At 41.1% G+C, this 144179-nt stretch overlaps 1 long non-coding RNA gene, 14 other non-coding genes and 1 pseudogene across 15 annotated transcripts; 8 read left to right on the forward strand and 8 right to left on the reverse strand.

Annotated features, from left to right (window-relative positions):
* Window positions 1–3075: 3075 nt before the first annotated feature.
* Window positions 3076–3148, reverse strand: TRNAK-UUU (transfer RNA lysine (anticodon UUU)). Its single transcript has one exon. It is a non-coding gene; the product is annotated as a tRNA-Lys (tRNA).
* A 4730-nt stretch (window positions 3149–7878) lies between these two features.
* On the forward strand, window positions 7879–7951 carry TRNAR-CCG (transfer RNA arginine (anticodon CCG)). The gene has a single exon. It is a non-coding gene; the product is annotated as a tRNA-Arg (tRNA).
* A 6635-nt stretch (window positions 7952–14586) lies between these two features.
* TRNAA-AGC (transfer RNA alanine (anticodon AGC)) lies at window positions 14587–14658 on the forward strand. The gene has a single exon. It is a non-coding gene; the product is annotated as a tRNA-Ala (tRNA).
* Window positions 14659–16914: 2256 nt separating this feature from the next.
* LOC144340624 (small ribosomal subunit protein uS2 pseudogene) lies at window positions 16915–17589 on the reverse strand (annotated as a pseudogene).
* Window positions 17590–20145: 2556 nt separating this feature from the next.
* Window positions 20146–20217, reverse strand: TRNAA-CGC (transfer RNA alanine (anticodon CGC)). Its single transcript has one exon. It is a non-coding gene; the product is annotated as a tRNA-Ala (tRNA).
* Window positions 20218–25394: 5177 nt separating this feature from the next.
* TRNAT-AGU (transfer RNA threonine (anticodon AGU)) lies at window positions 25395–25468 on the reverse strand. The gene has a single exon. It is a non-coding gene; the product is annotated as a tRNA-Thr (tRNA).
* A 6737-nt stretch (window positions 25469–32205) lies between these two features.
* TRNAA-AGC (transfer RNA alanine (anticodon AGC)) lies at window positions 32206–32277 on the reverse strand. The gene has a single exon. It is a non-coding gene; the product is annotated as a tRNA-Ala (tRNA).
* Window positions 32278–39948: 7671 nt separating this feature from the next.
* On the reverse strand, window positions 39949–40020 carry TRNAA-AGC (transfer RNA alanine (anticodon AGC)). The gene has a single exon. It is a non-coding gene; the product is annotated as a tRNA-Ala (tRNA).
* A 16813-nt stretch (window positions 40021–56833) lies between these two features.
* On the forward strand, window positions 56834–56905 carry TRNAA-CGC (transfer RNA alanine (anticodon CGC)). Its single transcript has one exon. It is a non-coding gene; the product is annotated as a tRNA-Ala (tRNA).
* Window positions 56906–69092: 12187 nt separating this feature from the next.
* Window positions 69093–69164, forward strand: TRNAA-CGC (transfer RNA alanine (anticodon CGC)). Its single transcript has one exon. It is a non-coding gene; the product is annotated as a tRNA-Ala (tRNA).
* Window positions 69165–84486: 15322 nt separating this feature from the next.
* TRNAA-AGC (transfer RNA alanine (anticodon AGC)) lies at window positions 84487–84558 on the forward strand. The gene has a single exon. It is a non-coding gene; the product is annotated as a tRNA-Ala (tRNA).
* Window positions 84559–88337: 3779 nt separating this feature from the next.
* LOC144340539 (uncharacterized) lies at window positions 88338–94478 on the forward strand. Its single transcript, XR_013416746.1, has 3 exons — window positions 88338–88381; window positions 93714–93885; window positions 94129–94478. It is a non-coding gene; the product is annotated as an uncharacterized LOC144340539 (long non-coding RNA).
* Window positions 94479–94496: 18 nt separating this feature from the next.
* TRNAT-CGU (transfer RNA threonine (anticodon CGU)) lies at window positions 94497–94570 on the forward strand. The gene has a single exon. It is a non-coding gene; the product is annotated as a tRNA-Thr (tRNA).
* A 9362-nt stretch (window positions 94571–103932) lies between these two features.
* On the reverse strand, window positions 103933–104004 carry TRNAA-UGC (transfer RNA alanine (anticodon UGC)). The gene has a single exon. It is a non-coding gene; the product is annotated as a tRNA-Ala (tRNA).
* Window positions 104005–114851: 10847 nt separating this feature from the next.
* TRNAA-UGC (transfer RNA alanine (anticodon UGC)) lies at window positions 114852–114923 on the forward strand. Its single transcript has one exon. It is a non-coding gene; the product is annotated as a tRNA-Ala (tRNA).
* A 21360-nt stretch (window positions 114924–136283) lies between these two features.
* On the reverse strand, window positions 136284–136355 carry TRNAA-AGC (transfer RNA alanine (anticodon AGC)). Its single transcript has one exon. It is a non-coding gene; the product is annotated as a tRNA-Ala (tRNA).
* Between the last annotated feature and the right edge of the window lie 7824 nt (window positions 136356–144179).

The following is a 144179-nucleotide window of genomic DNA, read 5'->3' on the forward strand; positions in this document are numbered from 1 at the left end:
TAATTCTTTTAAATCTGAGGTTTGTTTTACGGCCCAGGATATGTTCTATCTTGCTATGTGTTCTGCTTTTCTTGTGTGGACTCTTCTTTAAATGTTAACTGAATTCTGTTAGCTGAAGATGATTTTGAGTTCTTCAATATCCTTGCTGATTTTCTGTTTAGTTGTTCTATCGATTATTATGAGAGAAGTGTTGAAGTCTCTAATGTAATTGTGGATTTGTCTATTTTTTAAATTCTTTTTTTCTTTACATATTTTGCAACTCTCTTTGGTTTATACATACTTAGGATTGTTACGCCTTTTTGGTGGGTTTTTAAAATTTTTCTTTCTTCTAAAGTTTATATTAGGCCAGACGTGGTAGCTCACACCTGTAATCCCAGCACCATGGGATGCTGAGGTGGGTAGATCACCTAAGGTCAGGAGTTCGAGACCAGCCTGGCCAACATAGTGAAACTCCGTCTCTACTAAAAATACAAAAATTAGCCAGTGGTGGTGGCACATGCCTGTAATTCCAGCTACTTGGGAGGCTTAGGCAAGAGAATCACTGGAACCCTGGGCGCAGAGGTTGCAGTGAGCAGAGATCACGCCATTGCACTCCAGCCTGAGTGACAAGAGTGAAACTCCATCTCAAAAAAAAAAAAAGATAAATAAAGTTCATATTATATTAATAAACTCACTTTTGCTTTCTTTTAATTAACATTTGAATGTTATATATTTTTATACTCTTAATTTCAACCTGTCTGTAAAATTATATTTGAAATAAGTTTCTTGGAGACAACATGTAGTTGGATTATATTTTCTAATCTACGCTGTTAATCTCTGTCTTTTAATTGGTACCTTTAGACCATTTACATTTAATGTAATTATTGATATGTTAGGGTTTAAATCTAGCAGTTTGTTTTCTATTTGTACCCTGTTACTGCCATTTTCTTAGGATATGTATGTATGTATTTATTTATTAAAGTCTCCTTTATGGACTACTTATATACTTTTTAGAATTTCATTGTCATTTATCTGTAGTGTTTTTTTTGTGTGTGTGGTTTTGTTTTTTTGTTTTTTTTTCTCCTGCCTCAGCCTTCCAAGTAGCTGGGACTACAGGCATGTAACACCATGCCCAGCTAATTTTTGTAGTTTTAGTAGACATAGGGTTTTGCCATGTTGGCCAGGCTGGTCTCAAATTCCTGACCTCAGGTGATCCCCCTCAGCCTCCCAAAGTGCTGGCATTACAGGTGTGAGCCACTGTGCCCAGCCTATGTGTAGTGTTTTTAAATTATCTCTTTATATAACTCTTTTAGTGATTTGTCTGAGTATTACAAAATATTTATTTAATTTATCACTGTGTACTGGTATCATTATTTTATCAGTTAAAGTGGTGTGTCTCATCTTTACCTCCCTTTTTGTCACTTTACCTCTCCCACTTGTAATATAATTGTCTTAAATTATTTCTTCTATATACATTTAGAACTACATTGGACCATGTTATACTTTTTTTTTTTTTTTTTTTTTTTTTTGAGACAGTGTCTCACTCTGTCACCCAGGCCTGAGTGTAGTGGCGTGATCTTGGCTTGCTGCAACCTCCATTTCCCGGGTTCAAGTGATTCTCCCGCCTCAGCCTCCCAAGTAGCTGGGACTACAGGTGTGTGCCACCACGCCCAGTTAATTTTTTGTATTTTTAGTAGAGATGGGTTTCACCATGTTAGCCAGGCTGGTCTTGATCTCCTCACCTCATGATCTGCTGGCCTTGGTCTCCCAAAGTGGTAAGATTACAGGCGTGAGCCATGGTGCCTGGTCATGTTCTAATATGTTAGAAGGTGTAACATGACCTTCTAAATTATGCTTCAACTGTTAAACATAATTTAGAAAGCTCAAGAGGAAAAGGAAAATGTATTGTGTTTACCCATTTTTTTCTTGCTTACCATGTTCTTTCTTCTTTCCTGATATCAATTATTTCTTCTTTTATCATTTCTTTTCTGTCTGGAGAAATTTAGCTATTTTTTACAGGATAATTCTGCTAAGCTAATTATCTTAATTTTTTTTTTTACTCTGAAAATGTCTTGATTTCTTCTTCAGCTCTAAAGGATATTTTCTCTGGATATAGAATTCAGAATTAGCAATTCTTTTCTTTTGGTCCTTGAAAACTGTTGTGCCACTCTTTCTGACCTCTACGATTTCTGATAGGATACCCACTAATATGCAAATTTGTTTTCTCTGTAGGTAAGGTGTTTTGTCTCTTTTATTGTTTTCAATATCTATCTGTTTTTAGAGTTTAGAAATTTTGATTGATTTTGTTTTCAGTCAACTGTTGAAGGAGATTCTTCTCTAAAAAATACATAAAAATGCAAATCTCCAGGTCAACAGTCTCTAAAATAGTTTAGATTTCTGTATTCTGGTGTTTGGAAAACAACTTTACTAAGGCAATCCCTTAGGGCTAGTAATTTCATGATGTAAATCATTCCACATTTGTGATGTATAAAGTAGTAAAGTTTTAGTGACTGTACAAACAATATCTGAACCTTTTCCTGTGCTTAATTGGTATAAACTATCTAGGGCGGCAGTTCCCCACCTTTTTGGCACGAGTGACCGTTTCATCAAAGACAATTTTTTCCATGGATGAGGGAGCAGGGGTTGGGGGGATGATTTGGGGATGATTCAAGCACATTAGATTTATTGTGCACTTTATTTATATTGTTATTACATTGTAATATATAACGAAATAAGTATCCAACTCACCATAATGTAGAATCACTGGAAGCCTTGTGTTTGTTTTCCTGCAACTAGACGGTCCCATCTGGCAGTGATGGAAAACAGTAACGGATCATCAAGCATTAGATTCTCATAAGGAGCCCACATCTATATCCCTTTCATGCACAGTTCACATTGGGGTTTGGGCTTCTATGAGAATTTGACGCCTCCGCTTATCTGGGAGGAAGGGGGAGCTCAGGGGGTCATAGGAGCGATGGGGGAGTTGCTGTTTAAGTGCAGATGAAGCTTCGCTGGCTCTCCTGCCACGCTGCCTTGTACCCGGTTCCTGTACTGAAGGTTGGGGCTCCTGATCTAGAGTAAAACAGATGAAGTGCTCGCCTGAACAGGGACTTGAACCCTGGACCCTCAGATTAAAAGTCTGATGCTCTACCGACTGAGCTATCTAGGCCCTCGTATGATGTTGTCCACGGAGTATCTAATCTAGATTTCTCCATTTGTTCCGTTCGTTTTATGTTTCATGTTGCAATTTGCAAATCACGTTACTTGAATTCTCCTCATTTCGAAGATCCTGCTTAAGAGAGACATTATGACCGCTAGGAACATTTTCCTTTTCTTCTTTTAAACATCTCCTTTCTGCAGACTTTCGTAACCTGAGATGAGGTGTCTTCTACACAAAGCACTGCGGAGTTGCTAGATACAGAGGGTTTCATTCTCGCCAATTACCTGCAACCTAAACTTCTCGAGGCAACAGTGGAGCTACTTTTGTTCGTATCCCTCAGTATTGTCTTGTATGTCTTTCTTGCAGCCTTTGTCGGCAGAGGGTAAGAGAGACGAAGGAAGAAGAATTTGAAGATGCAAGAGAACATTCCATAACGGACCCCTTCCTGTTGGTGGATGAAATTGCCAGCCAGGTATCACTTTGTCAAGTGGACCTCAGACCGGCAGTCTGGCTGGCCAGAGAGGGAAAACCGCGTGTAACAGCGTCTTTTGGTTTAGCATTTAGTGCCGTTTTTGCTGGTCACAGTCTAAAGGTTTTAAAAATAGTGATGTTAAACACAGCAAGCCTTTTTCTGCCAGATATTCGTTCTCCAAACACCGATAGACAAAGGCAGTAATTAATAATGGATCTTTTCCTTCTTTTTTCCTTGTTTTATTTGTAAAGGTATTTTTTCCTTCATCTATGGATCTTTTTAAATTTTTAATTGTATGGGTGCATAGCATATATATGTATATATGATAAATGGGATATTTTGATGCAGGCATGCAATGTGTAATAATCATATTAGGTTAAACGAAGCATCCATCACCTCATCCATCGCCTCAACACCTTATTATTTCTTTGTGTTACAGACGTTCCAGTTATTATCTTTAAGTTATTTTTAAATGTACAATAAATTGTTGTGGACTATAATCACCCTGTTGTGCTATCAAATGGTAGATCTTATTCATGCTAACTATATTTTTGTATCCATTAACCATCTCACTGCCCCCTCCAATACCTTTCCCAGCCTCTGGTAACCATCATTCTACTCTCTGTCTCCATGAGTTCAATTGTTTTATTTTTGGCTTCCACAAATGAGAGAGAATATGTGAAGTTTTACTTTCTGTACATGGCTTAACATAATGTCCTCTAGTTTGTGGAGGAAAAGTTACATATTAAATTTGAACTCAATTGAACATGGACACAAACAATGGTCACCAAATCCTGGAACAGGCTGTGTGAGCCCCTTGAGGTGTTCATCCAGTGCTGTTTCGGAGAAATCTCTATTTCAATCTATTCCTACATGTAAGTTATTGAAAAACAACAGGCAATCTCAAAAACAAGTTGACCTTTTCTTGTTCCTTGAGCCCAGTCACGAAGGGCCCTTGTGACTGGGCCTCATGCCAAACAACTTGTTACAAAAAGAGCTAGGGTCCCAGACCGCACCATAGCTTCTTGAGGCCTCTCCTTCTCTGTTTACGGATGAGTGGCTGACTCTGGAGCCTGGGCTGTTGCTTCCTGGTCTGGTGATGAATCCTTCATCATATATATACACACACACACACGCACTATATACATGCATATATATATATACTATATACATATATTTACTATATACATATATATATCTTTTCTCTTCTCCCCTTCCCATTGCAATTTGCTTATTATATCATTTGTTTATTATATCTGCGTTGCCATTTATGTGGGATAAATGTTATTTACCCTTAAAGGTATTGTGTGTATGTCTTTTCTTCTCCCCTCTGGTGTTTCCTGCACAGAGCATAGTTCCATCCACTTTGCAAATGACAAGATCTCATTCTTTTCATGGCTGAATAGCACCCCGTTGTGTATATGTACAACATTACTTTATTCATTTATCTGTTGACAGGCACTTAGGATGCTTCCCAATCTTGGCTATTGTGAATAGTGCTGCAATAAAGATGAGAGTGCACATATCTCTTTGATATACTAATTTACTTTCTTTTGGGTATATACCTAGCAGGGGGATTGTTGGAATATATGGTAATATTTTTAGTTTTCTGAGGAGCCTCCATACTGTTCTCCACAGTGGTTGTACTAATTTATATTCCCACCAAGAGTGTACTAGGGTTCTCCTTTCTTCACATCCTTGCCTGTCTTTTGTATGAAAGTCATTTTAACTTGGGTGAGATAATATTTCATTTTAGTTTTGATTTGCATTTATTTGATGATCAAGACATTTGTATGTCTTCTTTTAAAAGACATATAGACAAAAGAATGGCAAATAGATATATGAGTAGAAAACCTTTATTGGCTGAGTTTTCTTTATCCTTTCCTTTCACAGTAGCCCCCACCCCAACACACACACACACACACACACACACACACACACACACACGTCAGGTCAATAACCAAACCATAAAGGCTGCAAATCTTAGTTCTTTCTGTGTGTGTGAGTGAACGTTTGTTGTACACTGGATCACACCTCACAGGAAATGCTGAGTTTTCCAAATTCTAAGTTAAGAAGATTACTAGGGTCATGCATTATGAGTTTTTGTAAAATGGCTAAAGTAGCTACATTGGGAGATTCTTTGTCTAAAGGTCTAATACATCCCCCAATTTGATTCGGGGCTTGGCAGATTGTCTGGTTTCATCTAAATAAATCAATAAATGCTATTTTTTTAAAAGCTCAATTATAAAAGCCTTTATCTACAGACACCCTCCCCCATCCATTTCTTCAGTGAAATTATCTAGACAGATTGATATAGAGAGATTAAGAATATCATGCTTTCAAATTTCTCTTGGATTCCTTACAAAATGCTTTTGTTAGAAATGTTTAAAAATTTTAAAGGAATCTTGCCTGGAACACATCAGATAAAAATCAAAAGGCACCAGAGAAAACTTTGAAAGGCTTTGGAGAGGAAGTGGTATCACTGGTATAAACAAACATTTTATACAATTTAATAGCTTCTTAGTATTATTCTTTCAAATTTCAGTGCCAATCCTTTTTAGCATCCTCCTGAAGAAAGAAATTTCAGGCTACTTTGGACACACTTTCTATAGGGTAGCCCTGCTCCGCAAAGAGCAGGAAAAAGTAAATAAATAAATAATTTTTGACGGTTTTGCTCAGTATGCCAATCTTACTAACTGTGCCAACTTTATTAATTGCTGTCTATGTCTGCCAGTTAACTTTTCCTCCTCCAGACTGAACAAAAAAATGCCCCATTTATTTAAATTTGTTAGATTTTGAGATTTTGGGTTGCTCTTCTTTGGGCACAACATCCACTAGTGAGAAGGTGAGGAACCAAAACTGAGAACAATCTCAAAACACGTGAATAAGTTTGAGTCTGTTGGAACATAAGTCCTGGTAGGGCATCTTGCCCAAAGTGGAGTTGGATTCTTCAGCATTGACTAGAGTAAGTAGCCTCCCCAAACTGGATCACACCAGAAACCATTATTCAATCTAATACCCCTCATAGGACGCTTTCCGAGAAAGAAAGGGACTTAACTAAATCGGTTTCATAGGAAACAGTAGAAGACATTTCCTTGGTCTACCCAGACTCATCTACTCCGGCCCCAGAACTAGCGTTCGGTGGTCTCATACATGGGTCATTACTTGATAAATTAGTGTACATAGGATATATCATCCAAAATATGGCCTAAAACAATTCTTGAGTTTTGACTGGAGAAATCTGGAGAAAATGGTGTACAAGGGATCCAGGACAAGTTAAGGGCTGAGAGATGCATCTCTCTCGGGAAAGGAGGTAAGACTGGGCACTGGAAAAATGAAAGTTTCTTCCCAGTAGCTCGTCATTTCTACGAAGCCAAGACCACGCGAAAACTGAGGGAATTTGCAATTGGTTTACTTTACAAACTTGCTTTTTTTTTTTTTTTTTTTTTTTACTCTTTCCTACCCTATCAATATACGGGACATAACTGGGGAAAGGGTCACAAAAAGTCGTCCTAGATTGTTTTGTGGATCAATCCAAAGGTGAGCTTAGAGCAAGCAACCTTTAGGCAAAATGCTTGGGGCTTTTCTGACAAGGGGGAGCTTTTTTTTTTTTTTTTTTTTTTTTTTTTTTTAAATTTCAACTTTTATTTAGATGCAGGGAGTACAGTGCAGGTTTGGGACAAGGGTGTATTGCGTGTTGCCGCTCTCTGGGTTACGATTGAACTCATCACCCAGGTGGTGAGCATAATACTCAACAGGCAGTTTTTCAATCCTTGTCCCCCTCCCTACCTCCCACCTCTTACGGTCTCCAGTGTCTTTTGTTCCAGGGGAGCTCTTCTTTGAGCTTACAGGCTTTTCTCCCTGGAGAAAGCACCATCGTATCTTTGAGACGGAAAAGGTTAAAATATATCAAACAATGATGCTCCCTCTTACGCTGTCATGTCCACTCCTTCATTGCAGACTTGAGTTCTTGGCTTGTATTTCTGTACCCGAATTTGCATCATCATTATTAGTAACTTACAGAAGAGAGTCTTCAAAGAAGGCAAAGATGTCACTTCTGATCATCTCCCAGTTTATAATTCTAAGGAATTGCTATTAGGAATTTTGGGTGGAGTTTTATTCCTCCTGCGCACATCCTCCCCCGCCTCTCCCCGCCCCGCTTCAGGTTGTTAAATCTCCAATTGCGAAGTTAAAGGTTTGAAAACAGAAACTCAACGTTTCCCCACTGCACTTCGGTCTTCATGTTTGAGGATCAACACCTGCGTGCGGCCGCGTGGCCTAATGGATAAGGCGTCTGATTCCGGATCAGAAGATTGAGGGTTCGAGTCCCTTCGTGGTCGTGTCCTTACTATTGTCAGGAAATAGCTTTAGTTTCTGCATGTTTCCTTGAGCTTTCTGCAAGACGGTTTTTTAAAAAAAGCCTTTGGAAACTTGAAATGAGGGAAGGATATTGACGAAAAGCAAGAACCCAGTAAGCAAGGTGTGTACTGATTATTAAAGTGCACTTTGTCTGTGGCGGTAGGTACTACCGGAGGCCACATTCGTAATTTGGAATTGGCTTGGTTTTTCCAATTTATGGTCTTGTCCTGCTTGTTTCATGAATTTAACAAACACAACACAAAAAGTACATTTTTTTTTTTGAGACGGAGTGTCGCTCTGTCACCCAGGCAGGAGTGCAGTGCTGATCTCGGCTCACTGAAAACTCTGCCTCTCGGGGTCAAGCGATTCTCCTGCCTCAGCCTCCGGAGTAGCTAGGATTCCTGCCACCACACCCGCCTAATTTTTGTATTTTTAGTAGAGAGGGGGTTTCGCCATATTGGCCAGGCTGGTCTCGAACTCCTGATCTCAAGTGATCCGCCCGTCTTGACTTCCCAAAGTGCTGGGATTACAGTCGTGAGCCACTGCGCCAGGCAGAAAACTACCATCTTAATAGTAAGTACTATCATAATAGTAAGAGTATTGGGTGCAGGGTATATGGGAACTCTAATATCTTCTAATTTTTTCTGTAAATCTAAGACTTTGACAATTATACTCTATAAAATAAAAATGACTTTTTAAAAATATACACAGTCATGTGTTCAAAAAAACTTACAGCAAAGATTTTGCCCTAGAAAGCAAATGCAACTCTAACGGGGTACTTGTACGGGTTAACATCCACATTAAAGATGATGGTGACTTACAGTGCCTATGCCATTCTCTCTGATTTCTACCATTTCCTTATTACTCTCAACACAAGCTTAAATAAAACGGTAAACAGAAAAATAAAGTCGTTCCAGACCTTGGTTAATAAAAGCAGAAACAAGGAGGAGAACGAGGAGAAGGTGAAGGAGAAAGAGAAGAAGAAAAAGAGGAAGAAGAAGAGGAAGAAGTCACAATCAAGGAGAGTATATCACCAAGAAAAGGAAGTTTCTATCAAAAACTTTCCTTGGGCTCTCAAAATTCGAGAGTCAAACATTGTTAATAAATTTCCACAAAAATCTGAAGGTCACAAATCCAAATCCTAGTAGGAAAACCTTTCATCAAAATGTAGTGATAAAGGCTCAATTACAATAACCTGGAACTCATGTGGTTGGGACACTCACTCAACCTCATAGTTTTGAAGGGTGGCCAGAATTTAAAAACAAAGTGCTCAAAGAATGCACTATTATCACAGTAAGAGTCTGGCAACCCTATCAGCAAAATGAACCAGGGCCCCCTAAGAAATCTCACAGAACCCTATATTGCTGAGGAAAAGAGGCATTTACTCACATCTGAAAAAACAAAACTGAATGTATGTCTTGCTTGAGCAGGGGTGAACTACAAGCGCAAATGCAGTCTCTTGGCAAACAAAACAAGAAACAAAAACAAAAAGACAGGACGTGCAAAGGAGTTTAATTAATTCTGAAGTGAAATTAAATTCACGTAAATCAGTCTTTTGGGTGGTTCAAAGTAGAGATGGGTGTGAATTAATTGTTCCTAGATTGGCATACAAACAAATCTTTATTTATTTATTTATTTATTTATTTTATTTTTTTTTTTTTTTTTTGAGACGGAGTCTCGCTCTATCGCCCAGGCTGGAGTGCAGTGGTGAGAACTGCGATCTTGGCTCACTGCAAGCTCCGCCTCCCGGATTCAAGCGATTCTCCTGCCTCACCCTCCTGAGTAGCTGGGACTACAGGCGCATGCCACCACGCCTGCCTAATTTTTTAAATGGAGATGGGGTTTCACTGTGTTAGCCAGAATGTTCTCTATCTCCTGACCTCGTGATCCGCCCGCCTCCGCTTCCGAAAGTGGTGGGATTACAGGCATGAGCCACCGCTCCCGGCCTTACAAATTTCTTTTACTTAGGAACTACTGAGTTAAGATAAATGTGGGTGCTAAATCCCAATTCGGCCCGGGCATGGTGGCTCACGTCTGTAATCCCAGCATTTTGGGAGGCCGAGACCGGCGGATCACCTGAGGTCAGGAGGTCAAGACCAGCCTGGACAACATGGCGAAACCCCATCTCTACTAGAAACACAAGAATTAGCTGGATGTGGTGGCCTGCGCCTGTAATCCCAGCTGCTCGGGAGGCTGAGACACGAGAATCACTTCAACCCGGGAGGTGGAGGTTGCAGTGAGCTGAGATCATGCCACTGCATCCCAGCCGGGATGACAGAGTGAGACACCATCTCAAAAAATAATAATAATAAAAATAAAATAAATAAATTTCGATTTGCTGCGTGAATTCATGGTTAATTATGCAAAAGTGGAATATTGTATTCTTAATTGACTCAAATTAAAATTTCATTTAAATGTCAAGTTTTAAGATACCAAGATTGAGTGCTGATATTATTGTTATTACTTGAGCACAAACTCCTGGACTCAGTTCTCATGTTTTGGTTTCCCAAAATGCTAGGATTACAGGCGTGAGACACTCTGGCTGTTCCTTCAGTAATTTTTTTTAAAGTAAAGTTTATTTTATTTATTTTTTGAGTTGACGTCTCGCCCTGTCACCCAGGCTGGAATGCATTGGCACTGCAAGCACGGCTCACTGCAGCCTCAAACCCCTAGGCCCAGGCAATCCTCCTGCTTCAGTCTCTGCTGTAGCTGGGACCACAGGTGTGCACCACACCTGGCTAATTTTTCTTTTTTTTGTTTTTGTAGAGACAGGCTCTCACTATGTTAGCCAGGCTGGTCTCTAACTCCTGAACTCAGTTGATCCTCCTGCTTTGGCCTCCCAAAGTGCTGGGATTTGAGGTGTGAGCCACTGCTCCTGACCAATAATTTTTGATGATATTAATAAATTTATGGCCAAGCGCTGTGGCTCATGCCTGTAATCAATCCCAGCACGTTGGGAGACCGAGGCGAGTGGATCACCTGGGGTCAGGAGTTCGAGACCAGCCCGACTAACATGGTGACATGTTGTCTCTACTAAAAATACAAAAATTAGCCAGGCGTAGTGGCGGGTGCCTGTAAGCCCAGCTACTCAGGAGGCTGAGGCAGGAGAATCGCTTGATTCCGGGAGGCAGAGTTTGCAGTAAGCTAAGGTCGCGCCACTGCACTCCAGTCTGGGCGACAGAGCAAGAGTCCGTCTCAAAAAATAAATAAATAAACAAATAAATACAATAATAATAATAATTTACATTATGAGCAGACTATGTCTATGTTTTGGCTTAACACTTTTTACACTCTCAACACTGTGCGATCCTCCTCATATCTTAAGTCAGTGTTTTGTTCATCCACTTGACAATAGGGCAGAAAAGAGCCTTGAATGAACAGCTCTCTGTAAATCCGACTTTTCCCGTTGTCAAATATTGCTCTTCAGAAACCCGCCGAGACAAAAGAGTATATAAGTAGCAAACCGCACCGCAAATACTCCCCCGATTGCTCCAGGAGAAAGCTGGGTTCAGTAGTCTGTTAAGTATGAATTAAAAAGAAGTATGGGAAAATGGGAAGTATCTACTTCAGAACAGCATCGTGCTTCCTAAATTTCCGGACGAATGGCCTGATGCATTTCGAGCTGAGCTAGCCAGAAGTGCGATGATTTTAGTGGGTATCCACTCTAACCCCAAACATTCAGTCACTACTTAACCTTTCTTCCTCATTGTTTCTCTTGTGTTTTAAACTCAAACATGCCAAAATAAACAAACAAAAAGAAGCACAAACAAAACAGTTGCTGCCTGTATCAAAGCTGCAGGCTGCTCCCACATGAGAACTGATACAACTTCACTTTCCTCAAACCTCCAATACCAGGGGCTACTGCTCCACGAATACTCAACCATAGGCCCTCGAAAATGCTCAGCCTGTTTCCTGCGATGGAGAGTGCAGCGAGGCACTCTCACAGTCACAAAATCTTGGACAACACGAGCCGTATCCTTTTGTGGGATACACACTTTGAAACCACTCCCCTAGAGCCTTCTCTCTTCCCCAGAGCGTAGAGAAAGCTTGGCAGAGACGCGGCGCATGGCTGCTTTCTTCCTCCGCGGTTGTACCAATACTATCCATCTTTAAAGACGCATCCCCGATTTTTCTTCTGCATTATTCTCCGCTGCATCGTCTCTCCTCCACTCAGTTTCATCCCTCCCGGCGCCAAGAGCCCTTCCTTCCTTCTCAAAGCCTTCCCTTGCACCCACTCCTCAGATCTTTTCAGTTCCCAGCCACTTGCCTTTCTAGTATAGTAAGAACATAACCTGTAGATTAGGGATAAACTTCTCCGTACTCTCCCTTACACCCCTGCCAGGTTTACAGTGTTCTCCAATATTTTTGTATCTGGATTCAACAGTCGCACCACATTTTGGCTAAAGGCAGAAAGAGTTTACTTTCTGCACTTCAGGGACTGATGAAATTTTCACTCGTGCGGGTGTAGGGAAGGTTTTACAAAGGCTGAATTGGTTTTCTCAGGTTGAGCCCAGCTTCCTTTGTGCTTTCCTCCTTGCTCAAAAAAATTTGCTCTGAAAGAGTCCTCTGTCTTCGTCTTCTTTTGTATTGTCTTTAAAACCAGAGCTAGCCAGGCTTGGCGGCAAAGACCTGTAATCCAAGCACTTTGGGAGGCCGAGGAGGGAGGATCGCTTAAGCCCCGGAGTTCAAGACCAGCCTGGGCAAGATAGGGAGAAGACAGACCCGCCCCCCCATCCCATCTCTATAAAAAATAAAAAACAAACAAACAAAAAAAACAGAGCTGTAGAGTCGCTGATGAAGCCGCTGTCACATTTCCAAATCCAGATGTTGGACGCAACCATGTGCAAAACTGCCACCTTTGTCACTCTTTGTTTTTGTCAAGCGTTGTGAATTAACCTCTTGTCTTTGCTTGCATGGTTGTTTTTCAGGAGTTAATAACAACTTTATTGAAGTACAGTTGATATATGCAAAACCCCTACACAAGTTGAAGGTAAGCAATTTGTGAGTGAGGACATATGCATACATTTATAATGCTATTTCCACAATCAGGGTAATAAACACATTTATCAACTCCAAAAGTTTCTTTGTGTTCTTTCATGTGCATGGGTGGTGAGAAGACTTAAACATGAGAGTTATCTTTTTAACAAATTTTTAAGTGTACATTATAGTATTGTTAACTGAAGGCACTATGTTGTGCAATAGATCTCTAGAATTTTTCATGTTTCATAACTAACATTTTAACTCACTGAGCAACAACTCTCCATTTCCCTCTGCCTCTGGTCCCTGACAATCACCATCCTGTTCTCTGCTTTTATGAGTTTGACTATTTTAGATACCTCATGTAAGTGGAATCATGAAATATTTGTCCTTCTGTGACTGGCTTATTTCACTTAGCATAATGTCCTCCAGGTTAATCATTCATGCTGGTGCAAATGGCAGAATTTCTTTTTTTATAAAAGGCTGAATAACATTCCATTGTATGTATATACCATATTTTCTTTGTCCACTCATCTGTCAATGGACATTTGGATTGTTTCCTTATCTTGGTTACTGTGAATAATGCTGCAGTGAACATGGGAGTGTATATGTTTCTTTGAGATTCAAATTTTGATTTTTTTGGGGACATATACCCAGAAGTGGGATTGCTGGATCATGTGGTAATTCTATTTTTATCTTTTGAAGAAACTCCATACTATTTTCCATAGTGGTGGCATCATTTTAGATACCAACAGTTGTAGAAGGGTTCCAATTTCTCAACATCTTTACTAACACTTATCTTTTGAGTTCTTTCTAATAACAGGCATCTTAATAGGTGTGAGGTGATATCTGTTGTGGTTTTGATTTGCATTTCCCTGCTGATTAGAAATGTTAAGAGCACCTCTTCACATACCTAGTGGCTATTTGTATGTCTTCTTTGGAGACATGTCTACTCAAGTCCTTTGCTCATTTTAAAATCAGGCTATTTGGGATCTTAAGTTTGTGTGTGTATGTGTGTGTGTGTGTGTGTGTGTTTGACTGTTGACTTGTAGCAGTTTAAAAAATGTATTTTGTATATTAATCCCTTATCAGATAAATGATTTGCAAATATTTTCTCCCATTCCATAGTTTGCCTTTTTCCTCTGTTGATTGTTTTCTTTACTGTGAAGAAGCTTTTTCTTCTGCTACGTCTTGTCTTATCTCCTCACCTGGATCTAGGTTTTCTCTGCAGCATTCACAGAACTAGTCTTTATATTCTCTGGCACAACCGTGTGTGTGTGTGTGTGTGTGTGTGTGTGTGTGTTGGCAGCTTCATAGGCAGAGAAGGTTTTTTTTAAAAAGGAGAGAATCTGAACACATACAAGCATACGAGAAGATTCAATCCTGGGACTTCGCTCCAGGTGGATGGAAACTGACACAGACAGTTGGCTAAAAGCAGTCCTTGAAATAGATGACGGGAGGATCCAAGGGTCTTTCCGTCCAGAATGCCTTTCTCCTCTTGACACAGCGTCAAGACAAGATTCCATTCAGAAATTTCAGAAACAGGAGTCATACATAGTGGACTTTAACGTATCACACCTAAGCCCTCACCTTTAGATAACACTATATAATAAACCGATAAGAAAAAACAATGTTAAGTGGGGGTGTAGCTCAGTGGTAGAGCGCATGCTTAGCATGCATGAGGCCCTGGGTTCAATCCCCAGCACCTCCACGAGCGTTTTCTTATACTTTGAGCATTTCGTTTCAGTGTTTGAATACTTGTGTTTGAATACTTCGTTTCAGTCTTTTCTTTTTCCTTTGTGCATACCCTAGCTTGTGTTTTTTCTACTCACAGAGAAGGTAAGCCATTTGGTAGTCATTCATTTGTACTATGGCTCCTAACACCCCTTCAGCCTCCCAACCTGACTGCTTCAGCACAGCTTTATAGTCATTTACTGAAATAGAGAAGCTGCTTATTCAAGATCCCCTGACAGTGAAGCAACAGGCATGCCGGCCATATAAGACTCGTTCTCCTTTGCTGCCGTTTCTCAATACTACTAAGAAATCGGGGGTGGGAAGACAGAAAAGAAAAACAAAATTGCCCTTGAAAAACATCCATTAGATTTCTCTCCTCCCCGCCACCTTTCCTCATACTCCCCTTACATTTCCACCACTCACAGAGTCTTGGTTGGGCGGCAAAAGGTGGGTCCAATCACTAGTCATGGGAGCGCTGTGATCCCAGCTTTCTCTAAAGAAGGAATGTTTAGAATTTTGTCCGAAAGAAAGACGCTTTTGGCGAAATTCCGAGACTTTCAAAATACACAGTTGAGAAAATTATTTTCAGAGATGGAAAAAGCCGCAGGTCGCTCTCAAAGAGGTATCAGTCTTGGACGTAAAGGGTTATGTTTTCCTGTGGAACAGAAACTTGTAGTTCACCTCCCTTAGGATGGAAAGACCTTCTGGTTTCCTACAGCCAAAGAGGAGCCGAGGGGCCGGGCGCGGTGGCTCACGCCTGTAATCCCAACACACTGGGAGGCCGAGGTGGGCGGATTATCTGAGTTCAGGAGCTCGAGACCATGGCGAAACCCTGTCTCTACTACAAATAGGAAAAATAGCTGGGCGTGGTCGCGCTCGCCTGTAATCCCAGCTACTTGGGAGGCTGAGGCAGTAGAATCGCTTGAACCCGGGAGGCGGAGGTTGCAGTGAGCCGAGATTGCGCCACTGCTCTGCAGCCTGGGCGACAGAGCGATACTCCGTCTCAAAACAAAACAAAACATTATAGAGGAGCCTAGGAGACATTGGCAATACGGGCACTTTCAGTGCCATCCAAATCTTGGGCCTCTGTAAAGATCTGGCTTCAAGCTCTCTCCTTCGTCCCTTCCTCTTCTGCAACCACCTGCCTCCTCCTATCTCCCCACTGGTTTTCTTCACCACCTCTTGTCAGCTTCACCTCCACTTTCTCCTATTCCCGTTGATTCGGTTCCATTGCTTCCTCCTGCCTAAATTTCCCCCAGCAGCTCAGCTCACTACAGTTTCTGCAGCTCCACTTTCTAGTTTGGCGTTCTCAAGCCTGAATGATAATCATCTGAGGGAGACCTTTCAATTGTAAAGATCCCCATCTTTCCCCCTATCCGGTGATTATCGGTTCACTACGGAGCTGTAAGTTACAAACGGGAATACCAGTGAAGTTCTCAGGGCAGTTCTCAGGCTCAGGAAACACTACATTCCAGTCTAAAACCTTTTGACTCTTTATTGGAGGTTGTTTCTGGTTGACTATGTTATAAATGTCGCCTTGCCTCTAAACCCCCATCTCAGTGACTTTCCAGCCACAACTGAGCCTCACTCAGTTAATTCTAGCGGGGGTGGGGACAGGAGACAAATTTGGGGTGGAACCAAGAAGTTGATACCTAATTTATTCACGTATTCAGGAAGATACAGATTTTGCACAAACAAGAAAAAGTTAAAAGTAAAGGCACAATGGTTTAGGATTACCTCCTAAAATTTATGTGGGCATATTTGGACACTCCAAAATTTAACAACAAGAGGAAAGTGTCTATTATTTGTGCCATCGTGATGGTTGAGGTTTCAGAATCTCTCCAGGAGCACGGGGTAAGAGTAAAGAGGTTGTAACAGAAGTTTAAGTCACTTAAACTTAAATGCTTCCTATGTGTTTCTTTGTAGGTCTCAGGAACGGAACTGCAGCTTCCCTGAGACAAAGGCGCTGCTGAGTTTCCTGATCATGATGATCCACTGAAGAGTTTGCTAGAGCAGTGATTGTGACAGCATACACTTAGGTTTTTCTTTTTTCTTTCTTTTCTTTTTTCTTTTCCTTTCCTTTCCCTCTCTTCCTTCCTTCTTTCCTTCCTTCCTTCCTTCCTTCCTTCCTTCCTTCCTTCCTTCCTTCCTTCCTTCCTTCTTTCTTTGAAACTGACGTTTATTTGCCGTCAACCTTATTTCCATGTTGTCTAAGAGCCTGTGCAAGAATAGCTTAAGACCATTCAGTGGTTGCTTCTACCCATTCACCCTGAAATTCCTCCTTGGTCACAGCCTTTTCAGCAGCAGCCTGATCTTCTTTTTCAAGCTCTTCAAAATCTCTGTAGAAGCAGGGATCAGGCATAACCTGCCACGGGTGTTCACGGGAAATGCTGCCACTTAGGCGCTGAACTTTCGGGACCAGCATCCACCACATCGAACCAACTGAGTAAGCTCCTTTGTTGTTGCGTGGAATGGCAATGTACACATAGCACAGAGGAGAATCTGTGTTACACAGAGCAGTCATAGGTAGGTTAACAAAAGACGCCTCCGTGAAGGACTGGTGGTCAACCCTGGGGTCAGTAACGGCAGGAAGCCGTGGCTCCCGGAAGGTTGCCTGGATCCGGTTAGTGAAGGTTCCAGGAGTGAAGCAGCCAGCAACTGGAGTGGCTCCAGTGGCAGCAGCAAACTTCAGCACGGCCCTCTGGCCAGTATTCCTGGAGGATGTAACACTGACAACAGCAGGGTTTTCAATGGCAGCAATGGCAAGAGCAATGCCATCACTTTTCCTTTTACAGATGTACTGTTCCATTTGGAAGTAAAGATTGGTGCCACCAAAGTGGGTTCTTGCTGCAAGGAACTTAAGGACATCTTCCTCCTCCATTTGCAGGACATCAACCGCTCCGGACATTGTGAAAGTTTCCCTTTAAGTTACAGCGGGAATCCAGAACAACGCTGTACAGACCCTTCTGTGGGTAAGGCAGAAAAGCACACATTGGTTTTCATTTGGGACTTGTTTTCTTCTTCCATCTGGATGTAGATTTACCCAGACAACTTTCTGAGTTCCGCTTTTTTGTACCTCCTCCTAGCATTTCTAATTGGGCGGAAAGTCAGAAGTAGTGAAAATTCAGGGGCCTTGGTGCAATGGTGTGGGAAATCTGTGATAGGGTGGAGACTACCTGGAGAAAGAGAAACACACTGGAGCTCCAACCTGAAGCCAGGTGAGTTAACTTTGGCCAGGCTTGTTTGTGTGTGAAGCTTTGAGGTCCTAGGGCTTAGCTATTCCCTTTTGCTGGAAAGGGGTGTCCAAAATATGGATTCCCTCATGGATTACAATGGCCAGAGTTCTACTGCTTCATGGGGATGTTTTGTCTTTCATGGCTTTTGATAGCTGCCTGAGAGGTGTGTTGAGGGCTCCACACTAAATACTGTAGGGTTACAAACAGCAAGAGGTAAAAGAGGCCCTGAGAATCCATGCTTGGCAAAATGGAAGGTGGTCCAAGCTGTTTTTCACTAATTTGGCGACCCTGTGGGCCAATCAGGAGGCAAGGATTGGGAGTCAAGAGAAAGAAGGTCTATTATTTTGTCTTTGCCCAGAAATAATTCAGACAGCAGCATGACCGTAACATACCTGGTGGGGATAGCCCTGCCAGGGGACTCTGTGACTTAGCTGGTTAAAACCTCTGAACTGGGTTTGGGTGTCAGAGAAAACTGAGCTTGTGATTCATCCTTGCTCCCTCTCCTGCTCCTTAAGGAACTGGGAGGAGCACGCTCTTGGTTTTTTTTAAACAAAGGAAATTTGATGCTACATTTGGAATTTCAACTTCACATTTAAAACTTCCTTTTCTAATACAAAAGGTAGCATGCAAAGGCTTTGACAAAGAAAACTGATATCGATTTTGATACATTCACCAACACATGATTTGTACGGAAAAGAAAGTGCAGAACAATGATATACCATAATTTTTACTGACTCTTTAACAAGTGTTTCTTTCTAGAAATTCAGGCAACTTTATCTAGACCTATTCCTCATCCACACCCCTTTGGCCACACCTGTCTTTGGAGCCTTTGGTGCAGTGATATGTGAAGTATTATTAATTCATTTAAAGACTCAAGAACAAAAAACCCTGAAGTTCATCGAGGAAATGTAGAAAGCAAATGATTTAAATACGCTATTTGGCAATGCTTCTGAGATTTTTACTTGAGCTAGATGTTTTGGTTTGGGGAATGGGGGAGGGGGGATTATTTGGTGTCTTCTATTACATAGTTATTTGGTGTTTTCTATTACATATTTTGTGTACATTTCCTGTGAAAGTCGATTTAATATGCAATAAAAATAACTGCTGCCAAAACCCAAGACCTAACCTTTTTTTCTTTCTTTTTGAGATGGAGTCTCTCTGTTTCCCAGGCTGGAGGGGCGCGATCTCGGCTCACCGCAACCTCCGCCTCCCGGGTTCAAGCGTTTCTTCTGCTTCACCCTCCCCAGTAGCTGGGATTACAGGAGCCGGCCACCACGCCCGGCTAATTTTTAAATTTTTAGTAGAGATGAGGTTTACACCATATTGGCCAGGCTGGTCTCGAACTCCTGCCCTGAGGTGATCCACCCACCTAGGCCTCCCAAAGTGCTGGGATTACAGGCGTGAGCCACCGCACACAGCCAAGACCTAACCTTTAAAACCTTTTGGTAGATTGCTTGCTGCAGGCTGTAAGCTGTTCCAGCGAACGAGAGCTGGCTGTCTTCAGTCATCCAAATTATGTTTTAAGTGTTCGCGAGGCAAAGCGCTGAGTGCCACCTTACACTTGGACAACCTTTACCTACTCACTCACTCCGAAAAACTTAGGACTGAATGCCCAGCTCCTCTGTTGCTCACAATTCAATTTTCAGCGGCAGAGGCGGCTGTTGGAGGAGCCCCGAGGAGAGACGCATAAGGCAACCAGTGGGAAGATTTTCTGCTCCTCAGCCTTGGACGATCTAACGCTCATAAAACAGAGATGCAAGGAAAATTTTCTCTGATTTTTTTCTTATTTCACAAAATTTTTTCTTGTTTACTTTCTTTTTCAGTCTCGCTCTTCAGCGATACCTCCTAATGCATGGGTCCGTAGTGTGACTGCAGGGTTCATGCTTCCTGCCAAGGAGACCTGATGGAAAATTTATCTGTTTATGATTTTTTTTTTTTTTATGCTGGGCTACAAGTCGATATCTACATATAGTCAGAAATGATAATACCATGACCCACAAGAACTCCTTGTGGAGTAATTTGTGCCCCGTTTCAACGTCTGCTTGTTTCACCCACGTTAGCAATATATTCTTCTCACGCTAAGTTTTATAAAAAGCCACAGATGACTGTCCGAATAAACAGCATAGTATTAAAAGCAACATATTTGACACTCTCCTTTTTATAGAAGTAGAGGAAGCGCGACGAACGCGTGCAAAGAATGAGAAAGGAGAATGAAGAAAATATGCAGCTGGAGGAGCCGGGGGTCGAACCCGGGGCCTCGTACATGCGAAGCACGCGCTCTACCACTGAGCTACACCCCCTGCCCGCGAAATAGTTATGTTGGCTTATGTATAAAATACCATTTTGTTTTCAGTTTGTTGGTTTCATTTTCTGTTGGTTGGAGAAGGATCGCCGGATTAAATTCCACCACTTTCGTGAAATCACTAAACTGGATACTGTTTGGCAGCTAACAGTATCCTAATACATTTATAACAGTATACTAAGACACTAAGATTATAGTCCAAATGACAGTTTCTTATCCTTGGACTTTCCCATTCCTGTTAGCCTGCTCCAAGCTCCATTCACAAGCAAACTGCATGAAAGCTACTTTCTTCCACCAGCAAAAAGCACAGACTTCCAACATTGAGGACTGTTCAGTCATAGAGAAGGATCCCTGATTTTAGTCTAGACCTTTAATCCAGAGCTCTTCCAACTGAGCTGTGTTTGCCACATTTCTACTTTCTCCCGCAATATTGACTCAAAGGAAGTGCTGCTCTGTCCAGAGGCAGCCTTCGGAGAGTTGAATTCACACTGTATTTGTTGGAAGCTGTGACAACATCCATTTTCCAGTTGACTCTCAATCCTCGTTAATGCATCATGAGCTCTGAGATTGTCCTCAATTTTGGTTCCACACCTCCATCTCTAATCCTCCCTTAAGAACTATGTTCACAAAGGATTTTTTTTTAAACCTGCAAAATTTGATTAACTTTAATCAATTGACGATTTTCCAGACTAGAGGAATAAACAGGGCAACAGCAAAAGCAGAACAGCGAAGCAAGGATGGGCGACTGAGCAAAGCTATCACAACAGGAAAGTCTGCTATGCATACAGATGTTTGAAAGAATAAAGCCGGAGAGTCCTGGGAATGTTCAGAGTGCCATCAATGAATGAAAAAATGCAAGGCAGTCCTGGATAGCACAGAGCTAATAGAATTGGATTGGCCGGCAGGGGAAGAGCATAGTTAATAGCTGTTCTGTCCCTGGGATGCTTTTATCACTTCCATAACGAGTCCGGGAAAAAAAAAAAAAAGAGTGGTGTGTATCACAGACAGGCACAGTTCTAGGGACCTGGGACACCTGTTAGTGGATGCAGAAGCTCTGGATTGGAAGACCGCACAGAAGGAAGAAGGAGGACAGGGAAAAAGTCCTCTCCATCACTTGAATTTATCTGAAAGTCAAATGTTCTCCATCACAGTGAATGAACATGATTTTGTCTTCAAAATTAAAGCACGTTGATGGTGGGACTTTCCTTACTTTTGTTTCTTTTTTCAAGCTCCTTCACGAGATACAAGAGCCCTTATTCAAATTCATGTGCTCTATTCCAGCTATGTGATAAAGTTTTATAAATAGTCTGTGTCCTAGGCATTCGATTTGTTATCCGAAGTGTTTTTCCTGGGATGGCTGGAAAACCATCCTAATTTTCCCCACTGCTGGTGTCTTTAGGATAACACTCAAATAATTTCCACTGCTAGTGTCTTCAGGATTAGCTATTATGGAAAAAAAAATTTTTTTTCCCATGACTTTCTTTTTTTTCTTCTTCTTGGTTTCTCTTCGTTCTCCTAAGTAACATTGTAGAAAGAAAGAATAGGTGAAAAGCTGGTTAGTGCTATTGCATTCGTGATGTTGAATAGGCATTTTTTTTCCTTTTGTTTCTTCTTTCTGCTATCACAGAAATCATGCTTAATTTCTGTGTGAGCCGGTGGAAAAAAAAAGGGAACTGAAGGCATAGAGTAGGAGAGAGGCTTCCGCATTACGTTACTGAAGGTATGTGTGGTATAAAAGTACTTGGGGAAATCGAATAAACAAAACCATGGAAGTGCAGGGCATTGAACCCTGGACCTCATACACGCAAAGCACGTACTCTACCACTTAGCTATATGCCTGAAAGGCAAAGAAGACCTTTTAAATTTTTGATGAGTTCAAATTATTGCATTTTATGCTTTTGTTGTCATATCTACAAAATCTTTGCCTAACCTAGGGTCACAAAGATGTTTTCTTCTAGAAGCTGTATAGTTTTATGTTTTACACTTAGGCCTATGATTCAATTTTAGTAGATGCTTTAGGCTTTATAGTATGCATTTTAAAAATCACACTGTAACTTCAAGTGGTATTATATTACTTCATGTATAGATAAGGTAGATAAGGACTTTACACCACTATATGTTCATTTCTTCTCTACCAGAGTTTGTGCTAATATTAACAACATAACCTCTCCATATGTTATAACTCCACAACATATTGTTATTATTTGTATTCTAAACAATTATTTTTAAACAGATTTAAATAATAGCAAAAAAATTCTTATATTTACTACATCCTTATAATTCCCAGTGCTCTTCATTTATTTGTGTAGATGCACATTTCTTTGTGTAGATTCATTTTTTATGTTGGGGCTGTCATTGAGACACATGGTACAGATATCAGTCTCATGTAGACGAATGTAATATGGGTGTGCAGTAGAGAAAGGTGAATCTAGAAGAACTCCTGAGTTTTCTAATTTACACCAGAAAATTTTTTGAAAGTCTTCAGTTGTACAAATGTGAAATATTTTTCAAGGAGGCATATTCCCTGAACTTTTTCTATCTCCAGAAAAAAACTTAATACATTAGGCTATATAGACTTTTATATTCAATGGAATTCCTTTACTAATGTGGCTCTAGGGACTATTAAAATTTTACATAAAAATAAGAAAAGAATTTTCTGAAGACAAAAGGGAACTAAACTTCTAAGACTTTAGTTAGTGTACTATTATTATAATCCTAATAAATTTTTCGCTTCTCACCATTCCTATTCAACTAATAATTTTTCCAGTAAAAAAAAATTTTTTTATGTTACACATCTAGTATCCTGATGTAATACAGTTGTATTTTGGCAGTTCTATTTGATATTGTCTTTCCTAAATTTAAGTCCTAAATTTTGAATAATAAAAATTTTATGATGTTTCTTACATTAAAACTAGCTCCGAGTTTCCCAGTCAGCCTCTGATCCACAATAAAGACTTGTTCTAGCTCTTAATAAAAAGAGGAATACTGAAAATAATTAGCAGTAATATGCTCCACACTTTAATTAGGTCAAAACAATTGTGACAATGTTCTGTGACAAATTCCACAATGTGAAAAACAAAAGAAAACAAAGTTCTATCAGTTCAAAAGAAAGAAACTTATTCACCCTAGGTTAATTATATACAAGTAAAACAATATTCATACAAACATGTTTCAGCAATTGTCTACCCTTTTCAGATTGGATTGGGAATGTCCTAGAAGCAGATGCATTGTCATTTAGTCTGCAGTTCAGTAACCTTTCTCGTGGTATAGCGATGAAAGGAGATCCAGTTTAGTGATTTCAGAAATAGTGTGATTTATCTTCGTGGATTTTCTCCCGTCAACCATTATGTTTTGAAAATTAGAAATACTGACACTGATATATCGAGATGTATGTGCAAGAGAGCTTGGCTATCACGAGAATGTTGCTCGGTGGTAGAATGCATACTTAACTTGTGTGCTATCTTGGTTTCATTTCCTGAAAATGTCGCTGTTCTTTAGCTACTCACCAACAACCATCCCTTCTTTTCTCATACACTTTACTCGCGTACATGATCCAAAGGACTCCCTTTAGTGCTACTCCATTTGTATGCCATAAACTTCTGCACTGCCCAGGGCAAATGACTATGGCAAAGACTAGATGGAAGAGGATAAAACAAAGGATTAATAGCTCATTCGAAATCATCACTAGGAGACAGAAACCTGACCCCACATTAACAGAAATTAACCTTGGGTTCCGATTCTCTGCATCTGTAAAGATTATCAAAGACAAAAAGAAAAGAAAAAGATCACCATCACATTTTATTTATTTATTTATTTATTTATTTATTTTTATTTTTAAATTTTCTTCACTGTGTCTGGCTCAACCAACAGGATGTGGAAGAGCAGAAAGTTTTTTTGTTTGTTTGTTTGTTTTTTAATCCCTGTCACTTATCTTCTGTGTCCCTCCTCCACCTATCCATTCCACACTGCCAGGGAATTGGGTTCAGCCATCATATGTAGGAATCAATAAGTTCCAAGTCTTTCTTAGTGGGTAAATACATTGTATAATAAAAGCACTTAAGAAACCTGAAAGCTAAAAAGCTGGAAACAATCGAAGTATTGAAAGAGAAATTGAATGAAGTTTTCAGTCTGCAGTAAGCTGAGATAGCTTGATTGGGAGGGCATTAGACTGAAGATCTAAAGGAGACTGGTTCAATTCAGGGTTTTGGCAACTTTGCCTTTTCAGATACTCTACCAGCGATCTACCTTTGCAGTCTTAAAATTTCGTATGAACTGCATCTCTTAATTTATGTTTAGTAATTGATATTCAGGGGAGCAAAAGAACATGGCACATAAGCAAAGGAATTACGTGTCTACCTTCTTTTGCTTCTCCATATGTAATAAAGCAATCGCGATGCCCCACGAATTTTGATGTGTGAAATAAAGATGAACTGTAAAATTCATTTTGATACTTACAATTTTATTTCATTTTTTCTTAATTAGAGTGACATTAGACAGAAAATGAAAAATACCATGACAGGCTGAAAAAAGAGTGACTGAAAGGGAAAAGCTTTGTATTTTAGCACTTTTTATGGCAGTTGCCCCCGCTTTGAATAAGGGATCCTGTATTTTCATTTTACACTGGACCTGTAAATCGACATTCATAGTACATATAATTGTAGTATCTATAATTGACATTCATAATTACAGATTATTAATTCATAGTTGACATTTTACAAATTTGGAGAATTGAAGACATTCTAACTCTTCACACGCCTATAGCTGAATTATAATCCCAAGAGCATGGCCAGTACTGTATTAAAATCCACACCTACAGTATACATTCCCTCTCTAAACTTCAATTCGTTGTTCTTAACTCTTTATATAAAATTGGAATACTTGAAATGACATTGCACAGAAAATCCCAATGGAAGATATGGCTTGTATTTAAGAAAAGAAAAAAAAAAGCAAACAAAAAAATGGGCAGCATACTATAATCACTGTACTGCTCTGTGCTATTTTTATGTAGTCTTATGTTGAGAAGATGCACAGTTTCAGTTTGTTTCCAAAGCCTTTGGACGCCACCTGTTATGTCCAAGATCAGGGGTGGAGGATCCCCGATGGTAGACAGGAACGACAGAAAAACCTCAAGTTTAAAGACAGTTGGCATGAAGACACTCTCACCTTGACCAACCGAGGCCCCACTGGGATTCGAACCCAGGATCTCCTGTTTACTAGACAGGCGCTTTAACCAACTAAGCCACGGAGCCCACGGAAACTGTCTTTGGTTTCCTTCTATCAGAGTATACCTTGGTATTTGCGGTAGAATTTAGATTTTCCTTTTAATTAAAAACAAAAAATTATTCATTTATTGGATTTTTATTTGGCCTTTGATCCCACCCACAGACGCTCAAGACAGTGAATAACAGCTTTGATGGAAGCACTGATTTGCCAGTCTTTTTCTCTTGCTCTTTATAACCTTACTGTATTTGGCTTGGAACCTCATTGCCTTATGGGAACTCAAGCCGAGGGATAAATTGAAGCAACATCAAAAGAGAAGGGACTATGAGAAATATTTTTATTTCAGGCTCATTTTAGGCTTCCTAAGGCATTTGACTTAATGTTTAGATTGTGCATCTGTGAAAGAAGGGAAGTGCCACAAGTTCTTTCACTTTAAAAGTCAACGCCTGGAAATGAGCTCAAGCAGTTCCTATGATTTACACAAGTTTGAAAAGGAAGGAAAATGAGTGAAGGAGCTAATAACCTCAGCGACTTTTTCTAGGGAACATTACAGCTCTTGACATAGAATCATAAAGAGATGGGAGACAAGGAAGACAGGAGGCAGGAAAACAGAACGTTCTGGAGCTTTAGCGATTATATTGTCCCTTTAAAATGGAACTTTTTCTGCAAAAAGGAGAATTCAAAGGAGATTCACAGATCAGGACTACAGCTACCAAATGAGTTAGTAGAATATATATGTGTGTCCCAGGTAGATCGATAGATTCATGTAGCTCAGATGATAAGCATTCAAACTATTAGTGTAAGGAATGAAGATTCGAATCTCTGTCACCAGTCTTTTTGTTGTTGTTTTTTGTTTTTTTGAGACGGAGTCTCACTCTGTCGCCCAGGCTGGAGAACAGTGGCACAATTCCGGCTCCCTGCAACCTCCATCTCCCGGGTTCAAGCAATTCTCCTGCCTCAGCCTCCCGGGTAGCTGGGATTACAGGCATGCACCACCACACCCAGCTAATTTTTGTGTATTTAGTAGAGACAGGAGTTTCACTATGTTGGCCAGGCTGGTCTCGAACTCCTGACCTCAGGTGATCCACCCGCCTCGGCCTCCCAAAGTAGTGGGGTTACAGGCCCGAGCCACCATGCACGGCCTAGAAGTACTGTATTTTCTAAGAGGTTGAAAAAACAATAATTCATTGCAACCTGAAGCTAAATCTGCTAAGATATGTTATAGCTAGTGATGGTAAAATTATGAGAAGGACAGAAAGAGGTTTGTTTGAACAAGTTTAAAAAACTTGTGATAAATGTAAGGCTATTGTTATTTATTGTATTATTCATCAACAGATAATTTGTGGAAAATATTTGATGGTATCAGGTGTTATTGAACAGTAATGTCAACAGTGGACTTAATTTGCTCTGGTAGACCAGCCATCAGAAATTAGAAACTGAAGGTCCTGACAAAAGGGATCACACAGCAGTTTAATGACTTAACGCTGCAAAGTTGTGTGTGTGTTTTTTTTGTTTGTTTGTTTGTTTTTGTTTTTAACTCAGGGCTGAGATGGAAATTTTTTTTTGAAGGGGAAGAACTGCCCTCAATTACTATGATCAGACCCTGAATGGCTTTGGAAGTTAGCTTTTGTTTCAGATTGGATAATGCTTTTTAATAAATTCAGCCCCAAATTACAAGGCAAAACAATGTTCATATACAAAACTTGTACCGCAGTAAAGTCATTTTGATGACAGCTAACACTGCTAGAATCATAGTAATATCAAGCTGCCCTGTGCACTGCCTGTGGTGTCAAAAGTTAAAAGAGGCAATTCTCCAATCCCACAGAAATTTTCAGCAGATATATTCTCTGAACTCGAGCTAAAGTACCAACAGTGTGTTAAAAACTTAATGCAAGTGCAAAAGCAATTTCCATATTTCAAAATCTACTTAACTATGCAATTGAGGAGTTTCAAGCTAAGCCTCACTTTGAAGTGACTAATTTGCAATGTAATGACATGCTAAAAGCAAACATAAAGAGATGAACCTACTAGAATCCATAAATGTCTTCCATGCAATGAATATGCCCCAAATCATATACTCACAGATTGATATTAGCCATTTGACATCTCCTATCTTTATGAAAAGATATTTTCAAAATGAAATAAATAAAATTACACTACAGGTCATTAACAGATGAGCATTAGCAAATGACTTTGATGATAGAAACACTAACTTTGAGCCCCCATCTGTAATAATAATTATTATTATAATGATGATTTAATTCTTCTCATTATCAATAATTATACTCAATTAGTATTGTATTTTGAATTTCATCAATAAATATGAGTGGACTTTTTTTCTCCCTTGTTATATAAGTACCTACATAATATCCTTGATTTGGCCATTTGACTTGCAAATCCTAAAATATTTACTACTTGGCCATTTACAGAAAAAAGTCTCTCTCAGGCTAATTTTATAAGAGCACTAATCCCATTCATGAAGATTCCACCTTCATCACCTAATCACCTTCCAAAGGCCCTACATCCTAATCTAATGACATTGGTGATTAGGTTTCAACATACGAATTTTCGTTGATGGGGACAGTCACAAACATTCAGATTACAGTAGGAGTATATTTAAAAGCCTGGAAAACACAATTAATTTTGCACAATTAATTTTGCTTACTTTGACAAAGAGTCCCTAGGTTGATCTCCAATAATTTCTATCTCCTAGTGTTCAAGTATTTGTGTAATACTCTCCCCTTGAGAGTGATTGGGACTTGTGACTTCTAACCAATAGAACATAGCAAGGGAAAGGGATGCCACTCCCATAATTATGTAAATATGTATATAAAACATACAATGTATAGTTTATATTATTTATACACATACATTATTATAATCTATAATAATAGGTATATATAAACCATTTTATATATAGATATATGAGCAATTTTAAATATATGTACACACACAAATATATATTCAAAATAGAGCACAAAAACCCTGCCTAGGTCACTGACGATAATGACAGCATTTGGGGTGGAGTAGATCCAGTGATCGAATCTGCAGTGAAGAAGGAAATGACAATGGGAGTTGATAGAAACAGAAGAGAGAGAGCCAGAGTCTGGTATATTTGACAGGCTTGAGTCTCAGGGGAATGACAACAGCACTCACTCCAAAAGGACCTGTAAGCAGCAACTGACGTCTCTACTAGAGAGGGGAGAAGTCTTTAATACAATTCATTTATGCTGTAGATTCCAGGAACATGCTCCTATAATATGTGCTTGGCTGAATCACCAGACATTACGGGTGGATGGTCTTTCTGGGAAAGTGGAGGGAGTGTTTTCTGTGGAAAATGTAACTTTGATGCTACATAAAGCTGGTGGCACGGAATGGCTTGGTGTGGCACTTTTTGCATGGAAAAGACAATTTCCGTTTACTTTGGATGGAGCATGTGTTCTAGAGCTCATGTAATTTAGTTCACAAAACAACTGGTGATTTTTTTGTGACTCAAAGTTGTCCAAATTTGTGGGGTAGGAGAGACACAGGTTTCTTTTCTTTGTTTTTTTAGACGGAGTTTTGCTCTTGTTGCCCAGACTGGAGTGCAATGGTGTGATCTCAGCTCACCGCAACCTCCGCCTCCTGGGTTCAAGCAATTCTTCTGCCTCAACCTCCTGAGTAGCTAGGATTACAGGCGTGTACCACCACACCCAGCCCACACCCAGCTAGTTTTGTATTTTTAGTAGAGATGGGGTTTCTCCATGTTGGTCAGGCTGGTCTTGAACTCCAGACCTCAGGTCACATGCCTGTTTCAGCCTCCCAAAGTGCTGGGATTACAGGCGTGAGCCACAGCTCCTGGCCTGACATGCAGGTTTCCTAAACTCCTTTATTGAAACATTTACAGTGGCCTCTGACTTTAGTGACCACTTGGTTTCTTTTAAAAAGTGGCAAATTATTTGAGCAAGCACTAAATTAACACACACCAGACCAATCATCTTTTCTGTGACCAATGTCCTTTTCTTATGTTTCGTGGAAATATCCTTAGACAAGTTTAAATTTTAACTGGGCTTATTTGAGCAAAGAACAACAAAATGAAATGTGGCAAAACAAAACAAAAAGACTGAAGAATCAGGCAACCTGCAAACCAGAGCAGGTTCAGAGAATGCCAACCAATAACATGGCCTAACAACATTTATGGGAAACAGAAGTACAGTGGAGACAACCTCATTGGTTACAGCTCAATTTATTAATTGGTTACAGAGCCTCCAGCAAGTAATTAAAGCTCAGCTACTGTATTTCAACTCCATATTAGTTTGGTCTGTTAGGCTTAGTGGAGGAGCCTAGTCCAAATCAATGGCCTCCTAGACATTTTATTCAACAGATACAACAGTCTTTATTTTTCCTTCAAACCTCTTGCCTTATGCACTCAGGTCTCCCTCTAAAATATTTTCTCCTAGTTTAAGTGAAACACAAAAACTATTTTCTGTCATAAACTGGATTGTGTAATCCAATTTATGTTGATTCATCAAAGTTATTATTAGGACTATAAATTTAGACTACTGGGAGGGAAAATGTAGAAATATCCCACAAACATAAGGGGATTGTCGTAACTCAGTGCAGAGGATGTGTCTGTGCCCCCTGTTCATGTGATGGTGTGTCTGTGCCCTTCTCTGATGTCTCCATAAATGCTTAGGACTTCCACTACATTATTTCCTCCTCCTCCTCCTCCTCCTCTTCTTCTTCTTCTTCTCCTTCTCCTTCTTCTTCTCCTTCTCCTTCTTCTCCTCCTTCTCCTCCTCCTCCTCCTCCTCCTCCTCTTCTTCTTCTTCTTCTTCTTCTTCTTCTTCTTCTTCTTCTTCTTCTTCTTCTTCTTCTTCTTCTTCTCCTTCTCCTTCTTCTTCTTCTTCTCCTTCTCCTTCTTCTCCTCCTTCTCCTCCTTCTCCTCCTCCTTCTCCTCCTTCTCCTCCTCCTTCTCCTCCTTCTCCTCCTTCTCCTCCTTCTCCTCCTTCTCCTCCTCCTTCTCCTTCTTCTTCTTGCAGGTCTTCTCTTCTTTGTCTCTTTCTCTCTCTCTTTCTCTCGACGGAGTCTTGCTCTGTCGCCCGGGCTGGAGTGCAGTGGTGCAATCTTGGCTCACTGCAAGCTCCGCCTCCCAGGTTCACGCCATTCTCCCGCCTCAGCCTCCCGAGTAGCTGGGACTACAGGTGCCCACCACTGCGCCTGGCTAATTTTTTGTATTTTTTTTTTTTTAGTAGAGACGGGTTTCACCGTGTTAGCCAGGATGGTCTCGATCTCCTGACCTCGTGATCCGCCCACCTCGGCCTCCCAAAGTGCTGGGATTACAGGCGTGACCCACCGCTCCCGGCCTGCAGCCTTTTCAAAAGGTGATACTCTCTCAACAATACCCAGAGTCTCAGCTCAGCATAGGTAGAAGACAAAGGATTTTTTCTGCACTTGCGCTTCTTTCACTTCACGATTCAATACGGGGAGGACTAGGTAGCAAGTCTTTGTGGTGAATAAGCATCTCCTGCCTCCTCAGTTCACAACTGGCATTGTTGAACATCTACTTTTCTCTTTTAGGAGAAGGTAAAGAAACAAGAAAATGGCTTCTTGTTGGGGATGATCTCTTCTATACTTGTCGTCAGGGCCAGCCTCATGGGTCTGTGACCAGTGCTGTTCATAGACTTTGGGCTCCACACATTGTGTAACAAAAGTCTTGCTTTTCATTGCTGGGTTCTTCATCCCACAGGCTGCTGCTTTTTCCAAAGTACTCGATCAGGCTGACTTCTAAAAAATACTTCAACCTTGTCGGGCCTGGCGGCTCGCGCCAGTAATCCCAGCACTTTGGCAGGCCAGGCGGGCGGACCACGAGGTCAGGAGATAGAGACCATCCCGGCTAACACAGTGAAACCCGACTCTACTAAAAATACAAAAATTTAGCGGAGCGTGGTGGCACGCTCCTGTGGTCCCAGGTACTCGGGAGCCTGAGGCAGGAGAATCGCTTGAATCCGGGAGGCTGAGGTTTCAGTGAGCTGAGATCGCGCCATTGCACTCCCGCCTGGGTAACAAGAGCGAAACTCCGTCAAATAAATAAATAAAAAGCTCCAGCCTTCTAATATTAATATTAAACTTTCCCCCAAATCCAAGAATAAACCCTCTTGAACTAATTCCTGATGCTAGTCTCAGGTGCATGAAAGATGAGGTGGAAGTGTGGTTAAGTGTCTAAGGAGATGATTTTCAAGTTAAGGTGATTTTCCTGCTCTCAGAACTTTAATTTTTCCCACTAAATTTTTGTGAAGTACAAGACTGTAGCCCACACAGCAGTGATTGCTCAGAATGGCTAGAGAGAAAGTGAATAACAAAAATGTCAACAAGTAACTTTGGTAGGGTAGGGGAAGCATTGGGAAGATGTTGGTAAAAGAATACAAAATTACAATTAGAAGAAGTTCAAGAAATCTATTGTACAACATGATGACTATAGGTAAAAACAATACAATGTATTGAAACGTGATGAGATTTTAAAGTGTTGTCACTACAAAAATAACTGTGAAGTAATGCATATGGTAATCAGCTCGATTTAGCCACTCCACAATGCATGTGTGTGTTGTAATTATAAAATCATAATTTCACTTGTCAATTTAAAATTTAAAATACAAATGAAAAATGTTATTTTTCTAGAATATCCTCTTGAAAATCAACACGGGTTTTAAACACCACAGGAAATTAAAACTGACGGTCTGGAAACCCACACGTCCTCATTTACGGTAACACACACTACACCACCAAGTGGAGGTGCCGGGGATTGAACCCGGGGCCTCGTGCATGCTAAGCACGCGCTCTACCACTGAGCTACACCCCCTCTCCGGGACCGGTCCTTTTTATGTCCTAAACATTATAATTTCATCTTTCTCTGTGCGTTTCGAGAATTTGAAATTTAGTACAAAGATCCCTTATATGTGACTCTATTTCTGAAACCTTTAGGTTTTTCATTCTATCTTACAGGTACATCAACAGAAGAGTAATTTGATGCTACACAAAAATATTACCATTCCAGTCTTATCAGCCCATCCCAAATTTGGCTCCCAAGAAGAGGCTTGAAGGGCTCTTCCATTCCTCCACCTGAGAGGGTCCCAAGATGTAACAATCTCTGGCAGCTTGAAAATTTCTCTTGAGTGATATTTCTCTGTATAGTTTTGTTTACTGGAATCATGTTAATGGTTTACACAGTCACATTTAAAAATAAAACTAACAACTATACAGAAAAAAGTACTTTAAATTTGAAAACAAACAGAAAAAAAAATTTCAAATTAATAATATCAGAATTTAAAAAGAGAACCAACCCAGGTAAATGTTTTACACGGTAGTTTGACCTTATAACTACATTCTAGATACAAAAGAACTGCAAATAGATGATCTCCCCTGCAGTAGAACAGAATACACAGCCTCAAGTCATGGAGTTACACTGGCTTTTCTTACTTCTGTTGAACCAAAATAACATATGCAAGGAGAATGAAACACAGACAAGTTTATCCAGGAGAAAGCTGGGTTTTACTAGGATTCTATTAGAACTGAGTGGGGGAAACAAAAAACACTATCAGGGTCTGAAAAGGAACTCAAACACTGGACCATCAAATTGAAAGTTTAATTTTCTAACAAATTATTCAGGGTTAAAGACATTTTCATTTTCAAAATCTCTTCAATTAAAAAATATGTGGGTAGTTCCCAGCACATATATATATATTTAATATATGTATATATAACATATATACACATATATGTTTTTAAAACAATTATTCTGTTTATTTATTTTTGAGACAGAGCCTCGCTCTGTCACCCAGGCTGGAGTGCAGTGGTGTGACCTCGGCTCACTGCAACCTCCCCCTCCAGGATTCAAGAAATTCTCCCTGCCTCAGCCTCCCGAGTAGCTGGGATTACAGGTGCCCACCATCACTCCTGGTTAATTTTTGTATTTTTAGTAGAGACGGGGTTTCACCATGTTGGCCAGGATGGTCTCAAACACCTGACCTCAGGTGATCCGTCTGCCTCTACTAAAAATACAAAATTAGCCGGGTGTGGTGGCCTATGTCTGTAATCCCAGGTACTTGGGAGGCTGACGCGGGAGAATCGCTTGAACCCAGTAGAGGGAGGTTGCGGTGAGCCAAGATCGCGCCATTGCACTCCAGCCTGGGCAACAAGAGTGAAACTCCGTTAAATGTAGCACGCTCTCTCTCTCCCCTTTCTGTCTTTCTTCGCTGGCTTTGTTATTTGAATTAGCGGGAAGCCTTGGGGGCAGCTCCTTCTTCTGCAGCACACATCAAGCACTGATCATCCACTTCTAAGGCTTCCAGAGTATGGCAGACAAAAGCTGAGGAAACAAAAACGTGTCTCATGTTTTTAGTATAGATGAGCTTTCATTTAATTGACATTACCTGAAAATCTTGTGTTCTTCATTATAGGGGCTGTATATTGCTTTCCTCCCTAAACTAGAGAAATTAGAAATGGGCATTTCCACTTTTTTGTTTTGTTTTATAGACTTTTATTGGTTTTAAAGTTTTGCCAAATCCAGGATTTAGTGCTCTTAAACTGAATCATACTGTCTTTTCCAGGTGAGTGATAGTTGAGGTACACTTACCACCAGGTGTAGAGAAGTTTGAGTTTTGAAGTCACAGAAATTAACTGGGTTTCTCAAGGGCAAATTGGAATCCTACTTATAGAATCCAAGGTCGAGTTCTGACTGTGGTCAATATGACCCTGAATGTTTGAGGTAGCTGGAGATTACACGTGGATAATGTAATAACAACGGGTTACATTAAATGAGTACATAATTCCTTTGATAAACCAACTTTTTCAGAGGTGAAATAATTGGCCACATAGCTCACAGCCAACATGTAGCAGGACAAGTTTCAAAGCCAGACAGATTTCCTCCGAAGCACCTGCTCCAGATATTTTCTTTAGAGACAAAAATCCTGAATTCAAAAGACAGTTTGAAAAAGAGTGACTTTTGGATTCATTTTGTCTTTGACAATGTCAGTATCACTCATAGGAAGACATGTTGTCTTCAATGTTGAACAGTTCTCAGTTCTCATCCAATCCTCTCATCAATAATTCTAGATGTCCACTAAGAAATTGGAAATCTCATCATCTGATCCATTCAATAAGTTTTTGTTTGTTTGTTTGTTTGTTTTGAAGCAGAGTCTTGCTCTGTTACCCAGGCTGGAGTGCAATGGCGTGGTCTTGGCTCACTGCAACTTCCGCCTCCTGGGTTCAAGCTGTTCTCCTGCCTCAGCCTTCTGAGTGGCTGGGATTACAGGCACCCACTACCATGCCCAGCCAATTTTTGCATTTTTTAGTAGGGACGTGGTTTCACCATGTTGGCCAGGCTGATCTCCAACTCCTGACCTCAAGTGATCCACCCGCCCTGGCCTCCCAAAGTTCTGGGATCGCAAGTGTGAGCCACCGTGCCCTAATGTTTGCTGAAGATATGGCAAGAGGTTGGTGAGGAAAGGGCAGACTTTGTCCTCCACAAACCCTGTTTTCAGGATTTGTAGTATGAATGTGTCTCAGGTTGATTTTATTTTATTAAAGCTCTTAAAAATCAGAGACAAAGAAACAAACTTCTGAACTCATATAAGTTAGTGGAGGTTTTGCACCAGTTTCTCATACTCCTTGCTTGTGAACTCATTAACCAAAGATATTTAAAACAGGATCTAAGAATGCAGCCATTGAGTAAAGAAATGGAATTTCCTTCTTGGGGCTAGAATGTGAAGAGAGGCAGCCAGGTGAAAAGAAAAAAGTAAAGTTGGCAGATAGAAATTGCTTTCCTCTGGCTAATTCAATATAAAAAAATGTGTATTTATATTAATACCTTTGAAAACTTTTAAAAATGTCAATCAGGCCGGGCGCGGTGGCTCAAGCCTGTAATCCCAGCACTTTGGGAGGCCGAGACGGGCGGATCACGAGGTCAGGAGATCGAGACCATCCTGGCTGACACAGTGAAACCCCGTCTCTACTAAAAAATACAAAAAAACTAGCCGGGCGAGGTGGTGGGCGCCTGTAGTCCCAGCTACTCGGGAGGCTGAGGCAGGAGAATGGCGTGAACCCGGGAGGTGGAGCTTGCAGTGAGCAGAGATCCGGCCACTGTACTCCAGCCTGGGCCACAGAGAGAGACTCCGTCTCAAAAAATAAATGAATAAATAATAATAATAATAATAATAATAATAATAATAATAATTTGCTTCTTCCACATGGGGTGTCTTCTGATGATAATGGATGTTTGCAGAATATATTTCATTTATCTATTCAAAAAGAAGAAAAAATGAGATGAGTGAAGAAATACAGAGAAGTAAATAGTGTGAAATATTTTGGCATGGTAGGCTATCTAATTCATTTAATGCAGACTTGTTTATTTTTTCACCTATTATTTGTGGCAGTATTGTACTTCATTGAAAGACATTATTCTGTTGTCCAATGTCCATCCACCCACTCACCTAGAAATTGTTGGTATTTATGGCCATCTGTTTGCATTGTTAGACCAAACTTTTGATGGCAGGTACTGTGAAGATTGAGGTGAAGGGAGGAGACCAGTAGGATGATCAATGAGAAAACGCTCTGCTCTTCTGCCTTCTCATATATTCATTGATGCTTTCCTGGTTTTGATCATCACACTGTGTTCACATAGATATTAAGATTAGAGGAAGACAGCAGACAGTTTGGGTATGCCAAAGAGAAGGCATAAAGTGCTGCCTTTAAGTGAAAAGGGGAAAGTTATCTACTTAATAAGGAAAGAGAAAAAATTCATATCTGAGGTAGCTAAGAGCTATGGTAAGAATAAATCTATCCTTGAAATTGTAAAGAAGGGGAAAGTTCTCTACTTAATAAGAAAAGAGAAAAATAATTTGTATCCAAGGTTGCTAAGAGCTATGGTAAGAATAAATACTTTGTCCGTAAAATCGTAAAGAAGGGAAAATAAACTCTTGCTAGTTTTGCAAAAGCTACTGCCACAGTGTGCGGTAAGTGCATGGAAAAGGCAGTGAATTTGTGGATGAAATACGTGAACAGAACATGTGTTCCACTTGATGGGGTTTCTATGGTGCTGGCAGCTTATGTGTTTTTCAGCTTCTCTCATTCTTACAAGGAAGTGAAGCATGAATAACTATGAAAATATCAGGCCGGGCGCGGTGGCTCAAGCCTGTAATCCCAGCACTTTGGGAGGCCGAGGCGGGCGGATCACAAGGTCAGGAGATCGAGACCACAGTGAAACCCCGTCTCTACTAAAAATACAAAAAAAAATTAGCCGGGCGCGGTGGCGGGCGCCTGTAGTCCCAGCTACTCAGGAGGCTGAGGCAGGAGAATGGCGGGAACCCGGGAGGCGGAGCTTGCAGTGAGCCGAGATCGCGCCACTGCACTCCAGCCTGGGAAACAGCGTGAGACTCCGTCTCAAAAAAAAAAAAAAAAAAAAAAAAAAAAAAAAAAAAAAAGAAAATATCACTGGGGGGAAAAAAAAACAAAAACAAAAAAGAAAGCCTGTGTAGAGGAAGTGCCCTGCATTCCTGACTATGGCCTTCTTTGTCCTGGCGCTGCTCCTTGAGAAACCTGGCACCTCTCCTTGAGGAACATGATTTTTGCTTAATCCTTTCATATTCTAATCGATAATTAATGCCCGATAAAAGACAACCATTATGTATACTAAAAATACAAAACGATTGGAAGAATCTAGGTGGGAAATATTAAAACTCTGTATTTGTTTTGTAACTTTTCTGTAAATCTAAAGTTAGTTGTAAATTTAAAAGTCTAAAATTTGCACTAAAAATAATGAGAAGTAAACCGGGCATGGTGGCTCATGCCTGTAATCCCAGCACTTTGGGAGGCCGAGGCGGGTGGATTATGAGGTCAGAACTTCAAGGCCAGCCTGGCCAACATGGTGAAACCCCGTCTGTACTAAAAATACAAAATTAGATTGTGTGGTGGCACACACCTGTGGTCGCAGCTACTTGGGAGGCTGAGGCAGGAGAATCACTTGTACCCAGGAGGTGGAGATTGCAGTGAGCCGAGAGCGCGCCACTGCACTCCAGCCTGGGTGATGCTTTGTCTCAAAAAAAAAAAAAAAAAAAAAAAAAGAAATAATGAGAAGTAAAGGAAAATTTTCATGAGCCTCTTCTGTTTTTCCTTTTCTCCAATAATAGGGAAAAATAGAAGACAAACTGAATGGCCTCATTATCGTGGTAGTACATCTTGATGTCAAAAGAACCTATGTAAATCAGTTCTATTATTACTTTCTATCCTCCTTCTTCTGTGATGATAGTTGTTTGGATGGTGCCTAGACTCACAGAATAAAAATGGGGCAGAGCCACCCCTAAGATGTTGAGTAACCCAGACAAATACATTTGTTTTTTGTGGGGTCCTGTTCATGTGAATTTTATACATACACACACACACACACACACACACACATATATATATATACTATACGTGTGTGTGTGTATATATATATATTGTTTTTTTTTTTTTTGGACAGCGTATCACTCTGTTGCTCAGGCTGGAGTGCAGTGGCTTGATCCTGGCTCACTGCAACCTCTGCCTCCTGGGTTCAAGTGATTCTCCCACCTTGGACTCCTGAGTAGCTGGGACTACAGGCAAAAGCCACCACACCTGGCTAACATGTAAATAATTTGATTAAAAAATGTTTTACAAAATTTAGGGGATCCTGTGAGGATCTTGTTGTGTATTAACAAAGATTTAGAATAATGGGTACTTACATAGTTGTTTACAGCCTAATCAATACTCGAAAACATTTTTCGTAGTGTTCTGGCACCAATTCATCCTTTTCAGTCCAGAAACTATCTCTTCATGTTATATATTGTCAAACACACTGTTTCTGGCTAATTCTATATTTTTCCTACCATGAGTAAAAGGTAGCAACATTGTTATTACTCACCATACCACAGCTCTTTGGAACTCCTTTGTGTTGAAACAATATGGATCTTCCTGCCTCTACAGTTCCCAAATGCCTTTTGTTGGATGCTGACCGCATCCTTATTCGTGAAGAAGCTGCATCAGCTTTCTTGCCACCTGTAAATGCTGGCTTCCAACTTCTCTTTAGAAGGTTATTACTTTGACTGTGTTATACTATGACTGTGTTAATAATGACCACAAATGTAAGTCACATCCAGAGTATGTAGGAAAATGTGTACAGGTTAACTTTTTTTTTCTTCTTTTTTTGAGACAGAGTCTCTGTCACCCAGGCTGGAGTGCAGTAGTGCAATCTCAGTTCACTGCAGCCTCTGCCTCCCGGGTTCAAGTGATTCTTCTGTCTCAGCCTCCCAGGTAGCTGGGACTACAGGTGTGCAGCACCATGCCTGGCTAATTTTTTTGTATTTTTAGTGAAGACAGGATTTCACCATGTTGGCCAGGCTGGTCTTGAACTCCTGACCTCAGGTGATCCGCCTGCCTTGGCCTCCCAAAGTGCTAGGATTACAGGCATGAGACACCGCGCCTGGCCAGGTTAACTTTTTCAGTCAAGTTAAACTTATTATTTGGAATTCAATAGCATAAATGTAGAATAACACATCTAGCAATATCTTCTTCTGAACTCTTTAGAGTGTAATACTGGATTCGTAAAATGTGATTTCTTCATTGACAGACGTAGCCTCTCCAATATTTTTTATATATTTCAGTCAAAATCTATTCCCGAATCTGTGTAACCATCCCCTACTTGCAATATATGGGTTGGTGTCAATCATTTCAGAGGCTCCCTTGCTGAAGTCTTCATATGGGCTCAGTGTTTTCTGGTGTAAATCGTTGCCGTCAAGTAGAACGGTGTTCTGTTCAAGTCTTTCACCCACACATTTACTCTCTTTTTAACGTTAACTAAGCACTTATCACACACTGTAGCAGTAAGTTTTGCAGAAGTAACAAAAATTTCTCTTCTTTACAATTTCATGGACAGAAGATTTATTCTTAACATAGCTCTTACATAGCTCTTAGCAAACTCTGATATGAATTTGTTTCTGTTTCCTTATTAAGTAGAGAACTTTCCCCTTTTCACTTAAAGGTAGCCCTTTAGGGCTTCTCTTTGGCATGCCCAAATTGCCCAGCATCCCTACTCTTGCACTTTGGGGCCTTTATCAGGTAAAATAAGGGTTATTTGAACACAAACAATGTGAGGACAATAGCTGGGATAACTCAGATGTCTGGCTACTGAGTGACTAACCAGAGGGTGGCTTACTACACAGTGTGGATATGCTGGACTTCCCAGGCAGGATAGAGCAGATGAGGTGAGATTTTATCATGCTGCTCACAACAGGGAAATTGAAATCTTACAAATTTTCTGTAATTTTTCATGTAATAATCTCAGATCTTGGTTGACTGTGGGTACTAAAGGATGAATAGTGGACTATTGCTATTCACTTTAATTCCAAGGGCCTTGGTTCTATTTTTGATTTGGCTTGCCACTCATAAGGCAAGGCAGATCGGTGTTGCCTTATGCCCAGGGGGCCCTGCTCTGGGCAGTTAGACAAACCAGCCAAATACATGGAGGTGCTGGGGATTGAACCCAGGGCCTCATGCATGCTAAGCACGCGCTCTACCACTGAGCTACACCCCCCGAAAGCTGTTGTTTCTACTATGTTTTATAACTGGCTGTCACTATTATCTGCTAGGGTTCCACGATTTAAACCGAAGTCAAGCTCTACTCTATTCAACTCTACTGTTTCTGAAACCCTTAAGTTGCATTCTGGAAAGATCCCTTTAGTGCTACTGGGGTCTTTCATTATGGCGGACCCTCCAAGGACTGTTACTAGGGAACTTCCCGAATGGCAGCTTTTGTCCAGCACCAAGGAGAATCCCAGGCAGAAATATTATCTTAAATAATTAACTTCCTACTTTTCTGTCTACAGTGCTCCCAGAAAAACATAAACGGTAGTGCCAGGGACTACTAAGATCAGCACTAGGAGAGCTACTCAGGGAACGTAGGTCCAGGCGAGGAGATAAGACTGGAGGGGAATTTATTCACCATATCGGGGTGAAATGAAGAGCAAAGCATGTGTCAGTCACAGCTCCCCCAGACCGCTGGGCCCAGCGTCTACGGAAGCGTGGAAGCGGCATTCTGTCCAAGACGCTGCTCACTGGCTGAGATCCCTAGAGAGCAAAGACCAGAAAAAAAACAGCTCCAGGCGACTTTCACCTCTTTCAGGCAAAATCCTTTCACAATGAGGCGAACACAAAGAAAGCAAGAGGAACGAATTTGCTCTTTTTAAGACCTCCCTGCGCCTGGACAGGTCCTTAGACCCTGTGTTCCTGGAGCACAAAAGGTAAGGGTTTCCTGTCTTTATTTAACATGCGTGTTACAGTCAACCCAGACAAGTGTTTTGGAGACCATGGGGGTTGGGGGCAGGAATGTGTGTAATTTAAGAACACCCCCAGATGGCTCTGAAAATCAGCACGGTTCGGTTACAAGTGGAATGTCTGAGAACAGAAGAGAACTGAAGGAGAGGACGATAAGAAGGAAGGAGATAGAGAGTGGAGGGTATTATGGGCGAGAGTGGGGAAAGGGGAAGAGATGAAGCAGCGAAGGACGGAGAAGAACAAGACGACGAGAAGACAAGAAGAGGATTCAGGCAGGAGACTTGAAACACCATCAGCATTTAAATAGGGAGGGAGACTGGACGTATCGAAGTTTCCCTATCTGTCGCGTTTTCACCAGGCCTACGGCAAGACAGAAGGTTCCACTCTTCTAAACAAAGTAGGCTGAAAACGTAGATCCTGCGCGAAGATTTGGTTTGTTTTGTTCTAGACTGTCGAGGATTGAGAGCAATTCGTTGCTCTTTTCCTCTCCGGATAAACAGGTTGAGCGCTTCGCCGGGCGTTCGTGTGGCTGAATTTTTGTGCAATGGGTGCTGGGAATGGCAGTTTTTATTTTTATTTTTATTTATTTATTTATTTTGAGACAGAGTCTCGCTCTATCGCCCAGGCTGGAGTGCAGTGGCTCGATCTCCGCCTCCCGGGGGTCATGCCATTCTCCTGCCTCAGCCTCCCGAGTAGCTGGGATTACAGGCACACACCACCACGCCCGGCTAATTTATTTATTTCTCTTTCTTTCTTTCTTTCTTTCTTTCTTTCTTTCTTTCTTTCTTTCTTTCTTTTCTTTCTTTCCTTCTTTCCTTCTTTCCTTCTTTCTTCCTTTCTTCCTTTCTTTCTTTCCTTTTCTTTCTTTGTAGAGAGGGGTTTCACTATGTTGGTCAGGCTGGTCTCGAACTCCTGACCTCACAATCCTCCCGCCTCGGCCTCCCAAAGTGCTGGGATTACAGGTGCGGGGAATGGCAGTTATAAAGAACATCTTGAAAGTCACGCCCGCACTCTTTCGGTTTTCTTTACTTGCATCCTGCACTTGTCTTAGCTGGAGTCTTAGCTGGAGTCAGAAGAGAAACAATTTGAATGGAGAAAATATGTTTGTCATAGCATTGTAGAACCACACTACTGTCTGCCTAATCTCATAGGGATTAATTAATGGGGTGATGATGAGGGACCATTCTGACAGGTGTGTAATGACATCTCATTATGGTTTTATTTTGCATTTTCCTAATGGTTAATGATGCTGAACATCTTTCCATGTGCTTGTTTGCTATCTGTATATTTTGTTTGGTAAAATATTTCTTTATATCATGTTCTAATTAAATTTTTTGTTTTTTACTGTTGAGATCAGGAGTTATATTCTAGTTCTTTGTATATCGATACTAGGCCCTTATCAAATGTGTGGATTTTTGTCTGCCACTTTCTTATTTGATTTCCATTTGTTCCCTCTGGTGTTTTTGTTGTAGCATTAGTTGTTCCATTATCCTTTTCTCTACCTTTTTTTTGGATGTCTTTGATGTTTTTTGGATTCCATTTTAACTTAATCATTGGCTTTTTCTCTATATCTTGTTACTTTAGTGATTGCTGTATGATTTAGTGATTACAATATGCATGCCATCTTCTTAGACTTCATAAAAGTCCAGCACTGATATAGGATCCTTTACCCCTTCACCAACTTTGTTATAGGTGTCAAATGTATTACACTGACACATGGACAATTCCACTAGATAACACGCATATATATTTAAAATAACCTAGGAGAAAAAAATTCTTTTATATTATCACAGATATTTATCATTTCAGTGGATCTTCCTTCACTCCTGAAGATCCAAGTTTCCCTCTGGTATCATTTCCTTTTAGCCTGAAGCATTTTCTCAATATTTCTTGCACAGAAGATCTGATGGTAATGCATTCTTGTAGCTTCCCTTCTTTGAGAGTTCCTTTATTTTATCCTCATTTCTGAAGGATTGTCTCACTAGATACAGAATTCTGGATTAATATTTCCTTTATCATTTTAAAGATGTTATTCCACTGTCTTCTGACTATCATAGTTTCTGAAAGAGAAATCCACATATTTAGATTGTGGTCTCCATTTAAAAATTGTGTTATTTTCTGTAGTTGTTGCCAAGATTATTTTTTGTTTGTATTTTAGTTAGGGTCTCAATTTGTAACTCAGGCTGGAGTGCACTAGTGCACTCACAGCTCATTCCAGCCTCAATACCCTGGGTTCAAACAATCCTCTCACCTTAGCATGTCTCTCTGCTCCCCGTAGCTGGGACTACAGACTACTGTGGCTGGCTAAGATAGCCTCCTCTCCTCCCCTCTCCTCTCCTCTCCTCTCCTCTCCTCTCCTCTCCTCTCCTCTCCTCTCCTCTCCTCTCCTCTCCTCTCCTCTCCTCTCCTCTCCCCTCCCCTCCCCTCCCCTCCCCTCCCCTTTCTTTCCCTCCCTCCCTCCCTCCCTCCCTTCCTTCCTTCCTTCCTTCGTCCTTTTTTTTTTTTTTTTTGAGAGATGGAGTCTCACTATGTTACTTAGGCTGGTCTCCATCTCCTGAGTCCAGTGATCCTCTTGCCTCAGCCTCCCAAAGTGCTGGGATTACAGGCATGAGCCTCCATGCCCAGCTCCAAAATTTTTAAAAAAGTTTTTTTTTTTTTTGAGACGGAGTCTGGCTCTGTCACCCAGGCTGGAGTGCAGTGGCGCGATCTCGGCTCACTGCAAGCTCCGCCTCCCGGGTTTACGCCATTCTCCTGCCTCAGCCTCCCGAGTAGCTGGGACTACAGGCGCCCGCCACCTCGCCCGGCTAGTTTTTTGTATTTTTTAGTAGAGACGGGGTTTCACCGTGTTAGCCAGGATGGTCTCGATCTCCTGACCTCGTGATCCGCCCGTCTCGGCCTCCCAAAGTGCTGGGATTACAGGCTTGAGCCACCGCGCCCGGCCAAAAAAGTTTTTATTTTCAGTAGCAGGATGATAATGTGTCTAATTCGTTTTTTTTTTTTTTAATTTTAATTGGAAGTTTCTTGAATCTGTAAATTTACATCTTATTTTTGTCATTATTTATGTAAATATTTCTCTACACCAATCATTTTATCTCCTGAGACTCCAATGACATCTATTTTAGACTATTTGATATTATTCTACAGGACCTTGAATTCATTGTTTTCAGTCTTTTTTCTCTCTTTCTTCCAATCAAATTGAATGGCTTCTATTGATCTATCTTTAAGTTAACTGATTTTTTTTTCTCTCTATCTCCTCTGAGTCTATCCATTTAACTTTTAATTTCAGATATATTTCAGGTCTAAAATTTCCAGTTGATTTCTTTTTCAATACTTTCTATTTCCTTTTGTTTTTTTGAGACAGAGTCTTACTCCATGGCCCAGGCTGAAGTACAGTGGTGCGGTCATAGCTCACTGCAACCTTGAACTCCTGAGCTCAAGCGGTCCTCCTATTTCAGTCTCCTGAGTAGCTGGGACTATAGGTGCATACCACCACACCTAGCTAATTTTTTTTTTTTTTAATCTTTGATAGCAGATATCTCTAGCTGTGTTGCCTAGGCTGATCTCAAATTCTTGATCACAAGCAATCCTCCCCCTGAGTCCCCACAAAGTGCTGGGATTACAGTTGTGAGCCACCATGCCTGGCCAGTTTCTATTTCTTCTAATAAACATTTTTAGATTTTGGTTCATTAAAGTATGGTTGGCATAGAGCACAGTTAAAATAGACACTGGAAAGTCTTCATCTGATAATTTCAAGATCTGAGTTACCTTGGGTTTGCCATCTATTGATTGTATTTGTCTTGACTATTGAATATATCCCCCTGGATCTTTTTATGTTGAGAAAATTTTTATTGTTTCCTTGACATTGTGAATGCTATATCGTGTAGACTCTAGGTCCTGTGATGATTTTGTGGAGAGTGCTTGATTTATTTATTTGTTTTTAGCAGGTAACTTCCTGATTAGTTCAGACTGAAAGTTTTATGTCTCAGCTGGGCAAGGTGGCTCACGCCTGTAATCCCAGCACTTTGGGAGGCCAAGGCGGGTGGATCACGAGGTCAGGAGATTGAGACCATCCTGGCTAACACGGTGAAACCCCGTCTCTACTAAAAATACAAAAATTAGCTGGGAGTGGTGGCAGGCACCTGTAGTCCCAGCTACTCCGGAGGCTGAGGCAGGAGAATGGCGTGAACCCGGGAGGTGGAGCTTACAGTGAGCTGAAATGGAGCCACTGCTCTCTAGCCTGGGTGACAGAGTGAGACTCCGTCTCAAAAAAAAAAAAATTTTTTTTGTGTCTCTTTTCATGGTTGATAGTCCCAATCTCTGTTCAATTTTCAAAGCTTTTGTTATGCTGCTTCAGGTCTTCCCTTGAGTGTGTCCCACTTGGGGTTAGGTTAGTCTGAGATGAAGCTCTTCGTATAAATATACTTTTAGTTTGGAAAGAATTTGCTATGCTGTTCTGGTTCTATCTATAGCATGCACAGCTCAGAGCTGAGCCCAATATGTATATGACTTTATATACAGATTTTAGGGAAATCCTTTCTTCAGTCTTTCAGGATTCTCCTTAACTCTCCAGAATTTCCTCAACTTTTCCTTGATAATTTGACTAGAAATATGAGTTTCTGTCACAGTTTCTGTTGCCTACACAAGTGATTCATGTTTGGGGCCCACTCTCAGTAAAAAGCTGTGAGAAAAATACTAAGAATAAAAAACTCACCTTTAATTCCTTGCGGGTCACCGTTCCAAGTTTTTATTGCCTCCATAATCTAATTGTTTTTGTTTGCTTGGTAAGTTTGGGGGGGGGTGTGTGTGTGCCCTCTCCCCATCATTTTTGCTATAATCAGCAAGATATATTGTGATGGGATTATGCAACCATAGAAAACCTGGAATCTTCTGCTTGTAAAGTTTCACTTTTAGTTCTTGAAATGTTGGGCTTTATTTTTAGAACTCCCAAGGGAAAAACGCTTTCACCAGAGGCCACCAAAGGAACGGTTCCATTAAACTAGAAGTTGAGAATGACACTTGACCAATTTGGCCTTTTTGTGCCAATAAACCAGCAGGCAAGGAAGGGGCTTACTCTATTGGTCATGGTGATTGATCCTAATACCAACTTAAATTGGGATGTTAGTACACAAATGGGGTTATGAAGGAATATGTCTGGAATTTAAGGGGGTTTTTAGCAGTGCCTTTCAGTAATATCATCTACTGTGATTAAACTCAATGAAAAGCTAGAACAATCATTTGTACAGAGCACTGCTAACGTCATAAACTCTCTAGGAGTGAAGGTTTGGTTGACTCCACCAGACAAAGAGCCTTAACCTGCTGAGGTACTTGCTGAAAGCAAAGAGAATATGGAGTGAAAGAGATCATTACGAATACCCATCAGCTGTAGATACAAGTACTGTAATAGTTATGAGCATTCTTTTTTTGTGTGTTTATCGTAACCAGTCTTTTTTCTTTCCTTTTCTGGCTCACCTACTGTATTAGTTTCCTAGGGCTGCTATAACAAATTATCACAAATTCAGTAGCTTAAAACAATGGAAATTTATTCTTTCATAGTTCTGGAGGCAAGCAGTCTGAAATCAAGGTATGAACAGGGTCATATTTTCTCTGAGACTCTGGGTAGAATCCTTCCTTGCCTTGTCTTAGCTTCTAATAGTGGCCATCAATATTTGGCATTCTCTGGCTTGTAGCAGCATCACTCCAATCTCTGCCTCTCTGGTCACATGGCATTCTCACAGTGTCTCTGTATACAAATTTCTCTCTTCTTGCAAAGGCATCAGTCATATTGGATTAGAGTCCACCTTAGTAATCTTGTCTTAATTTGATTACATCTGCACAGACTCTATTTTCAAATAAGGTCACATTCTGAGGTTCCAAGAAGTTTATGATTTGGGGGGAAGGACACTATTAACCCATACAACTACCATCTAACATAAGATATATTAATGCTAGTTACGTTTATATCCCTGAATTTAAGTAACTGTATATCAAAAGAGGAGTGGAATAAACATCACCAAAAGAGGGTTCCATGGACTTCGGTTTTGTTTGGAAGGTAAGTGTGGTTTAAAGATATGTTTGGGGGACTGAGCAAGTTGCAATACATAAGCCTTTGTCAGCACTGGCAATGATTGAAAACAGGAACAGAAAATACGGGAAATTAGAACCCAGGCTTATCCAGCCAAAAAAAAAAAAAAAAAAAAAAGGAAAAAAGAAAATACAGGAAAGTTTGGAGACACAGGAGGAAGAGGAGAAAAATAAACAGAAAACGGAATAAAAAATAAAAAAGAAAGAACAAGAAGAACTCCACAACATAAATTGGAAAATTATTTATCACTGAAGGAAAATAGATTTAGAAGAAGCCAGATAACTTTGAAGAAGCACTGGAGGCAGAGGAAAGAAGCTCCCATGGTAAGGAAATTATCCCAGCATTTTTGAGATTTGAAGCCATAATTCCTCAGTCCCTAAAGGAGAATTATAAATCTAGACCAAATAAATTAGTTGCAATTACGTTGTTGCTGCATTACTTGAAAGGAATCTTATGCAACTATTGTTTCCCTTCAAGAAGAATAAAAAACAGTAGCTATGCACATTATCTTCCATTCATTCAAAGATAAGTATCAGCAATGTATAATGGGGCAATTATCGGGTTAATCTCTTGATTCAACGATGTGAATGAAATAATGCCTGACCTCAAGGAGTTAGAACTGGAGAAGATCAGAAAGGAAATACATCAAAACCCACAAGACTATCTGATAACTTACTATTCTCTGGTCCTACCAGCTGCCATTTCATAAGATATGAAATTGAGAGAAACAAGAAATTGGAAACAGGAGACAATAATTTTTATTTTGCACAAGTTGATGTTGAGATGCTTCTTAATTTTTCAAGTTTTTTTTGGACTGTGTTTATTAATTGCTGCTGGAGAAGGAAGGGCACGCTATAGAAAGCAAAGATGAAAATTCTAGATAGATAATATTTGAACACATGGATATGGACAAAAAGGCCAAGAAAGACTGGATAGATTGGTCTATACTGTAAATATAGATAAATAAATACATAAACAAATAGAAGGAAATAAAGAAATAGAGAAAAAAGAAACAAAAAAGAAATTGTGGAGAGGAAGAGACTGAAGACCCAACAGAATATTCCACCCTGAGACTTTCCATGTGTCAACCTAAATAACAGAGAGAGGTTCTCTAAAAGAAAATATGTTTATTTGTGAACAGAGCATTGCAGTGGGAATAGGCATGCCATAGTAAACGATGTTTGTCTTCAGGGAGGTAAAGAAAGACAAAAGTTTTTAAATAAAAATTGAGGAGGGCTACACAATTGTTTTCAAAATAATTATCTTTGGCTGCAAATATTAATAACAAGGGTGACACTAGTCCAAGGTCGGACAGGCAGTTGCTAGGCAGATGTCCTTGTAGACATATTTTTTTTGTGTGTAAGATTGTAAGGTTGTGGTTTTCAGTCTTTTGTGATAGTTTTTGTTATCAGGCATACAAGCATGAGAATCCTCTCTTCATGGTTTTGCTCTGCTTTATTTGTCAGGGTTTTGTTAACATTAGTGACTCCTTTTTGATTCTGACAACTTTCACATGTGGAGGTGACTCAAAATTAAAAATAAAAAGAAGCTGCCCAGCACGGTGGCTCACGCCTGTAATCCCAGCACTTTGGGAGGCCGAGGCGGGAGGATCACGAGGTCAGGAAATCGAGACCATCCTGGTGAACACTGTGAAACCCCGTCTCTACTAAAATAGCTAGGCGTGGTGGCGGGCGTCTATAGGATGCTGAGGCAGGAGAATGGCATGAACCTGGGAGGCGGAGTTTGCAGTGAGCCGAGATCGCCCCACTGCACTCCAGCCTGGGCAACAGAGCGAGACTCCGTCTCAAAAAAAAAAAAAAAAAAAAAAAAGCTTTAGGCCAGTAACAGGATCTGGGAAAGGACTTACTTGGCAGGTAAGATTGAGCAGGGCCCAGGCGCTGTGGCTTATGCCTGATCCCAACACTTTGGGAGGCCAAGACGGGTGGATCACTTGAGGTCAGGAGTTCGAGACCAACCTAGTCAACATGGTGAAACTTCGTCTCTACAAAAAATACAAAAATTAGCTGGGCGTGGTGGCTCATGTCTGTAGTCCCAGCTACTCGGGAGGCTGAGGCAGGAGAATTACTTGAGCCGGGGAAGGGGAGGTTGCAGTGAGCCGAGATTGTGCCACCACGCTCCAGACTGGATGGCAGAGCAAGACCCTGTCTCCAAAAAAAAAAAAAAAAAGAAAGAAAGAAAAAAGAAAAAAAATCAAGCAAAAATTATGTCATATGCTTTAGAATTTATTATCCTTTCTTTAACATAGGTATGAGAAAGGATCTAGGAAAAGATTATAGAAATGGGCTTTAACAGAATAGACATTTACTTTGAAATGTTACACTTTCACAAAACCATGTAAAATATAAAACTAGAAAGCATGAAACAAGAAATTGCAACAGTGATGGGGCTGTGGCTTGATGGTAGAGCTTGTTTCTTGCAAGTGTGAGGTGTCAAATTTGATCCTGGGAGCACCAGTGCTGCTTTCTTTTTCCACAACTCTGACAACGTGGAATTGGCACCTTCCTTTATTCCCCCGTTTCCCCTCATTATTTTCTGCTCCCTGGCAAAGTAAAACAAAATGCAATGGGTTGCCACTACACAGGGTTATCGGGACAACACAAGAAAGACATGAGTGCAAATCACCAAGTAGCCAACAGTTTAATCAGCTTTAAAAAATTTACTTGGTCTAAGCTGAGTGCAATGGCTCATGCCTGTAATCCCAGCACTTTAGGAGGCCAAGATGGACGTATCACTTGAGATCAGGAGTTTGAGACCAGCCTGGCCAACATGGTGAAACCCTGTCTCTACTAAAAGTACAAAAATTAGTTGGGCGTGGTGGTGGACGCTTGTAATCCCAGCTACTCAGGAGGCTGAGGTGGGAGAATTGCTTGAACCCAGGAGGTGGAGGTTGCAGTGAGCTGAGATTGCGCCACTGCACTTCAGGTTGGGTGACCAAGCGAGACTCCATCAAAAGAAAGAAAAGAAAAGAAAAGAAAAGAAAAGAAAAATTTACCTGGTCTACCATTTTGCAATAGTACTGAAGAAAAATGAGGAGGAAAAAGAAGCTCGTAGGCAGAAAATATGCCACTGTCTCCTGATCCTCTCTCCTTTCTGTCTTTGCTATCATTCTCCATTTTTATCTACACAAACTTCATTGCAGACATTATCTCGTGGGTCAGACATTTTCACCCCAAATTCAGTCATCATTATCAGTGAATTATGTGTATATCGCATGGCAAAACCATGCCACTTCTTTTCATTTTAAAGTGGATTATGTCTAAGTAACAATACACAGAGATTTTAGAAGGCACCCTAATCTCTGAGTCAGAAACTCTGCAGACATGACATCTCTTATCCTGAGTTTTGCATTTTCACGAGGCTATAAAGGAGAGGTCCTCTGGAGAGTGGGTAGCATGAGGGCTCAGAATCTTATCAGAAGATAATAAGATTTTTGAGTATTGTTCCAATTTTCATTGTGAGCTGTCAATTTTCTGATTGGGAATTAAGTGTTTTTCCATTTAACCTCGTGGGTTCTTCATGCCCAATTTTCCTTAATGCCAATACAAAGCCTAATACCACTTAACAATGGGAGGGATTTTGTTTCTTACTTTTAATGCAAAAGGTAATCAACCTAACAACAACAAAAAACCTAGCAGAGATTCTGTTTATCTTTCTGTACTTACTAGCTAGATAGAAGACTAATCAAGCTACTTGGAAGTCTCCTTAAGTAAATCCCTCACTCACTAAATCCAGTATAACTCCAAATCCCCTGTCAATCTACAATCTTCCTTGTTCTCTTAAATCTGTCTTTCCACTTTCTTGCCTATAGTCACTCTTCTGGTAATCCATCTAATTCTCCTAAGTCTTCAAAGTTGGCTTCTGCCTACAGTGGTAGAATAGAGTAGAAAATTGCTGGGTTGCATCTGTTTAAACAATGGAATTCTTATTTTACTGCAACCTTGGTTTTGCTCCCTCAAACTCTCGACTTTTAGAATCCAGTTGAGCAAACAGGAGGATGTATGGAAGGATGTGCTCACTATAAACACTTAGTTTCCTAAGAGAAAGCCAGGTTTCAATTTACCTCTATCTAAAAGTTAGAAAAACATAGGTGAAATAGAAGATTAGCCTTATCAAGGGTTTAGATCCTGAAATCTCACATTAAAAGACTAAACCTCCACGAAATGGGATATGCCTCTTCATAGTTAAAGAGCTCCTTGAAATCTAGTCAAGTGAATATTTTTAAAATTTTACTCTAAACTGTTTGCCTCATATTTTCTCTTTCAAGTTTCCACATTTTATATATGTATATATATATTATATATATATATATTTTTCTTTTTTGGAGTCAGAGTTGCCCTTTTGTTGCCCAGGCTGGAGTGCAATGGCATGATCTCAGCTCACCGCCACCTGTGTCTCCCGGGTTCAAGTGATTCTCTTGCCTCAGCCCCCTGAGTAGCTGGGATTACAGGCATGTGCCACCACTCCTGGCTAATTTTGTATTTTTAGTAAAGACAGGGTTTCTCCATGTTGGTCAGGCTGGTCTCAAACTCCCAACCTCAGGTGATCTGCCCGCCTAGGCCTCCCAAAGTGCTGGGATTATAGGCATGAGCCACCGCACCTGGCCCTCCACACTGTATTTTGCTTACACACATACCTGAGATGCTCAAGCCAAAATCAGCCATAAATTCCACTTCTATAATTAACATTGATCTCAGTGTGATCACTCACAGGGATGCAGAAAACTTCGCACACTCTGGTGCTTATGGAAGTCACCAATAACAGTGGCTCCTGCACCATGCACCTTCAAATCAACTATATGCCTGCCCTCCAAAGTGCTTATAGTGTTTGTCCAGTGACAGAAAAAAGCAGCGAGGCATTCTCAAAGCCGTAACAATTTTAGACTAAACAAGTCAGATCTTCCTGTGGGACAAATGTCTTTAGTGTTTTATCTTCTTCTAGAACAAAGGAGACCATTTGTTGGAACCGAACTGTCGATTCCCTCCTGGGCAGGGGTCGCCGCGAAGGATCACCGACACGAGATTCACAGCAGAGAGTTATTTATTACTAGCGCGCTAGGGTCCCAAGCTCTAAGTTGGCCCTGGGACCCCGACTGCTTGTTACAGGCTGTTTATATAGGCAAACACAAGTTCAAACACAGCTTATGGCGCGAAATTCAAACAAAGCTTAAGGCGCAAAATGATTGGGTCTAGCTATGGCCTGAGCAAGGTGTCTTATGCTAATTGGTTAGAGCAGGACCTTATGAGGTTTTTTTCCTGGAGTTGTTGATTCCGGGAACTTCGAGGCAGGGTGGGACCCCCGGAATTGGCAGGGTGGGACCCCATGAAGTTGTTTCCCGGAATTGGCAGGGTGGGACCCTATCAGGGTGGGTCCCTATCGAGGCAGGGTGGGACCCTATCCAGAGCCACCTGGTGTTAATTTTTTCTATATGAGGCCTAGTTTCTAAGTTTTATGAGGCCTAGTTTCACATTTATAGATAATAACTTGTACTCTAGTGATAACAAGAAAGATACAGAACTTTGGATATATCCTCTCTACTATATGTTCACTTCACCTCCACTTCTATGACATTTTCCTAATAAATTAACTCAATACAGATTCTGGGCACTTGCCTTCCAAGGCTAGTGATTCTCAAACCTGACTGATTACCGGAATCATCTGGGAAGCTTTAAAATCATGTACATTACTGGCTGCTTCTGCTAGAAGGTGCCCTAGGGTTTTCTTCACAGCTCCTGTGGGGGTTGACGGTCACACAAAATATTGGCAAAACTCACAGGGACTACACTTCGTATCTTATGTGGCAAAGTTTGAGGACTTCTCTAGGCCTAAAGAGGCTTCACAAAGATCTAGATTTTTTTAATTTTTATTTTTGGTTTTTTGAGACTGAGTTCTTGGAGTGCAATGGTGAGATCTCAGCTCACTGCAACCTCTGCCTCCCGGGTTCAAGCAATTCTCCTGCCTCAGCCTCCCGAGTAGCTGGGATTACAGGCATGCACCACTACACCTGGCTAATTTTTGTATTTTTAGTAGAGACAGGGTTTCACCATGTTGGCCAGGCTGGTCTCAAACTCCTGACCTCAGGTGATCTGCCCGACTCGGCCTCCCAAAGTGCTGGGATTACAGGCCTGAGCCACCATGCCCGGCAGATCTATCTGTCTGTCTGTCTATCTATCTATCTATCTATCTATCTATCTATCTATCTATCTATCTATCTATATTTTTTTACAAAGACTTTATAAAGACTTAATGTTCCAGCTCACGTATTGTTTCTTTTCCACTGTCTGTATTCTGGAGAGAATTTTATCCAAATGAGGCTTTATAATGCATTGTAGCTTTTCCCTTCCTTTTCTCTTTCCCTTTCTTTCTTTCTTTCTTTTTTTTTTTTAATTATACTTTGAGTTCTAGGGTACATGTGCATAACGTGCAGGTTTGTTACATATGTATACTTGTGCCATGTTGGTGTGCTGCAACCATCAACTCATCAGCACCCTCTTTCCCTTTCTTTCTATGGGGTCTCCTTAACTAGAGCTGAAGCATCCATTAACTGGGTCCAGGCTAGGGGTTGCTAGGACAGTGACTGTAAACCATTCTTGTTGCTCTTCATTTATAGCTAGCTTTGAGATAAATTTATTCCTCCTCGGTCTTACCTGCCTAACATTAGCCTATATTTTGAGATTGGCACTCATGTTACTCATTTTGTCATACTTCATTTCTCAGCAAGTGTTATTAATTTATTGCACTTCTGTCTTTCCTCCTTGCCTGGATCTAAATCCCCTGAGGCAACACACTGCTAATATTCTTTATGTCCTTCTGCACTGTCTTCTTTTTTTTTGAGATAGAGTCTTGCTCTGTTGCCCAGGTTGGAGTGCAGTGGCATGTTCTTGGGTAACCTCCTGGGTTCAAGTGATTCTCCTGCCTCGGCCTCCCGAGTAGCTGGAACTACTGGTATGCGCCAACACACCTCGCTAATTTGTGTATTTTTAGTAGAAGCAGGGTTTTGCCATGTTGGCCAGGCTGGTCTCCAACTCCTGACCTCTAGTGATCTGCCCGCCTTGGCCTCCCAAAGTGCTGGGATTACAGGCTGAGTCACTGGGCAGGGCCTGCACTGTCTTTTGTCTTTCTTGATACTTAGTAGACAACATGGGAAGTTGAAAGAAAATAATATTGAAAAGAAGTAAATATCCCAACTTGGGAGTCTCCTTGATGAATTGGAACTGATGTTCTGTAGCATGTTGGTGAGCAGACCTTGGAGTGGCCTGACTGAAGTGAGAAGATTGGAGGAGGAAGATCTTAGTAAACAAAACTATTTTTTTACCTAGCATTCCATTAAGTCTCATGGCATAACTGCAAAAAGGGACTGGTCTACAATTTTCTTAAATAGTGAAGTTGAATACAGTAAACTTTGTCCTATCAACCATTAGATATCCAGAAATTGGAACAATCCTCAGTTTTAGAGAATTTACTGAAATGTAGGGTCAATCAGGGTATAAATAGCTTGGTGGTAGAGCACTGGCTAAACATGCAGGTAAGTCCAGGTTTATTCCTTCAATACTGCTTTTCTCTTACTTCTTCAAAGCTGTACTTAAATAATACACCCCAGTTGAATCAGCATAAGTAAGACAAGAAGAACTGAGAGAGAAACATCCCCCTCACTCAGGATCTCCCGAAAGGAGAGGAACAATCATGTCTCCACCTCATGAGTAAGCTCACATTATTTTCATTTCATTACACAGTTTCCTGAGGAACAACTATGAAAAGAAGGATCAAGGAAAAGAAAAAAAGGCCCTTAAGTAATCTTTGTTAACAAGTCTTTTTGTCATTGTTCCTGTGTGAAGCCTGAGGAGCCAAAACTCATGCATTTTCTCTCCCCTCACTTTTCTTCCATGCACACAGATGGCAGTACCAATCAGTTACCAAATGTGGCAAGTTATTGATCCCAACTTCTGAGTGAGGAATCAAGGGAAAGACATCTCTCAAAGAATGCAGTGCTTTCAAAACTTAATAGTTAAGATAATTACTAGTGTCAGTGAAGGTAGAGGTATAACTGACACAACTCAGTCGGAAGAGCCCCCGATTAAAGGTCTAAAACTCCCAGATCCCTTCTCGGAGTTTGAAATCAATGATTTGTTTCAGCAGCACGTTGCCTGACCACATACATCCTCCTGCACTCACTTTTCAAGGAAATCTTCTAGAAGGCTAAGGCGAGGAGAATCAAAAGTGGGTGCCTTCAATGTTCCTTGCCTTTGCCAGTGAACACTTTTTTCAGTATTCTGAGTCTTTAAAGGGAAATTTGCTTGATATAATGTGTATCAGTGTTACACAACAGCTCTCGGATAAAGAAGCAGCCAAGACTTTGACGTGAATATGTACATCCTTGGCCTTATATGCTGTGGGGAAAAGAAAGAGAGATCAGCCTGTTACTGTGTCTATATAGAAAGAAGTAGACATAAGAGATTCCATTTTGTTCTGTATTTGAGATGCTGTTAATCTGTGACCCTACCCCCAACCTTGTCCTTGCAAGAGACATGTGCTGTGGTGACTCAAGGTTTAATGGATTTTGGGCTGTGCAGGATGTGTCTTTGTTAAACAAGTGCCTGAAGGCAGCTTGCTGGTTAAAAATCCTGCCCGTCCCTGGGCAATGAAACATCTCGGTGTGAGACCCGATTGTATGCTCTGTTTACTGAGATAGGAGAAAACCACCTTAGGCATAAAGTGGGACTTGCTGGCAGGACTTGCTGGCGCAATGCTGCTAAGAGGTTTGTGGAGATGTTTGCATATGCATATCAAGGCACAGCATTTTCCTTTGAACTTATTCATGTCACAGAGATCTTTGTCCATATGTTTTACTGCTAATTTTCTCCCTTCGATGATCCTATTGTCCTGCCACTCCCTTATCTTTAAGATAGTAAAGATAATTATCAATAAATACTAAGGGAACTCAGAGACCGGTGGAGGCGTGGGTCCTCTGTAAGCTGAGCGTCGGTCCCCTGGGCCCACTTTTTCTTTCTCTATACTTTGTCTCTGTGTCTCATTTCTTTTCTCAAGTCTCTCGTTTCACCTAACGAGAAACGCCCACAGGTGTGGAGGGGCAGGCCACCCCTTCAATATGCTAAGCTGAAAGCTTCGTGTGAACAAAGCTCATTCCCAGACAATCCAATTCTATTTGTTTTGCCATATCCAGGACCTCCTCGCATTTTCCAATTCCCAGGTGGCACTGCTTGAAGGTTTCTGGGCCTCTTTGACTTTTTTCTTTCAAATATGTACATATATAGCAGAATTCCTCCTTGTGTCCGTGAGTTCTCAAAAGAAAGGCATTTGGAAATTCTCTCTGCTGCCCTGTGTCTGGACTTGCCCTGTTTATTCCCTAAGTCTGGGTGGGAGGGAATACGTCACTCCATTTAAAGTTGATGGAGTTTTGAAGTCGCTGTTTTAAAACCCCTTTATGTATACAATAATCGTCAAGCGAGAAATAGAGATGGGGTGTGGAATCAGAGCAGGACAATCTCAGAACCTGGGACGCACGAAAAAAGCTGAAAAATGGATGTTGGCAGAGCCTCCGACCCAGCATGGTGTGAAGTTCAGCGAAAGCTGGCGGCTACCTCCGGGCTGAAAAGCACTTTTTTCTGAGTCATTATCGCTGCTACACATGTCGGAGACTTGAGACTTTCTCAGGACTATCCTGGTGGGGGCAAGCAACTCTCACCGAGTCGCTGTTGGGTGGACCTTGGAGCAAGCTACCAGGAATGGGAAGGTCCTAGAATCGAAAACGGTGCTATTGAGACTACATTCTGTTCTTCGTCTAATGAAGCCACTACACAGTATCCAGTCTTGCAACTTCGGAGATAATGAAATTCAATCCAGTGGACTTTATCTAGCTAACTCTTAAATTTAAAAACTTTAATAAAACAAAGCAAAACCAACAAGAAAAATAGCAATAACATTTTATAAAAGAACCCAGGCACTTCAAGTGTCGGGGGGTGTAGCTCAGTGGTAGAGCGCGTGCTTCGCATGTACGAGGTCCCTGGTTCAATCCCTGGCACCTCCACTCTTCATTTGGCCAATCCGTCCTCTTTCATTACGGACCTCCATTTACTTGGAGGAAGGAGATCTCAGGTGTTTTTGGTGAGTGATTGGAAGAACTTGGATAACCCAAACTGCATCTCTTAAGGAACGCGGAGCTTGCCAATGTGAACTTTGAAAACACATTTGCAAGTTTGAGGACCAGATGCTATCGGCATGCAGGGAGAGTTTGATTTGGTAGGGGCTTAGGCTTAAAGTGTTAAAGGTTTTCTTCTTGACGCCGGATTTTGGCAGAGTGATGAGTCTGGTAGACAGTAAATAGATTCTCTTTGAAGATTTTGACAGCTGTGTGATAGAAAACACTTAATTGAAATAAAATTGCAAGAGTATTAGTGGGTGATGGGTTAAAATTTCTTCTTCACTACATTTCTTACACTTGCCTTCTGAAAACTCAAGTTTCTTGTGTTTACAGTTGTACAATCATAAAGTAGATTTTATGAGTTAACAACACACCAAAGATTCCTGCGGTAGATGCCGCCAAAGGGGCAGTGTGTGTGTGTGTGTGTGTGTGTGTGTGTGTGTGTGTTTCTGTGTGTGTGTGTGGTGGCGGGTGGGGAACAGTTTAAGCACAGACAGATGCCTAAGTTTCTTGAGTTTCCTAAAATAAACACTGGCCGTATAAACAAGGGGCCAGTAAAAATGATAAGACGGAAGAACTACTTTGTTTCTAAGCATAGTCCTGCACTGGAGGAATGTACCAAAATCAGTTCCATTTCTGTTTCCTTTTGGATGCTAGTTCACTTATCAAAGCGGGGGACAAAAAGTGAAAAAGTTGGAATTCTGCAGAGAGTTTACATCTGGAGCTCTGGATTTTCCCGTGTCTAGGGAAAAGGCCTTTGAAGTGAGGGTAGCAGGAAGACTGGAAATGCTTTGATATAGATTTCTGGAAAACATAATAAAACTTGGCCTTAGACTGATTTTGGACCCTGGGATTCATTGTTCTGCTTCACACATCTTCCTACCTGTCAGCTTGCTCCAAGGTCCGCTCCACAGCCGACTCCCTGGCGAGCACTTCCATTCACAAAGCCCCAGGAATGAAGCATTTTCTTGCCTCTTCAAGTTGCCCCTTTCTCTCAACTTTTTCTTCTGCCTAAGGACACCAAAGGTAACACCAAAAGAAAATCAGCCGGGCGCGGTGGCTCAAGCCTGTAATCCCAGCACATTGGGAGGCCAAGACGGGCGGATCACGAGGTCAGGAGATCGAGACCATCCTGGCTAACATGGTGAAACCCAGTCTCTACTAAAAAATACAAAAAAACTAGCCGTGCGAGGTGGCGGGCGCCTGTAGTCCCAGCTACTCGGGAGGCTGAGCCAGGAGAATGGAGTAAACCCGGGAGTCCGAGCTTGCAGTGAGCCGAGATCCAGACACTGCACTCCAGCCTGGGCGACAGAGCGAGACTCCGTGTCAAAAAAAAAAAAAAAGAAAGAAAGAAAGAAAGAAAGAAAGAAAGAAAGAAAGAAAGAAAGAAAATCAAAGAAGTCAAGTAAAATGCTGCTTGGGGAACTTTAGGTCCTTACGGAGGATGTAAAACAGAAGCGTAAAGAATTCACAAAACCTGGCCTGAAATGCAGAGCGACAGCGTGTGTCTGGCAAACTTGGGGTGGTTACACAGCCGGGACCGGCAGCTGCTTTTCCATCGCGGAAGCTCTGATCTGAAAGAGAGTGGGCGGGGTAGGGAGGAGGAGGGAGAATGCTGCCGTCGGATGCAGAGCCTCTTTCAGGTGGGATTCTCTCCGAAATCAGGAGAGGACGAGGGAGGTGTGTGGACTGGGGCACGATCTATACAAGGAACTAACACTTTGTACGCCTGGTGAGCGTCTCAAACGTGATCTGACACAGCTCAAAGGGTCGACGCTGTCATCCTCTTGCCACCGTTTTGTGTGACAGTCAACCCAGACATGAGTTTTGGATGACGACCGAAAACACGGTCTAGGCGAGGCCGGGCAGTAAGTTACATCATTTAGAAAGCTCCCTAGATTCGAAATCCGGCAGATTTGGGAAATCCTGGCCTGGAAAATCAAGAATTCAAGCTGGATGGAGTGGGCTGAGTTATTGGTAAGTCGTCGCCTAGGAGGAGGCAGTGAGGAGATCAGAAGGGGAAGGGTGAAGGGATGGGTGATTGGAGAGAGGGGTGAGGCGAGATTGGGGTTAGCAAAACGTGCCGATCAGGGCTTGAATATGGATCTTTAGGCATGTAAAGGATTTGGATGGATAAGTAAGTAGGACATGTCCAAGCTCTGCACGTTTTCTCTGAGTCCTCTAGGTACGAAAAAATATTAGTCTTGTGTGTTTGAAAGGAAGTGGGCCAAAACCTTTCGTGCCCTAGGAAGATACCATTCCTTTTTACCCAAACTGTCGGCTTTTGAGAGCGTCTTTGGGCTGTTTACAGAGCTGAACTCTTCGGAACGTTCCCGCGTGGCTAGGTTTTGTTTGAGGTGTAGTAGCGGCTGGTATTGGTGGCTTTCGAAAAAAGCCAGATTGTGGTGGTAGTAGGTTGGTGAGTGTAGAAATGGGATTTGCCGGCTGTTTTTGGTTTGAGTATGTGAGGTAATTCTGAAAGCGGTTGTTTCCCTTTGGAATGGAAGACAAAGTTGACGATAACTGAATGTATTTCCCTGTACTTATGCTATGAGGGGAATGTTCCTGTCGTGAGCCCGGTTAGCTCAGTCGGTAGAGCTATTAGAGTTTTAGCATGAGGATTCAGGGTTCAAGTCCTTGCACGGGGTTGAGGCCTTGGCCTTCTGCTCACCAGTGTTTTATATACCAAAAAAGGATTTAAATTCACCTTGCTCCATTCTGGACATTTGAATTTGAGCTGTTAGGCCAGAGAGATAGTGGCTGAAGCCATTAATCAGAGGTTTCTGGTGCTTGGGATTTTGTTTAAAGGCAAAAATTAAGGAGGGGCCGGGCACGGTGGCTCACGCCTCTAATTCCAGTACTTTGGGAGGCAGAGGTGGGCAGATGGCTTGAGCCCAGGAGTTCAAGACCAGTCTGGCTAATATGGCAAAACCCCGTCTTTACAAAAAATGAAAATAATAAAAAATTGCCGGGTGCAGTGGTGCATGCCGGTGGTCCTAGGTACTTGGAAGGCTTAGGTGAGAGGATCACCAGAGCCCTGGAAGGTTGAGCCTGCAGTGAGCCATGATTGCACCACTGAACTTCTGAGCAATACAGTGAGACCCTGTCTCAAATAAATAAATGGAGCAAGGCTTTGTTTGAAAAGCAGAAAAAGGGGTACATCCTCAAAATATAAACCCAGTCTTCGTCCTGCTGTAGGTAGTGGTACCTTTATACCACACTACAGGAAAGGAGTGCTCCCCTGCTTGTTGTTAGGTTTTCATTTTGCTTTGTGGGCATTGGATGGGGCCAGAAGGTGGGGAGGAGCTTGAGTTTAAACATGATTAATTTAAGATGCCTATAAATTTAAGATTCGGTCTTGTGAATGTATTTGACAAGCACAGTCTAACAACTCTGAGACTGTAACTCTGCAGGAATCCCCGACTGGGATTCTTATTAATTATGTAGCCACAGAGGAGAGGAACAATACGTAGAGTGAGAATTGAAAGGGTTAATTGTGGTTTGAAGATTGGGAGCTCATTCATGGTATTCACGGAAAACCTTATGTAAGCTACAGTGATCTTAGCTGTGTATTCGTTCAGGATAGCATAATGTTCTTGGAACCTACTTAGAAATCCCAGGAAATTATTAGAAATCCAGGTGAGAGGTTATTGCTATCTGCTTTTTGCCCTCTGCAGCCCTTATGAGACTATTTTCGTGTTCAGAGACATCGCATGAAGTAGTTTTGAACCTGAAAGGATCCCACTTGTCTGGCAAATGTCTCTTGGTTGGTCCAAAAGGCTCATCAGACTGCTAGAATATGAGAATAGAAAATAGAGAAAGGACAGGTCTCACCAAGGGAGACAACTAAGGTGGTGTCACACCTACAGGTGTGCAGGGGAGATGAAGCAGGTTTTAACTTGGCTTGCAGTGTAGAGCACAACTAGCATGATGTCTAGTGTCCCTGGCAAATGATTACTTTCCATTGTGACTAGAGCAAACTGTATTTAAAATGGACTCATATATTCCTAATATGAAAGATTTTTTTCCTGTCTGCCCCTAGCTGTATATCCAAAAGTATTGAATAATTTTTTTGTGGCAAGGTCCAGTCTTTCTTTGAATAGCATTATTGAAACATCTATTTAATGAGAAGTTGTGGGATTAACTCATAAATTACAGAATTTTCTGAAAAACCCAACATTTTACTCAGAAGACAGAATATACCTATGCTCAAAATACAGTATTCAGAAAACCCTAAAACATATGTAGCATATGTCTAACCATCTGTGTCCTACAAGAAAATAGAAGCCCATTGGGTGCTGTTTTGGAAGGAGTCCCATAGAAAGCATGTTAGAATATAATTTGAGTGTGTTGGAATATCATTGTACACACCAAGCATGATGTTCTTTGATATCATAAAGATCCTTTTACATGGTCCGGGTTTTTGTTTGTTTGATTTGCTTTGTTTTTGAGACCGAGTCTCACTCTGTCACCCAGGCTGGAGTGCAGTGGCGTGATCTCTGCTCACTGAAACCTCCTTCTCCTGGGTTCAAGTGATTCTCCTGACTCAGCCTCCCGAGTAGCTAGGACTACTCGGTGTGCACCACCATGCCCAGCTAATTTTTGTATTTTCAGTAAAGACAGGGTTTCAGCATGTTGGCCAGGCTAGTCTCAAATTCCTGACCTCAAGTGATCTGCCTGCCCAGGCCTCCAAAAGTGCAGGAATTACAGGCGTGGGTCACCATGCCAGGCCAACATGGTCCTGTTTTACAGGTATAGAAAGAATAATGAACTACGCTCCCAAATTTACCCTATGTCACCAACTTTTAAATGGCTTTACATTACATACCCAGATTATAAGACTGCAAATCATGGGCCCTTTTCTCGTAACATTATACTATACTCACACATACTCATATACAATTTAATGGTTCACTTTAATTTCAAGTGTTGTTAGATGTCAAAGACAGCATTCAATTAGACAGAAAATAAATATAATATTATAGGTCATTTTTTTTTACAAGTTTTACAGAAGCCTTTTAGTCCAGGCCCATTATGGGCATTGCAAAGGTTATTTGTTTAATGATGCTTCAACTTTTCATTTGGCATCTTTGACACAAAATTTCCACTATATATCATAGATTAATTGCCAGAAGTTAAGTCAAGTAGCTTGTATCATTTCTGTAATTTGGCATGAAAAAGGACCAGGAGAAACAGAGCAATCATGAAGGGACCAAATCTAAGGAACATGATGGCTTTTCAATTAAGACATATGGTCGTCTTGTGCCAGAGTTGCTCTCACTTCTTTTATACAGTGGAGAGTGTAAGAACAACTTTGTTACTTGCTTTAACAATCTATTTTTTTCAAGAATCTCTTATAATAAAGTAATATTTACCAATATTGAAGGAAAAAACAAAACACCTTCTAAAATATTTGAAAACTATTATCTATAAGTAATGAACTGGGAAAAAAGAGAAAGCAATATGATTCTTCAAGGTCACTCACTCTTCCAAAAATCAATGGTCATGGTGATGAGAGTTGGGGTGGAAAAACCTGAGGCAGGAACTATGGTTTATCATAAGAAATTATATTTGCTTATATTCTTCATGATAATTCACTCAATGTTTACTTTCTTATTAGGGCTTATTTAGGAAAATATTTCAGAACCTGTGTCCTACTTATTTACCAATCAGAGAAAATAAATGTGGTGATATTACCAAATGCTTCTATATACATACACACATCCATGTGGATAATATGTATTATAGTATGCATATAAATTATGTGCACATGCAAATACACACATAACCACCCATCATGAGGTATCATTCATCCATATACTTTCCATGGATTATCTAATTTAATTCTAACAATAGTTGTGAGTAAATATTGAGCTAGAGATTGAAATCAGATTTTGTCTTACTTTAGACACTAATATTTTATAATTATATAATTGATAACAAAAGTCACTTCTTAAAGTTGATAGTTATTTCTGTTGTTAAATATGTCAGCTAAGAAAAATAGCGAGATAATACAATTTCTTTAGCATGGCAAATTATGTACATTTAAAACCATAGTCATTATCTTACTGAAAATAATAATTTGGGACTAATAGAATATACAGTGAGCTCAAATAACTCAATGGGGAAAATATCAAATACTCCCATTAAAAAATGGGTAAAAGATCTCAGTAGACATTTCTCAAAAGAAGACATACAAATGGCCATGAGGTACATTAAAAATGTTCTTCAGATGTTGGAGTGCTCTTAAAAAATGAAAAAATGCTCAATATCATTAATCATCAGAGAAATGCAAATCAAAACTACAATGAGATATCGTCTTACCCCAGTTAAAATGGCTTTTACCCAAAAGACTGGCAATATCGTTTTTTGTTGTTGATGTTTTGCTTTTTTTTTTTTTGAGATGGAGTCTGAGACGGTGTCTTGCCCTGTGACCCAGGCTGAAGTACAGTGGCACTGATCTCGGCTCACTGCAACCTCTGCCTCCTGGATTCAGACAATTCTCCTGCCTCAGTCTCCTGAGTAGCTGGGATTACAGGTGCCCACCATCACACCCAGCTAACTTTTGTATTTTTAGTAGAGACGGGGTTTCACCATGTTGGGCAGATGGTCTTGATCTCCTGACCTTGTGATCCTCCCGCCTTGGCCTCCCAAAGTGCTGGGATTACAGGCATGAACCACCGCGCCTGGCCGGCAATATCGAATGCTGGTGAAGATGTGGGGAAGGGAAATCCTTGTACACTGTTGATGGGAATGTAAATTAGCGCAACCACTATGGAGAACACTATGAAGGTTCTTTGGAAAACTAAAAATAGAACTACCACATGATCTGGCAATCCCACTGCTAGGTATATATCCAAAAGAAGGAAAATCAGCATATCAAAAACATCTCTGCACTTTAATGTTTATTGCAGCACTATTTACAATAGCACTTCCGCGTTTATTGCAGCACTACTTACAACCTAAGTGTCCATCAATGGATGAATGGAAAAAGAAAATGTAGTATATATGTATAATGAAATATTATTCAGCTATAAAAAAGAATGAAATCCTGTCATTCACAACAACATAGATGCAACTGGAGTACATTATGTTAAGTGAAATAAGCCAGGCACAGAAAGACAAATTTTGAACATTCTCACTCATAGGTGGGAGCTAAAAATTAAAACAATTGAGCTCATGGAGATAGAGAGAAGGATGATGGTTAGCAGAAGCTGGGAAGGGTAGTAGGGAGGGGGCTGTAAGGTAGGGATGGTTAAATGGGTGCAAAAATATAGTTTGATAACACAGTAAGGTGACTGTAGTCAACAATAATTTATCGTATATTTTTAAATAATTAAAAGAGCAGAATTGGAATGTTCCTAACACAAATGATAATGTTTGAGGTGATAGATACTCAAATTACCCTGAAATAATTATTATACATTGTATGCCTGTATCAAAACAACATGTATACCACATGTATACACCTATTATGTACCCATTAAAAAAAGAAATTTAAAAAAAGAATAATTTGTCCACTCAAAGTCAGGACAAACAGCAATAATATAGGAAAAAAAGCAACATCAATATAGAAAAAATTACAACTTTTTTGTTAAAAAACTGCAAAATTACATTTATGTTCTGATAATATGATTTTCTATATCAAGAAATAAATAGATGCAACAAAACCTCATATTAAAAAGTTCATACAAAGGCTAAGTAGGAAATAAATGTATACCAATGTATTAGTTATCTGTTGCTACATAATAAATTACCCCGTCTTTTATGAGCCAGTCTCTGAAGTCGTACAACTCATCTGCCTCATTCTAATCACTCACTCATAAGAACAGTATTACACATTAAAACAACACTGATTATGAAGCAAGATTGGCCATCAACTGATAATAAAGCTGAGTAATTAATAGATGGGAATTCATTATAATATCCTTTTGGCTTTTTTTTTTTTTTTTTTTTGAGACAGAGTCTTGATCTCTCACAATCTCGGGTCACTGCAACCTCTGCCTCCTGAGTTCAAGCAATTGTCCTTCCTCAGCTCCCCTAGTAGCAGGAACCACAGGCGAGCACCACCACACCTGGCTAATTTTCATATTTTAGGTAGAAATGGTGTTTTGCCATGTTGGCCAGGCTGATCTCAAACTCCTGACCTCAAGGGTTCTGCCCGCCTTGGCCTCCCAATGTTCTAGGAATAGTCGTGAGCCACCGCACCCGGCCTTTTTGCTCCTTTATGTGTTAAAAGAGTCTCCAATAAAGAGGAAAAGAAAAAGAAAAACTACACTGATTGCCTCACAAGAAGAAATGAACAATCCAAATAGGCCTATATCAATTAGAGAAATTGAATCGATAATCAATAACCGTCTAAAGCAGAAAGCATTAGGATCAGGTAGGTTCATTGGTGAACCCTAACAAATATGTTAGGAAGAAACCATACCAATTATTTCATTATGTAGTGAAAATGGAAGCAGAGAGAATAATTCCCAACTCATTCTATGAAGCCAGCATTATCCTAATACCGAAACCAGACAAAGACGTTACAAAAGAAAGCTACAGTGCATATCTATCATGAACATAGAAGCAAAAATCCTCAACAAAATATTAGCAAACTGAATGCATAATGTATAAAAGGAGGTCGGCTGGGGAGGCAGGGGGCTTATGGAACTCTGTACTTCCTTTGTTTTGCTGTGAACCTTAAACTGTTCTTTTAAAAAAAGATTAGTTTAAAAAAGTAATCAACGAATACCAAGTTCATTTTCTGTGTTGTGTAACATTCCAATTTAATAAACTGAGGCAGCCCACCTGTTTTTATCATCTACTGAAGAGCCAGATTTTCTTCTCAAATTGTTCAGTGATAATAAGATCCTTGCCTCATGGGAGCACCCTGCAACATGAAGTTTCCGTGTCAGTGGTCATGTAGTTTTCATGCATAGTCTCTGCATCCTCACCATTTTTTTGTTTTGTTTCGTTTTTGAGGCCGGGTCTCACACAGTGGCCCAGGCGGGAATGTAGTGGCACGATCATGGCTCACTGCACCTCCACCTCCTGGGCTCAAATGATCCTCCCACTTCAGCCTCCTTGGTAGCTGGGACCACAGGCATGTATCACCACGCCCCGCTAATTATTATTATTATTTTGTAGAGACCAGGCAGAGTCTCACTTTGTTACCCAGGCTGGTCTTGAACTCCTGGGCTCAAGAGATTCTTCTGCTTCATCCTCCTAGTGCTAGAATTACAGGCATGAGGCACCACACCTGGCCTCACCGCTATTTTAAAAGACAATATTGAAGCAGGTTTCTATGTTTCAAGGAAGCCGCTGTGAAAGCAGAGGGAGCAAAAGACATTAAAAGATCTTAATTATCTCCCAAGTAGCCAGGGCTGAGATTTGGACCTGGTTTATGACCCTGTTTCGTGGCAGCATTTTTGACAGTCTAGAAGCAGGGTCCTTAGCAGTAGCCAAGCAGTACTGGATGTCTCACATTTTTTATGAGGAGATGCAGCTTTATGGACTGGCCAATCCTAATCGTTATTTATTTATTTATTTATTTTTTGAGACGGAATCTTGCTTTGTAGCCCAGGCTGGAGTGCAGTGGCCGGATCTCAGCTCACTGCAAACTCCGCCTCCCGGTTCACGCCATTCTGCTGCCTCAGCCTCCCCAGTAGCTGGGACTACAGGCGCCCGGCACTACGCCCGGCTAATTTTTTGTGTTTTTAGTAGAGACGGGGTTTCACCGTGTTAGCCAGGCTGGTCTCGATCTCCTGACCTCGTGATCCGCCTGCCTCGGTCTCCCAAAGTGCTGGGATTACAGGCGTGAGCCTCCGCGCCCAGCCCTTAATCGTTCTCACTAGCATACAATGGGTAACAGTTTCCTTTTGCCTTTTCCTCCTTGGTCAATAGGCGGCAGGCAGAGGCTGCGGATGTAATGGCACACCTTGCATGCTTCCATGTCACTGTCCTGAGTTCATGAAGGTTTCATTCATTTTTTCTTCTTTTTTGAGTCTTTATTTTTTTAGAGCAGTTTTAGGTTCACCGAAAAACTGAGTGGAAGGTACAGAAATTTCCTATATATCCCCGCCCTCACACAGGCAGAGCCTCTTCCACCAACAGTATTCTGCACCAAAGTGGTACATTTGTTATAACTGATAAGCCTGCATAGACACACCATTATCACCCATTGTCCATAGCTCACTGTAGGGTTCCCTCTTGGTGTTGTGTAATTGATGGGTTTTGACAAATGTGTGATGACATATATCCACCAGTACAGTATTATACAGAGCATTTTCACTGCCCTAAAAATCGTGTGCTCTACCTATTCACCCGTTACCCCTAACCCCTGGAAACCACTAAAGTTTTTACTTTTTCCATAGCTTTACCTTTTCCGGAATACCATATAGTTGGAATCATAGTACATTGGCTTTTCAGATTGGCTTATTTAACTTAGTAATATGCATTGAAGTTTCCTCCATGTTATGTTTCCTCCATGTCTTTTAATGGTGTGACAATTCATTGCTTTTTAGCGCTGAATAACATCCCATTGCCTGAATATACCACAGTTTATTTATGCATTCACCTACTGAAGATGTCTCCGTTGTTTCCAAGTTTTGGCAATTATGAATAAAGCTGCTATAAACATCCATGTGCAGGGTTTTTGCATAGATGTGCTCTCAACTCCTCTGGATAGGTACCAAACAGTGTGATTGCTGGGTTGTATAATGAGAGTATGATTAGTTTTGTCAGAAACTGCCAAATTGCCTTCCAAAGCAGTTGTATCATTTGGCATTCCCACCAGCAATGAACGAGAGTTCCTGTTGCTCCACATCTTCATCAGCGTTTGGTGTTGCCAGGGTTTTGAATTTTTGCCATTCTAAAAAGTGTGTAGTGGTATCATAGTTGTTTCAATTTGCATTTTCCTGATGATATATGATGTGGAAACTTTTCATATGTTTATTTGCCATCTGTGTATCTTCTTTGGTGAGTAGTCTGTTCAAATGTTTTGCCTACTTTTTAATCCAGTTGTTTGTACTTTTATTGTTATCCATTGAGTTCTTTGTATATTTTGGGTACCAGTCCTTTATCAGACATGTGTTTTGCAAATAGTTTCTCTGTCTGTGGCTTGTCTTCTCATTCTCTTTGAGAGTGTGTTTCGCAGATCCGATTTTTAAATTTTTACTAAAGTATAACTTATCAATTACTTCTTCCATGGATCATGTCTTTGGTGTTGTCATTTTCCATTTGAAGAGTCGCTGTTCTGTACTGTACAACATCTGAAGCAAGAGACAAAAACCTTCGTGCCCGCGGCTGCTGCAGTGGGGTCTCAGGGCAGAGAAGCGCTTTCAGAGGGTGGGGGCGTGGCGGCTGCCTCCGCGGAAGCGCCTGGCCAGGGCCTATCCCGCGTCCCCCGGGGAAGGCTGTTGCGTGCAGCTTCGTTCTTCCGCGCAGCAGCCTTGCGGAGACTCAGAACGAGGTACGGGGAAAGAGCTGACGGGTGAACCAAGAAAAGAGGGAAATAAGCAAACGCACCTTCTTAAATCTAGAATTCTTGGTAAAGCCAGAGTTCCCAGATAAAGCTTCGGTGTCAGGTGAGCTAGATGGTATGTGTGGCCCGAGTCATTGCATGTGGGGACAAAGGTCAGGCAGGATTTTCACGTTTTCATCTATTTGGACAGTTGCTTCTTCCAGCCGGGTCAAGTGCGTGGGGAGCCACAGCTCCCAAGGTACATTTAATCATTCAACGTACTCAGATGGAGGGAATTTGGGTTGCATTTTCCATGAGCCTTCGGCTAGCAGAAAATTTTTCAAAAGGTCTTGAACAATCCCTTAATTCTTTCCGCCTGGGATTCAATTGCGCCAAGAGGACTAATTGTGCTAAAGCTGTAGAAGTGTGCTCTGCTCTCTGTAACGATACAAGCTGGATGTTGCTGGTGCGTCCCGGAAGGAGGTTACTCGGCTGTAATCTGGGTTAGGCTTTAGGGGGAATTCATCCTCAGTGTTGGTCACTCCCTCGTCGAACACGAGATAACATAAAATGCTTCGCGTTTTTAACAGGACAGGAATTCTCCCTTACAGCTGACTTGTGCCAGGGGATGTAGCTCAGTGGTAGAGCGCATGCTTCGCATGTATGAGGCCCCGGGTTCGATCCCCGGCATCTCCAAGGCGATTATTTACATTAGCTTTTGTTTAATTCAGCCTCTGGCATAGAATATAAGGGGGAAAAAAAAAGAAAAGAAAAGAAACGATTTTAGTCCTTTCACATGTTTGCCATTATCATTTCCTTTAAATCCATCAATTCCCTGTCTTTCTGTTTTCTTCTCTTCTATCTGGTTGACTAGCCACAGGCCATATTCCTGTTTCCTGGAAACTTCCAAGATGTTTTATTATGTGGTGAGTAGTACAAAGTCAGAGGGACAATTCAGAAATGTACTATTCTTATAAATGCATCCAGAAAGAGGGAATACAGCTGAATATTCAAGACTATTTTAAGATCCACTAAATGAGACCCTAATCCATTCTCAGTCTCCAGTGAAAAACAATCAGTAAAATGTAATATGTCGACCTTAATCCATTCCCAGTCTCCAGTGAAAAACAATCAGTAAAATGTAATATGTCTCCGTATCATAGTTTTTTTGGGAGGTGGGGAAAGTGGAGTAGGATGGAGAAGAGGAAAGTAGCATGCTTTTTTTTAGTTTTAGTATTCAGGTGGGAGTTGCTTTCAACTTAAGGTCCACTCTATCACCTTAAGATAATGTAGATCTTGTCCTATAGTTACTAACCTGGTAACCATTTTCTCACTGCAGCTTTTCAAGGTTTTTGTGTGGGAGACCTGGTCATAAAACATTTGGGACATCTGAGAAAGTAGTAAAGATTAGAAATAGCCTGTGGAAATGGAAGGCAGAGTTGGTTAGAAACTCACAACAGGTGGAACGCCGTGGCTCATGCCTGTAATCCCAGCTACTCGGGAGACTGAGGAAGTAGAATCGCTTGAACCTGGTAGGGAAAGGTTGAAGTGAGCCAAAATCGCACCACTGCACTCCAGCCTGGGCAAAAAAGAAAATCATAACAGATTTCCTGACAACACTGAGAACCCCGCTGAGGTTGCATTCTGGGCAACTGTAAGTAAATGAGTTTTTAGGTTTATGTTATTTCTACATTGCACTTATGTTCATTCCTTGATTCATTTGAGTGCTTTGGAATATTGATAGTAAATTTGCGCTATTGCTTCAGTTCACATTTAAAGATACACCAAAAATGCCAACGTGTATTTCTCTGCCATTGTTAAGAGGAAATAATTAAACATGATAAACAAGAGAGGATCACAATAATAGTGAAATATTACAATGAAACATTATAAGAGGAAATAATGAAACATGATAAACAAGAGACAATCACAATAATAGTGAAATATTACAATGAAACATTATAAGAGGAAATAATGAAACATAAACGAGAGGACACAATAATAGTGAAAAATTACAATGAAACATTATAACAGGAATTAATAAAACATTATAAACGCAAGGATCACAATAATAAGGAAACATTACAAAAAAATTAGCCGGGCATGGTGGCGGGCACCTGTAGTCCCAGCTACTTGGGAGGCTGAGGCAGGAGAATCATTTGAATCTGGGAGGTGGAGGATTACAATCAGACTGGAATTTTACCAAGTTAATTCCATAAATAATGTGGAAAATGGATTGGGAATGGTGGTGAAATAAGATGAAAAAAAGACTAGTTCAGATATTACTGGAAGAGTCCAGATGAATTTTGGTGGGGACTTTCACTGAGAAATAAATTTCAGAACGTGAAGACCTGTCCTATGACCATTCTTTAGGAAACAGAATAAGAGTAGTCAGAGGCTGGAACTGTCCCAGGGGCCTGAACTGTAGTTACTGCTGACTTTTTCCAAGAGATTGATATCCAGCAAGATCTACATCAAGGATGAAGCTACCTGTCTCAATCTCTTAATTTCTCAATTAACCTCATTCCCACTCAGTTTTCTACTTCCAATGGGATCTTTTGGGCTGTGGGAAATATTTAATTTACTTGGAAAACATTTGATTCGCTAAACTTACTGTCTCATATTCCTGCTATCCCAGTTACCACTCTGGATATATGTCCCTCTAATTCTCCACCTATACCTTCATCTCCATAACCCTCTGTTCTTCTGTTTCAATGATGTAGACTTGCAATTTGTCTCTTTGCATATTTCAACTCCACTCTTTGTATCTCACATTTCCATGTTAACAACCACAATCCTTAACTACTCATCCAAATGTTCCTGCATTAACTTAAACCTAGATCTCCCTAATGCATTGCTATTTAAATTAGAAACTACACATTCTCCAATCTCAGAATCAGGAAATAGGTTAGTTCCTTCTGAGGCCACATTCCAGTTTCCAAATCATTGCATTTCGTTTTATTTTATTTTATTTTATTTATTTATTTATTTATTTATTGTTTTGAGACGGAGTCTCGCTCTGTAGCCCAGGCTGGAGTGCAGTGGCCGGATCTCAGCTCGCTGCAAGCTCCGCCTCCCGGGTTCACGCAATTCTCCTGCCTCAGCCTCCCGAGTAGCTGGGACTACAGGCGCCCGCCACCTCGCCCGGCTAGTTTTTTGTGTTTTTTTTTATTTTTTTATTTTTTTTGAGACGGAGTCTCGCTCTGTCGCCCAGGCTGGAGTGCAGTGGCCGGATCTCAGCTCACTGCAAGCTCCGCCTCCCGGGTTCACGCCATTCTCCGGCCTCAGCCTCCCGAGTAGCTGGGACTACAGGCGCCCGCCACCTCGCCCGGCTAGTTTTTTGTATTTTTAGTAGAGACGGGGTTTCGCCATGTTAGCCAGGATGGTCTCGATATCCTGACCTCGTAATCCGCCCGTCTCGGCCTCCCGAAGTGCTAGGATTACAGGCTTGAGCCACCGCGCCCGGCTTTTATTTATATTTTGAGACAGAGTCTCACTCTGTTGCCAGGCTAGAGTGCAACATCCAGCTCACTGCAACCTCCGCCTTCCAGGTTCAAGCGATTCTCCTGCTTCAGCCTCCCAAGTAGCTGGGACTACAGGTGCCCGCCACCATGCCTGGGTAATTTTTTTGTATTTTTAGTACAGATGGGGTTTCACCACATTGGCAAGGCTGTTCTCAAACTCCTGACCTTGTGATCCGTCTGCCTCGGCCGTCCAAAGTGCTGGGATTACAGGAGTGAGCCACCGCGCCCGGACTTCTATCTGCATTTTAAAAACCCTGTTCTGGGTTGGGCACAGTGGCTCATGCCTAGCACTTTGAAAGGCCAAGGCGGGCAGATCGTTTGAGCCCAGGAATTTCAGACTTGCCTGGGCAACAACATGGTGAAACCCTGTCTCTACAAAAAACATACAAAAATTAGCCAGATGTGGTGGCATGTGCCTATAATTCCAGCTACTTGGAAGGCCCAAGTGGGAAGACGGCCTGAGCCTGGGGAGGTGAAGGCTGCAATGAGCTGTGATTACACCACTGCATTCCAGCCTAGGCAACAGAGTGAGACCCTGTCTCAAAATAAAAACAGAAACAAAAAGTCCTATTCTGGCCACCTGCAGTGTGGTTCATGCCTATAATCCCAATGCTTTGGGAGGCCGAGGAGGAGGGTTGCTTGGAGCCAGGAGTTCAAGTCTAGTCTGGGCAGTATAGGTAGACTTCATTTCTAAAAAAAAAAAAATTAGAACAACCACTCTCCCTTAAGAAAAACCCTGTTTCTGGGAGGCTTTGCTTTATGAAACACAATCTCGGCCGGTGCGGTGGCTCACACTTGTAATCCCAGCACTTTGGGAGGACAAGGTGGGTGGATCATCTGAGGTCAGGAGTTCCAGACCAGCCTGACCAACATAGAGAACTCCTATCTCTACTAAAAATACAAAATTAGCTGGGCATGGTGGTGCATGCCTGTAATCCCAGCTACTCTAGAGGCTGAGGTGGGAGAATCACTTGAATCCGGGAGGTGGAGGCTGGGGTGAGCCGAGCTTGCACCATTGTACTCTAGCCTGGGCAACAAAAGCGAAACTTCATCCAAAAAAACCAAAAAAAACCCAAAAAAACACAATCTCACATTTCTCAGCAAGAAAACTCTTCCTAATTTAACGAAGACCTGGTGCCTGGTTTCTTCCACTCGCCCTTGGTGACTTCAGGGTCCATGTGGACAGATCATCCAGCACCCCAGCTTCTCATTCCTTTCTTCTTTCTTTTCCCAGTAATCTTTATTTCCACTCTATTTAGTCACTTGCACACATGGCCATGCTCTGGACATTGTCATGTATCAGTATTATGCCAAAAGAATAAATCCATCAATATTATGCCAAAATAATATAATCTAGTATAGAGTAGTTTATAAGAACACAGACTCTGGAATGAGAATACTCATGTTTAAATCTCAGCTTTTCTACTACTGTGAGATATAAGGCAGACCATTTAATTGATTTAAACTTCAGTTTTATCATCTGTAAAATGAGGAGAAAATGATGCCAACTCACAGGACTTTGTGAATTTTAAATAAAATAATATATTTAATAGTTTCTAATTATTAATAACTGACTATGGTAAGAACTCAATGAAAATTAAGTATATAAGAATCAATTGGCTGGGTATGGTGGCTCACGCCTGTAATCCCAGCACTTTGGAGGCTGAGGCTGGTGGATCACCTGAGGTCGGGAGTTTGAGATCAGGCTGACCAACATGGAGAAACCCTGTCTCTACTAAAAATACAAAATTAGCCAGGCATGGTGCTGCATTCCTGTAATCCCAGCTACTTGTGAGGCTGAGGCAGGAGAATCGCTTGAACCTGGGAGGCAGAGGTTGCAGTGAGCTGAGATCGCACCAGTGTACTCCAATCTGGGCAACAAGAGCAAAACTCCATCGCCAAAAAAAAAAAAAAAAAAATGGGGGCTGGGCGCAGTGGCTTACGCCTGTAATCCCACCACTTTGGGAGGCCGAGGCTGGTGGATCACCTGAGGTCAGAAGTTCTAGACCAGCCTGGCCAACATGGTGAAACCCTCTCTCTACTAAAAACACAAAAATTAGCTGGGCATGGTGGCAGGCACCTGTAATCCCAGCTACTCAGGGAGGCCGAGGCAGGAGAATCGCTTGAACCTTGGAGGCAGCGGTTGCAGTGAGCCTAGATTGCGCCATCGCACTCCAGCCTGGGGGACAAGAGTGAGACTTCATCTCAAAACAAACAAACAAACAAACAAAACACAAAAACATAAAAAAGAATAAATTAAGTTAAAACTTATAGAAGGACTTGTGACAACATCTTAGAACAATATATATGCTCAACAAATGTTAGCTGCTATTATTATTAATATTACTACTATCTGCATTATTTCCCTGTAACTGCCCCAAATATAATGACTTAAAACAATACAAATTGACTATCTTACATCTCTGGAGTTCAGAAGTCTGAAATGGGTTTCACTGGGCTAGTATAAGGGTGTCAACAGGGCTATATTTCCTGTAGAGTCTCTAGGGAAGAATTAGTTCCCTTGTCTTTTCTAGCTTTAGAGTCTGCCTGGATTGCTTGGATCATGGCTCCTTCCTCCATCTTCAAACTTCCAATCTCTGACTCTGACCCTCATGCCTCCCTCTTTCACTCATAAGGACCATTGTGATTACATTGTGCCTATCCAAATAATCCAGAATAAATGCTCCATCTCAAGGCCCTTAAATTAATCAACCTGCAACGTCCCCTTTGTCATGTAAGGTATCATGTTCACAAGTTTAGGAATTAGGACATGGACATCTTTGTGGAGGGTGGGAGGGCATTAGTCTGCCTACCATAGTATCCCTAATCTACTCTCTTTTCTGGCAACCTCATCCAGTTACTTTCTCAACTTCCGTTTATCTACTGAAATGCAACTTCAATTTCCTTAACATTTTTTTTCTCTCTGTGGATTCTTATGTTCCTACCTTTTCTTCCTTCCATATCCAGCTTAGATTCCTTGTTCTTTCCCTTCAACCACATTTCAGCAATGTCCTCATACTCCTTTGTTTCATAGTGAACATCCTCCCTCAGAGTTCCAACTGTAGATGATTCCATATGGCTCTTATTCACTCCACACAGACTGTTGGGTGGTCTTAGAGAATATCACACCACGGTGAAGATTAGTACCACCCTAAATAAGGAGTAGGCCTTCCAGTCCAGGACGCCTATGCCCACAACCTCCCCTGCCTTCCCACCCACCACAAGGCCTGGAATGCTCATGCTGCTGTTACTCCTACCCCACCTATTTGAAATAAAAGCAGAGGCCAGGTGACTGCTGCACACTCTTCTAGGGGTGGGTCCAAGGGGCAGTTCTGTACTCACCATCTCCTCCTGCATAGGAACTCAACTTGGTATCATCTTCAGAGAGGAAAGAAAGAGCAAGATTAGTGAAATAATTATGGCCTTTGTTACTTTGGGTCCAGATGGGACTTTTGGAAAGTTCATTCCAACCTTTCATTTTAGAGGCCAGGAAACCTAAGTACAGAGATGAGAGGTGACTTACTTGTTCCCTTCAATGCTACCCCACTCACTTGCATTTCCCTAATAGGATTCATAGTAGCTACTTCAAAAAGGCTTCACTTCCTCAAGATATTTAATCCTGCTTTCTATACCTTCAGCTGATGACTTTGCCTCCTACTTCAAACTTAAAAATGCCATCAAATGAAAACCATCTTAACTTCCTTCATTAACTTATAAATGTACCTATATTTGTATACATCCTTTTTTTTTTCATTTCTGTCTGCTAAAATAGAATAAATATCCCTTGTATCAGTGCTACCCAAGCTTTAATGTTTATACAGCATCACCTGTGAATTTTATTAAGATGAAAATTCCATATGTCTGGGGTAACCCCTGAGGTTCTATGTTTTATTTGTTTGTTTATTTATTTATTCATTCATTCATTCATTCATTTAGAGATGGAGCCTTGCTCTGTCACCCAGGCTGGAGTGCAGTGGCACAATCTCGGCTCACTGCAACCTCTGCTCCCCAGGTTCAAGCGATTCTCCTGCCTCAGCCTCTAGCTGGGATTACAGGCGCGTGCCACCATGCCCAGCTAATTTTTGTGTTTTTAGCAGAGACAGGGTTTCTGCATCTTGGCCAGGCTGGTCTTGAACTCCTGATCTCATGATCCACCCATCTCAGCCTCCCAAAGTGCTGGGATTACAGGTGTGAGCCACCGCACTCAGCTGAGATTCTACATTTATAACTAGCTCTCAACTGATGCTGATGCTGCTGGTCTCTATGCTATACTTTTAGTGGTGAGAGCTTAAAGTGTCCACAGCTAGTTCTTAAAAGGTCCTCAGGCCATCTTGTCCTGCATTCACAGGGAATTTGTGCTGTCAATTATTCCTGCTGTCTCTATCTTCACCCTGTCCTCTGCTGGTTTCTTTTTATTACTATTTAAAATAGTTCAAGTCTCTTCATATTAAAAATCTCCCCTGGCTCCACGTTCTTCTGCAACCACCACAATTTCTCTTTCCTTCCAATTCCAGTCACATTTCTTGAAATGAATATTTTTACTCTGTGTCTCCATTCCTCATCTTACTCTCATTTCTCAATTTTCTGAATATAAATTTGATTCTTAGACTTGCAGTGAAATGACTCTTATCAGAGTCACCAATGATTCCCATGTCTCTAAATCTAATGAACTTACTAGCCTTCACTTTACTAAACTCATTTTATCATTTGACACAAATGATTCTTGCTTTGAAAGAGCCTTGTCTTTCCAATACAATATATTGCATTGATTTCACATAAGTTATTTGTAAAACTTCTGTTGTTGTTGTCAAATGTGAGTATTGTTTATAGTTCAAATGTAGGAATACTTTCTTCATGCTCTACACATTCTTTCTAAGCATTCTTATATATTATACTTGCTCTGCATATCCTCTGTACGCTGCTATTTCTTAAATATATATATCTTTAGTCTCTACCACCCTCATAAGTGTTAAGTCCATATAGCCTACAGCACATTGCCACTGTATTATTCCACAGGCACCTTGCTGCCTTCCTCCCACACATATCTAATTAACCACCAAGGATGCTCAATGCTACCCTTTACTATCTCTCAAAACCATACACTACTTTCCCACTCATTTAATCTAGTTTGCATCTCCAGAAATTCTTCTAACTTATAGTACATATTCATAAGTCAATTTCCCTTCCGTCCTTGTGATGGCCTTTTTCGGTAAGGATCTCAATCCTGGTTAAAACTAATGATGCGGGCTGGGTGCGGTAGCTCACGCCTGTAATCCCAGCACTTTGGGAGGCTGAGGCTGGCGGATCATGGGGTCAGGAGATCGAGACCATCCTGGTTAACACGGTGAAACCCCGTCTGTACTGAAAATACAAAAAATTAGCCGGGTGTGGTGGCACACGCCTGTAATCCCAGCTACTTGGGAGGCTGAGGCAGGAGAATCGCTTGAATCTGGGAGGCGGAGGTTGCACTAAGCCGAGATGGCTCCACTCCAGTCTGGGCGACAAAGCAAGACTCCATCTCAAACAACAACAACAACAACAAAAAACCCCAAAACTAATGACGCGCCTAGTCCATATGAGTGCATGAGAAGCTCTCCTCTTAGGCCTCTGCAGATCTCATAGCCTTCAGTTAACACAGGTTAAGAGTTTAGCAACTAATTAGAGAGGAGTGCTTATTTACTAAGATAAGAAAGAGTGAAGGGAAGAAGTTTGGAGGTAAAGAAAAAACAAGGCTTTAGTTTTGAACATATTGAGTTAGAGATGCTGATTAGATATTCATGTGGAGATGTCAAGCAGGCATGAGATCTGTGGAGGCCAAAGGGACAGCTTTTATTTTCTGAGAAACAATGTAGAGACTGGGAAAATTCAGTCTTCCCAGTGTTTATTCTCAATCAGGTTCACTCAAGCAAATGAGGGATTCAAACTTGCTTAGTTCCAATTGGTTGATACAGCTGAGCTCTGATTGGACAAGGCAGCTGAGCCCTGATTCGGTGACTTTTAAGCCCAAAACTACAAGTCTTGTTGATTGGATGTTTCTAGGTGGTTGACTGCGGATTTCTTGCTAGTTTATCTTGGCCCTGGTTACGAGAACTACTCTGGTCCAGGGTTGCAAAGCAGAATGTTTGTCACGGGTCGTGTTTTCTGAGAACCCAGAGTGTAATGACTGTTCCCTCACCTGGACCATGGCCTCTGGACCCTGTTAAATTTTGAGCTGTCTGCATTAGCCACAGGGAGTGCGGGTATTCTCTAGACTGAGGCCACTTCACAGCTGAGTGTTATCTTTTCTCTGCTGTCCAACAGAACATCACATCTATTTTATGTCAAAAGTGTATCTGGAATCCACCCACACCTCTCTTCCACTTTAAACTACCTAAGCCAAAAATATTCACTCAATAAATGTTGACTAAGCACTATGTAGTTGCCGGTACTCATCTAGAAACTGTAGATACAATAGTGAACAAAGACAAATTCCCTCCACTCAATGAGCTTACATTCTGGCTCAAAAAATTTCCCAGGCGTGGTCGTGGGCGCCTGTAATCCCAGCTACTCAGGAGGCTGATGCAGGAGAATTGCTTGAACCCAGGAGGTGGAGGTTGCAGTGAGCCGAGATTCCGCCATTGCACTTCAGCCTGGGCAAGAAGAACAAAACTCAGTCTCAAAAAAAAAAAAAAGAAAGAAAGAAAAAAATTAGCCAGGCATGGTGGCATGGGCCTGTAATCCCAGCTACTTGGGAGACTGAGGCAGGAGAATCGCTTGAACCTGGGAGGCAGAGGTTGCAGTGAGCTGAGATCTGAACTTCAGCCTGGGCAACAGAGAGAGAGACTGTCTCACAATTAATAATAATAATAATAAATTTAAATATACATATATTACATATCATTTCCTACCTCAAATTCTGTTTCAATTAGCATATGTTTGCTTCTATTGACAGAAAACCTGACCATCAGTCATTTAAATGAGAACGGTTTATTAGTACCACATAGCAAGAGGTCAGAAGGAAGGGTTGACAAAGCACCTTAACAACATCATCAAGGACCCAGACTTCTCGAATCTTTCTGTTAGAGGAACCCCTGCTTACTAGGCCTCTGGTTTAATAAAACATGACCAGAATGAAATAGCGAGACACTTACAAGTTATCTATAAGGTTAATACTCATGATCTGAAAATAGTCACATTCTAATCTGACCACCAATTGTAATTGCAGAATATTTATGGTCATACAGAACACCTCCCACCAAGCCTGCAGAATGTCGAGATGTCCTAAAAGTGCAGCCCACTTTACTGAAAGATAATGTTAATGAGCAGGCTTAATGAGTTGAAGGGTCATTGATAGAAACAGTAGCCCCTAACTTTGGTGAGCACATCTACATATTACAAGTTTAATTATAACTCCTCATAGTTTTTTTGTGTTTTCTTTTTTCTTTCTTTTCTTTTTTTTTTTTTTTTGAGAAGGAGTCTCACTTTGTCGCCCAGGCTGGAGTGCAGTGGTACGATCTCGGTTCACTGCAACCTCCGCCTCCTAGGTTCAAGCAATTCTCCTGTCTCAGCCTCCTGAGTAGCTGGGATACAGGTGCACACCACCAAGCCTGGCTAATTTTTGTATTTTTAGTAGAGACGGGGTTTTGCCATATTGGTCAGGCTGGTCTCGAACTCCTGACCTCAGGTGATCTGCCCGCCTCAGCCTCCCAAAGTGTTAGGATTACAGGCGTGAGCCACCACGCCCTGCCCCTCATAGTTTCTTATAAGTGAAGAAACTAACAAAGGATAGTATGTTCCTCCTCCTGCTTTCTGACACCCTACTCTGTAATGGAATAGTTTCTAATAAACTTGCCTCTTTCACTGTGCTCCATGACTCATCTTGAATTCATTCCTGGGTGAGATCCAAGAACCCTTTCTTGGGATCTGGATCAGGACCCTCTTATTCCAGCGACATTTTCATTCTGTCGTCCTTAAGTGTCAAGAGTGTCTCTTTCATGATCACAGCCGCTCCAAACACTGTGTTTTGTCTTCAAAGTAGTGTTTCTGAAGCAAGAAAGTAAAGGCAAAAGCAAAGAACATTCTCCCTTAGCACATTTGTCCTCTAACAAGATAAATACTTGTCCCAGAAACCTCTCAGGAAGGCTGTACTTACATTGCATCAGCCACAACAGTGTCTCATACTCATTTCTAAATCAATTGCTATAAAAAAGAAATAGATGACAATGACTGAATAAGCGTTTCTCAGGACAGTTCCACTTGGACATTTTTAGAGGGGTTGGTTTTCACAGAGACTAGTGGCTGCTACAGGCATCTAATTTAAAGGGGTAAGAGTATCTTACAAATAAATGCAGCAATTCCTCATAACAGAAAAATTGCTGTACATTCTGCAAGACTTTTATATGGTTTCTTGAAAATTCATGTAGGTAAGAAAACAAACAAACAACTAACCTGTTTATAGTTTCCGAACCTTTGTTTTCTGTATAAATACAAAGTTCTTTATTTCTGAACAATTGCTTTGTTCAAAAAAATTGTTTTCAAAATTGTTTTCAAAAAATTTTGTTCAAAAAAAAAAAAGTTTACCATATTAACAAATCAGTTTGTCAAGGCAAGCATGGCTCTTGGCTTTAAACATCCAACACTACATACCTGTGCCTTCATTACTGTTTTATTCAAACTAATTCTTTTGAGAGGTAGAAGAACTTGACTGTATCGTGTTTTCTAAAATAGTCATTTATTTATTTTGCTGAGAGTATTAAAAAGATTGTCATTCCTAATCATTTCCATAAGGAAATATATGTTGTCTTCTTACCTGTTTTGAATTACTATCCTTTTATTTCTCATATGTATACCAGTTAAGGAGTCTTATGAATTTGAAAGGAAAATTGTATCTGTGTCTAGTTTAAATTAACTATCACTTTTATTTCAGGATATTAAAGAATGTGCTGCAAAAAACTTGTAAAGAGAGAGGATTGGTTCTGTTAAGGTTAAGAACCATGCCATACATATGTAACAAACCTGCACGTTATGCACATGTACCCTACAACTTAAAGTATAATAATAATAAATAAATTTAAAAAAAAACATAAAAAAAAAAAAAAGAACCATGCCTTAATTACACTATGATTCATCCCCTGTGATGAGGCACATCGCCCTCTGAAAACAATTAAATTTTTACAAGATAAGGAAGAAGGACTGAATGTTAGGTAAACAATCAAAGTAGCACCCTCCATTTCACTACTTTTAGCATAAAATTCCAACTCTTATTTGCCTTTACAAAGTTCTACAAAGTCTAGCCTCTAGAGTCATTTATCAAACTTCAATCACACTTTCCTTTTTTATCATTTTTGAACCAACTAAGTTAGTTTCTACCAGAGAACTTGTTACCTTATCTCTTCTTTCTCCATGGAATGTTCCATTTCCTTATCTTTATATGATTGACTCCTTATTGTTGAGATATTATTTCAATCTACTCCTAGTGGCATCCCTCTCTCCCTTGCCCTTCCAGTTCAGGGGAACTTTCTTTTCAGTAGCTAAGACTGTTTTCCTGACATGATGGCACAATATGAACCTATTGATACATATGTGACATGGTGTGATATATATTTTTCAAAGATAATTCTGGCACCAAAGTCTCGGTGGCAGCTTTTACGACAAGACAAGAATGCCTACACCATGGAATGAATGCACCTCAAAATATATCCACCAGAAATTCCCTTCTTGATTCTTGAAACAACTCACATCATCAGTATTCTCAGTGCACTCTAAGGTCCTGCTTTTTGCTCTCCCAGATAGGGAATTATGGCTATCCCATACAATTATTTAAAGTGATTGTGCTAAAGGGAGGCCATCCTTCCTCTCTTACCAAAGAGTAGTCAACCATCTATTAAAAAGAAACAATGATTTAAACTTATATTTCCCAAATCAGTGCAGTGCATGGATTCCTTTTTAAGAAATTGTCAAGGTCTTGCTTTTAGGATTTGTTACATCATGCCGATAGTTAACAAATGTTGTATCTTGAGTCTGGAGGCAACTTGGAGGTATAATTCTGTCCTCGGTTTCCCTTTTCTTTCAAGTCAGCTGATTGGGTGAGGCCCATCCCCACAATGGAGGGTAATCTGCTATACTCAGTCTACTTTCTTTCTTGAAACAAAGTCTCACTCTGTTGCCCAGGCTGGGACATAATGATGCAATCTCAGCTCACTGCAACCTCCGCCTCCTGGGTTCAAGTGATTTTTGTACCTCAGCCTACTGAATAGCTGGAATTACAGGCATGTGCCACCACACCTAGCTAATTTTTGTATTTTTAGTAGAGACAGATTTCACAATGTTGGCTAAGCGTCTTATCCTCAGGTGATACCCCTGCTTCTGCCTCCCAAAGTTGTGGGATTACAGGCCTGAGCCGTAAGCACTACGCAAATTGCAGTGGCGCGATCACCGCTCACTGCAAGCTCCTCCTCCCGGGTTCACGCCATTCTCCTGCCTCAGCCTCCCGAGTTGCTGGGACTACAGGTGCCCGCCACCAGGCCCGGCTAATTTTTTGTATTTTTAGTAAAGATGGGATTTCACTATGTTAGCCAGGATGGTCTCGATTTACTGACCTCATGATCCACCCGCCTCGGCCTCCCAAAGTGCTGGGATTGCAGGCATAAGCCGTTGCGCCCGGCCGATTTAAATCTTAATCGCATCTAACAAACACCTTCACAGAAATTTCTAGACTGATGTTTGACCGAGCAACTCTGCATTCTAACCTAGTCTAATTGATACATAAAATTAACCATAACACCTGTGTGGTGGCCTGGAGACACCTCTGAAGGCAGTAAGCTGAGGCATTCATTGTTCTCATCTTGTTTCTCATTTCTCAGAGATCACCGTACTTCATTGCCTAATGTTCATTGTTTCAGATTTTGCCTTTTTAGAAATTGTTGATTGATTCAGGTGGAATAGTAACTCTGGTTCCTGTCACTCTATCTTGGCCAGGGGTTTTCACTTCCCACACTTACCAGTTTTAAAGTTCAAAGTGAATCGTGATGGAAGAAACAAGAAGACACACTATGATTCCAAAAAAATCTTGTTTCCAAGCAGAGGTGTTAATAGTTGTCTGAGTCTTTTTTAAGATTTGTTCCTTACCTTCCAGGTGTGTACTGGGGTCTAGAGTAGTGCGTGTTTATGTGAATGTCAGATCTGGAAAAGATATTTAGTACTATTACTTCTATTTTCCACTCAGCAGTGAGAAAACTTTTCGGAAAGTGTTGTGATTATTACATGTTTTTCCCTCTTTTAATCCTCTAATATGTTGCATTAGATTAATGAATTTTATAATATTCATTGAAACATGTCCATTTCTTTAATAAACTCCATCTTTTAGTTAGCTCAGGCTGCTATAACAAAATACCATAAACTGGGTGGCTTAAACGGCAAGCATTTATTTCTGGAGGCTGCAAGTGCAAGCATTTAGTTCTGGAGGCTCCGGACAAGCATTTAGTTCTGGAGTTCTGGACAAACATTTAGTTCTGGAGGCTGTAAGTGCAAGGTAGGGTGAGAATTGCTGGTGTCCTCTTGCCAAGCTACCTTTTATAGCCTCCTCCCCACCTTGCTCCTTCTCCCAACTCCAACCGTTCTGAACACTCCCACGCACAGCCCTCCCCTCATTTCTACTTGACATCCCTATCCATCCTTCCAGATTCGGTCACAGGTGACTGTAACCGAGGACTTCCTGAACTCTCTACGCAGGTACAAAGCCTTCTCTGTTCCCTTGGTGAGACAGGGTTCCGAACCATCTCTCTACATTTTCTGTACAGAGAACCATTCCCTCTACAGAAAATAATGCGCCACAGAAGCAGAGATTTAGCCTCAATCTTAGAAGTAACATGTCTCCAACTTCATTCTGGGCTCTTCATTTCAAAGAATCAGAGTAGGATCTGAGGATTCCTACTCTCCGGATTTGATTTGTATTCTCTGGAAAAAATGCGAATCAGGGGGCCGCGGGAGGCAATCCAACATCTTTACCCTTTAACCGTCCTAGTTGCTAACGGAGTGGAAAGAATTTAGTTTTGTAACAGAAATTCCTTCACTACCTCCTTGTTTTCTAAGAAAAGGTGCGTAGCGGTTTCTGGAGTTTGGGAATAGGATGCAGAGACGGGGTAAGGAATTGGAGGCAGTTCAGTAGTTTCCCTTAGTAAAGACAGTCGTTGGCAAAACATTTGCTATCTTTTCTGGAAGGATCTTTCCTTTGTCCTGAAAATCGTTTTACAAATGAGAAAAGCATTCAGAAAAGGAAGGTCTGGGAGAATGTTTCTTAACTGAAATTTCCTCTAGTCTGTTTGTAATCCTTACCAAATGTCCACAAGATGCCGGTTAATCAGAATTTCTTGGTGATAGAGGACTACAAAAAGGGGAAATGGAAATTCTAACGTTCATTTATGAAAGAATAAATATAAATGTTAAAAACAAAAAACTAGAGGTCAATTTGTATATTCTTTCATAAAAGTAGTTTAAATAGCAACATTCTTCAAGGTGGGGATGTAGCTCAGTGGTAGAGCGCATGCTTAGCATGTATGAGGTCCCGGGTTCGATCCCCAGCATCTCCAGTCTTTTGTATCTCTGCTCCAGAACCATCTTTCTTTTACAGAAACAGTCACAGCCCACTTCTGTAGAATCTGAAAAGTAATCATCTTGCCCCCGACTTCCATACTTATATCTTGCTTTGGTTACGCTTGTAGCTCTTTCATTTTTAAAATCTTATTCTTGCCTGGCCAATATGGTGAAACTCCGTCACTACTAAAAATACATAAATTAGCCGGGCGTGGTGGCAGGTACTTGTAATCCCAGCTACTCGGGAGGCTGAGGCAGAAGAATCGCTTGAACCCGGGAGGCGAAGGTTGCAGTGAGCTGAGATCGCGCCATTGCACTCCAGCCTAGGGGATAAGAGCGAGACTTCGTCTCAAAAAAAAAAAAAAAAAAAATTCCTTTCCATTCTCAGCCGCATTTACATATGATGAGTGACTTTGGACCCTGTTCCATTAGGGCGGTGGTGGAAGGAACATTTATCAATAAAAGGACAATTATCAATAAAAATCCTAAGTGGATGTTCTGTGAACGAATTCATCTTTTCACTGAGTTTTGGTGCTGAGTTTGTGGTGGGGGATGCAACGGTAGGCTGAGCTCCGGTCTCAGGTTTCACCTTTTGGGGCTCAATGAGAAAAAGATGGATTTCTCCTCAAGCTCGCAGGAAAGAAAATGTACTCTTCCCAGGCCGAAGGCTACGAAGGTACTGGGTAAATTTAGCGTCTCCAAACGTGGCAGTTCGCTCAGAAATCGTACACAAAGAGGTGAAATAGTAGCATTTTGACACTGACGTTTTCCTTCAGTGATTGCATTTTGCCAGTGACTTCATAGCGTTCCCGTGATTGTGTGGATTCGATCCTTTCTATATTGATCTCTTTTGAAATCTCTAAATTTGCTTCACTGATTCTAAAACTGCTCACTTCAATTGTGCTTCTCAAACAAACAAACAAAAAAAACCAAAAACACTTCTCTTTTTAAAACTGGTGCTTTTATACCATGCATGTGTGTGAGGACTTTCCTGGGCTAGCTCTTTTGTGTATTTCGCAGAATACACAAAAATCTCCTTTTGGGATGCGGCGTCTCTTGTATCTTGGTGCTTTAGTCTCAACTTCCAACTTCGGACAAGGCAGAGATGCCGTAAGGAATCGGGGGGCAGTTCAGTAGTTTCCCTAAATAAAAACAGTCGTTGGCAAAACATTTTCTGTCTTTTCTGGAAGGATCTTTCCTTTGTCCTGAAAATATTTTAACAAATAAGAAAAGCATTCAGAAGAGGAGGGTCTTGGAGAATGTTTCTTAACTGAAATTTCCGTCCTCACTCTACTCCTAATATCTGCCCCCAGTGGCCCTCAGTGCCACTCTTTCCCCATCAGTTCCCTAAATTTATTTCATATAAGAGACCTGGAGAAGTTATACATTTCACTGATTTAATACTTCAGCTACCCACAGGTTAAAGCTATGCATGCTCTACATCCCCTCCAAGAAAAAAAAAAAAAAAAAAAAGATTATTTTATTTTGGTCACAGAAAGCCTGAGTCTTCCATTTATTCCTTCAGCAAATAATTTAAGTGATAGATTTATAGTTATTTACTTATTTGCATTTTCAGTGCATAACATGTAACTGTCTTCCTCTTCCCATCTACCATCCTTCTCTTAGGTCCTTTATATTAGTTGCAGTGTAGGGTAGTCCCCAAAGTCTGCCTTTCATCCCCAGTTGACCACAGGTTACAGCTTACTTCGTATTTTAGAGGTTCTTGCCAAACACTGCCAGATTTCCTCCCTTGAATGTTTAAACTTTCCCGGGTTTGCCCAATACAGACAAGAAAGAAAAGAGAATCACTGTTAAATTTCTGTCTACCCACCATGATGTATTTTATTTTAAATTACTGAGAGGTTATTGATCACAATTTAAGAATAAACTGTGTGAAGATTTTCCTACATTACCTTGTAGGTCTGCTGTATCTCATTTCTCCTTAATATGGAAAGAACAAATTATATTCCTCGCTAATTAACCTTGATTCACATCTAATTTTCTCTAGCACAAGACTTTGTACAAACCACCAAATGGAGGCTCAGAGGAGTTTCAATCTGGTAACAAAAAGGAGTCTTTTTAGCTTTTCAATGCTAAGGAATAGGATCAGCAAATAGAAGATTTTTCCCGAGGTTTCAGTTCTCTGCTCATTTTTATGTTTTTAGAAAATTGCCCCTTTCTACCTTTTGCTTCTCTTAATATTCTTTTGGCAGAAAAGCTACAGAAAATTAGGCCTGGTTTTACCCAATTAAAATAGCCATCTTTTGAAATATTGTTTAAAAAAATGTTTAATTTTCCTATCAGGAACCTAGAGTCATATGATAAATTAAAACAAGCCTTTACTTTTACTTAAGACAGTCCCAAGTTATCAACTTCCCTTTTCCATGAGATAAGTTTGTTTCAGTTGTCTTCCCTTGCTTTAGGATGAGGTCGGAACCATCTCAGACCACTGGCAAATAACTTCAAATTTCAATTTGAGGGAATAGGGCTTAAGGGTCTATTTCTTCCATCCCAGAAGGCCCTGAATTCTTAAGGGATCTGCTTTTCCCCCCAATAACTAGCTTTGCAAAGTAGGGATCTCAAGAAGTGGCAATTCTGATTTCTTAGTCCTGGGACAATTTTGGAAAGACAAAACGTAAAATAGAAGCTTCTCTCTGCTTGGCAGAACTGTACCTGGCGAGATTAAGTTAAACCACCTCCACCGGCCCTTGACTTTTAAAATGTCTGCGAACCGCTCATGTGTCTATTACTAAAGGGCCAGTGGATACAGAGATACTGCTTTGACTCTTATTTTCCCTAAGAGCCTCTCCATGGTGGGAAAGCCTCTGGAGTCTCCCAGCCTCCTGCAGGAGCCTCAGTTCTGTAGCTCCAGAAAATAGTTCTGTATTTTACAGAAGTGTAAAATAGGCCCCAGGCCATGAGTTCTGGCTCTGGAAGCACTAAGGTAGAGCTGCTATCATTCACTGAGGCTTCTGTCTGTGCCTCTGGGTTAAATGGTTTTACTTCATGCACTTACTATGCTGAACTTGAATTACTGGTGGGTTTTTGATTGGCTGTGTTTGGTGTGGTTTTTTTTATTTGGAGTTTTCTTCCTCTCTTTTTTTCCCCTTATGATATGGGTATGTATTTATATTGTAGTCATTTTACATTTATATTGTGGTCATTTTAAATGGTCATTTAAAAACATACTAGATCTATTGTTGTTGTTCAAGTGGGTAAATTTTGTCAGAGATATCTCCAACAACAGTATTTTTTTCATAAGGTCAAAATCTTTTCTTTTTTTTTTTTTTTTTTTTTTTTTGAGACAGAGTCTTGCTCTGTCATCCAGGCTGGAGTGCAGTGGTGCGATCTCAGCTCACTGCAAACTCCTTCTCCTGGGTTCACTCCATTCTCCTACCTCAGCCTCCCAAGTAGCTGGGAGTACAGGCGCCCGCCACCACGCCCAGCTAATTTTTTGTGTTTTTAGTGGAGACAGGGTTTCACCGGGTTAGCCAGGATGGTCTCAATTTCCTGACCTCGTGATCAGCCCGCGTCGGCCTCCCAAAGTGCTAGGATTACCAGGTCCAAGATAAAAATCTTTATACAGTCATGTGTCAATAGGGGCAAATGTTCTGAGAAATGCACTGTCGGATGATTTCGTCATTGTGCGAACATCACAGAGTGTACTTATGCAAACCCAGATGATACAGCCGACTACACACCTAGGCCATATGGTACAGCCTATTGCTCCTAGGCTACAAAGCTGTACAGCAGGTTGCTGAACTGAATACTGTCAGCAATTGCAATACAGTGGTATTTGTGTATCCAAACATATGAAAGGTATAATAAAAATGTGGTATAAAAGATAAAAATGGGGCCAGGAACAGTGGCACATGACAGTAATCCCAGCACTTTGGGAGGCTAAGGCGGGTTGATCGCTTCAGCCCAGGAGTTGTAGACCAACCTGGGCAACATGGTGAAACCCCATCTCTACAAAATACAAAAATTAGCTGGGTGTGGTGGCACATGCCTTTGGTCACAGCTACTCAGGAGGCTGAGATGGGAAGATGGAGTGAGCCCCAGAGGTCGAGGCTGCAGCGAGCTGAGACTGCGCCATTGCACTCCATTAAAATGGTACACTTGTACTGGGCACTTGCCATGAATGGGTCTTGCAGGACTGGTAGGAGTTGTTCTTGGTGAGTCAGTGAGTGAGTGATGAGTCAATGTGAAGACATAGGACATTACTGTACACTACTGTAGATTTTATAAATGCTATATACTTAGGCTACATGAAACATTTATTTTTTCAATAATAAATTAACCTTAACTTATTGTAACTTTTTCACTTTGTAAACTTAATTTTTAAAAACTTTTTGACTCTTTTGTAGTAACACTTAAAACACAAACACCTGGCTGGGCATGGTGGTTTATGCCTGTAATCTCAGCACTTTGGGAGGCTGAGGCATGCAGATCACTGGAGGTCAAGAGTTTGAGACCAGCCTGGCTAACATGGTGAAACCCCATCTCTACTAAAAATAAAAAAAATACAAAAGTAGGCAGGTGTGGTGGCAGGCACCTGTAATCCCAGCTACTCAGGAGGCGGAAGCAGGAGAATCACTTGAACCCGGGAGGCAGAGGTTGAAGTGAGCCAGGATCACACCACTGCGCTGCAGCCTGGGTGACAGAGCAAGACTCCGTCTCAAAAAACAAAAACAAACAAACAAAAAAACCACAGACACCTGTAAAGCTGTACAAAAAAACATTTTTTCTTTATATTCATATTCCATAAGCTTTTTTCTACTGAAAAGCTTTTTTTTTTTTTTTAACTTTTAAAACTTTTTTGTTAAAAATGAAGACACAAACACACACATTAGCCTAGGCCTAGACAGGGTCAGGATTGTCAATATCACCATCTTCCACCTCCAAATCTTGTTCCACTGGAAGGTCTTCAGAGGCAATACCAAGCAGGAAGCTGTCATCTCCTATGATAACAATGCCTTCAAGAATCCCTTGTGAGGGCCTGACTGAGGCTGTTTTACAGTTATTTTTTAATAAGTAGAAAGAGTATACTGTAAAATAACAATAAAAAGTATAGTATATTATAGTAAATACATAAACCAGTAACATACTCATTTATTATCATTTTCAAGTATTAGGTACTGTACATAATTGTATGTACTATATTTTTATACAACTGGCAGAGCAGTAGGTTTGTTTACACCAGCATCACCACAAACATGTGAATAATGCACTGGGCTACGTTACCACAGCTACAATGTCATTAGGTGATCAGAATTTTTCAGCTCCATTATAATCAGTCTTACGGGACCACTGTCATCTATGTGGCTCATTGTTGACCAAAATGTCCTTATGTGGCATGTAACTGTGTTTCTACCTTTAAAGGTCAAGTACTTCATCTTTCCTTCAGTTATATCTGGTTGCTCATCAAGATTTTTAATGCATGTTTATGGTTCAAATAACTATTTCACTTGAGTAATAGTCCAAAGTATGATGATCTAATATTCATATTCCTAGGCTACTTGACGTAATGCAATTTCTTCTCAAAATCAATCCATTTGATATAGGACTAGCAATTCTACTGTGCTTAACTATTAGTACTTTTACTTTCTCTTGCCTCATTACGGTGAAATCCGAACTCAAACATAGCCTTTTCAGGCTGGAAAAGGACTAAACTGGAGTACTGTGCTAAGTTGCTAGTGTCAAAGCTACTATTAGAGAAGTTTGAAAGGACTTTCCGGTAATCCAGTGTCACAAATGCTGTATTAAAATCACTGGTGAATGTAGATGGTACACACATGGTATACCAACATTCTTCACTAGACACTGAATGGCACTTCAATCTCATGGCAAAGTTATATTAGGGCAAAATGCCCAACATTTTAGCATAGATACCTGCCAATTGCCTGCTTTCCACTGACCGACAGTCTTATTCCTCTAGCTGATTTGGTGTTCCCAACTGGCATTTCTCTAGCTTCTCCTTGAGCCTACCCATTCTGTAGGGTCCCCTCTGTAGCCACCAGCTATGCCTCTCACTTCTGTGTCCTACCTCAAAATACCTTCTCCAGTGCACCCACTCCATCCCTTATTCCTAAATTACCTTCCCACCTTAATCTCAGATCACATTCATCTCCATCTTCTGTTCTCCAGATTCTCTTACCTTTCCCCACCTCAACTCATTCACTATACTCACTACAGTAACTCATTACCCTCAGGATCCAGCCAGCTTTGTGCTCCTAGCTCATAGTCTTTGCTTTTACCACTTCCTACGATGGCCCCTTCCTCTACCATCCCTGTGCTATCCTTTGGTTTCCATCCTTTCTAACTCCTATTCTTAGCTTAACTTTTCTTCCCAGGCTCAATCTCTCTTCTTCCCACACATCTGTGAGATACTCCCATTCTGAGTGGTCCTTGTTTATCCCCACCTCTGGTTGTTCTCAGAAACTATGGACTGGGATCGCTAAGCTGACACATACTTTTCCATGAGCCTTTTATTTTCTTCTATCTTTGAATTCAAATTTTTGTTCAGCTTTTTAATTAGGCATATGAACCTGTCACACTTACTTCATCTCACCCCTTATTTACTAGTTTTCTTTTTAAATAAGTTCATTTTAGTAAAGTTTTGGGGAAATCTTAGGACACACCTTAGTTATTTCTCCGAGGATGCTGCTTACTGCAATAGTTTCCGTGGGCTGCTATAACAAAATAGCACACACTAGGCGGCTCAAACAACAGAACTTTATAATCTCACAGTTCTAGAGGCAAGAAGTCCAAGATTGAGGTGTTATCAGGGTTTGTTCTTTCTGAGGGTTGTGAGGGAGAATGTTTCAGGCCTCTCCTCTAGTTTCTGGTGGTTTTCTGACAATCTTTGAAATTCCTTGTGATTGCATCACCAAATCTCTGCCTTTATGTTCACATGGCATTCTCTCTGCATGTGTGTGTATGTTCAAATTTCCATCCCCCCTCCCTTTTTTTTTTCTGAGACGAAGTCTCGCTCTTATCCCTAGGTTGGAGTGCAGTGGTGTGATCTTGGCTCACTGCAACTTTCGCCTCCCAGGTTCAAGTGATTCTCCTGCCTCAGCATCCTGAGTAGATGGGATTACAGGCCCCTGCCACCACGCCTGGCTAATTTTTGTATTTTTAGTAGAGGTGGGGTTTCACCATGTTGGCCAGGCTGGTCTCGAACTCCTGATCTCAGGTGATCTGCCCACCTCGGTCTCCCAAAATCCTGGGATTACGGGTGTGAACCACTGCACCCAGACAAATTTCCTCTTTTTATTGGGACATCAGTTATATGGAATCAGGGGTTCACTTTACTCCATATGACTTCAATTTAACTAATTACCTCTTTGATTACTTTATTTCCAAATAAGATCACATTCTGAGGTACTGAGGGTAGGATTTGAACATGAATTTTCAGGGGACAAAATTCAATTCTTGACAGCTACTAACTAGTATTATGGCAAATCACCCTATTCTCAACAAATAAAGCATAACTGAGGGTAATATGAAGTCACTGCAGTTGTGACAATCTCCGTACTCCAGTATTGATATTCATATCCCTCAGTCAGCTGTCTTGGATTCTGATGTTAGTTGAGCACTTTTGCATCAAATTGGCTGGAGATCTCATGTGAATTATTTACCCTTTCAATTCACTCACGTATTTTTTTTTTTCTTTATGAGTACAAGTCTATTTGGAGGAGGATCCCATTGGGATAGTGATATGGTTTGGCTGTGTCCTCACCCAAATTTCATCTTGAATTGTAGCTCCCACAATTCCCACATGTTGTGGGAGGGACCCAGTGGGAGAAAATAGAATCATAAGGGCGGTTTCCCCCATACTGTTCTCGTGGTAATAAGTCTCATGAGGTCCAGTAATTTTTTTTTTTTTTTTTTTTTTGAGATGGTGTCTTGCTCTGTCTCCCAGGTTGGAGTGCAGTGGTGTGATCTCGACTCACTGCATCCTCCATCTCTCGGGTTCAAGCAATTCTCCTGCCTCAACCTCTTGAGCAGCTGGGATTACAGGCGCCCACCACCATGCCTGGCTAATTTTTGTATTTTTAGTAAAGATGGGGTTTCACCCTGTTGGACAGGCTGGTCTCCAACTCCTGACCCTATGTGATCCGCCTGCCTCAGCCTCCCAAAGTGCTGGGATTATAGGCATGAGCCACTGCGCCCAGCCATATTCTTTATTTTGTTTAATTATCTTGGATTAACTTGAATATATTCTAGGTGTGTTCAAGTACTAATTGTCACATTAGGGGAAAAAAATCTGTTAAGACTTTTTCCAGCAAAAGTCAAAAAGAAATTTTAAAAATTAGTTGAACTGGGCAATGTCAGAATTATACCTAAAACAAAGTTTTATGCTTTGAACTAGATTACTGGGCCCTGTTAGGCACTCAGCTATCACATTGTACTTCTTTTATTGTGATACTATTCCTTGTTTGATTTTTATCATCTGGCTATCTTCCTAGTTGTGTCTACAGAAGTTATTTCAATTCCTGACACACAGTAGGTATTCAATGTCGTTCTTGTTGGGAAAAACTTGAACAATATTTCCCTGGACACGATGCCATCCCAGTTGTATTTTAGTGACTGAAGTTAGTACAATCCTGATCATAAACAATTTGGCTGATTCAAATTCAGAAAGGCTATGATTCCTGGTCCTTATGATTTTGGGGGATGTTGCTTCCCAAACTCAGTAAATATTCAGTAACTCTTAACACAGTAACTGTTAGTATAGCCCTAATCATAACAGTTTGTTAATCTATATTAAATTAAAACATGACTCTCTTGGTTAACAGGAAAATAAGTTTATATTCACTACAAAAACATTCCGAATGGGATAGGAAATGGCAATGCTCCAACTTTTGGCTCAAGAGAGGAATTAAGAAAGACTTTAGGATTCAAGGGCGTTATCAGGCCCGGAGCCCCTTCCAGCCTTTGTCTGGTTAAACAAGGAATTTTGTAATCCTCCCTGTTGTCTTTTTAACATGGCGGGAAAGCTGGCTAATGTGCAGAGACGTTTGCTTTATTTGGTGAACTCACTCCCTCACTTTGGCACCAGCAAAGGCAGAAAACTAGGATACAAACGTTAACAGTTTCAGAATGGATCTTAATTTGGGGATTTTTCAATCAATTAATGTTTGTTTAGCTTCTACAAGGTGAGGATCCATAAGGAAGATATTAGGAAACAATCTAATGGAAGCTTGAAGAACCAAAATGAGGAAAGCAGAATTAGGAACGACCCTGTCCAGTGACGCCTCTCCTTCTGGTTTCCATCTGTGCCCCCTCTCAGGAGCCGCTGGAACGCAAGCCTCGAGCAGGCAAAGGCTCTTTGGATTTGAAATACAAAACCGTTAAGTGAGCTCAGACTAGGTCGCCTCCCAGCTGTCACCTGCTTTCCCTAGAGCAGTGATCTGGCAGCTGTTTGGAGAGTCTGAACGCGATAACAGTTTTTGTTTTTCAGCGCATCCCTGTGCTATCTTCTAATGGCCAGAAAAGCCATTAATGTGATGAAAATTCTGAATGATCTGTTTGGCTAGAAAAGCTTTTCACTCCACTTTTAGAATCCAATCACTTGATTCTAAATCACCACGATGCCATGGAATGTAAAAACTGCTCTCGCTACGTCTAGAGACAGACGCCTCTTCCTCCTCTGGGAACACGGTTCATCTCCACTCTCCGATTTCACGGCTTTATTTGCCCTCTGGGACGCGCTGACATTGTTCCAAGCACATTTTCTAAGTGATTATGTGAGTGTGGATGTGTTTTGTTGGACTCGAAGGGAGTCTAATTTCTAGAAGTTCCTTTCAGGAGTCTGCCTTTACTACAAAGTTGATGTATTCGAAAACACAGTAACTCTCATTGGCAACACAACTTTTCACCTAATTAAGTACAATTCGGTCATAAAAGAAGCTATGGGGTCTGCGCAGCTGGCTCTGTGGCTTAGTTGGCTAAAGCGCCTGTCTCGTAAACAGGAGATCCTGGGTTCGAATCCCAGCGGGGCCTGAGAGTGGGTGTGTCTTTTTCTTTCCCCTTTTAATAAGGGCCATCTGTTTTTGTGAATTTATCACAATTTTTAGTCTATAATCCTTAATCACAATATCAGATCCACTGCATAGAGCTTTAGTCTCTCCAGTCTCTCTTCATTCCACCTGCATCCTCAAAGGCTGTTAGTTTCTGATGATCTCTCAGACAGTTATGTTGGAATTTCACCAAACTCAGGGGTTCAAGTTCAATCACGGATAAAAAATATCTAAAATAAAATGGTAAAACTTTTAATTCAAAACATTAAAAAATATATTCTTCTGGTTTCTCAAACTCCATGAAACCTTACTTAAATTCCACATGGATGAAAAATGGTTGCAATTTATGGAACATTTACTAAGTTGTACTTTATGTATTTTCTCACATACTTTTAATTCCTAGACTATTCACCGAAGTAAACAGTATTATGCCCATTTTACAGATAAAAAATGAAGTATCAGAAGGAAATAAACTTGCCCAAATCTTATAGCTGATAAATAATCAAGCTAATATTTCAATCCAATATTTCTCAGTTACTTAAGTCAAAGTTACTTAAGTCGAAGTCTTAAGTAACAAATAATATTATTTATAAAACCGAACAGTATCCAGTGTGATTTAGAATAGTAATTCTTAAAATTGTATGGCACATGAACTCATTAGATTATCTAATAAAAACTTTTGTATATAAACACACACACACACACACACACACACAAACTTATGGACAAATTTTGCATATTCTTTTGAGATTTTCCCTGACCTCCTTAAGTTCTTTGGTGCCTATGTGCCACTGAAAAAAATCCATGACTTCCATAAATCAATAAACAGTAAATCACAAATGAATGTTCAGAAAAAATAAGCTATTTTAGGGTCAGAGGACATATTTTGTTTCTTGACATTGATTTTTATAGGACTATCACTCCCTTTCTTTGGTTGATTTAAACTGGGTTATTAGAAGCAGATGTCCCAATAGGGGTATTATGACTCTGAACCAGCATGCCGGTTTCAAAAAGTTATATTTCTGGATACGAGATCACTGAAGTGAATTCTGAAAAGAATTCTATGTGGTCCATAAACACCTCTTAAAGCTAACCTCAAGCAGTGGAAGATATGCCTTCATCTGTTTTACATGAAGTTACAGAACTCTAGTCATCTCCTCATTCATTCCCAAAATTATTAATTTTGTTTTGTTTTGTTTTGTTTTGAGACGGAGTCTGGCTGTGTCGTCCAGGCTGGAGTGCAGTGGCGCAATCTCGGCTCACTGCAAGCTCCGCCTCCCGGGTTCACGCCATTCTCCTGCCTCTGCCTCCCGAGTAGCTGGGACTACAGGCGCTGGCCACCACTCCCGGCTCATTTTTTGTATTTTTAGTACAGACGGGGTTTCACCGTGTTAGCCAGGATGGTCTCAATCTCCTAACCTCGTGATCCGCCTGCCTCGGTCTCCCAAAGTGCTGGGATTACAGGCGTGTGCCACGGCGCCCGGCCCAAAATTATTAATTCTATACCTACTCACATCAAGGTGTGGGAAGGTAAGCTGAACAGGCCTGGTCTCTATCCCAAAGGAGGTGAGAGCTTATTTGGGGATGGGTGAGTGAATAGAAGTTATTTATATAATGACAAACATAACATTATGGCTATGAGAAGTGCTACAGAAAAAGAATGACTGTGATTTAGAACATACGGGTAAGATTTGGTTTCATCAGGGAGATAAGAGGAGAGTCTTCAGTTGCAAAGAAAGAGGACAGTATAGGAAAGGCAGACAGAGCATAGGGAAACCCAGGCAGAGGAAGTTAGACAAAGTGCATTGGACTGGAAAAAAACTGGTATGAGTAGAGTGGGAAGGCCACGGGCAAGCAGCCTGAGAGATGGGATGCAGGAGGATAGGACCAAACTGTGTCAGAATTTTAGAGGCCATGCCAAGGAGTTTTAATTTCATATTAAGAGCAACCAAAATCCATGTGTGATTGAACATAAACACATTTCAAAAATTATGAGTGAAGAAAAAAATATAAAGTTTAAGATGTATTCTCCTATTTATTGTGTTCTTTTTGGAAAATAAATTTAAAATTAACTAGAAAAGCAGATAACCAGTAACATAATCAGAAGTTGAGAAAGTATAAATGTAAGAAATAATTAAAAGGAATTGGCATCAAGTTTTAGGGGGAAAAACCCCCAAATTGAGAAAAAGCCTATATCTGCAACCTCAAGGGAGTTATTGCTCACAAATGACTTCTTTTCCAGATGTTTTAAGAGTAAAACCTCAGCAGACAAGTACATCAATGCCTTTGTTTAATTTTTGATTGATAAGAAATAATGCTAACCTCTTTACTTAATGGTGATGAATTCACTAATGTTTTAATGAGAATTTAGTTGTGCTTACTGGGGGTTCTCTGGAAAGTTTAGCTTTCTATTCTGTTTCTTATATAAAGTTCCTAGCTGCCAAAATAAGAGAGGTTGGAGTCAAGTCCTCTAAAGTCTTTTGATCCCCAAGATGAATTATCTAAGGAGCCTTAAAAGTCGCCTTTTGCAGTCGCCTCACACTCAGCAAAGAGCTGTGTTAGTCTCTGTGCAAACTCAGCACACAACTTCTAAGTTTATGTACTGGACCAGAGATTGAAAAGTGAAGTGGCTCTCAACTCAATCCAAAGATGCTTTCCTCCCTCTAGTGAAAGCAATGCTCATTCAATGGATCAAGTCACACCAAAGAGAAATCTATTCACATATAAATGCAAAGAAAAGGCTGGCAATAAAGTGACTGACTGTGCACAGGAGTGAAAGGAGCATGGAGTTCTCGATGACAAAGTCTGTATGCATGTCCTGGATCCCTCACTACCAAATGTGGACCTTTGGTTAGTAACTTGACTCTCCTAAGGTCTGTCTCATTCTTTTCTTTTTCTTTTAATTTTTACTTTTAAAATAATTTCATTGTTACAGAAAAGTTGCATCCTTCACTCAGTCTTCCCAAATATGGACCTTATCTCATATGTATATCTCATATGTGTATATATATACACACATATACATATATATACTTTTATCTCATATCTCATATGTATATCTCATATGTATATATGTATACATATGTTTTTTTTTTTTTTTTTTTGAGACGGAGTCTCGCTCTGTCGCCCAGGCTGGAGTGTAGTGGCGCGATCTCAGCTCACTGCAAGCTCCGCCTCCTGGGTTCACACCATTCTCCTGCCTCAGCTTCCCAAGTAGCTGGGACTACAGGTGCGTGCCACCAAACCTGGCTAATTTTTTTTTAATATTTTGTTTAGTAGAGACGGGATTTCACTGTGTTAGCCAGGATGGTCTCGATCTCCTGACCTTGTGATCCACCCTCCTCGCCTCCCAGGAGGCTGAGGCAGAAGAATTGCTTGAAACCCGGAGGCGGAGGTTGCAGTAAGCCAAGATAGCACCACTGCACTCCAGCCTGGGTGACAGAGTGAGACTCTGTCTCAAAAAATAATAATAATAAATAAAAATAAAAAAGAATAAGTTGTAGACATAATGATCCTTTACCCCTAAATACTTCAATGTATGTTTCCTAACAGGAAAACACCCTCTTACATAATCACAGTACAATGATCAAAATCAGAAATTAACATTGATACAATACTATTGTCTAATATATGGGCCTTATTCAGACTATGCTAATTGTCCCTATAATGTCCTTTTTAGCAAAAGAAAATCTTTGAGCATATGTTGAATTGTCATGTTCTGTAGCCTTTCTTTCTCTTTTATAACATTGGTATTTTTAAAAGAGTACAGGCCAGTTATTTTGTAAAATTTTCCTCTATTTGGGTTAGTCTGCTATTTCCTCATGATTGGATTTCGGTTATGAATTTTGAGTAGGAATACCAGAGAACTGATATTATACCCTTTTCAGTGCATTTTATCAGGAGATATTTAATGGCGGTTGTCCCATTACCAGTGGTATTAATTTTGGTCACCTGGTTATGACAGTGTTTGCCAGGTTTCTCCATTGTCATTAATAAGTATCCTGACTTTGAGACTATGTAAATATCCTGTTATCATTCAACTTTTATCAACTTAATTTAGCACCCATGATGATCCTGGCCTGAATCAGTTAGAAGTATGATGGTTGCCAAATGACGATCTTCTGAATCCATCATTTATTCTACATTTACAAGTTATCTTTCTGCTATTGGAAGAAAAACGTTTCCTTCCCCTCCCAGCCTCCACCAACCCTCCAGCTTTTTTTTTTTTTTTTTTTTCCACAGAGTCTTGATCTGTCACCCAGGCTGCAGTGCTAATATATAGATTTTTTTGTAGAGGGTGTCTTGCCATGTTGCCCAGGCTGGTCTCCAACTTCTGGACTCAAATGAACCTCCTACCTCTGCCTCTCAATGTGCTGGGATTGCAGGTGTGAGCCACTGTGCCTCGCCCCCCTTCTCTTTTGACATTTACTTGTTTGTTTATATGGACTCATGGGTTCCCACAATCCATTACTATTACTAATTTTGATATTTCTTAATCTGCAAAATAATTAAAAGTTCAGTGTAGGAAACAGGGAGCATTCTAAGTATTTCAAACAAAAGGAGTTAAAAACAGGAAGTTGGACTACAAAATTATCTGACAAGGTTGAGAAACAGGCTTTAGATTAGACCTTCAACTATGATCTCAGAAAATATCTACAGAACTAATCTATAAGGGAAGCTGGCAATAAACTTTTTGAGACTCAGAACATTGTAACCATAATCCAAGTAACACAACATTAGAGCTAGGAGATTGCTTCCTTTATAATAACTTCTCAAACTCATGAAGCTGGTGACTGAACATTGGAACATGGACTATGGCCACCGCCTCTGCACTGCTCTCTCTAATTCTAAAGGCTAGAGACCAGACCCGTTAACACTGTGCTGAGAAAGCGTATCTTCATGATCTTGCTTGCTAGCAAAAAATAGACAAAATCAGCATGATGATAGTCTGCCTGCTAAATCTCAGAGAAGTATATCTAATCTCAGTCAAATCTCATTTGCGTCAAGATTCTTAGCTGCAAAGGAGTCCAGAAAATGTACTTTCTGTTAGCTTCCAGTTCTCCCAATACAGAATGTCAACCAAAGGAAAGTGGGAATGGTTGCTGAATACATACCTGACAAAGGCAAACTTCTGTTTTCCCTGGGTTGTGAAGAGAATAAGAAAACAAAATTAATGAACTGCTTTTTGCAACAGTAACAACTTCTGTTTTTTTCAAAAGTTGTTTCCTGGATTGCATTTGGGATTCTATTAGTTTATTAGGGCTGTCATAACGAAGTACCACAGACTGCGTGGCTTAAACAACAGAAATTTATTTTCTCATAATTCTGAAGGCTAGAAATCTGAGATTAAAGTGTCATCAGAGTGAATTTCTTTTAAGGCTTCTCTCCTTGACTTGTAGTTGGCTTTCTCCTTGGTGTTTTTGCCTTCATGTGTGTTTCTCCTAATCTTCTCTTTTTATAATGACATCAGTCATATTGCCTAAGGGCATGCCCTAATGACCTCATTTTAACTGAACTACCTTTTTAAAGATCTTACCTTGAAATAGAGTCACCTTCTGAGTTATTGGTGGTTACGATTTCACATATGAATTTTATGGAGATTTCAGACCATAATAAGGCTTAAGCAAGCATGAAATTTTCTTTTTTTTCTTTTTTTGAGACAGAGTCCGCCCAGGCTGGAGTGCAGAGGGGCGATCTCGGCTCACTGCAACCTCTGCCTCCAGGGTTCAAGTGATTCTCCTGCCTCAGCCTCCTGAGTTGCTGGGATTACAGGTGGCCGCCACCATGCCCAGCTAATTTTTGTATTTTTAGTAGAGATGGGGTTTCACCATGTTGGCCAGGATGTTGTATTTTAGTAGAGATGGGGTTTCACCATGCTGGCCAGGATGGTCTCTAACTCCTGACCTCAGGTGATCCACCCACCTTGGCCTCCCAAAGTGCTGGGATTACAGGCATGAGCCACTGTGCCCGGCCACAAGTATGAAATTTTCCTGAAACAAGTTTGTTTATTTGTTCATCCACTTACTATTTTATTTATTCATTGACGATTCCTTCCCCTCTTCCGTCCTTCCTTCTTCAGAAATGACTTCCAATAATCCAAATAAAATATTATTAGCAAACTGGATGATGAAATTATGTTTCATATTAAGCCTGACTTAAGAAAGTCTCAATGAGAGGCCAGGCGCCAGGGCTCATGCCTGTAATCCCAGCAGTTTGGGAGGCCGAGGCGGGTGGATCACAAAGTCAGGAGTTCTAGACCAGCTTTGACCAGTATGGTGAAACCCTGTCTCTACTGAAAATACAAAAATTAGACGGGCATGGTTGCCCGCACCTGTAATCCCAGCTACTCGGAAGGCTGAGGCAGGAGAATCCCTTGAACAAGGGAGGCAGAGGTTGCAGTGAGCCGAGACTGTGCTACTGCATTCCAACCTGGGAAAAAAAAAAAAAAGAAAAAGAAAGCCTCAATGACTGAGAAAAATTTCATTTGGGGTTTCATAGTGGAAAATACAGAGTAAAACATTGTGATTATATAACTGACATTGCAGAGTAGAACCCTGATAGAGCTTAGAGAAAAAGAACAACTCTTCTGCCTCAGAAGTTTGAGACATATTTGTCTTCTTTCCTCTCTTTCCTTCCTTGCTTCCTTCTATGCTACCTTTCTTCCTTCCCTCCCTTATTTATTTCCTTCTATCTTTCCTTCTTTTCTTTCCTCCTTTAAGTTGAAGTATAAATCTATACAAGATACTATAATTTATCTGAGTGAATTCAGATCAAGTGCCATCAGCTAATGTGTTTCAGACAAAATATGTTAAGTTTTCTTGTTCAAAATATTTTAAGTCAAAATAAATGGCACTTGCAATTTACTTTTTATTAAAACACTACCTGTCATGTATGCAATTATGTACTTCCTATGGGTTAATGTATTCAACAATCAGAGTTGCCTTACACAAGTTCTGCCTTCATCCACCTTTTTGGTTAAATTTTAAAAAACGGCTGCATGCAGTGACTCACAACTGTAATCCCAGCATTTTGGGAGACTGAGGTGGGCGGATCACCTGAGGTCAGGAGTTCGAGAGCAGCCTGGCCAACATGGTGAAACCCCATCTCTACTTAAAATACAAAAAATTAGCCGGGCGTGGTGTCACACACCTGTAATCCCAGCTACTTGGGAGGCTGAGGCAGGAGAATTGTTTGAACCCTGGAGGCAGAGGTTGCAGTGAGCTGAGATCACGCCATTGCACTCCAGCTTGGGCAACAAGAGCAAAACTCTGTCTCAAAAAAAACTAAAAAACAAACCAAAAAAAACTTTACTCACTTTCTAATTTTTTTTTTTTTTGAAAATTGATCTGTGGATGCTCCTTATTTATTTTTAATAACATTTTTATTTTTATATATGCTGAAAATGTCTTTACAGTTTATTCCTGGTTTTTCAGTTTGTCAAAAGATTATATTAAATTTGACCTAGGCAAATGAATTAATATTTTTATTCATGAAGTTTTTTATGTGTCTTAAGAAGGCCTTCCCCATACTAACTTCAAAAACTTTAATTTATTTTTGTCAGAAAAACCAGCTTCTGTTTCTTAGCCTCTTAACCTCACAATATTCATATTTAGCTTCTATATTCAAAATACTAAATAAATCTCAATTGTTCGATCCTAACACTTAAAAAAATTAATTTAATCCTTGCTGAGGCAAGGGAGAAATGTAAATAGAAGTGCAGACTTTCACCAAACAAAACAAAAGCTAGAATTATTATAGGATTTGGGAGAGGGTGGCCTTTAGTTGGATTTAATTCAATTTAAACGAAGCAGCATTTTGATAGCATCAAAGTAAAGCAGGGCTATAAGTAAAACAGTTTGCATCAGGGTTGGGCTGAGAAGCAGACTCAGAACCTGCTTTCTTGAAACTACAGAGTTAAGATAAATATTGACAGATGTGCCTGAAGACCCTTAATGAAATTCCGGACTTGGTTGGAAATTGAATCTGAGGTTTTACATCAAGATCATAGTCAAAGTGAATGTCAAAGTCAAATTCATCAGAGCCACATGGCTCAGATAATCTAGGTAATAATGGATTGTTCCGTTCTTACTGATATAATTTCCACGAGCAAATTTTCTCATCATATTATTTTAGAGAACACCGTTTCTTGACCTGTGCTTATTGATGTTAATTGATAACAGCAGTTTTTTTTTTTTTTTCTAGTTTACTAAAAGAACTAAGGAGCAACTAACAAAAGCTGTTGACCTTCCCCCTCTTTACAAACATTTCTAACAACTCTGTCCTGTTAGCTAAATACCCTTCTTTGCCTACAATTTCCCCTGGTCACCTTCACAGTTGCACACAGCCACCCACTTAGAAATTAGTCATACTGGCCGGGCATGGGTGGCTCACTCCTGTAATCTCAGCACTTTGGGAGGCTGAGGCGGGCAGATTGCCTGAGGTCTGGAGTTTGAGACCAGTCTGGCCACCATGGTGAAACCCTGTCCTTACTAAAAATACAAAAAAATTAGTCGGGCGTGGTGGCATGAGCCTGTAATCCCAGCTACTTGGGAGGGTGAGGCAGGGGAATTCCTTGAACCAGGGAGGTGGAGGTTGCAGTGAGCTGAGATCGCATCACTGCCCTCCAGCCTGGGCGACAGAGCAAGACTCTGTCTCTAAAAAAAAAAAAAGAAAAAAGAAAAAGAAAAAGAAAGAAATTAGCCATACTTTTACCCACTTTACCAGTAATGTACTTTCTTTCTTTTTTTTTTTTTTTTTGAGACGGAGTCTCGCTCTGTCGCCCAGACTGGAATGCAGTGGCGCGATCTCAGCTCACTGCAAGCTCTGCCTCTCGCCATTCTCCTGCCTCAGCCTCCCGAGTACCTGGGACTACAGGCGCCCGCCACCCCGCCCCGCTAATTTTTTGTATTTTTAGTAGATTCGGGGTTTCACCGTGTTAGCCAGGATGGTTTCAATCTCCTGACCTCGTGATCCACCCCGCTCGGCCTCCCAAAGTGCTGGGATTACAGGCGTGAGCCACCGCGGCGGACCCAGTAATGTACTTTCTATTCAACAGATGGCTTTAAATATGATCACTTGTAAAATAGAAGGAATGAAAAATAAAATACTTGGTTTTAGCCTGGAAACGTAGAAGTACTGTGAAAAGATCAAAGAGCTGTTGAAAAAACAAAGGGCAGAGATGGAAACAAACCAATCCTTTTTTCTGCCTAACCTCCTTTCTTACCCCTCCCACTTTCCAGAAAAGGAGTTACAGCACCACAGCCTGAGAGACCTTGGCAATAATAGTGAGCAAAGTATTTGCTCAGCAGCACATACAAGAATCAACATTAAAAGCACTGCACCTAGTGGAGATGCCGGGGATCGAACCCGGGACCTCATGCATGCAAAGCATGCGCTCTACCACTGAGCTACATCCCCAGCAAGAATACTATACTCACAAAATTTCTTAAAATAACTGTATTCGATCAATTTTTTTCCCCCCAAATAAATTTTAAATAGTTTCTCGTGCAAGAATTGTGTGAATTTTGCAGGTTATGAGTGTGAGAAAGAAGATTTAAATGAATGTCACTAAATCCGTTAGAGTAATTGGAAACTTACCAGGCCCAACACAGAACAAGTGGTTGCAAAACTGGCTTTTATCCGAGCAGGACTATGTATATAAGTCATTCAGATCCAGTCATTTGAAAAGGGCAGAATAAAAAAAAGTAGAACCATAGATGGTTACAGCAAACCACTGGGAAATTTCCTGATGTTCGGCGGGTTAAAGTACTGGGATAGACTCATCTTGTGAGGCATACCCAGTTTTAGGTTTTGGTCTTGGAATTATCCACAGACCAACCCTTCGCCTAGTCTAAAAAGAAAAATCCCACTCAGTAGATTGGATGAGTAAATCTGTATCTTGTTGAATAAAAAGCATAAGAGAAATGTGAATATTCAAATATAAATCTGGGTTACAAAATGTGAGAAACAGAATTCAGTGTCAGGAATAGATCTCAAAGTGTGGTCCTCAGAACAACAGCATCGGCATCACCTAGGATCTTACTAAAAATACAAATTCTCTGGGCCTACTCCAGACCTATGAGTCAGGGACTGTGGAAGTAGGGCTCAACAATCTATGTTTTAGTAAGCCCTGAGGGTGATTCTGGTACATGCTTAAGTTTGAGCACCGCTGATGTAAGGTAGTGATGAATACAACATTGCTGTTTCATTTTCTTTCTTTCTTTCTTTTTTATTTTTTGAGACGAAGTTTTTGCTCTTGTTGCCCAGGCTGGAGTGCAATGGCGCAATCTTGGCTCACTGCAACCTTCGCCTCCCGGGTTCAAGCAATTCTCCTGCCTCAGCCTCTAGAGTAGCTGGGATTACAGGCGACTGCCACCACGCCCGGCTAATTTTTGTATATTTAGTAGAGATGAGGTTTCACCATGCGGACCAGGCTGGTCTTGAACTTCTGACCTCATGTGATCCACCCACCTCGGCCTCCCAAAGAGCTGGGATTACAGGTGTGAGCCCCCGCGCCCGGCCTGCTGTTTCATTTTCTAACATTAACACAGTACTAAGGTGTTTCTGGCATTTTAAAATAAAATAATTTGACATATTAGACCTGAATTTTTATGTGTGTGTATTAAACCATTTAAACCTGTGAGGGAAATAAAAGTGATTTTTAATATATTGTGAAAATAGTATGTGACTATTTTAAAAATTACTTGTGTATTAGACAAACAGCAGATATTTCTGTTTATATTTGAAAGCCTTTGAACATTAAAGAATCTATCCACCATATTGAGAGGAGAAGAGGAGTCAGGAGAGAGAGAATTTGTTTCTGGACCTCAGTTATTTTCCCAATTTTGGTTGTTTTGAAGCAGCAACGTTTGTCTCAGTGCACATGCAATTTGGGCTTTAGAGAGGATGTCCACCCGCTGGCTTCCTAGAGAGTTTAAACTTTTGTTTCTTTAAAGTGTTGACCATGGCTGAGTTTATGCAGTAGTACATGGGTTTAGCAACCACAAAATATTTTACTAAGAAACTGTTTAAAAAATAAATTTTCACTGTTAATTTTTCTGGTTCTGCTCTTCTGCATAGAGCAAGGATAAAATTGTAAAATAATCCTATTTTTATTTTAATTATGCAATACAAGGTGTCCTTGACAGAAGTCTTGTGATATGCTTTGGATCTGTGTCCCAGCCCAAATCTCACGTGGAATTGGAGCAGGGTCCTGGTGGGAGGTGATTGGATCATGGGTGCAGTTTCCACCTTCCTGTTCTCCTGATAGTGATATCAGATCTGGAGATCTGATCGTTTAAATGTGTGTGGTGGCACCTCCCCCACCCCTCTTACCTGGTCCGTCTGGTAAGATGTGCTTGCTTCCCCTTCACCTTCTGCTATGATTGTAAGTTTCCTGAGGCTTCCCAGTCATGCTTCCTGTTAAGCATGTGGAACTGTGAGTCAATTTAAACCTTTTTTCTTCATAAATCACCCAGTCTCAGGTAGTTCTTTGTTCCGGTATGAGAACAGACTAATATATCTTAGCTCTTGTGTTACAAGGGAGACCTCATTTGAGATCAGCCTTCTGGCATTACAATGAAGTGCTTTGTATCAGGAAACTGTACACTATTGACCTTTTTTTCTGTTCACAGCTGAGCCACATGTACATAATCTAGATTTTGTTTTCATAGTTTTGTACTTTTATAGCCTATTTTTGAAGATTAACACATTTGCAAAATGACTGACACAATCTTTGCCTAATCCAATGAGTGTTACAGAAAGCTTGTTATGACTAGAACTGTAAATCTGTCTTTTTTTTTTTTACTCGAGATGGAGTCTTGCTCTGTCACCTAGGCTGGAGTGCAGTGGCACGATCTTGGCTCACTGCACCCTCCACCTCCCGGGTTCAAGCAATTCTCCTGTCTCAGTCTCCCGAGTAGCCAGGATTACAGGGGCCCACCACTGCACCTGGCTAATTTTTGTATTTTTAGTAGAGAGGGGGTTTCACCATGTTGGTCAGGCTTGTCTCGAACTCCTGACCTCAAGCGATCCCCCACCTCGGCCTCTCAAAGTGCTGGGATTACAGGCGTGAGCCACCGTGCCCGGCCTAGAACTGGAAATCTTAAAAAGAGGTATGTGATAATAGAAGGCTGAAATTAAAACCTGCATTAAACAAAAAAAATCACCAAATCTATTTGAAAACAAGTCAATTTGTGTTATGCTGAAATTTTCAGGGGCTGTCAGATTTCTCCTTTTAGCCACATTTCTGAATGTCTACAAATATCAATATTGCCCCATAGCGCTTTGGCCCTTTGTACTTCAAAATACATTTTGTTTCATGTTTTTTGTTTGTTTTGTTTTTTGAGCTTTTTTTTTTTTTTGAGATGGAGTTCTGTTCTGTCACTCAGGCTGGACTGCAGTGGCAGGATCTCAGTTCACTGCAACCTCTGCCTTCCGGGTTCAAGTGATTCTCCTGCCTCAGTCTCCCGAGTAGCTGGGATTATAGGCACATGCCACCACATCGGGCTGATTTTTGTATTTTTAAAGGAGACAAGGTTTCACCATGTTGGCCAGGCTAGTCTCGAACTCCTGAGTCCAGGCAATCCGCCCACCTCCGTCTCCCAAAGTGTTAGGACTACAGGTGTGAGCCACTGCGCCCATCCATGTTTTTTTTTCCCTTGAAACAACAGTACATATAATAGAGGTACAATTCATTGGGATTTAAAAAAAAAAAAAAAAGAGGAGAAGAGAGGAAAATAAAACTGAGTAAAAACAGTTTGGATTTCCAGTTTGGGGTTCTGCATGTAAGTAGCTTGGATGTTGCCACTTTGCTCTAACAACAATTGAAAAGCTGAAGGAAGTGAAAAATCAATAACTCTTTTTAGATTCATAAAAGAAGATAGGTCACAGAGGAAACTGGTGCCCCCCCAAATTGGAGAGACAGACAGACACCGAAAATCACAGCACACTGGAGCAGAAACATCTGTGGGAACCATTGCCTAGGTAAGAAAACCTGAATTCTAATCAATGAATTGCTGGAGGCTAGGTGTACACAAGTCTGAGAGTTAAAAACTCCAGGGGGACCCAGTCACAGCAAGGCCCCCATGCTTTTGTGTGTTTTACTTACAGGAACTTGACCAGATTATCACGGTAAATATTAGAGAAAAATCCCCTTGTGCTTCCACATGGGGAGAGGAAAAGGGACTATTTTGAATAGCACCTGTTTGTCTTAATAAGTTCTGCCCTCAGGAGAAACTGGTTAATCAGAGCCTAACCTGCTGAGGTTTTATCAGCTCTGAGGGGAGGAAAATACCCAACCCAGATAGCTCTAACCTTCCATGTCATGGAAGGGAAATATTTAACTCCAGTCCAGTCTAGCCATCCTGTCCCCTTAAGGGAAGAGAAAAACAACTAAGCAACACTTGTATGATTCACAGTGCAGACACGCAGGCTTACTGAAAAACAGGCCTAATTGGAGGACTGCAGAAATCTTCCTGTCCCCCTGCATCTTGCCCTCACATTACTAAAGATCTATTTGTAGCAGTTCCTTTAACCCAGTGTATCATGTTGAGCTATCAAGAAAAAAGTTACAAGGCAAACTAAAAGGCAAAAAAAAAAAAAAAAAAAAAAAAAAAAAAAAAAAAACAGCTTGAAGATGGAAAGCAAGCCTCAGAAACAGACATGGGCAGGGATCTTGGGATTACCAGATGGGGAATTCAAAACAACTATGATTAATATGCTAAGGACTCTAACGGATAAATTAGACAGCATGCAAGAACAGATGGGCAATGTAAGCAAAGAGATGGAAATTCTAAGAAACAACCAAAAAGAAATGCTAGAGATAAAAATAAAATGCTGTAACAGAAATGATGAATGATGTTGATGGGCTTATTAGTACACTTCATATGGCTGAAGAAAGAAGCCTTGAACTTAAGGATACATCAGTAGAAATTTCCAAAACCAAAGAGCAAAGAGAAGAAAGACTGAAAAGAAACAAACCCAAAACAAGTAGCAACTAAGCCTGTGAAAAGATGCTCCACATCATATCCCATCAGATAAGTGCAAATTAAAACAAGAGACAACACACACACCTATTAGAATGACCAAAATCCAGAACCCTGACAATACCAAATACTGTTGAGGATGTCAAAAAAAGGAACTCGAATTCATTGTTGATGGAAATACAAAATGGTATGACGTCTTTGAAAGACTTTAGCAGTTTCTTACAAAATTAAATATACATTTACCATACAAGTCAGCAATTATACTCCTTAGTCTCTAACCAGAGAAGCTGAAAACATATGTACACATAAAAACTTACACATATATGTCTATAGCAGCTTCATTCGTAATTGCCCAAACTTGGAAACAACCAAGATTTCCTTCTGTAGGTGAATAAACAAACTGTGGCACATCCAGACCACGGAATATCATTCAGTGCTAAAAAAAAAAAGAAATGAGTTATCAAGCCATGAAAAGACATGGAGGAAACATACACCATATTATTAGGTGAAAGAAGCCAATCTGAAAAAGTTACATACTGTATGATTCCAAATATATGGTATTCTGGAAAAGGCAAAGCTATAGAGATAGTAAAAGATCAGAAGTTGCCAAGGGTTAGAGGGAGAGGGAGGAACTGATTAATTGGTGGAGCACAAAGGATTTTTAGCTCAGCAAAAATACTCTGTATACTATAATGGTGGATGTATGTCATTATATATTTATCCAAACCCATAAAATGTACAACACCAAGAGTAAACCCTATTGTAAACTATGGACTTTGAGTAATACTGATGTGTCAATTTAGGCCATCAATTTTAACAAATACATCACTGTATTGGCGATGTTGATGAGAGGGGAGCTATGCATGTGTGTGGACAGGGATTATATGAGATTTCTCTGTGGCTTCCTCTCAATTTTGTTGTGAACCTAAAACTGTTCCAAACAAATAAAGTCTAAAAAACCAAAGTCAAACAAACAACAACAACAAAAAGACAAAAACAAAAACAAGGAAAGCTAAGACCTTTCAGACCTAGAATGCATCACAGTTGTCTAAAATGGCAGAATTTTTTTTTTTTTTTTTGAGACAGAGTCTCGCTCTGTTGCCCAGGCTGGAGTGCAGTGGCATGATCTTGGCTCACTGCAACCTCTACCTCCTGGGTTCAAGCAATTGCCCTGCCTCAGCTTCCCTAGTAGCTGGGATTACAGGCGTATGCCACCATGCCCGGCTAATTTTTGTATTTTTAGTAGAGACAGGCTATCACCATATTAGTCAGGCTGGTCTTGAACTCCTGACCTCGTGATCTGCCCGCCTTGGCCTCCCAAAGTGATGGGATTACAGGCATGAGCCACCACGCCTGGCCCAAAATGGCAGATTTTAATATATGAAGCTAAAAACCTAAAAATGTACTTGTGTTGGTTGAATTTCCCTTGATATCTCAAATTCCTGCTAGTGAGAGAATTTTTGTGGGACATTGCCCTTTGGAGTGCCTTTTATGTGGTCCCATTTACCACAACTGGTCTCTTTAAAACTTTCCTTGCAGTAGTGAATAAGGGGGAGAACAAGGAAGGGTGCAGATATTTTGAAAAAGGAAGAACAGAAGTTGAAAAAAATTCCACACAGAGGCAGTTTGAGAGCTAGGGATTAGTGTGAAGACACAGACCCACAATTCAAAACTGCGATGGTTTTCACAAGCAAGATTAACTAGGAATGGAACCCACCAGACTCGGCCAGGTTGAGAAGATAAGTGCAAGATGACAGGAACTCATTCTTCCTGAACATGTAGTTCTCTGGGTCAGCCCAGTGCAGGTGCAGCAGGACAGAGGCTTAACCCCCTCTACCCCAAAACCTCCAGTCCATCCAGTTTGGTTGCCAGAGGGGCTGCAGGAACCTGGAGGGAGACAAGAAGTTCCTGGAGACAACAGAGTGCTACTGAAGACTCTGGTTGTTTACACCCTGATCTTCCCTTTAATCATTAAGAAATTGAGCTGTCCTGTTTCCAGCTGGGGAAAAAACAATCAAACAATTAAACAACCCAACCCCCCAAAACCTCCCAAACGTGTTCATTTCCTAAAATAAACAAAACTGGTTTTTTTCAAAAAGCAAAAAGCGACATAAAGCAGATCTACAGGTATTTGCCCTGCAATGCAAACATACCAGGGATTGGACTTAAGACCTTATGCTTGCGAACCATATGCTCTATACCAAGTCACACTGAAGGAAGAGAGAAAGGGATGAAAGGAGGAAGGGAGGCAGGAAGGAAGATTTGTTCTCTAATCTTTACGAAAGTCTCTCTCAAAATATTAACTAAGGGGGCTGGGTGTGGTAGCTCATGCCTATAATCCCAGCACTTTGGGAGGCCCAGGTGGGTGGATCATTTGAGGTCAGGAGTTTGAGATCAGCCTGGCCAACATGGCGAAACTCCGTCTCTACTAAAAATACAAAAATTACCCGGGTGTGGTGGTGGGTGCTTGCAGTCCCAGGTACTCGGGAGGCTGAGGCAGGAGAATCGCTTGAACCTGGAAGATGGAGGTTGCAGTGAGCTGAGATTGCACCACTGCACTCCAGCCTGGGTGACAGAGCGAGACTCTGTCTCAAAAACAACAAAACAAAACAAAAAACAACAACAACAAAATTAGCTGAGGGGATTTAGGCTTGCTTAATTCTGGGAAAACATTTCTTAAAGTCAGTTTAGTTTCATAAATACATATGAAGTGCCACTAACCACAGACTCTATACATTTTTTTCTCCTTGCTCTTAGCACACTTTCTACCATGGTTCTCTCGCTCCTTCCAGGCTCTAAGCTGAACTGTCCAGTGCAAGACTTCACTCAACCATCCAGTCGCTAGTAGCCATGGCACAAAGGGCATGGTCTAAATCATGAAGTTTATGATGCCCTGGCCCAACTTGCAAGGAATTCCTTATACGTGGGGGACCATTGCAATCCCAGATCCCCACCTTGAATGGAATTCAAAGGCCTAAAGGTAAGCAACTCCCAGGTGAGTCAAGGCAGTACACATGTTGATGGGCATTTAGACCTGGCAGTGCTCAATCTTGGGGGTAGGAGGGATGCTGATCCACTAAGAATTTGGAAACTAAGAATTGACCATTTGGGGGTCAACGAGGGTCATGTAACTGTTATCATGTACTAGTCTTGTTCCTTATCAGAATTCATCAGAAAAACTAGTCCACCACTAAAAATGGCCAGATATTACCACATATAGATTGGAGAAGGAGGTAACAGCACATCCATTTTTTCAATGTCAGGGTCTTGTGTCCAACAAAGCTGCAGGCTTCCCTCCTGGTGGTGCCCTTTCGTCTTCTCTTACTGGAAACCAAAGACAGCCTTCTCAGAAAAGGCTAGGAGAATAAGGCCTCAGTGCACCAGTCAATTTCCACTTTTGGTGCTAAGAAGGGAGTTTGATGTTCTTTGGTTCTCTGTCTTCCACGCTTCATTACTGAAAATGTTCTTGAGGTTTGTTCTGATCTGTCTTACTCTAGCCCAAGAACATCAGTCTAGGAGCATTCTAGGAACACTAAGGTCTGCTTCTCTTAATCATGCCCTCAGTTAGCAAATCAATAAGGAAGAATCAAGAGCTACTCTGTAGCTGCTATATCCAGGCCACTGAGGCCTGCTTTGAAGAACACCTCCCAAGATCCAACTACTACCTTCTTTAGCTCCGGCAATTTTAATGTATGGTTTTAAGGCGGTATTAAGACTGCTAGCACCCGGCTTGCCCTCCATTGGATCTTAGTTGAAGGATTTAAAGTGTGCTTCCCTCCAACTACAGGGCCAACAAAGTTTCCACTTGTGATTCTCCCCTCACTCCCTGGTGTCCGGGTGGGGAGTAGGTCATTTGCACTCTTGCCGCCTTTATTGGATGTGGCAGCCCGTGTATAAGCTTCTGGAATCGAACCTTGGTTATGGTTAAAATTTTGCTGTCACAAATTTTGCAGATGTATACAGCTGAACACATGAACACATTGCCTGGGAGCCTTCCCAAGATCTTGGATGAGGCCAATACAAGCCAATGGGGTTGTTAGCATCGTGTTATAGCTAAGCTGATTTCCTCTGGGGGTAAAACAAAGCAAAACAAAACCTCTTGAATCCCCCATTCACACCTGTCGAGCCATTTTAGCTTGGAAATTGATAGGGCGATCTGAGTAGGAGAGGAGCAAGAGAGTCCGGGAACCATTCGCATTTTCATTGTCCGCGCCAGGTGTTCTCAATCGTGCAGGTTTCATCTTTGAGACAAGCCTGTGACCCAAAAGGATAAATCAGTCAGACTTGCTAGCAGGGAGAAGAGGAAGGGACACACGTGTCTGACAGTTGACCCAGCATCAAAGGAGCCCCAGCCACAAAGCGAAAGAAGCCGGGAGAACATTCAGCGCCACTGCAAACGCACGCGAGAGGGGAGGCCTCTGCCTCTGGGTTCCAGAAGATTCCTGCCCCTTTGGCGGGGAGGAGGTGTCTTGCGCTCGGATGCCAAAATTGCAACTAAGCTTATCCCAAACAACGTTCGCAACGCCTCCCAAGCCCAACCACTACCCCATATCAGAGCCGAGTGACCTCGAGCACGTGCCCCCTTAGAGTCCCGGCGCCGACTGCCCCCGCTGGCAAGATGTTCCAAGGACCAGGCTGGTGATCCCGGACCGAGGCGGGAGAGAAGCAAGGAGGGAAGCGGTGGCTCCATTGGAAGAGAAAACTATGGCCCCCAAGGCAAACTGCGGCCGCAGATCCTCTTCCTACCGCTAGAAGAGAGCGACCGCACAGCCGCGGAGCGAAAGGTCTCCCAGCCCTGGGCGTTCCTCCTCTCTTGGGGTTTCTGAGATACATTATCCTCGCCGGCAGGAATCGGGAAGGGTGGAATTTGGACGAAGAGGAAGAGGCAGCTGCGGTCTGGCCGCTGCCACGGACATTGCAGAGAGCTCCTATCCCTCAGAAACACACCCCGACACCGAGCTGGGGCGGACAGAGTTAACGCATTTGCATGTTGGCTTGCGGTGCGGCGACGGCTGCCGTCCCTGCTCCCCATACCCCCGAGGAGAGACGAGCCCTTTGCAGGCAGCAGGAGAATCAGGGACGCCTCGAGGTGCTAGGCAACTTTCACTAAACACGCAGGGCTAAACCTGCATGGGCCTGTTGGTTACCAGCGTGTCCCGCAGCCCAGGCCGGGTGATGGACGCCCGAGTCAGGTCACCCAGATCTCTCCACCACCCGCTGCGGTCTGTTAAGGAACCACCTGCTGCCGCGAGGAGCGGCAGGTCGGTGGGTGGAAGAGAGTTAGTCTGGGATGCAGAGAAGCGCGGCGGGAGAAATAAGCAAAGAGCCGAAGTTTTTATCCTCCAGTTCGGCTCTCTTTGCTTATTTCTAGAGATTTATATTTATTTATTTGCAGGCCTCTTTTACTTGATTCAAAAGGTTTCATCTTAGCTTTTGCCTTTTTGTTCACATTGATTTTCTAGCGGCCAGAGGGGTACAACAGGAAGGGGCAGGGCACCCACCGCTGCTCTCTGGTATTTTTGGGGAGATTTCGAGTGCTCCAGGGGACCCGGGGACATCCACACTGACGACCGAGCAAGGCTTGTTCCAATGACAGAGAGAGGAGGTCCTCCACGGGGAGGTGAACTTGCGAGGACAAGGAGTCCGCGACGAGGGGGAAGGGGCGGGATGGAAGGCAGGGAATAGGATCCCTGTCCGCCACACTTACGCGGGCAAGAAAGAAAACGGGGATGAGAGGCAGGGCGAGGCACAGGTTGGCGATGTGACGCGGCCGCAAACGCTAGGAGCTCACCGGAGAAGTCAACGGACCACCCCAAGCTGAATCCTAAGAAGGCAGAGGCGAGGCATGGTCTTCGAGGAGTGTTAGTCCGCTGAACTGCGATCTGCGGGTTAAAATTAACCGCCCGAGAGCGGGGAGAAAGGGCCATGTTTTTATTGCTGAAGGGTAAAAGGACTTATGTCCAAGGCTGAGCTAATAAACGGTTCCGGGAAATACTCAACGGTCCCCTCCAGCAAGCGCAATGAGCCTCTGCGCTCCAGAAGCTACCTTACTAGAAAAAGGGAACAAACTTAACATAAATCGACACTTATAAACTGTTTGTGGTAAATGAAATTTAGGGAAAACACAGGGAAGTTATGTATAGTATTAATAATAATTTGTTGAACAGACTTGATTTTCTATGAATATAAATTGAAAAAGCCGACGGAATTGTGTAGCGCTACTCTATGTTGTTAAGAGCTATATGAGTTAACAAAGGGAAAAGAAAGTGTCAGGATTCGGGGGATGTAGCTCAGTGGTAGAGCACGTGCTTTGCACGCACGAGATTGCGGGTTCGATCCCCGGCGTCTCCACTTTAGTAAGCTGAAGAATGAGAACGGTGGTTTGTTATTCCTCTTTCTTTAGGCTTGGGCAGAGCGTCCTGACGTCTTCAAATACTTGAAAATGGGTCGGTGGCTTTGAACGTCAGATGTAATACATGGCACACTTGTATACTGCCAAACTTTCTCCAACTGTCAAAATCCTGTACTAACTGCTTTAGAACACCTTTAAATCTCATCACTCATTAACAAAACTGGGTTTACGTTGTTATGACTGAAGGTACATGATTTGTAACCAGAAATACAATTATTTGGAGCACAGTTGAAGATGATTCTGCCTTTTTCTCTCAGCCACGGGGATTATCTTTTTTTTTTTTTTTTTGAGACGGAGTCTCCTTCTGTCGCCCAGGCTGGAGTGCAGTGGCGCCCAGGCTGGAGTGCAGTGGCGCGATCTCGGCTCATTGCAAGCTCCGCCTCCTGGGTTCCAGCCGTTCTCCTGCCTCAGCCTCCCTAGTAGCTGGGACTACAGGTGCCCGCCACCACGCCCAACTAATTTTTGTATTTTTAATAGAGACGGGGTTTCACCATTTTGGCTAGGATGGTCTCGATCTCTTGACCTGTGATCCGCCCGCCAGCTTCTCTCAGCCACAGGGATCATCTTTTAAGAGTTAGTTTTGCCGGGCGCGGTGGCTCACGCCTGTAATTCCAGCACTTTGGGAGGCCGAGGCGGGCGGATCACGAGGTCAGGAAATCGAGACCATCCTGGCTAACACGGTGAAACTCCGTCTCTACTAAAAATACAAAAAAAAAAAAAAAATTAGCCGGGCGTTGTGGCGGGCGCCTGTAGTCCTAGCTACTCGGGAGGCTGAGGCAGGAGAATGGCGTGAACCTGGGAGGCGGAGCTTGCAGTGAGCCGAGATTGTGCCACTGCACTCCAACCTGGGCGACAGAGCGAGACTCCGAGTTTTGAGGCAGAAGGGCTGGGCAGGGGCGAGGGCAGAGCTGGCGCGTCCTCGTGGCTGGGGCTCCAGAGCAAACCACCTGCCTCACCAGCGCTGGAGTTCGCGCCGCTTGGCCTCACCTCACTCGTGCTGTCCCTCCCGTTAGCTTGCCTGGCTTTGTCTCAACTGACGCGCCATGTCTCCCCTACCCGGGCTCTGTCCTCAACTCTGCCACCATCGCTGTGTGGCTGTGTTTGCCCTGCAGCCCGACCCCTGCCTCCCCCACTCTGAGCCTCCGTGCCAGCCCATGTATGCCACAGAAATATGGCTGTTGGAATTGTGTTTTACGACCTTCTTAACATCTTCTGCATGTGTGCTAAGCAGTCTGAGCCAGTTCAGAAAGGAGTAGATGGAAGATGTTGAGCGCCTGTTAATGTCCAAAAAACTTTCAGAAAAAAAAAAAAATAAAAAGCAAAAACTGTCTTCATAAACTGTAATACCACATTACAAGCACTGTGGTATTCAGTTTCATAACCATCTTTGTGATAAAAATTTTGTACTTTTTTAGTACTGTGCATTATAGAGATGTATAGTCAAAAATGTTTTGCTTAAGTGTTAAATACAACTGAAGCACTTTAAAAAAGTTAGCTTTGAGCTTTATATCAGGAATTGTCTGAACTATTTGCCTTAAGATACCTTTTCTGCGGTTGTTACCCTGGTCTTTTCACCAATATGCTACTTTTTCTTGGTGGGGGCGGCTGTCATATATACAATCTATAGTATTGGTTTATATAGCATATATTGTAAGCCATTTTTTCAGTTGCTTGTTGAATGAGACCTGGTCTGGTTCAATTGAATTTAAGGCCATTAGAATGACCTAAAGGGTAACTTTTTCTTCTAAAAACTAAGGCCCGAATTATTGACACAATCTTGAAGAAACAACTATGCAAATTATGTTTACATAATTTTTTGGACTCAAGATTGGGGGGAGAACAGAGGTGGTTGCAAGGATATAACAAGTGGTAGAGCTTACAATTTGCATGCCTAGGGTTCCCAATTCGATGCTTGGTATCTCCACTTTGTCTTCCCCACAAGGAGCAAATGAAGCAAAACCTATTCTGTTTGTTCATAGGTTATTTCATTCCTCTTTCGATGTCACTGCTGGTGTTTACTTTCTGTCTTCATTCCCACTTCCTGGTAGTTACTCTCCAAGAAACTATATAAAGATGCCATTTTTGTGGCAATTTTGACAGTCAGAACAGTCAGTAATACCTCCAGTGGGGATGTGGTTCAGTGGTAAAGATTGGAAGACCCAGATTTGATCCACAGAACTTCCTCTTCCCATCTACCTCTTTAAAGAGTGAGACATTGCATGAATTCTGTAAACAAAACAAGGCCTTTGTCTTTCTCCCCTTAACAATTTCGAAAATAGGTTAAAACATCAGAAGTTGAGGCAGTTAAATACAGACATATATGTTTATTCAGTTTTTTATTGATGTATCATTTCATGTGCTGGCTGGCTTAGTAGATTAGATGCTGATACTGAGTGGATTTTTTATCTTTGCAAGGGCCTCTTTTTTTGTGTGGTGAATTTATTTATTTATTTATTTATTGAGAAGGAGTCTTGCTCTGTTGCCAGGCTGGAGTGCAGTGGCATGATCTTGGCTCACTGAAACCTCTCCCTCCTGGGTTCTAGCAATTCTTCTGCCTCAGTCTCCCAAGTAGCTAGGACTCCAGGCGCAGGCCACCACACCCGGCTAATTTTTTGTACTTTTAGTAGAGACGGGGTTTCACTGTGTTAGCCAGGATGGTCTCTATCTCCTGACCTCATGATCCGCCCACCTCGGCCTCCCAAAGTGCTGGAATTACAGGTGTGAGTCACCGGGCCCAGCCTTGTGTGGTGAATTTAATTGATTTTTTTGCAAAGCTCCCAACATCTCTTTATGTCCTGTCTAATACCACATGATGAATGTTTTCTCCCTTTTGATTCCAGCAAACGAATTTCTTTATTTTCAATTATTGTCCTATTCTTTCTTTCTTTCTTTCTTTTTTCAGACAGAGTCTCACTCCGTCACCCAGGCTGGAGTGCAATGGCGCAATCTCGGCTCACTGCAACCTCCGCCTCCTGGGTTCAAGCAATTCTCCTGCCTCAGCCTCCCGACTAGCTGAGATTACAGGTGCCCACCACCACGCCCAGCTAATTTTTTTTGTATTTTTAGTTGAGATGGGGTTTCACCATGTTGACCAGGCTGGTCTCAAATGTCTGACCTCAGGTGATCCACCCACCTCGGCTCCCCAAAGTGCTGGGATTACAGGCATGAGCCACCGTGCCCGGCCTGTCCTGTTATTTTATTTTCAATATAGCACACTTGCTCTGGTGTACCAGCTGTTGACCTAAGGGATGAGAACTTGACAAATTACTGATATCATACTGACCTTATATGCCTTTCAGTTCTTGTGTTCTATGACATGTAAACATCGAAAATTTCCAAGTAATCTAAATGTAAAGCAACTAAGTCACTACCACCTTTCTTTATCTTAGTTTTAAATAGGAGTGCATGCAGATGGTGAAATAAAGCCACATTGCTTGCAATGCTAGGACCTCTGGCTCCATCAATTTTTGGTGGTGGAGGGAGCAGGATAGGGGAGAATAATGCATGGGTATGTATCCCACTCAGCCATTTGTCTTTCAGTAACACTATGATTGTTGCCACTATGTCATTTACTCTAATTTCTCCTCTTCCTGGTTTCCCATTGAAGCCAACTGCTTTTAAAATATATGTACCATGGAACACACATAAGCTGAAGTAGAATGGATTCTCATGATAGATTAGAACAAGACTTTAATGAAGAGAACTGGTTCTGAAGGAAACAAAAAGTTTCTTATGAGAAAGGTAACTGAACATATATATTAGTCTGTTCTCACGCTGCTAAGAAAGACATACCCAAGACTGGGTAATTTATAAAGGAAAGAGGTTTAATGGACTTACAGTTCCACATGGCTGGAGAGGCCTCACAATTATGGCAGAAGGCAAAGGAGAAGCAAAGGCATATCTTACATGGTGGCAGGTAAGAAGGCATGTGGGGGGAACTGCCTTTTATGAAAACATCTGAGTTCATGAGAATTATTCACTGTCATGAGAACTGCAGGGGAAAAACCTGCCCCCATGATTCAATTATTTCCCACCAGGTACCTGCCATGACACAGGAAGATTATTACAAGTCAAGGTGAGATTTGGGTGATGACACAGAGCCAAATCATATCAATATGTAAACTAGCTTTCCATATTCACTCCACTCTGGTTGCCCTATCGGTAGGCAAAGGAGTTATTACATTGCTTTTTGTCATTTTTGTTTTTTAAATTTTATAGATGTAGTCTTGCTATGTTGCCCAGGCTGGCCTCCAACTCAGGCTCAAGTGATCCTCATGCCTCTCAGCCTCCTGAGTAGCTGGGACTATAGGCAAGGGCTGCCATTGTATGCCCGGCTGTTACTGTGTTGTTGTGATTAATGGTTTGGTTCTGTTTCTTCATAATAACTTATAATAATGACCCAGTTTTATTTTTATTTTATTTTTTACTTTTGAGACAGAGTCTCACTCTTTCGCCCAGGCTGGAGTGCAGTGGCACGATCTCAGCTCACTGCAACTTCCACCTCCCAGGTTCAAGAGATTCTCCTGCCTCAGCCTCCATAGTAGCTGGGATTACAGATGCACATCACCATGCCCAGCTAATTTTTGTGTTTTTAGTAGAGATGGGGCTTCGCTTTGTTAGCCAGGCTGGTCTCGAACTCCTGATCTCAAGTGATCCACCCACCTCGACCTCCCAAAGTGCTGGGATTACAGGTGTAAGCCATTGTGCCTGGCCAACCCAGTTTTAATAAGAAATAGTAAGAAACAATTTTAAAAGAAATAAGACATTTAATGAGGAATAATAATAAAAAACCTTTATTCCTTATTATGCACATAGTAAATTACACGCTATCATCATTCTCATTTTTGTCATCATCATAGTTTTCATTATCATTATTATCCATTGGCATGCCACACGCTAACAAGTACAGTCCCTAAAGTTAAAAAAAGGAGAGATAAATTTGATTAAATCAAAATATAAAATGTATTTAAAAAATTAATTTTAGCCTTTAGGTTTATTTTATTTTATTTTATTTTATTTTATTTTTTATTTTTTTTGAGATGGAGTCTCGCTCTGTCGCCCAGGCTGGAGTGCAGTGGCACTATCTCGGCTCACTGCAAGCTCCACCTCCCGGGTTCACGCCATTCTCTTGCCTCAGCCTCCCGAGTATCTGGGACTACAGGCGCCCACCACCACGCCTGGCTAATTTTTTGTATTTTTAGTAGAGACGGGGTTTCACTGTGTTAGCCAGGCTGGTTTTGATCTCCTGACCTCGTGATCCACCCGCCTCAGCCTCCCAAAGTGCTGGGATTACAGGCGTGAGCCACCACACCCGGCCAAGCCTTTAGTTTTAAAGAAATTGGAGATTGTTAAAGATTTTGAACACCTTAGAGACAAAGAATACCTTAGAACAAAATTAACACATTGATGAATCTGATAATTTTATAGGTCAACTTGACTGGGCCACAGGATGCCCAGACATGTGTTTAAACGTTTCTGGGTATGTCTGTGAGGGTGTTTCCAGAAGACAGTAGCATTTGAATTGCTGGACTGATAAAGCGGATGGCTTTCCTCAATGTGGGTGGACGTAATCCAATCCATTGAGGGTCTGAATAGAACAGAAGGAGGGGGAAGGTTGGATTCACCTTCCCTCTGCTTGACAGGTTGTGCAGGAACACTGATATTCTGTCCTTGATGCACCTGGTTCTCAGGCCCTCAGACTTGATAAGAATCTATGCCACCCACCCTCCAGCTCTTAGGCCTTCCAAATATACCACTAGCTTTTTTGGGTCTCCAGCTTGCAGATGGTAGATCATGGAACCTCTCAGCCTCCAGAATTGTGTAAAGCAAAACCTTAAAATAAGTCTCCTTATACATGTAATACATATGCATAATATTTATTATAGTAACATAATAAGTATTGTTCATTATGTTAGGATATGGTATAATATATACTAATTATAATTATACTACAATGTTATAAAATGTGCATATAATAAATTATATGTATAATAATATATACCTATATAATCTGTTACTCTGGAGAACTCGGACTAACACGACGACAGATTTGGAGAAGTTATTTGCAATATTTAAAACCAGCAATGAAATCATTCTTAGAATATACAAAGAACAATTGCAAAGCAATAACAAATCTGCCAACTCTTGACGTTAGATTTATTTTAAAAAAACATTTATTGGCTGGGCACAGTAGCTCACACCTGTAATCCCAGCACTTTGGGAGACCGAGGAGGGTGGATCATGAGGTCAGGAGTTCGAGACCAGCCTGACCAAGGTGGTGAAACACCATCTTTACTAAAAATACAAAAATTAGCCGGGCATGGTGGCAGGCACCTGTAATCCCAGCTACTCAGGAGGCTGAAGAAGGAGAATCACTTGAACCCAGGAGGCGGAGGTTGCAGTGAACCGAGATTGTGCCACTGCACTCCAGCCTGGGCAACAGAGCAAGACTGTGTCTCAAAAACAAAAAGCAATAACAACAAAAAAACAGATTTATTGAGGCATAATTGGTATACAAAGAACTGCACAAAATGTGTACAATATGATGAATTTGGGCATAGGGAAATACCCATGATCCATCAACGCAATCAAGGTAATAGACATATCCACCAACCAAAATTTCCTTTTGTCTCTTTGGGTTTTTTTGGTTTTGTTTTGTCTTTATTTTTTGTATGTGGTACAAACATTTAACATGAGATCTGTCATCTTAACAAATTTTGAAGCGTACAATACTGTATTGTTAACCATAGGTGCTATGTTGTACAGTAGATCTCTAGAACTTATTCGTGTAGCATAACTGAAATATATCCATTGAGCAACAATTCCCCATCTTCTTCAGCCTCCCAGCCCCTGGCAGCCACTACTGCATTCTCCGTTTCTGAGTTTAACTGTTACATACCTCATGTAAGTGGAATCATGCAGTATTTGTGCTGTGACTGGTTTATTTCCATTCCCATAATGTCCTCCAGGTTCATCAGTATTGTTGAAAATGGCAGGATTTTCTTCTTTTCTAAGGCCTAATAATTTTCCATTGGATATATATGCCACACTTTCTTTTTTCATTCATCTGTCAATGGATACAGGTTGTTTCCATAACTTGGCTACTGTGAATAATGCTACAAGGAACATGGAAGTGCATATATCTCCTTGAGATCCTAATTTCAATTTTTTTTGGAAATATACCCAAAAGTGGGATTGCGGGATCACATGGTAGTCTTATTTTTAATTTTTGGAAGAACCTCCATATTGTTTTCCATTGCTGCTTCACCATTTTACATTCCCACCAACAAGTATACAGGGGTTTCAATTTCTCCACATCCTTGCCAACACTTGTTATCTTTCTTGTTGTCATTTTTTACAATAGCCATCTTTACAAGTATGAAATGACATGTCATCGTAGTTTTGATTTGCATTTTCCTGATAATTAATGATGTTGAGCATCTTTTTATATACTTGTTGGTCGTTTGTATGTCTTTTTTGGAGAAATGTGTTCAAGTTTTTTGCCCATTGTTTAATTAGGTTATTTGGTTTTTGTTTGTATTCTTTTTTTGGTATTGTGTTGTATGAGTCCTTTATATATTTTGAAAATTAGCTGCTTTACAGGTATATGATGTGCAAATGTTTCCTCCCATTCTGTAGGTTACCTTTTTATTCTGTTGTTTTCTTTTGCTATGAAATTATTGAGACTTCTAAATTTTGCCTGTTTCAGTAGTGTGAAATGAAGTTTTATTGTTATTTATTGTTGATTACTAATGAATTAATACTGCATCTTCACATCCTCATTAGCCTCTTGTATCTTTTCTTTTTGTAAATGTGTGTTTATATCCTTATTTGACTTTCTATTTGTTTGTTTTTGGTTTGCACTGCTGGGTAAAGTGCAGAATAACACACAGCCATCCTCAGAGAAATTGGCTAGTATTTAGGTAAACATGTTAACACATTCTCTATGACCAAATGTAATAGACGCAGATGCTCTGCCCAGATCTACCTGGACTTGTTGCCTCAGCTAATACCAGTGCATTCAGCAGACAATCCACAACTGTCAGGACTTTCAGGGATTGTCTCAGCTGCAGAGCTGCCTGCCCAAGATCACATCCTTTCTGAGGCTGTTCACATCAAATGAGTGAAGGGGCAAGAATATATATATATATACACACACACACACACACACACATATATGTATATATATATTTTTAGACAGAGTTTCACTCTTGTTGCCCAGGCTGAAATGCAATGGTGCGATCTTGGCTCACTATAACCTCTTCCGCCTGGGTTCAAGCAATTCTCTTGCCTCAGCTTCCCAAGTAGCTGGGATTACAAGCATGTGCCACCACACCTGGCTAATTTTGAAGAGATGGGGTTTCTCCATGTTGGTCAGGCTGGTCTCGAACTCCCCACCTCAGGTGATCTGCCCACCTTGGCCTCCCAAAGTGCTGGGATTACAGGCGTGAGCTACCGTGCCCGGCAGAGGGGGCAAGAATATTAAGGCCCCAAAGTGGATCAGATGGACCACTTAGCCTCAGAACTCCCCATGGTGTTAGCTGAGGCTGTCAGGCATGCATCCTACCTTGCAGGCATCCTAGCTTGACTTCTTCTCAGTCTTGAGTCTACTCTCTGCCTTCCACAGATGTGGATCTCAAAGATACTGCATAATAAACATCCTGCACATTAAACTCTATCTCGTTGGGCACAGTGGCTCACGCTTATTGGGAGGCCAAGGTGGGTGGATCATTTGAGGTCAGGAGTTCAAGACCAGCCTGGCCAACATGGTGAAACTCAGTCTCTACCCAAAAAATGCACACACACACAAAAATTATCTGGGCGTGGTGGTATGAGCCTGTAATCCCAGCTACTTGGGAGGCTGAGGCACAAGAATTGCTTGAATCTGGGAGGTGGAGGTTGTAGTAAGCAGGGATCGTGCCACTGCACTCCAGCCTGGGTGACAGGGTGAGACCTTGTCTCAAAAAAACAAAACAAAACAGAACAAAACAAAACAACTCTATCTCAAAGTCTACTTCACAGATAATCAAACCTGTGACACCAAGCCACTATGCTCCTGTGTATATGTGGAAAATTGTAAGAAAATTCTTACACATACATGTACAGGGACATGAGGAAAGATTTTTATTACATCATTTATTATCAGATATTTATATATTACATCTTTATTTGTATACATATTTATATATTAGTATATATAATTTGTATTTATATATTATCATCAACACTCTCCTTCTGGGTTTTTATGGAGGTTTCATTACATAGGCATGACTGGTTAAATCATTGGCCATTGGTGATCAGCTCAGCCTTTAGTGCCTCTCTTCTCCCTGGAGGTTTGGGGTTGGAGCTGAAAGTTCTATCCCTCTGATCACACGGTCGGTTTCCCTGACAACCAGCCCCTGAGGCTATCCAGGAGCCCAGCAAGGGTCTCCTCATTAGAAAAAAAGGTCTTAGGAGCTCTGTGTCAGGAACTGGGGTCAAAGATCAAATATTAGAACAAAAGATTTTCCTACTGCCCACCTAAGGGTTTCAGAAGTTCTATGTCAGTAACCAGGGGCACAGATATATATATTTTTTTGTGTGTATATATACACACATATATACACACACATATAATATATACACACACATACACACACACACATATATATAATATAGATATATATTTCTTTCATTTTTCTTTTTTTTTTTTTGAGAGAGGGTCTCTGTCACCCAGCCTGGAGTGCAGTGGTATGACTGTAACTCGCGGCAGCCTCGATCTTCCTGGCTGAAGCTAAGTCCCACTGCAGCCCCCCACAAATAGCTGGGACTACAGGTGCGCACAGCCAGCCACGGCTATTTTTTAAAGAAATTATTTTTGGTAGCGATGGAGTTGCCTAGGCTGGTCTCTGAACTCCTAGACTCAAGTAATTCTCCCACCTCAGCCTCCCAAAGTGCTGGGATTACAGGCGTGAGCCACTGTGCTGGTCTATATTTCTTGTATCAAAATATCATAGTGGTAGACCTACACACGAACTACTCTGCATCCATTATGTGGCAGGCCAGGTTTCACCAACTCAGGCCTGCATCACAACTGTTTCAGTACTGACCGAGTGGTTAAGTTAAATATTAAAAGCTTAAAAAAGCCAATGCCCTCATACAAAGGCTAGAATGTAACAAAAGCCCCTCAGAGTTTTGCCTAGGACTTCTGTGGGCCTTAAAGCATGACAAAATAATGAAGGAGTTCTTAACAGGACCCATTTAGGATTAAACAAGTTTTATTGGGAGTCTGAAGAAACTCCCCAGGCCTCCACAAACAAGCTTATTGGAGGTCTGAAGGAACTCCCCAAACCTCCGTGATTTAGCAGGAGACAAGATAAGGGTAATCACCCCAGCACCTAGACCCATTTAGATTAAGTAAACTTACTGAGGCTCCAGAGGAAGTCTTCAAGACTCAGACCTTAGTTATAGATTAAAAGAAGTTAATCACTTATGTCTTTAGATGAATGCACACTTACACATAGACATATAGCTTAAAAGGTATATAAGCTCTGGAAAACTTTGACATTTCGAGTTGGTCTGGCAATAATTTCCAGGCCTTCTACCTGTAACTGGTCACAGGAATAAAAACCCTCTTCCTCCCCAGTTCATCTGCATCTTGTTATTGGGCATGGAGAAACAGCAGCCAGACCCTTAGTTTGGTGCAGAAACAATTAGAACAGTGAAGAAAATATACATGTAGTAACATACAAAGCATCATGTTTAAAGAGTAAGAAATAATACTGAACTCTATAAATCACAGCATTTACATTATTAAAAATATATGCACAAAAGCAACACAAGTTACAATAAGACATACAAATAAAAAGGCACACTAAATACATTCAAATTATGGGAGAAATCTGAGACAAGAAAGGGGAAATTAGATTTTTTTAAAAGGAACAAATAGGCGGAGCGCCGTGGCTCAGGCCTGGAATCCCAACACTTTGGGAGGCCCAGGTGGGAGGCTCTTGGAGACCAGTCTGGGCAACATGGGGAAACCGCATTTCTACAACAAATACAAAAAAATGAGCGGGGCATGGCGGTGCATGTCTATAGTCCCAGCTATTCAGAAGGCTGAGGTGGGACAATCACCTGCGCCTAAGAGGTCGAGTGGCAGTGAACCGAGATACATAAATAAATAAATAAATAAATAAATAAATAAATAAATAGGCTGGGCGCTGTGGCTCACACCTAATCCCAGCACTTTGGGAGGCCGAGGCTCGCAGATCACTTGAGGTCAGGAGTTCAAAGCCAGCCTGGCCAACATGGTGAAACCCCGTCTCTACCAAAAATATAAAAAATTAGCCGGGCGTGGTGGCGCGCCTGTAATCCAGCTACTCAGGAGGCTGAGGCAGGAGAATCGCTTGAACTCGGGAGGCGGAGGTTGCAGTGAGCTGAGATCGTGGCACTGCACTCCAGCCTGGGTGACAGAGACACCATCTAAAAAAACAAAAAATAAAAATTAAAAATAAATAAATAAATAAAATAAGAGAGGAGCCTTCTACAAACTGCTGTGGAAGAGAAGATAAGACCATGATTATCTTAAATCTACCTGAAATAAAAATAGAATAAAATGAGGCAGAGTGGGAAGGGGGTTTGGCTTCAGCCTACCCCTACTAGGCCATTCCTTCATGCATCTCCACTGATCACAAAATCTACCCCACTGCCTCACTGACGCCATAATGTTAGAACCATGCATTTAAAAGAATTCCAGGAACTGACCTTAGGAGACAACCACGGCTGCCGAGTGTCCCACTTTGGGAAGGAATGTTGAACAATCGATTGATTTACAGTCTGTTGCCTCCAGCCAGACCACAGGGTGGCCTTTTAACTCAAGATAACCAGAGCAAGTAGGTATGCAGCTCTGCACGCCCTACCCCTGATGTCAGTTCCCGCGCTTTGCCTCTTAAGAAAGCCCGACTCGCGCTCTGGAGCTCCAGCAGAGGCCGCTGTCTCGCCTCCCACTTGTCAGGCCCGGCTGGAAGCGGCGGGAAACCTCTCTTCACACCTCGGTGATCTGGTGGCTGCCGGGACACAGAGCCTTTGGATGGTGGCGTGTGTGCGGGGCGGGAAGAACCGCGCAGAGGCCGCTGGAGCGCAGGGCCCCGGAAGACGGAGCTAAGGACGGGCTCGGCCACCTCTTTAGGCCACGGCGCCGCGCAGATCCGGTCTTCGGGCGACCGCTCTGTCCCAATCGGGCGAGACCTACCTGGTCCTGATGACAACGGACAACGGCCTTAACGGCCGGAAGGTCAGCGGAGTCCCGGATGAGGACGAGTGGAACAGTCATGGCCGTGGGGCGGTTGACCCTCCTTCTACCAGACCTTGATGTGGGAAGAGAGAAATGGAGTAATAGGCCCCATTTGGCGCTTTGGAGATGCCCACGCTTTGGGAAGATGTACCGGCGTTTATAGAAGGTCTGCGTATATAATGTGAGAAAGCTGCTCTCAGCTTCTCCCAAAACTTTTACAAGATAACATTTGCCACATCTAGCCCTTCCAGATGGAAAGAAGCTGCCGACGTATGATAGAGTAAGAATATCACACATCTTGTAAATTCCCATTTGTTTAAAAAAAATCGTAGAAAATAAACATCTTCTGTAGATGACTTTTTGAAATGGAATTTTTGCACCACCTCTGGAAGCAACACCAGGAGTAGACACATACACGTTTTTTCAGTGGGTTAGACTAGGACATGGAGAAGTGAGAAGGAAGAGAAGAAGGTCCTATGCCAGACTGGTCATATTTAGAAGACGTTTACATATTATAATCATTGTCTTGTGTGTGCACTTTATTCCTCACTACTGTTTATGTAGCTGACAACTCCAAGTACTTTTTGAAATGTTTAGTCTTTTTTTTTGATATGGAGTCTCTCTCTCTTGCTCAGACTGGAGTGCAATGGCACGATCGTGGTCGCCTCCCATGTACAAGTGATTCTCCTGCCTCAGTCTTCCAAGTAGCTGGGATTACAGGCACGTGCCCAGCTAATTTTTGTATTTTTAGTAGAAACAGGGTTTCACCATTTGGCCAGGCTGGTTTTGAACTCCTGACCTCAAGTGATCCGCCCACCTTGGCCTCCCAAAATGCTGGGATTACAGGCCTGAGCCACTGCTCCTGGAAATGTCTAGTCTTTTTAGATGTTCTGAAGTGTCTAATTTGTGTTAAAATTAGAAATAGTAAAATAACCCATTTGGTAAATATCTTTTGGTTAAAATTCGTATGAAATGTTTTAAGAGGAGAATGGCCAACCACCAGTTCAGTAACACACGTTGTGTTTATACGCTAGTTCAGGGGAGGAGGAGAAGGAGGCTGTGCAGACACCCCTATGCCACCAGTGTGCTTACAGTGAGGCAAGATTAGCTATTGTCGTTCATGTCTGTTCACTTTGTTTTCCTTATCTGTTTATACAGTGTTTATAGAGGAAAACAAATCCTAATTTACATGTAGACTTTCTAGACATTAAAGAGGTTTCCAGTATATGACAAAAGTAGAGTTAGTAAACTAATATATTTTGAACATTTTGTTTTAAAATTCCTTGGGAAGATTGTCTTCTGAAAATTTGAACATTATTGGCCACTGGGTTGAGATGGGAAGGGTTCTAGGCTGGAATATTTTTATTTGAAAGACTCTTTCAGATTTTAACTGTTGTTACATGTGTACAGTTTATTCAAGACTGCTTTGCAGGACCAGCACGGTGACTCATGCCTGTAATCCCAGCACTTTGGGAGGCCGAGATGGGTGGATTGCTTGAGGCCAGGAGTTCAAGACCAGCCTGGCCAACGTGGTAAAACCCCATCTCTACTAAAAATAGAAAAATTAGCTGGGTGTGGTGTTGCACGCCTGTAATCCCAGCTACTTGGAAGACTGAGACAGGAGAATCACTTGAACCTGGGAGGTGGAGGTTGCAGTGAGCCAAGATCATACCACTGCACTCCAGGCTGGGTGATGGAGCAAGACCCTGTCTCCAAAAAAAAAAAAAAAAAGACTGCTTTGTATATAGTGGCAAATATACTCCTTGCCTGAAACATGTAGCCTATCTAGATGTTTAGAAGTGCCTGGCATATGTTAAATGTACAGGTAACATTTAACCTCTATTGTAAAAGTAAGAGTAAAATAATCACTTAAAAAATCTTTTTGCTAAAATTCATAAGAAATAGTGTCTTTTGAAAGTGGAATTGTTGCCGGGTGTGGTGGCTCACGCCTGTAATCCCACCACTTTGGGAGGCCAAGGCGGGTGGATGATCTGAGGTCAGGAGTTCGAAACCAGCCATGGTCAACATGGTGAAACTCTGTCTCTACTGAAAATACAAAATCAGCTGGGCATGGTGGCGCATGCCTGTATTCCCAGCTTCTTGGGAATACAGAGAATCACTTGAACCTGGGAGGCAGAGATTTCAGTGAGCCAAGATCATGCCATTGCACTCCATCCTGGGCAACAAGAGCAAAACTCCATTTCAAAAAAAAAAAAAAAAAAAAAGAAAAGAAAAGAAAGTGGAATTGTTAAACCACCTCTGTGAGCGGTATAGTAGTGTCTATACTTGTTTAATGGTTTAGTGGAAGTGGGAGGGAAGATATTGCAAAAGGTAATATGCTAGTGTGTTTATACTTGGACTTTTTAGACACCATTTTTCTGTATGTTTTGTGGATTTTGTTTTGCAGTGTATAAACTTTATAATAAACAAATGAGTCATAATTTTGCAACATCTAATCCCTTAGATGTTAGAGGTTGCCAGTGTATGACAAAGTACTCAGTAAAATTAGCACCTTTTGTATACTTTGTGTTGAAATTCATAGGAAAGCTTGTCTTCTGTAAATGACTTTTGGATACAAATTTGTTCCACCATCTCTAAGCATTACATGTGCCTGTACATGTCCACCGAATTGAAGTCAGAGAGAAGGAAGTGAGGAGGGAATGGTTCAAGACCAAAATGATCATATTTGGAAGATACCTCAGATTACAACTATTGTTGCATGTATGCAATTTTATTTAACAGTGCTGTGTACATGGTGGAAAAGTCATATTAAATATCTAGTATTTTCAGCTATTTAGAACTGCTTGATGTATTTAAAAGTAGAAGTAGTTGAATAACACTTTTAAATAGCTTTTAAAGACTGATGGGAAATACTGTGTTTGGAAGTGGAATTGTTAAACCACCTCTCTGAACAGTGTGCTCTCTACTTGTTCGTTGAGTTGAGGGAGGTGGGTGGAAAGAAACTGCAAAAGGTGTGTTGTTAGTACTAGAAAATTTCAGCTTATTCATTGCCTTATATGTTATGTGCATTTCATTTAACTTTTCTATATTGTGCATTTTGTGTATATACTGGATAAATGAGTTGTCAAGTGTGTATTTTATAATATACAGTCTCTAGATATTAAACTATAGTATCTAGTTAATTTTTATAACATCTAGTCTCTAGATATTAAAGAGGTTGCCAGTTTATGACAAAAGTAGTATTAATAAACTAACACATTTTGTACACTTTGTGTTAAAATTCATTTAAAGACTGTCTTCTGAAAAGGACTTTTGGAAATGAAATGATAACATCGGCTAAGTGACACACGAGCCTATATCCACTGGGTTTGTGGTGGAGAGGAGTTGGAAGAAATTAAGGATTCTAGACTAGAATGTTTCAATTTAGAAGACACTTTCAGATATAATCACTGTTACATGTATGTAGTTTATTCAACACTACTGTGTATATAGTGGACAAACTTAAGTCCTTATTTGAAAAGTCTAGGCTTTCTAAGTGTTTAGAAGTGCACAAAATGCATTGTAGATATCCTTTTGATTCATATGAAATATTATCTTTTGAAAATTGATCAAACTAATTCCCTGAGCAGTACACATTATTATATTTGTTCTGGTTCAGGGAGGAAGGAGAAGAAAGTGCAAAGGGCTTTATACCAGTGTGTTTATAGTCTTTTACAGTGCTGTGTATATAGTGTATATAAATCCACAAAGGAGTCCTAATTTATAACATCTAGTCTTTCCAGATGGTAAGGAGGTTGCTAGTGTGTGACAAAAGTAGAGTTAGTAAACTGATACATTGAGTACAGTTTGTGTTAAAATTCATAGAGTGTTCCTAAAAACACAGAAGTGAGCTGGGCACGGTGGCTCACGCCTGTAATCCCAGCACTTTGGGAGACCAAGGCGGGCGGATCACGAGCTCGGGAGATCGAGACCATCCTGGCTAACGCGATGAAACCCCGTCTCTACTAAAAATACAAAAGAATTAGCCGGGCATGTTGGCACACGCCTGTAGTCCCAGCTAATCGGGATGCTGAGGCAGGAGAATCGCTTGAACCTGGGAGGCAGAAGTTGCAGTGAGCCGAGATCATGCCACTACACTCCAGCCTGGGCAACAGAGTGAGATTCCGTCTCAAAACAAAACAAAAAAACCCCCACAGAAGTGAAATTGTTAAAATCTCTAACTGGATGCTTATACCTCTTCTGGATGCTCGTACCTGTCTACAGGGTTAATTTAGAGGTGAGAAGAGGAAGGATTCTAGGCCATAATGTTCCTATTTAGAAGACACTTTTAAATTATAGCCTGTGCTATGTATGTGCACCATTTATTCAATGCTACTGTATATACAGTGGAAAACAACTCCCATCTGAAACATCTTGTCTTTCTAGATGTGTAAAAGCACACAACATAGGTTAAAAGTAGAGACTAAGTAACACCTTTCACCAAAATTGCCTAGGAGTGGTTGTATTTGGGAATGGAATTGTTAAACTTGATGTTTTGGAGAGTATATCGACTTTTCACTGGGTAGTGGCAAGTTGTGGAGGAAGAAATATGTAGGGGGAAGAGTTCTGTACAGGTGAGTTAGATTAGTTCAGATGGTCTAACCATTGTTCTATACGTGCATTTTAGTTAATATTGTTGTATATTAAAAGGTAAGTCCTTTTGCTCAAAGTGTGTTGGAAGTAGAGGTAGTAAAACAATCCCTTTATATCCTTTTATTAGTTTTTAGGAAGGCCTGTCTTCTGGGAGTGACCTTTGTTAATCCACCTCTTGGAGCTGGACATAGCCACTTGGATGTGGAAGAGGGAGAAGAGGAAAGGTGAAGGGAAAGGCTCTTTGCTAGTATCTCCATTATCTAGAACATGGTTTTAGATGATAACCATATGTCTATATGAACACTTTACTTTTCAGTAAACCTCTTTAGAAAAGATGTATCTTGGACATGGAATCGTGAAACCACCACTGGGCAGTGTATATCAGGACTTGTTCATCAGGTTAGCAGCAGAGGGGCAGAAGGAAGTATAAAGGGAGAGATAAATGCAGATGTGTCCATATTTCCATTTTGATGAGAACCATTGATACATGTGCATTTCCTTTGGCTGTACTATAGGAATACATGAAGTAATTCAAGGGAAACATATCTTCTTGCTAATATTTTAATGGTATAGATCTGTTAATGAATTCTCTTAGAAACCTTATACTTAGTGTATTCAGTTGCTTTATGTTTTATTTTAAATTGAGCACTAAGGGAATGCAGTATTTTAATCAGAACTCTGCTAATGCTTTTATCGAGAGGCATGTTGCCATTTTTGCCTTCTATAAAATTTTTGTCCCCCAAAAAAGCAGGATTACATTTTTTTTTCTAACAGACTGAGTTGGTGCTGTATATTCTTGGTCATCAAAATACTCATATAGCTTTGCAATTCTGAATTGGTAAATATTTATAATGTGTAAAAAAGCATAATATATACTATATACTGTGCAATCTCAATCCCATATAACTGGATGTTATGTCTACACACACACACGGGACCTAGAAGGACACATCAAAATATAAACTACTTGTGATTGTGGATGACTTTGTTCTTTGTTTCTTGTGGGGTTTTTTTTTCCTTTCTTCCTTCCTTCTTTCCTTCCTTCCTTCCTTCCTTCCTTCCTTCCTTCCTTCTTTCTGTCTCTTTCTTTCTTTTTTTTTGGAGTCTCGCTCTGTCACCCAGGCTGGAGTGCAGTGGTGTGACCTTGGCTCACTGCAACCTCCACCTCCCAGATTCAAGCAATTCTCCTGCCTCAGCCTCCTGAGTAGCTGGGATTACAGGCGCACACCACCACACCCAGCTAATTTTTTTGTATTTTTAGTAGAGACGGGGTTTCATCATGTTGGCCAGGCTGGTCTCAAACTCCTGACTTCAGGTGATCCACCCACCTCAGACTCCCAAAGTGCAGCGATTACAGGCGTGAGCCACCACGCCTGGCCTCTTGTGTTTTTTAATTTCCTATAATGCACATATTACCTTTAAAAAAAAAAAAAGGTTATTTTAAAAACCTGGGGAATAAAAAGCCCTAATGGTTTTAAGCGATTCTTGTACCTCAGCATCTCAAGTAGTTGGGATTACAGGCGCCTGCCACCACAGCCGGCTAATTTTTGTATTTTTAGTAGAGACGGGGTTGCACCATGTAGCTAGGCTGGTCTTGAACTCCCGACCTCAAGTGATCAGCCCTCCTCGCCTCCCAAAGCGCTTGGATTTCAGGCATGTGTCAACGTGCCCGGACTCCATGCCATTTCTTTCTTGAAGGTCAATTTGTCCAGGAGAATTTTCCACATTCTGGATTTAGCTGATTGCGTCATTATAATGTTATTAAACACATTTCTGTATCTCCACTATTTACTCTGAACAAATGGTTTTTATCTATTTGATTATAGAAATTTAATTTTCAACACCAGTATTTTATTGCGGTCCTGGTTATGTTCTACTTTATTATGGGTCACATGATTTGTGGTTGTCTCACATCTGATGATATAAAATTTAGCTTTGGTTTTAGGTGACATCAGCCTGCTCCAACCATTCTAGAGTATTTCATCCAATTTCACCTCATGGTTATAGCAGCCATTGCCAATTGTGACCTGGATGCGTTACAGTAATACCAGTTGCAAAATGTTGACTCTAATTTCGTAATCTCTCCTGCATTTATTAGCTGTTATTTCCCGAGAAGAAAAATCTTTCCCTCATCAACTATATGTTTATCCTGAAATACATTCCATACAGGAGAGATAGGATAAATACTTGATTCTTTTCCTTCATTTGTTAGCTTTCAAAATAAAACTGATATTTGAAAACATTCAAAGGTTGAATATGGAAAAGCTATTTTTTGTGTGTGTGTGTATGAGTGTGTATGTTTATGCTAACTTTGCATCCAGCTTCTTTATCAAATTCTCTATTTATAATTAGTTTTTCATTTTGAGGGGTGGCTTCCAGATATATAATCCTACCAAGATACATAGACAGCTTTATCCCGTTCTATCCAACAGTTAATCCTTTAATTACTTTTTCATGTCTAAATGCTTTGGCTAATACCTCCGTTACAATGTTTAGTAGTAGTGAAGATAATGAATATACTTGTCTTGTCATGAAAAATAATTTAAATGTATTTGATCACAAAATACTGTAAAAAGACTTAAATAGGGAATATATACCATAAACACCTCCCCCCCCTTTTTTTTTCAGACGATGTTTTGCTCTTTTTGCCCAGGCTGGAGTGCAGTGGCACAATCACAGCTCACTGCAGCCTTAACCTCCTGGGCTCAAGTGATCCTCCTGCCTCAGCCTCCCAAGTAGCTAGCTGGGAATACAGGCATGCACCACCATGACCTGCTAATAAAAAAAAAAAAAAGATTGTTTGTAGATATGAGGTCTCTCTATGTTGCCCAGGCTGGTCTGGAACTCCTGGGCTCAAGCAATTCTTCTGCCTCAGCTTTTCAAAGTTCTGGGATTACAGGCATAAGCCACCATGCCCAGCCTCATAAACATCTATTAACATTATATATTATACAGAATTATTTATCAGAATAAAACATAATTTCTAGAAATCAGTAAGTTAAAAAGGGAAAAACTGGTTTCTTTCCTCTCATACTATATATTTGATCAATATTTCATACTAGCTCTGGTGTAGGCAAATCACCTTTAATTTGGATTGATTAACATATGTAGGTGTTGTGGGAGACTTTTTTGTGTTAGGGGCAGTGGAGGTGGTCTTCTAGTTAAATACGTTTGTAAAATGAGTTCAACATGTGTTGGGGACCAGCCTCAACACCACCCGTAGGGTACCCAAAGTTCGGTGGTGACAAAGGATTGAGAAGAGACAAGTTAAGAGTAAAGGTGGGGAGCCAGGGGGCCAGTTGCAAAATGGAGCCTGCAGAAGGCTCAGGGCTCTGATCTCCACGCTAAGAGTACAATCACTTAGATCTAACAAGCAGATGTTCGGGGCGAAAAAGTGAATAGGTGGCAGTGCGTCATAGCCATAATCTATAGCAATAGTGGTTTAAATGAATCTCCTTTGTGCTCAAACAGCGTATCTTTAACTTATCAGAGAGTAGCTAGTGGGAGCAGGCTTAACTAGAGCCTGCACGTCTGTCCACATTCCAGTGTTTCGAAGGAGTGTCTTTCTCCTTGAACACAGTGTTTACAGATAAGAGAGGGAGTCTCGCTCCGAGCATGGGAACATGATGGCAATTAGGAGGCTTTCCGCCTCAGAGGCCTCTTGTGGCTTTCCACAACTTATTGTCTCATATTTTTATGGCCAGTTTATGCAGGCACCCCACAAGCTCTTTTCCCACAAGCCCTTTTCCCAACAACATGTCATTTATGTTTAATGACATTTTCTTGAACAAGAGATATTTGGATGCCTGGTCTCTCACACTCCCACTAAGCTATTTCAGCAAAGGGGCAGTAGTTCTGGCTTCATTTAACCAGCCAATCCCATCTGTCTCATTCAGGTTAGACTTGGGAGGCACCCTATGCTAGGACAGACAGCATTTTATTGTCCTTCATGTACCTATCACCACATGATACTAACAGGGCTCACTGCTTCCATATCTGGTGATTCAAGAAAAGGTAAGGTATAGGGTGGTTGGAAGCTCAGAAGAAAGACATCAATAAGATATGTTTCTGCTATTAAACTTCCATGCTGTTCTTTGCTCCAAGAACTCTTCAGAATTCAAAAAAGAAAAGAAAAAAACAGTGAATAAAACAAAGGGTCTCTTATTATTTTTATATTTTTTCTGTTTTTTTCTGTTTTTCAGTAATACCATAGCATGAAATCCAAAGAAACCAGGCCGATTAATTTGCAAAAATGCTTGTTACAAAGGGTTCAAAACTTCCTGGTGTGGCAATGCTATCTATCGATACAGATATTGAACACCGCAAAGGCTGTACAGACAAGCAGAAAATTGAGTGAGTGAGACCAGGTTTATTTAACGGGAGGGAGAAATGAAAGTGGAAAGCCGGGGGAGAAAGTGCTCACTCCCAAAACTGGTGGAGGTGCCGGGGATTGAACCCGGGACCTCGTACATGCTAAGCACGCGCTCTACCACTGAGCTACACCCCCAACCGTAGGCAACTTGCTTTGCATTTCTTTCATGATTTATAATCGGTATTTCTCAAAGATTCAGTAAATTGCAGTGAAATCATGAATGCAAACTCCGCAATTTGTGAAACAGCTAGCCTAGGTCCTGCACAAGCAGCGTCCAAAGAAAGCAACACAGTGAAATTACAAAGGAAGGAGCCTGAAAGCAGACAATCTGTTGTCTCTCGCATTTTCCAGCTTGATTTCCTGCTCTTTTCAACCATGAGGCCCCAGGAGGCCGAAGCCAGTAGCGCAGTACCAGCTGAGACCTACGTGTTTGAAGGGGAACTGTAGGGGGGCATCAAAGGGGATCCTCGCCTACCGAGTTCCAGTCCCCGCGACCAGCGCTGCCTTTCTTGGAACAAATACTCTCAAATCACTTCCGTTTCCAAAAACCCATAACGTCCACTGAACATTTAGTGGTGATGGCAGAGAACGTTCTTGCGAGCTCAAGATGTCATGAATCAATCACAAGGACAAACTGGAAACCTGGTCCCGAGTGAGAGGCATAACGTAGGCACCCAGATCGGCACTTCTAGAGTACTTTACCTCCGACAAAACTCTGAGGGTCCCCTGCTAAGCCAAGCTGATGGGGGTGGGGGTGGGGTAGTAGTGTTATTTGAAAAAAAGATGAATTAGGTAAGGCAGGGCTGGCATCTGTTTCTTGGCGACCGATCTGTAGGAAACCATGGAGCAATGAAAAATTATTGGTTTCTCGAATGGTGAGGGGCGGTGGGGGAAACTTCCCACGTTTTAAAGAGCTGGCCCAGCCCAACCCAGATTCACAACTACTGACTTCTGAGGCACCTCCGTTGAAATCTCTCCCTCTCTCTTTCTGAAACAATTTATAACTCACTAAAAAGTTGAAAAAATAGAAATAATACAAAAATACCCTTCTATCTTTTACTTGGATTTAGATATTAATATTTTACCCCATTTGCCTTATCATTTGCTGCTTCTCGCTCCTGTACGTTGCTTACATCACGTCCATTTCCTTTACTAAGTATTTTACCATATACCCAGAGTACTATTAGGAACTTTTGTAAATATAACATTGATACAATAGCTGTATTTAATCTACAGTCTGCATTTCAAGTTGACCAATTGACTTGATGTTTTCCTCTCATACAGGATCTAGTCTAGGGTCAGGCGTTGCATTTAGTTGTCATATCTTTTTTAGTCTTCTTTAATGAAGAATATTTGCATAGTCTTTATTTTTTATGACATTGATATGTCATTTAAAAAATAGTGTTATTTTCATTTCTTTCTTTTTTTTTTTCCGAGACAGAGTCTTGCCCTGTCGCCCAGCTGGAGTGCAATGGTGCGATCTTGGCTCACTGCAACCTCTGCTTCCCGGGTTCAAATGATTCTCCTGCCTCAGCCTCCTGAGTAGCTGGGATTACAGGTGCCCACCACTGCGTCTGGCTAATTTTTGTTTGTATTTTCAGTAGAGACGGGTGTTTCACCATGTTGGCCAGGCTGGTCTCAAAGTCCTGACCTCGTGATCCGCCCTCCTTGGCCTCCCGAAGTGCTTGGATTTCAGGCGTGAGCCACCACCCGGGCCTCATTTCATTTTTAAAAATAGAATGTCTTTCACTGACTGATACTTTCTCATGACTAGGCTCAGGGTATACGTTATCCATTGGAATACTAAATAATCTTGCATGCTTATATATTTTTCAGCCATTGGTCTGTACTTTCTGGTTCTTGCTTTAAAAAAAATCTTCCCAACAAAGTCTCTTGATAGTACACTTTTTGTGACATTTCTGGTCTCACAAAGGATTAAGGAATTCTTTAGAGGTCACTCAAAACAAAAATAAGTGAATATTTTCTGAGAGCTAAAGTGACTTAGAAACACCTGGAGCCCAGGTCAGGGCAGTGAGTAGTCAAAGCCGTAACTGTTGGAACTCTGCCTAAAGTTCCTGGAAGTTAGAACAGTTGGGAGCAAGAACTGCTGGAAGCCAACCTGGACCAACAGAGGAGTGGGTTTAACCTGAAATCAGATACCAGTAGAAATACTACAACTGTGAGGATGAATATTTAATATCAGAAAAGCAGAGAGGTGGAGGAGCTGAGCCTGACACTCTTGTTATGGGGCAAAACCTGTAGTGAGACCAAGTGGTTCAGGGTCAAGTTTGTCCCCTAGCTCCTGGCAGAAGTAGAAATATATCCTCCCTGAAAGAAAACTTCCCCGAGTTAGGCCTGCAGAACGCTCTTATGTTAAGATCACAAAATAAGGTTAATAATAAAGATTACTACAAACCTAAGAAGGTAAATTACTATGCTTGAGACTCAACAGATACAAAAAAGTCATGTTGAAACCTAAAGAACTGTAGATGTTAAATTTTAAGATACAAAATGTATAATAGCTATGTATGACATATATCAATAAATTAAGGATATGATTACAAATGGAAGTATGCAAAAGAGTGAGTAAAATTATGTAAAAATGTAGATTCAATAAATAAAGACACAATAGTTAAAAAAAGATTTTTGTTTTTTGAGACAGAGTCTCGCTCTGTTAGCCAGACTGGGTGTAGTGGCACGATATCCACTCACTAAAACCTCTGCCTCCTGGGCTCAAGCAATTCTCCTGCCTCAGCCTCCCGAGTAGCTGGGATTACAGGGGTGTGCCACCACGCCCGGCTAATTTTTGTAGTTTTAGTAGAGACGGGGTTTCACCATGTTGGCCAGGCTGGTCTTGAACTCCTGACCTCAGGTAATCCACCAGCTTCGGCCTCCCAAAGTGCTGGGATTATAGGCGTGAACCACTGTGCCCGGCCAAAAATAATTCCTAATGGACAAGGCTAAATAGCATATTAGCTACAACTGGGGAAGGAATTACTAAGCTGAAAGATAAAGACAAAACATTAACCCAGAATACAGCAAAAATGGTTAAGAACATGGAACATATGAAGCAAGCTGAGATAGGTAAACATGACTGCGAATTATTTGCATCTCCTCCCATCAGAAGGTGGAGCCAAATCTTATTCCCCTAACCCTGGAATGTGGGCTGCCTTTGTGATCTGCTTTGACCATTGGAACACAGTGGCAGTGATGCTGTGTTACTTCTAAGTGCAGGTCTCAAGAAAGCTTGCAGCTTCAGTTCTCAACATGTTGGGACACTATCACTGTCTAAGAAAGCTGGGCAGTCCTGTTGGGGAGATCACATGAAGGAAAACTGATGAACTCCAGAAAATAGCCCTTGCCAAGTATCAGACATCCAGGCATTAAGGGCATCCAGGAGCAGCAAGTCCCAGCTGACCTGCCAACTCACATTAATTTGTAAATCCAGCTGATTTCACAAGGAGATGAGATGATACATTTCACCTGAGTTCTATGTTGTTTTAAGCCACCAGGTTTGGAGTACTTTATTACACAGCCACAGAAAACTGATTTAAAAAAAACAATAATGGAAATAGAAGATTATGTGAAAATTCTGAAGTATACACGATTAGAGTTCAGGAATAAAAGAAGAGAAAAAAATGTAAGTGAGGTAATATTTAGATATAATATACCTGGAAAATTTCCCAAATTGGAGAGAGAATTTTCACTTAGAGAGTCAGAAAGCAAATGTGTCACAAGCAAGTTAAAGAGAAACAACTATAACTACACACCTCATACTGAAACTGTGTTATACCAAACATAAGAGGATATCTCAAATCAGCCAGAGAGAATGTATAGATTTTCTGCAAAGAAAGAACAATTAGAATGTTAACAAGCATCTTCATGGTAAAATCCAGGAAACAATAAAATATATTTTGGAAATACTGAAATAAAATAATTGCCAATCTAGCCTTGTGTACCCATCAAAGTAAACTTTAAGGATGAGAAAGTGTTTAAAATTTTATTTAAAAATGTATTTTTGGTGCCTATAAATGGATAAATCCCGAAGTAGCAGCAATACAGAGTATTTAATATTATTTTAATATTTTCTTTTACTCAGCAGTCCACCTTTGTGATTTGCTTTCCATAAATTAAAGCAACAATACTCCAAGTTCAATTTGAGTTTATTGAATACTTTATTTCCATTCAGAGTTTAGTAATTACGTTATTCTGTCACCAACGATAATCAAATGGCCTACCGAAGTAGCAAAAATCATAAAGCTATTATAAGCCAAGTCAATGGAATTTATAAAGTTAATATAAAACAGTGACTAGACTAATACATATATGAATTGGGCCCTACTAGACACATGCCAAAATCATAAGCTTTATTTAAAGAATGAGGTATTAGGGCAGAGAAGAAAGAGAGGTCATTATCATCAAAAATTATTAGAAAGATTTAGGCAAAAAGAGGCTGGGCACTGTGGCTCACGCCTGTAATCCCAGAACTTTGGGAGGCCGAGGTGGGCAGATCACCTGAACTCAGGAGTTTTGAGACCAGCCTGGCCAACACGGTGAAACACTGTCTCTACTAAAAACACAAAACTAGGTGGGTGTAGTGGTGAGCACCTGTAGTCCCAGTTACTCAGAAGGCTAAGGCAGGAGAATCACTTGAACCCGGGACGCTGAGGTTTCAGTGAGCTGAGATCATGCCACTGCACTCCAGCCTGGGTGACAGAGCAAGATTCTGTGTCAAAAACAAAACAAAACATCACTATTTAAGTGTCATGAATTATCATCATCATATGTAAGAAAAGATAACCCATCAGAAAAAAATAAATAAAAATTAAATTAAATTTAAAAATAAACCAAAGGACCTATACAGGTCAAACTTTCAGTGAGTCTCTCTTTCTTCTTCACAGGCATTATATGCACTATCAGCATAGCCATAGTTCCCATAGCTGCCAGAAGGTACTCCTTCACTCAGGCCTGCATGCCTCATTATGTCAGAAGAGAGAGAGAAATGGAGAGCATAGAGGGGTGGGTGAGTAGGATAGAGCTAGAGGTCACCCAGATCGTGTCTTCAGTACCAGGGTCCCACAGAACAACGACTTTTCCCCCCTCAAACACTTCAACATCGGTGGAGCCTTAAGAGTGAGAGTTCTGTCTGGGCGCAGTGGCTCACGTCTGTAGTCCCATCACTTCGGGAGGCTGAGGCGAGCGGATCACTTGAGGTCAGAAGTTTGAGACCAGCCTAGCCAACAAGGCAAAATCCCATCTCCACTAAAAATACACACACACGAATTAGCCAGGTGTGGTGGTACATGCCTGTAGTTCCAGCAACTTGGGAGGCTAAGGTGAGAGGATCATTTGAGCCTGAGAGGCGTAGGCTGCAGTGAACTGAGATCCCACCACTGCAGTTCAGCGTGGGCGACAGAGCAAGACCCTGTCCCCCTCCTCCTCTCGAAACAAGAGTGAGAGTAATTTTGAATATCATTGACAAAAATGGGTAGTTGACAACTAATGCCTGCATTGAAAAAAGTTCTTCTAGTTTTGTTTATTAAAGCTTTCAAACTTACATAAAGTTAGAGAGAATGGTGTATTGACTTTCCATGCACACATCGACCAGGTTCAACAACAATTAGCATTTACTGTTCTTATTTCATTCATCCCTCCTTTTCTCCACTGAAGTATTTTAAGCTACTTCTAAGCACCATGTAATTTGATGTTTAAATACTTCGGTATATGTGTAAGAGAAAAGAACATTTTTAAAAATGGGCTTATGTTGTCAGGACCTCCTGAGGCTGTATCACAGAAAACAAAAAGAATGAACAAACAAAACCATAATTTTAATAACTTTATCACTTCTAAAATATTTAACTAAAATTCTTAATATTATCTAATACCTAGTCCATGTTCAATTTTCCCAGTTATGCAAAATTTTTTTTATAGGTGAGTTGTTCGACTTATGATCCAAAGTAGGTTCATATATTGTTTCTGGGTGATAAATTTCTTAAAACTCTGTTTACTTTTTTACATTTTACTTTTTTGAGACACAGTCTCACTTTGTCACCCAGGCTGGAGTACAGTGGTGGGATCTCAGCTCACTGCAATCTCCTGGGCTAAAGCAATCCTCTAACCTCAGCCTCCCAAGTAGCTGCGACTACAGTCACACACCATCATGCCCGCCTAATTATTGTATTTTTAGTAATGATGGAGGTTTGCCATGTTGACCAGCCTGGTCTCGAACTCCTGGCCTCAAGTAGTCCGCCTGCCTTAGCTTCCCAAAGTTCTGGGATTACCGGCATGAGCCACCACTCCCCACCTACTGTTTTGATTTTCAATTCCCTAGTGACGTATGATGTTGAGAAACTATAAATAAGCTTAGCTGCCATCTTCTTTAGTGAAGTGTCCAGATCTTTTGCCTACATTTTAACTAGGTCGTTTGTTTTCTTGTTAAATTTTTGAGAGTTCTTGTACATTTTCTTTTCGTTCCCTTAACAGTGTATTTCACAGAGAAGTTTTAATTTTAATGAAATCCAACTTTTTTCTTTTTTCAGATGTTTTGCTTTTGGTGTTGTCTTTATAAACTAATTGCCAAAGCTAACACAACCTAGATTTTCTCCTATGTTATCTGCTAGAAATTCTATAGATTTGTGTTTTACATTTAGGTGTATAATCAATTTTTGGGTTAATTTTTATGAAAATGTTAAGGTCAATGTCTAAAGTCTTTTTTTTTTAACATATGGATCTCCAATTGTTTTATTAAAATTTGTTTTAAAAAAATCATGCTTTTCTCCAATGAATTGCTTTTGCTCCCTTGTCAAAGATAAGTTTACTATGGGTCTATTTCTGAATCTCACTTCTTCCCATTCATTTATTTTTCTATTTTGACAACTGTATTAGTATATTTTCACACTGCTGATAAAGACACACCCAAGACTGGGCAATTTACAAAAGAGAGAGGTCTACTGGACTTACAGTTCCATGTAGCTGGGGAGGCCTCACAATCATGGTGGAAGGTGAAAGGCATGTCTCACATGGTGGCAGACAAGAGAAGAGTTTGTGCAGGGAAACTTCCCTTTTTAAAACCATCAGATCTCATGAGACTTGTTCACTATCATGAGAACAGCACGGAAAGACCTGCCCCCATGATTCAATTACCTCCCACAAGGTCCCTTTCACAACACGTGGGAATTCAAGATGAGATTTCAGTGGGGACACACCTAAACCATATCACCACACCACACTGTCCTGATTACTGTAATTTTGACATTGGGTAGTGTTAGTTTTTCAGCATTGTTCTTTTGCATGGTGTTGGCTATTCTGATTCTTCTGCCTTTCCATGTACATTTTGAGTTTGTTTGTTTTTTCTAAAACTAAGTATCTCACTGGGGTTTTGATTAGGATTGTGTTGAATCTATAGATCAAATGGAAATAACTGATGTCTTGACAATATTGAGTTTTCCTATCCATGAACATGGAATATCTCTCCATTTATTTGGATTCTCTGATCGCTTTAATCAGAGTTTTGCAGCTTTCCTCACATAGATCTTGTACATATCTGGTTAGATTTATATTTCAGTATCCTGTTTCTTTTTTGTTTTCTTTTCTGTTTCTTCGTTTCTTCTTTTGGTGCTAATATAAATAGTGTTGCTTTCTTAATTTCAAATTCCAAATGAGTATTGTTAGTATGTAGAAAAGGAATTGAATTTTATATATTAACCTTGTATCTTGCAACCTTGCTATAATTACTTTCTGCTTTTCTTTTCTTTTCTTTTCTTTTCGACAAAGTCTCACTCTGTCACCCAGGCTGGAGTGCAGTGGTGTGATCTCGGCTCACTGCAACCTCCACCTCCTGGGTTCAAGCGATTTTCGTGCCTCAGCCTCACGAGTAGCTGGGATTACAAGCGCGCACCACCGCACTCAGCTAATGGTTTTTTTGTTTTGTTTTTTGTTTGTTTGTTTGTTTTAGTAGAA

The sequence above is a fragment of the Macaca mulatta genome, chromosome 4, assembly GCF_049350105.2.
Source record: "Macaca mulatta isolate MMU2019108-1 chromosome 4, T2T-MMU8v2.0, whole genome shotgun sequence".
Taxonomy (NCBI): Eukaryota; Metazoa; Chordata; class Mammalia; order Primates; family Cercopithecidae; genus Macaca; species Macaca mulatta.